We start from the raw sequence: 144179 nt of genomic DNA, 5'->3' as shown, positions 1-144179 counted from the left end.
CTGCTCACAATAGCAGCCTCCCCAGCGTGGGATAATTCCTCATAAAGATCTGTCCTGCTCTCTGTGTCCAGGGTTGTTTCTCTCTCTTTTCACACCACAAGCATCCCTTGAGTGGAATAATGTCCTGTAAAAGCTTAATAGTGCATGGGCTACATGGTGTCTATTTGAGTTTTAAATGCCTCCCCTAGTGTGGTAAAATACCCAGTAAAAATCTCTCCTGAATTTATGTTCTGCATTGTTGTTTTCTGAAGCCAGTGGATTCTGTCAGATCCTTGCAAATGTCAGTGTCATACAAACAGCTACTGATACCATGAAAACAGATCCTATCCTGAAATGTTTCTCCTTAATTTCTAGGATGAGAATAGCTGCCATTCTGCATAAACCAGAATCACCATGTTAGTGATAAACCCCTGAACTGGTAGGGGACAGAGAGACAGGGGCACAATCACTTTGGGGATGTACTTTGAAACAGTGTACATACCCAAAGCTCATACCTACTCTCATCTCAGTTTCTGAAAAGGATGATAAGCAAAAATTAAACTCCCAGTTGTGCTGCCTGCACCCAGGGGACAAAAGCAGGGGGTTTGATCTGTCATTTCCATTGCTATCTCCCCCAGCCTGCTGCTCAGGGAGCAGGAGCACTGAGTGCTAGGTCCATGCACAGATGGGTCTCCCTAACCCAGGGCAGCAGGGAGCCTGGGAAAGGTAGATAATGCCAAAGCATGAGCAACCTTGGTGCTGCATTCTGCAGAAAGTGGTACTGAGACCCCAGACAAGCCCAGGTCCACCAAAGCTGCTCAGACCCTGCTCAGACCCTTCTCCTGTCATGCCCATTCTGCCTGGCCTTGCCCCATTCTCTCTATCAGCACTCTGCATGCTTATTTTCTTTTTAGCTAAAAACCTTTCATCACCCACAAGCATAAAAAACAAGTCCCAGCAACACTGGAGCTCGATGATCATTTTCAGTTACACATTACTGCTTTATGTATTTTCTGTGGCAAATCAGCATTTATTCAGAAGTAATTTTCTGGTCTAAACTAACAAGCAATGAGTGTGACAAATACTGCTGCTAGTGATTGTGCATTTTAAGGTAATTTTAGAGTGCATGATCTCTGTGGGAATTGCCAACCACATTTTGCTTCTCACATATATATAACTTCAAGTCTCAGTGATAAAGTTCCATTAAAGATATCCTACCCTCTTGACTGGGGTTTTTATCTTTGCTAATGTATTGCTAGTGGCTCTGATGCAATGTGGATGTCCTTGGATGGATTTAATTGGGCGGAAACCTTTGAAATATGCCACAGGCTAATTCACTTTGAGGGTTAAAACAATGAATCTGTGCAGAAAAAATTGTATCAGTGGGTAAAAAGATGAATTAATGGCAATACTGGAATAACATCTCTACAGCAACCAGAATGGCTGAATTAATGACATACTGGGTTTTTTATGGCTTGGGAATTACAGCTGTGATGACACCACAAGCAGCTCAGCCTCCCCCTTTATTGTACCTTTGCAGGCACAGTAATCCTTTGGCCCCAGGAGAATTTGTTCTCCTGTGATGATCAGGCAAGGTTATTCCATTTCCATGGTCACCTCCTCCCTTAACCCTTTCTGTCCCTCCTTCCTGTCTGTCTCTCAGGTTCACACACAGGTCATTCACCAAAGTTATACCTGGACACAGGCAAATCAGGAGATTGGAATCAAGAGAGGAAAAGCTCTCATTCTTAAAAAAAAAAAATAAATTATTGCAATGAATATATTGGCATAAAAAAATTATTTCTAAGAAATGAGGGACTGAACTCTCTTGTCATGAGCTTGGTAAAAAGCTGGAATGTCTCTCTTTTCAACCAAGTGAAGATTATCAGAATTACACTGGAGTAACAGTGGTAAGACAGCACTGTGTGTTTTTATTTCTTTTATCTACTGACATTGCTCAACAAAGAGGGCTCCTTGTGTGCATCTGACACTGGGATATTTATCTTAATGTACTTTTTTCTGCAGCAAGGATTGCAGGGGAAAAAATCCTTCAGCTACAACATTATCTTCGGTTTCCTAAGTGCTTCCTTGATTGATACAAGTGCCATCTTATATCACAGAACCAGAGAGACATTTCTACCAATATGTCTGGTTCTTGAAAGTGCAGGATGAGGGTGTTGAACACTACAGACATCTGCTAATGTTATCTGCCACTTCAGTGAGGAGCTTTAGTTTGTTTGTTCTATGAATATTGGTTCAAAGGCTGCAAAAAAACCCAAACAAAGCTCAGGAATCTAAAAGGAAGAGATTACCTCGAGGGATCAAATGGGTAAATGTTCATTTACCATACTTTTTAAACCTAATATTTCCAGCCTGTTGGAGAAGGCTTTGCATGGGAGAAACAGGACATGAGATTCTAAGCTAGTTTGGTTCTGGGGGGTATTTTTCCAATTAAAAAAGAAAATCCATAATGTACTCAGAAATTTGTGCAAAAAAAAGAATCCCAATCTGAGCTGAACAGAGCTGTAGACAGAATCACCACTCACCTTCCAGACCCTGGAAGAGGCTAACAAGAAAGGAGGAAAAAACCATGAAAAAAGCAGCAGAGGCAATGGTGAAAGGAAATGAAAGGAGAGGCACCTTCACCTTTAAAGCTAAATTACTTTCTACTACATTCAAACCCTTTCTACCACACATTCAATGATGACTTGGCTGTGGATATCTCTATTTCATACACATTTCCTGTAAATGAGAATTAGGCCATTTCAATCATAATCTGCTCACATAACAACCACTCAGGCAAAGGAGCTATTAAAATCAATGGGAGATTTTGGACCACTTAGAGAATGCAGAACAAAATCTATTCTTGTTAGCATTTTCCTAAACTTATGTTGTTACCAGCACTGAAAGGAGTCTTTTACAGTGCAGGGTTTCACAGGGGATAATCTCACCTGTAAAGGGCTGCTGTGTTTGGAACTGAGCAAAATGAGAGGCAAAAGAAATAAATACCCAGAGCTGTGAGGGTGGGAGCACAGAGCTTGGTCTGCCTGCAGGGTTTTTCAGGTACATTTGTGCTGTCACCCACCTCTCTGCACCTGGACCCTCCCCTGCTTTAGGCTGGGCTTGCCTTCTTCAGAGTGGAAAGAGTATTTGTCTACACTACAAACAGCTGTGAGTTTGGAGCAGGCACAGACATACCCGAGGCAGCACCTACAGGAAAAGAAGTTCTAGTGCTAAAACAGCAAAAGAGCCACAGAGAAATCATCATCTAGGAACTAGTAATTCAATCACCTCAGTTTAGAACTAAAAAACATATTTTTTAAACAGAGAAGGGAATTAAGTCATTGCAAGACATTACCAGAGGCATGGTTTTGTTTCTCAGTCACTCAGATCTTTGAGTCTGCTTCTAGGACTTATCCTCACGTACAAATCTTTTCAGATGCAATATCACTCAAAATGAAGTGGCAATCTTGATGCCAAAATTCCTAGTTCTGGTGTCCTGACTTACATGTCACATGACTGGGTACACATTAAAGAAAATTGTCTCATACTTCAGAAACTAGGAATTTCCTAATTAATTCCTGAGTGAAGTTTCAGAAACCAAGTAAATCAGCACTGTGGATTGATGGTGCCTGATATTTTGTATAACTGTTTGAATTCAGGGTGTTTACACTGAAAACCACCTTGGTAAATCCTCTCATCAGTTACCTACATCCATACAAGGAAATATCTCATTTACCATTGCAAATAGATATATGCAAGATTGAAAATCACATTAGAACTGAGAGCAACAAGGCTCAACAGAAAGAGAATATGAGATTGTCACTCATTTGAGACAGGGGAAAAAACCACCATCCCCTGCTCTTATAAATCCTGCCTGTGTCAAAGCCATGAAATTATAGACCCTGAGCAGAAACGTGAGCTGTGCCCCAGGTCAGCAGGCCATGAGCAGCTCATTGTCAGGGCCCTGGCAGCCCCAGCTCTCAGGGGGTGTGAGGGCAGCCCTGGCACCCCCAGCCCACCAGGTGTGTGCTGCTTTGGCTCCCAGATCCTCCCCAGCACTGCCCTGCACTCATTTTCGAGCTGTTGGGAACTGGACCCTCCAAACCAGCCTTTCCTTGAGGTCTAAAAGTTGAGTTATTGGCACTCCCTGGGGAACAGGCTGCTAAAGCTTTTGCATCAGAGTAATCCAGAGTGTTTTGCATGCTGCTTTCAGAGCAGCTAGTTTGTCCAATGAATGAGATGTGACATGAGCTCCTAGGGCTCGGGAGAAAGCTGAGGGAGGATTTCTCCATCTCTCTGAAGCCTTAACCCTGCCCAGGATGTTGCACATCAGTGCAACAAACACCCAGACACACCAATCCATCACCAAACCTTCTGCAAAGCATTAGGAGCCAAAAGCAAGGGAAAGGGCAGGATGAGTCCATTTTGAATTCCAAGAATTTTTAAAGAAAATAAAGGTTGACACTCAAAGCCTTTTGCCAGCATAACAGTGTCTGCTGGGCTTCCAAGTGTCTGTGCTGAGAAAAGCCCCATGCAAACACAATGCAAGATGTCCCCAGGGCTATGGCTTGTTTCAGTTTCAGAACTATAACAAAATAAACTGGCAAATGCACTTTTTTGCTGGTATAAAGAAAGTCCAGACGTTTGCCTGTGCAGGCATGTCAGTATTGCTAAAAACCATTGAAGGCCTTTGAAACTATTTTCAAATACCACAGTGTGAACCTTTGCCACAGCCAGGTCATTGCAGGGACTGAATGAGGACTCAGATTAAAGAAAAAAAAAAAAATAGGTTCTCAGTTGCAAACTGGTAATGCTTTGTCACTCATTTGCATACATAAACGTAGAGCAGAACATGTGGGTGCCACCCTAATAGAAATGTTTCTTATGAGCTATAATAACATCATGATTTCCATATGTAATGCCCCATGCAAAAGTACTGAAGAGTTTCTCCTCAAATTCCCAGGCCTGCCCCTGCCAGCCAAGCAGGGCTCTTTGCTTCTGATGCAAATTCTGGGCAGGAAGGGTGAGAGCAGAGCAGGGAGCTGCAGGAGAGAGATTCCCCAGGCCAGAGTGGAGCCTCAGGAACATCTGTGACCAGGCTGGCTGGATGCCTGCAGAGTCATCTCTGTGCTGTTCAGCTGGAGACACGCACTCTGCGGGAATGCAGGACCTGCTGCTGGGGCTCTCTCTGGAGCTATTACCTCTGACAAGGATGGAGAGTTCAGAGAACTCACAGAGAACTCAAATGAGGGAAGCCATCAGATGTGGGAAAAGGCTTATTTTCCTAGCAGAACAGAGAGAAAGCAGGCTGTAAAAAAATCAGAGTGGTGTAAGCTTTTTGAAGAGAAAGGAGGGAGCCAAAGCTGGCATTGCTGCTGCCTCAGGTATTGCACTTCTCTCTAATTACCAGAGAAACTGTTGGAATCAAATGCCATCAGTCACATTTATGCATTAGCTATTTCTAGAGGAGTGAGATTCCCCCCTTTCCAGACAGTGTAAAAATCAGACTGTACCTTCATGATAACAGAAATGGCTAAGATCTCTCCCAAACAGCAGATGGACAACTAAAAACTAAGAAAATCATTTATTAAAACAAAGCTCCATCAAAAGCAGAGTGTTCAGAGCCAAGAGTGATCAGCACTTGAAAAAACCACAAGCAACACTGACTGCACGTGCTCAGAAAGTTCCCAGTGCCTCAGACTCACCAAGGCTCATGGTAGAGATTTTACTGGGGCTAACAGACTTTGCAAGCCTCATCCTGGTGTGGAGCTGAAAAAGTAACAAATCACATCACTGTGTGAACTACTCTGAAACCAAATCCTTTGAGTATTGGCCATCATTTGAACTCATTCAGCACACAGTTCTTCAGCAAGGAGAGCTTTTGTTACTGAAGTCACAGTTAAAAAGTGCTCCTATTTGTCATCTACACTTCATAGATACAGAGGAATATAGATAAAAATCTTTTAGTACTGTATGGCACCCAACCACCCTTCACTGGCAGTAATTAAATCCTTCTGTAAAAGTGCTACAAATATTTCCCAAAAGCAGGAACAGATGTTTTTTTGCAACCAAGCACGGACAAAAACCTAACAAGCTCCATAAACCAAAGGCATGGGCACTTCAGAAAAATCCTCTTCTATGATTTTGCTGCCATGCTGTCTCAATTTGCCAGCAATATTACAGAGATAAAACATGACCATTTTCTAGTATTATTATTCTTGTCTTTTAGTAACACAATAAGTGTCAAGGGAACTGTGGATTAAAAAAAATAATAATCATAATAACGAGGCACAAGGCTTACAAATTTACAGTTCTATTTCCAAAGCATAATAAATTAGCACAATCCCTGAGCCTTAGTTACGATTCACAAATCACATCCTCATGTGGCTTTTATAAACTATGATTGTCTAATTAATATTGCTACTAATAAACATCTCCTGGTTAGTCAGGACCCTTTTTTTGTAGGTATTGAAATTCAATTATACAGCACATGAGCTGCTCTAAGCAGGTTCCAAGCTGTGAGAAAAGCTATTTGAGAGGGGACATTTTACATTTTCCTGGAGTGGGCCTGCTGCAAAGACAACCTTACCTTTTCCTTCAGAATGCCTCACTAACCACCCTGAAGAGCTGCTCTGCAATGGAGCAAACTCCCTCTCCAGTGTGCACATCCAGGCAGCTGTCAGGGTGGGCTCTCAGTGGGGTGGGATGAAGGGAGCTGCTTGATCTGCAAGGACCTGAACTGGTGGCAGAGATGTTGGGCTCTGTCAAGAGTCACTGCAGCAACTGGAGAGCAAGATCCTCATGGAGCTGGCTTTAATCCAGTGAAATGCAGTTTAAGCAAAAAGAGAATACAGAGGCTGGATTTCTAAGAATGCTCAGCCTCCCACCCCCAGCTGGGCAATATTTTTAAAGAGCAGCTCAGATCAGAGATAGGCACCTGTAAAAACAAAAGGTTCTGCTTGGTGTCAGGAATTTGTGAAAACTGGGCCACTTGGGCTAAATGTCTTAACAGCAGCTAGGCTGCCTGCAAAACCTGACACATAAATTACCCAGAAAATATAGTGCCTGCATAGGTTCTGTACTGAAAAGCATGATGACACCAGCTACCACTTATTTAAACTACTGCATTTCATTATGTCAGGGCAATTGCCACCCTGGTACATATCTTATTAGTGCTTATTTATTATCAGTGTTAAGGAGGTTAACTGCACTGTTATTTCCTCTGCTACTGGGCTTTATTGCATGTCTGAGGCACAGAGTTCTCACTGAGCTCAGGCAGCAAAAGGAAATAACAGAGGCTGTGCCTTAAAAACAAATATCCTCTAAAGACTGTGGCAATCAGGTAGGGAAAAACAAAGCAAATTTCTTCTGAGGAGTATCAAGAGAGGAAACCTAGAGCACCACTCTGGTGGGACCTAGATTAATAACCTACAGAGGTCATTCTTCTGAGAAATTGAATCTTTTTTTCTGTTGCAGGGTATCTGTTCTTCACTTGCTTGGCAAGTTGCCAGTATTCTTTGATTTAACATTATGGGTTGATTTCTATCAGCTGCCATGGAAAGTCATTTCTCTTTGCACAAGTAACATTAATTAGTTGTTGCTTGGTCAGGAAAGTTACCTTGTACCAGTGCTGATCTGTCATGGCATGACCCCAAAAGCACTTCCACTAGTGACACTCACAGGCCATTGGAACACACACTTGTTTAAAAGCTTTCCCATCCCACCTCCAAACAATTGCCAACGTGGTTACAAGGGAAAGTGATGTCAATAGGAGCCCATCTTTCAGAAGAAAACTAGACAGAAAAAGGGTGTTGCACTAGTGTGAGCATTTTTGCATTATCTATCCACTGAGAAGGAGCTCTGTTACAAGAAATCAGCATAACAATTAAGTTACCTGCACACAAGTAAAGATGCATTAAATAGACCAAAAACATTTGGAAAATAAGGAGAACAGCTACAACATTAACCAAGCAGCAAACAAACAGCTGCAATTTTCTTTGCATTTCCAAACAGTTAATGACCAGTGCTACATTTTAAAATTCCTTTTTATATTGGTGAAATTAGACTAAATCACGTAGATTGTTGCAAAAATGCAGTCTTGAACAGACAGCACAGTCTCAGCCTTTCACAAAATAAACCACATTTTAGAGTGGTTGTTCTTTATGCTGCTTTACCCTCTCCCACTCAAACAATTCACCTGAGCAGGCTCATGTGCACACAAAACCAAGCAGAAAAACCTTCCCCAGGAGCTGGAGTTCCCTCAGTGTGAGAGGAGTCAGACCTGGTGTTTCTTAAGGAAGAGAGAAAATCCCAGCTCTAGACAGGAAAAAGCTTTCCTGCCTGTTATGAGACAGGGACCTTGCAGATTTCTGTGTTTGCTGAGACATGAGCCACTCACACAGGGAGTAGCCACCTCAGTGGCTGCTTGTGGCTCCTGGCTCCACAGATAATTTCCTTTACAGTGGCCCTGGGAAGGTGCAGAACAGCCAGCAGCTGATACCATGACTACTTTAGCTGCTGACTTTCACCTAACACAACATTTGAGAATATATTATTGGATTTACTACTACACACTCAGAAAACACATTTTAGCTTCACTCCTCTCAGTTTGAGTCCCCCAAATACATGAAAACATATATCCATGGATACATGCTGTATGCAGGTCTGTAAAACAGCTCTTCCCTTTCAACAGTGCTCTCATCACATCCTGGGAGGGATAAAATCAGGGGCAGGTCACCCCAGGCTGAGGGAGAGGGCACACTGCTGGGGCAGACCCAGGGAGGGCAGGGAGACAGCAGCTCCAGAGTTCCTCCACAGCAGCCCAAGGACCCCCTCAGCAAAAAGAGCTGAAGCCAGGGAAGGAAAGCCCCCCCTCTACCTTCAGGCAGCACCCTAGCACTTGGCTGAACCATTTGACCCCCAGCACTGAGTGTTGTTTTGCTGCAGAGCTGCCATTGCATCTCTGGGTTCAGCCACAGGAGCAGGCATTTGTCCTCCAAGGTGGTTTTTGGTCCTTTTCCTCTCCAAAGCCCCTGTTGCACTTGGCTTTCCCCTGCCTTGATGCAGCTCTCAGCAGGGCACTGCTCTTGTGCCTCCTTTCTTTGCCCTCTCTCATTTGGCATTGCAGGCCTGGTGCACTCAGTGCTCCATCAGCAGCCAGGTCACCACCTGTGCTGAAGGCACCACTGCTGCCTTTCTCTTTCATCTGCATCAGCCAGAGGAGATAGAGACAAAAAAACATGGCACAGATCATCTGGGCAATCCCTCCAGGAGAGAGGAGATTGCTCTCGATTGCAGGTGTATTGGCTCTTTAATTAATACCTATAGGATCAATTTTCAAGAACCCCCCACAGCCTCGCTTGGGATGTTATTTGAAAGGCTAAAGGCAGTCCAGAATATTTTTCTTAATATTCAAATTAGTTCTTCCTTTTTATGTTCATGCTACTGCTCCTAATTATATCACAGCTTCTGTGGTGTGACTGAATCCTTGTTTCCCTTCTACATACATCAATTACATTATTTTGCATTAATTTGCTACTTAGCTGCTCTCCTGCTAAGCATGCAATTTTACCAGAACACCTTATGTTTACCTCTATACTGCAGTCCTTCCAGACCAATTTATTTCTCTGCCATCAGTATTTTTTGGGCCCCTGATATCCTGACAAGACATCCCAAACAGGAGAACACGAGGATGCATGCAGAGTAACCGAGGCCCCAGGACAGTTTTTCCTGCTAGTCCAGGAAAAACCCACAGCATTAAAACCCCAAGGAGTTAAACCAAGGCCCAGCCTCTGGTTTATTTGCTCCAGGACATGTTCCAATCAATGCAGCCCCAAACTGTGCTAGCCTTTCTTCCGGTTATATCACGTTGCAGATCAAAGCTAATTTTATGGAAGCAATCAATCCCAAGTCTTTTTACTACATCATTTCTTGCTATATCCCTGCCAATTTGGAGCGTGCTGTAGAAAGGTTTTGTTCTCATATATCTTAGTTTGCATTTCCCCATAGCATGCTACATTTTATTTTCAGCTCAAGAGTTACATCTACCTGTAGAAATAACAGCTTTATCTTGATAAATCAGATTTTGACCACAGACAAAAGTGAAGTGGCTGAATTACACAAAATAACTCAAGAAATAAAGAAATCTCATATTAATATGAGACAAACACAAAGATGCTCCATGGCTATGAGTATCTGTGATATCTTTGCTTCCTACAATTACTATGGAAATTGAGTTTTATAACATTTTCTCTCAATGCTTGGAAAAGCAAATCTTAGTTTTCTATACATGATAATTCCCACAGGAATGTGATTAGGAGGCTTATGTTCATCTAGTTAAGAAGCAAAAATAATACCATACACTCTCTGGCAAACTGTGCCACAGGCCCTTGCAGAGCAGCTGGGAGTCAATTCCTTTGAATGCAGGACTGATTTTGAAGTGAGCAAACAACCTAAAAGAGACTCCAAGGTATGGTAATAGTTAACCAAGGTATGAACAAAATTAATGAAACTTTTAATCAAATCATTCTAAAATATGAATGACATTTAAAAATCATCAGAGGCTGTATATAAACACTGAAAAGTGAGAAAGTACATAGGAAATACACTTTTCCTGTAGTTTTACATATTTGATTTTGTGGGAGGTTTAGTTGGGTTGCACAAAGTCAAAAAGCAATCAAATGAGAAGGCCTGTGAGGTACGAAAGGATAAGACTGGGGAATAATAATTTAATCTACTTGATTTGTATGATAAGAACAAGGAGAAACAGATGAAGGGAAAATCCTTCATCTTTCAGCAGAAGCAGCCCAGCTGTATCCCAATTCCCAGGCTATGGACAGTGTGATCATGTTACCATTTTTCTCCTTCCCTGTTGGAAATGGACACTGGATACAGTGATATCTCTCAGGCCATTATGGATACTATAGGCTGTAATGGAAATCTATTCCTGTAACATCTCAAAGGGAACACGAGATACCCCTTGCTTGCCATTCTTAGGTGACCACTGTTAAATAATGGATGGACAAATGGGTGGGTTACCACACAACAGGGAAAATATCCTTTCCTATGACTTCCAGGGTTACCTCAGTGAAATGCTCATAGAGTGTTTATTCAGGTGCCTTTAGCAGGTGTCTGAACTCCCCTATCTAGAAGAGAATGCTCCAGTGTCCTCTGGAATGGGAGCTCCCAAACTGGGGCAGTCCAGTCTCTAATGGACCTGTGCCTATGCCCAGGATGTTCCCTGCAGGTTTGTGTCCTGCCAGCCTCTCAGGAGCACTTGGCATTGCCACACTGCTGAGTCCAGGTTGGATTTTCATTTCCCCTTCCCCGTGTGAGATGAAGGTGCCAAATCTGCTTAGAGATAAGAATCAAAACCACATTCTCAGCTCATTCAGCCTTCAAAGACAAGTGTACCCCACTGTGAGGCCAAGTTGGCAGGGGCTGTAGGAAAAGGCCTGGCAGGATGAGGAACACCCTGCTCACAACAATCCAGGCTCTGCCTGCTGCCGCAGCACAAAGAGCAGCCCAGGAGAACTGAAGCAGCTCGCTCTCATTTCATGCCCTGCCTGGCTCTGTGCAATGCAGAGCTGAGGAAATCATTGTTTGGGAGAGCAGCTGATAGCACAGATTAATCACATGGGTGTGCAAGAAAATAAATAGGTGTATAAATACTTCAGCTATGCTGTGCATTTCCCAATGAGGACTTCCCTCACTTTAATGTTGACAAGCTCCTGATTTTTTTATTTTTAATTATGAACTGAAATCCCTTTTGCTATCAGTTATAAATATAACAAACAGTCTGCTGTTTAACTTCAAATTCCATATCACTCCTGCAAGTTGTAACTTCAGTCAGCTTAGTATCTCTGAAATGAAATATTTGCCGGCAGGAAAATGAAAGGTTATGTCATATTAAGTAAACACATAGAGATATGACTTGTTAGGGAAAATTCCAGCCAGATGACTAGTGTTAATCTTGTAATACCATTAAACAAACCTACAGCCAGGAAGAGCTTCTCAGCCTATTCCAAACAGTAAAAATGCAGAAGGAAAATATCCTTGCCATTAAAGAACAGGTTTGTGGTCTTGAAGATCTGACGTCTGTTCCTGACTTTGTCACATACTTGTCTGGGTGACCTTTAATAAAACAACTGCCTCTCAGTGAGTCTCAATTCCTGCTTTGTCAACTGGGGATAATGGAACATTCCCTTTTTTCTAAACAGATGAGGGTTTCTTTGGTAGACAAACTCTGACATGTTAAACAACACAAGGGGAGCCTCAAAGAAAGGCTGAGATCTTCCAACATCTTATCAGAACCAGCCTATAAAAATAGTAAGAAAGTTATCACTGTTGCCATCTGGGGTGGAAGGGTTGTTAATTGTGGAAGTTAGGAAGCTGCTGAGCGACCCTTTTCTCATTTGGTGCATTCCCAATGTCAGTGTCCCAGACAGACCCATCCATTCAGCTGCCAGGCTGTTTGCTTCTGCCCTGCTCTGAGAACCAGCCTAACTCCTCCTCCTCCTCCTTTCCCTGCCCTCCCCTCAGGTCCTTTACCTCTGTCTCCTTCACTCCATTCTCAAATTGTCAAGGCCACAAGAGATTCACCTTTGAGACCCTCTGACACACTCAAGCCATGAAAAGAGGACGTCTGCCTTCTGCAGAGAAGCAGATAATCTATCATTTTTCTTAGGACAGCAGTTTTATAAGAACTTGCTTTAACACACCTTGTCAGCTACAGGGATCAACAAATCTGTGTGAGGGAAATTCTGTTACCAAAAATATCTTAGAAAAATCTGACTGGCATCCTTTTTTTTATATATATATATATAAATTTAAGGAGGAAGAACAGAAAACCTAGCCAAACCCTTTGCTTACTTGACAGACATGCTGAAGGAAAGAAAAAAATGTCTCCAAAAATGAAGTTCTGTTGAAAGGCAGTACAACACCTCACAGCCACAGCGAGTGGCAATAGGCAGCATGCAGGAAAACAAGCTTGTCTTGAATTCATGAATTGACAAACTGGTTTCTTATAATAATTATGAATCATCATAAACTTTAGACTTCTAACTCATTATGTGTTATTAACTGCTTATTCAGCTCTTCTCTTTCTTGTCTTTTGTCTCTTGGGAGAAATGGGAAGGTGTTTTAGAGTTGCCTTGGAATCTCTGCCTTATGGTTGATTACTCCAGTGCTATTCCCAGGAGCATCTAGCTATCATCTCAAACAGGGCTATTACTCTAATTTAGAAAAGTATTAAGAATTCTGGTAATCTGTCTATGCTGAGAAAAAAAACGTGTCCAGATAGCAACTGCACACACTGATAAGGAAGTTTTTATAGCAGAAATTTGCTTTCATATCTATTATTCTATTCTGAGCTTTTGAGGGCAGGGCAAACCATGGCTTCCTTATAGTCTTGAAATAGGAAATATAATATTTACTAAGCAAAGGTAAGCCTTCCTGGGACCACACATTGTTAATCATCAAACCTCACCCTTATTCCAGAGAAGCAATGTCACAGAGCAGTTTAGGCTCTGTTTTAGTGACAGCAAGGCATGGTCAGGGGCAGGAAACCTCCCAGGGCCTCAGCCACCTCCATGATCTAAGCCCCACCTAATTCAGTAAAGTGTACAAACACAAGAAACAAAAGCTATTATTTTTACTGCAAGTGAATGTATTTTCTTTAGAGGATAACTACTTACAAGCTGAAGGTTAGAGAATAACTGCTTACAAGCTGAAGTTAGAGTCTGTAATTTTTGCATTTTAAAAAAACTTGTCACAACAGGTATGCTCACAAAAGAACATTTCCTGCCAGTGAAGCCAAGCAAGTAAAGAAATATTTTTCAGTGATTTCAGAGAAGGCAAGCTAGTCCTAAGACCCTGATGTTACATAAGCTTAAGCATCTAACTCCAAAAGGGCTGAAATTCAAGTGAGGATCCTAAAAACCACAGAGGCACCCAATGGAAAGGATTCACAGATCTAGAGAGAGATGGTTCTGATGAGAGAAACCAGTCAGGTTTTTTCACTACCAATACTGCCTTGTCATGTGTCAATAGCATTAATTGACCTCGGTGCAAACCTGGTTGGAAGGAACTGGAAAGAAGTTCATCAACTTGACTTCTCTGGATCCTGATTGAAGGAATACAACTCTTGCAAACTACCTACCACCTGCTATTTTTAAAAAGTTAGAAAACCTGATTAAAAGTGTTTGTCCTCTTCTGCAGCAGCATGAAGTGCTCAATCCACCAACCAAAAAACAAAATCAAAAAAAGCCACAAAACCTCTTTAGTTTCTGAAGGCCATTTTCCAAAGCAGCACACAAAAATATAAAGATTTATTTGGAGTAGAGAACATAAACTTTTAAATTACAATTGGGGCAGTGTTGTCTGGGCCAACGGCATGAGCATGACCACCTACCAACAGATCAGGGAAGGAAAAGGGGTTTTAAAGGTCCCATGACAGGTAATTTCTATTACATCAAGATAAAGATCAACCTCCTTCATATTGCATCCATTAGTCTGTTCAAATTGTCCATAACAGCAAAAAGATTCTCTTCAAGAAAGCATTACTTGTTTGAAAGTGTTAACACAATTAGTCAAACACTTTCATTTCAAGCCCTGTAAGTATTTACCTCAATCCAAATACATCCCTGAGACAAGGCAGCTGCAGTGGCATGCAATGACATGAGAAAGCCAGGGGAAGCAGGGAGGACACCGAGTTCCTTTTCTCGTGTGCTTCAGCTGTGTCCTGCCACAGCCTTGCCCACCTGCACCAAGACTCCTGTAAGGGATTCCTGCAAGTCCTCCTGGGCTCTGGCTTCCCCTTCCTTTTAAATGCAGAAGTGAACTAATGGAAGGGCTGCACATTTCTGAGCCAAACTCAGGGAACATGTTACTTGCCTATTCAGTGATTTGAATGCTTTTATTCTTTTCCTTAACAGCCTTTATTTTGTTGTGTGTATTTTTTTTTTTTTTAATTTAAACAACATGGGCTTTTTCCACACTCTGTTAAAAGAGGAAGGGGGAAAAAAAGCTAATTATATCTGAACTGAAGTGTAACCATGGCCCTATTAAATAGGTAGCAGTTATGGGCTATTGATTGTAGTTCACAGGAAAAGCTTGTCATGTAGTGTCAAGAGGTTAATGTAATTACAAGAGTGGGCAGCAGGATCAGCTGTGTCCTCCAATAGGCGAATAACTAAAAGCTGCTTTAGAGACACATAATATTGTCAAAGCATAAATAATTCATCCCAGCATTCGAGGAGAAATTACTGCTCTGTTCCAGCATATTATTCAGCCATTAAAATCCTGCCCTTGTAAAGTCTTTTGATGTAGTCATATTTTCAGTTCTAAGAGCAGTTTTGGAGCATTCAGCTTTTATTAAGCTTTATATTGTGCAGTTTTCAAAGTAGTAAAAAGGATATGAAATAGACTTACAATTTGTTTAATAACTGCATTGCGATTCAGATAAGAGGGAGAGAGCTGTGTGGATTTATGGAGTGCCTGGGCAGCACCAAGAGGAAGCTGTGGTCTGATCTGATGGAATTTTTAACTCCCCTAAGCTGGGCAGAATTAAAGGGCTTCAGCTATTTACCAGCATTGCAGCAGGCTCTGGGGTTTGGTGACCCATTTCTCCAGAGCCATGAGAAGGATCCCTGTGCCAGGCTATTCCTGACTCCAGCTCTTTGCTGTCCTTGGTAAAGCAATTTGTTGGTGAGTGGCTCCCAGTTTACACCTGCATTCTGAACCTTTTGCTGGACTCAAGCTGCCCATGCTGACTGTCAGGGGTGTGGTGCTGATCCATGCTGAATTACAGGACTGTCCTAAGGAATGGCTTCTCCACCAGCCCCAAGCACAGGGGTAGGCTGGTGGAACAACAGAAGAGACAGAGGAAGGACAGGGTGTCACAAGGGCCTGTGCTCTCCTCAGCTCTCCTGTCCTCATCCAAAGTCAATCTGATGCCTGGACAGCTCTGGTATGCAGGCAAACCCCCCAAAGTGCCCTTCACTAACAACTCCCAAATGAAATTCCTAGATGCAATTTGCAAGTAAAACACCTGTGGGGTCTCAGCCCATCTATTCACAAACTCAGGCTTGCTGTGACCATGCATGCAAAGACCAAAAAAAAAAAAAAAAAAGTGGAATCTGAATATATAAATTCTGATCTCTCTGATTACTTTTTATTTTCTCTTCCTGTTCTTCCCCTGCCCACAAAGGTGTCTAGAGCTGGAAAGCTACAGCTGCCCACATCAGGAACTCTACAGTGAGCTCTCAGGTAATGATGGCTGAGCACCACTGTTCACTCCTCATCAAGCACAACAGCAGCCTGTATTAGGTACACAATTACAGAAAACAATCGTGGGATGAAATATTGCAGCTCTCAGACTCTACGGGGATCGGCAGCAGTCTGACCAAGAAAGGAATTGAAAATCTAGCTACCAAGTCAGTGCAGGAACAAAGGGAAAATATAAATAAAGGTAATGCTGAGAAGACCACAACTGTGTGGAGTACAAGCTGAGAAACGATTTCAAGGGAATGGTTCACCAGAAAAGAAAAAATAGACAAAGAAAACACCAAGAGGACAAAAAAATAATCTCTTATCTTTTGCCTTAAGAAAGCCCTTAAAACACCACTATTCTGGCACAGCAGTTACTACTCTGGCTTATTTTCAACAAGTGAATTCCTGCCAAAACCCTTGTATTCTAATTTTAAGTCTACTTTTGACCAGAACATCCCCAAACAGTAGATATTTTGTCAATGCCACCTTAAGAGAGCACATTTCTGTGACAAAGGGGAGTTTGCTCTTTATCCAGTCATTTCTTTCCAACAGCAGAAAAAGAAACAAGTTCTCAGGAAAAAGACTCAGAGCAAGCAAGTCAGTCCTCCCCAGGAATATGCTCCTCCCTGAGCCATGAATAAAGTGCTTTTCTGTGCCTGTTTCCCATGCAGTCGTGTGCGGATGTGTGCTGGGCTCCGGGGGGAGTTTGTCTTGGCTTTGTGTGGATCTCCGTGGTGTTGACAGTGGGATTTTGATGTTCCTTGCACTGTTTCAGCCAGAGCTTGAGGAACAGAGCCAAGTTGAATCCTAGGGGAAGTTGAATTTAGTATCTTAAATTCCTCGCACATGAGTAAGATAATCAGGAATGTGTCAATATTCTGCATACGCAGGTTGCAGCTCCTCGTAGTTCATTAGGAGGCTAAGCCTGAAACTGCCAAACCAAGTCTGAATAGCAACCTAAAAGCAGCTTTCTGATGGTTCAATAGTTACAAGGCATGGGAAAAAAACCCACAAAATATGCAAAATAGGAGCCTTATGCTGTTTTTCTGTCCCTTAGGGCTTGTGTGGCCTCTGGCACCTGTGAAATCTCAGCAGTGCTGCTTAGGGACAGCCAAAGGCCAATCCCACATGGACTCCATCAGGCAGAGATTTTGTCCAGCCAAGGAGTGCACATTTTGTCACTAACTCTCATCCTCCTCCATCACCTGGCCTGGTTTGCCCTTTATAGTAGTGTTAGTATTCCCTGAATTTGCCCTCTGATAAGCCAGGATCAACAGCTGCTTCCCATGCACGGCACGTAGAGCTCATGAGCTCAGTGCATTGCTCCTGTGGCTGTGAGAGGAGCTCAGCTGTCTGCCATGGCCCTGTGCAAGCACAGCTTTCTTTGCAGGGGCTTGGACACAGACCCAAACTCCTCTCAGGAAACCAGCCAAGAGCTGAAGTTTTCACCTGGCTTGGATTTGAAAATTTTGCAGTTCAGCAGTTTTGAATAGTAGCTGTGAAAAAGCATCAACTGCTAAGATGAGACAAAGGCTTGTTTGGGAGGTTTTTTCACAATTTTTGCAGAGAGCCAGTTCCACATTTCTAGTTCCTAGAGAACTCTGACCCCCACTCCTCCCCCGGGAAGGGCTGGCTGAGCCCAGTTCTTTTGCTGTGAAGAGATTCACTGGGTAACTGAATAAAATAACACACAGGTTACAATCTTTCTTCTTTTGAAGACAATGATAAAACTCCCAGTGGGGCTGGGGTTTAACTTGAGGATTACAACTGCTGTGAATCAATCCTCTACCAACTTTAGAGGAGTTGGACCAATTAACACCAGCCAAGGGCTCAGTCCTTTCATTCTACCCATATCCATTATTGCTTTCCCCAGCCAGACTCTGTCATTCTTTTCCATCACAATTTCCCCTCTATCTCCCACCTTTTCTCATTTCCCAGTTCTGACACTTGACTTGCAGAGCCCTCTGAACCCTTAAAAATATTTGTTCTCTAAAAAGCAACGGAAAGAAAAATGTTTGGATTTTTTGCTTTGTCAGGAATCTGCTTTACTTGTGTCCAATTAAAACAAATACAAAAAAAACAATCTCCTCATCTTCAGTGAGGAAGGAGCTGGGGCTTTTAAAATATACAAATCAAGTGAAATAACAGCCCAGACTGCCAGCCCCAGATCAGATGTGCATGGAGGGACATATGCAATGCATTACAGACATGCACTCCCCAGGCCATATCCAGAGATGTCTTGGGTCCATTGTCTGTGCTCTGAACTCCTTAACACACAACAAACTTTATGTTCTTAGATTTTCTTTTCTTTTGGCACTTAGTAAACATAGTTGGATGATTTCAATTCAGAGAAAAGCGAAAATACTGTTCATTTGTGCCTCCATTTTTCATTGTGTCAGCTCTAAAAACGAGCAAATTCTCCACTTTGAAAAAGTTTGTAATGTGGTTTTTTTTCCATGTTTTTGTGTTAGAAGTTTTTCCTCTGCCTTTTTCTTCATCCTCTTTCTTGGCCTCCCTTTTGTTTCTCAGCCTGGCTGCAGCTCTGCCCCAGCTGCCTCCTCATTTCAGACCAACCTTTCACAGCCTGGGGACCAGACTGAGGCAGAGACAACCTCCTCACTCATCAGGGCTGCTCAGATTTATACCTGCTTACAATGCTGGGGCTGAGCTGAAGTGCTGTAAGACAAACTGCACTGACTCCGTGCTATTTCATGCCAGGAAAACTCCAGCTGACTTCTTAAGTCTTCTTTAATGCTGCTTTGCACTCCTAAAAATCCAGCCCTTAGAATATAAACAGGGTTTGTCAGTTTTGCCTGTTTTTCTTTTAAATTACAGTTTCTCACTGAGAAAGTTTGATTGATTCAGGCAACATCAAGAAAAAAATTCAGTGCAGCCCAGTTGATCAGTCACACACTGAATTTCAAATAGCAGTGAATCAAAGAGGACAGTTCATGAGCTGAATGCTCGGCTGTGCTCCTCAGCAAATCCATGAAAACAACACCTTTCAGTGTACAAAATGATACAGAAACAGCAAGAGCAGCACCAGTGCTAGCAGAGATCATCTGCAAGGGAGCACACAGCTGAAAGGCAGCTGCTTCACTGGGTTCCACTTGAACCAAAGCCCCAGGACACAGCACTGACTCCAAAGAGGAGAGAAAAAGCTGCAAAACAGAAGAAATGAAGCAAGGCAGCTCCAATCCCACCAGCCTGGCATTGCCCTTGGTAAACACTGCACTGCAATCACTGCAATTCATCTGCAGGATCAGTGCAGTTCATGCAGTTGCCTACGGGACAGGCACGGGGGATTTGCTCCACAGATTCAGATTTTTTTCACAATTTGTTCACAACCAAGACCTTCAGTTGCTCAGTTTAAGATTCCATATGCTGTTCCTGCTGGTAATGAGATATTAAAGATTATGAGATAAACCAACATGGCATTCTGATTCAAAAAGACAAGCTTATAAGCCCATGGAAATCCCTTTTTTAATACAAACAGAGAGGGCTTAGCATTAGTACAAGTTTGTTCAACAATCAATAAAATTAGACCCAATGAGGAAAAGGATGAGTGAACAAGAAGATTTCTATTCCAACAAGAAAATCAGAGTGAGAATTACAAAAATTATCTGGTGGCTTTTCATGTGCTGGGGAGCTGTTTGGGTGATGTGAGCACTTGGAAGTGCCTGGGCAGCCCTGTGTGTGTTGACAATGCCACATAATGCTCCTCAGTCACACGTGGGGGGCAAATTCCTCCCCAGGACATGAACCACACACAGCAGAACTGCCTGGGTTTGACAAATGCTCTGTTAGAGAGCAAAGGGAGGGAGCATTCCAGGGCCCAGCAGCACACTGTCCTTATCTCCTCAGCAATTTAAGGAGAGCTGCTTTCCTTTTCTCCCTGAAACGTGTCTGTGTGTGCAGCAGGTGCTGCAGTGATGCCACTGCACATGTCACTGTGACAGGCACAAACCCCTCCAGCCCTGACACCGCTGTGGTGGGGCCAGCCAGGGACTCACAGTGCTTTGGGAAAAGGAAAATTCCTCACCAGAGGGGATTCAAGAGTAAGGGATGAAGGAGATTTAATGATGGGAAAGAAAAAAAAACGACATAAATGGGAGCTGAATGAGAGGAAGTATGAATAATTTGGGATGAATGTAGTGAGGAAGCAATCAGCAAACCAGCAAAGAGGGTTTGATCAGGCAAAGCTTGGCTGGAGGCTGTCTGCATGGAGGGGCTGGAGACCCAAGCACTGGGGCACAAACTCAGCTCTGGCACTGCTGTAACAGCGTGGGGAGTAAAGAACAGGTAATGCAATGAAAACATGCAGGTTTCTGGAGAGAGGAGAATGTCAGGTAAAACCTGCCAAGGGCATCTCCTGCCTCTGCTGCCAGCCCAGCCCAGCCCAGCCCTGGTTTGTCTGCTGCTCTATCTGGTGTCTTTGATCAAGGCAACACAAAGCAGAGCTCAGGCCCAGAACTGGCTGTGTGTACTTCCAGAACATAAACAGATCCTGCTCAGCTTTTCTTCCTCCACTGTGAGAAACAAAAGCTTATTTCAGTTGGCTCAGGGTTTGACAACAATTAACTTTGCAAGGAGGGAATGGAGACCATGTAATTTTTCAACAAACTGCAAAACTCTAAGCCAAGAAAAAATTTGCCCCCACTTTCATTTAAAACACACACACAAGCCCTGCATAATTTTGCAGGTGTTTCTGATTTAAGCCACACTTGTTTGTTGCTTGCTGCTTTCCTCGAGCAAATGCCAAACCAAAGGTTTGCTGTGATACAAAACACACCTACCACAAAAGCAGCAGGACTGCTGTTCTCCAGCATCTGAGCCCAGGAACATCATCCCTGGGGATGTCCCAGCACACACAGGGCACAGGTGCATCCCTGGCTGAGCCTGGGAGCACAGTGAGGCCAGTTCAGCTATTTCATTCACATGGAAACAGCATTTGCATGCCCTGATACCAGAACAGCTCCCAGACCTGCTACCCAGCCCAAAGAGGGGAAAATCACCTTTTATCCTCAGGGAACTGCTCCTTGTGAGCTCTTTCTCCCCTTCCAAGCAGCTGCTGGCTGGGGAGCCAAGAGCAGGGGAGCAGTGCAATTGTGGCTTGCAATTAAAAGATGCCCAGCAGCTGTGATAAACCTTGGATAATTTCCACAGCTGGCAAAGGCTAGTTACACATTGACCACTGCTGATTTTATACACCTTGAAAAGGGCATGTTGAAGAAAACCTGTTGTATTATCCACAGATGGTAGCAAAAAGATTCAATGTCAGGAGTGAATTTGCCTTTTTCCTTAAGCAAACTACCCCTATTCACAGGTAAAAGGTGGCCCCAGAGAAAGAATTTGGCCAACTGAATTTCTTTCATTTTGATACCTCAACAGTCCCACCCCAACTCTCAAGCCAAGCTCAGGAACAGATTGATGTGACTTGATTCTTTTATGACAACAAGATATTATTTTTTATCAAAATACTCCCAAGGAATGTCTTCCTGTTATGAGTAAAATGAGGCTGACCCAGGAGTAAGTCTGTGCTTTACAGGGAAGGTGATTGCTCCCAGGGGTTCTGATTGTTAGACTCCTGGCTAAAATTCCCAGGTTCAGAAGCACTTTTAGAAAAGCTCTCAATCAACTCTCCAGAGCCTTGGTCCCAGCCCATCAGCAGACAGGTCTGAGAGCTGAGGGTGATGACTGAGCCCTGCTCAGGGAGGGCTGGTACCTTGATTTGGGTCTGAGCCACCTTCTGACAGGCTGCTCTGTATCATTCCAAAGGCATCCCTGTGCATTATGCACACTCACTGCCAGCTGGAGTTGTCTCACTGTGGTGAAAACAAAAGAATAATGACATTAATGATTTGCCCTAAAACACATTGCTGGGAAAGTCACACTTCAGGACTTGACAGCTTCTCCTCAGTTGTGAGAGTAAAAGTGGCTGTCAGTGAGGTAAAATACCAGGAAAAATCTGACACTGGTGGTACAAAGGCTGCCTGAACTGTGTCCTGAGGGCAGCCCTGGGACAGATAAGCCCAGTGAGCTCAGGGCACAGCCCCCAGAGCAGCGTGCCCACCCTGTGTGGCATCTACTAGGAGCTTTTAACCGGGAAAAACTCCTCAAACCTTTCTCAAAGGATCCATAAACCCCTATGCCTTCCACCACTTAACTTGTTACTAAGCAAGAGGAAAACCCCACCCCTATTCCAGCAGAGCTCTTGCACACCCATCTGTATATTTGGCTTATAACACACAGCACTGTTGAAAACAAACACAGGTTTAACACATCACTTACAAGTTATTCCAAGAATTGAAACACTTGTGTGGATTTCTTTGGGTTTCAGAATAGCTCCTTCTCAGAACTGTCACAGTCAATCAATTAAGAAAGCTAAAAGTAATCAGTCACCCACGGTTGATTGGATTTAGTACTTGGTGAATGCTTTTTTGTTCCTGGATCAACTACACCCACTTTCAAAGCTGATTAAAAATTGTTGATGATCTCTTCCACCTGTTCAGGGTGATAAACTGGCTCCAAAACTAATAATTTCCAAAACTCTGCCTTGGTCAAAAGTGGCTCCTGACAGGGTGCAGCCTGGTGTGAAGACAAGTGCAGGTGAAATGTGAAGCAGCATCTGTGGAAGGAAAGCTTACAGACATCACTTTTGGAGCCCACACTAAGAGAGCAGTGTCTCTGGGCACAGGAGAAGTGGAGTTGTTGCCTGCAAATGCTCAGCAGCTGCCCCTGCTGGGCTCTCCTGCCTGCCTCCCCCAGAGCCACCCTGCAGGGACACGGCGTGGGACAGCATCACTGTGGGTGAATCTCCAGCCCTTGAACCAGCCCTGCCCTGCTGGTGCTGCTGAGAACACAACAGGCAGCTTATCCAGGGCTGCTCATCCTGGCTCTGCCATTCCCAGGGCTCCTGCAGGCACACGGATGTCCTGCCTCTTCAGCAGCCACTGTGGAGCACTGGGAGAGTCTGCAGAAATGACAAAAATGGTCTCTGAGACCAAAAATGGTCTTGCTGCAATCCAAACCATTTGGGCAAATAAAACCTTCTGCCATCAAACCTGAAAACAGAAGCTGACAAAGCCAGGAGCTGCAGGACTCCACGGAAACCCTCCTGTCTGTTGTTGGATACCATTATTTTGTATTGTTCAACAAGCACTTCAAATATTTGCATGAGTAATGGCAACATAAAAAAAAATCAACAGACAAAAAGACCAGCCTAAATGTGCTATCACTGCTTGAGCCATTGCCAAACCTCAATACAATCTATTTTCTGGTGAAATATACAAACAGAATTACCCAAGTTTCATGTGGCACGTAGATAAGGACTAGATCTTTAAGATGATGCAAGTCAGGGCACTCCCAGTGAAATCAGTTCATACCACCTGCAGGCTCAGATCAACTCATTTATCCTTATTTCCTTAATTGTCAGTGTCACCTTTCCTAGGCCATTCATTTAGGCTGCTTCAATCAACCCAGCAGCCTCTTCAATTGTGGAAGAATATCAACATTCAAATTTAACCCTTTTTTCGAAGCACTTTTTTGGAACACAATTTTAACAACTTTCCAAAAAGGTGGAAATAAACTATATTTTATACTTGTCACCCATTGTGAATCTGCTGGCTGGGTAATGTCTCAGACACAGCCTAATGTGCTCAGCAGATGAAGCAGGCACTCCCTGGGGACTCCTGTGCTGAATGTTGGCTTTGCAGGTGACTCCACTGGCACGTGGCACTGAGAGGGCACAGGTCTCCACAGCATTCTGAAAACTTGAGCCCAGAATCCTGAAAGGGCTTCTGGATTTAAACCTCTTGGGTTTAATGCAGCTCCAGTGCCCACTCCCCTCCTGCAATCTGCATTTCCAGAGCGTGAGAGGTTAGCACAGCCTCAGGTGCTGAGCAGCCCAGCCCCTGATGATGCTCCTGGTGAAGGATCTCATCCCAGCCCTGCAGTGAGCTCAGAGCCATCTCCTGGGGTCCCTGTGACACCCTGGGGGATGAGGCATCATGTCACCATCCCAGTGTCACTGCCACGTGAGGAAGGGCTGACACAGAGCAGGGGAGGCAGGAGGGAAGAGGCAGCTCTCTCCAAGGCTGGCTCAGGGCACAGATTGCAGCAGGCTCCAGGGCACGAGAGGCACCAGGGCAGCACAGCAGGGCCCCCTCACAGCTCTCCAGCCCCTCTGAACTCATGTGGCTTCTTGCTCTCACGGTTGGCTTCTGAGAAGTCCCTCCCCAAGGTGATTAGAGGGCAGTTTAGGTAATTCCATCAGCAGGATGCTTAGTGCAAGGCTGAAAATCCAACTGGGAAGTGGGAGTTCACTACCTGAGCTGCTGCACCCCTCTGCCAAGCAGCCTCATTAAAAGCTGGCAGTAGGCACCTACCCACACCTGTAAATGCCTATTGACCCTGGGGGAGGCTGGTTACCTCGTCAGAAATGGGAGGGGAGCTGGGCTCCTCGTGGTGGCTTTGTTCTGCTGACCAGTGGGGGGTTTTCATTTTAAAAATAGTCTTCAAAAATTGGATGTCTCAAAATGCCTCAGCCCATTTAATTAATTACAAGATTTTATAGAAGAGAGTAATGAGTAAGTTCAAGAGAACTATAAAAAACAAGGATTTATATCATCTTTTCTTGGTCTGGTTAAAGGCTGGTAATCCACAGCAGATTACTGGGATATAATTGACCCATATATATAAATACATGGATATGTATGAAGGCAAGTTAAGGTAGCATATTCCTGTGGCTGCTCTCTCCATCCACCCATGAAGAATACATTTTACTAAATTGATTGGAATGAAATGCTTTAGATTTTAATTTTACTTTTAAAAGTCTACATATTCATATAACTTTCTTGGAGGCTCCTATAAACTAAGAATTATGTTCAGGGCTGCTGCCAGAAATAAGGTTTGTCAGGGGTCTGTAACCCATTCAATAGAGGATCAGCCAATGGCCCAAGGGCACTTCCCTTCAAGGGAAAGGGTGAAATAACTGAGGTCAAGCCTCAAACCCAGCTCCAGTTTTAATCATGTTGCTGATTTAGAGCATAACAAGCCTTTTTTTTTTTTTTTTTTTTTTTTTGTAATTGTCAAAAAACATTTTGTTTTTCCTGACATGTCTACAGTGGCACCCACATCTGTTTTTTGCACTACTCCATGCTCAGCTCAAGGACAGGGATATTCACCATGAATGAAATGCAAATATATATTATGTGGAAATAGATTCACTTGCCTCATGATGCTGTATAAATATGTGGAAAGAATGAGGAGCAGGGAGAGGAAAAATATATTTTTGGTCAGGAAATCTTTCAGTAAAATCCATATTCTTGGAAGTAAATTAAGGTATTGGGGTAAAAAGTTTCTAGAGGATAATTTCTTAGATTTGGGAGGAAAGGGGAAAAGAGGAGATAATCAGCAGAAGGAAGGGAAGGAGCCAGGTGTTCAACCCTCATTGGACATTTTGACACTGCTGTTTCTTAAAAAAGACGTAAAGGGTCTTTCTCCATTTCACAATGAACAATTTCTGAAACATCTTTGTGTGTGTGAAATGGAGTCTGTTCCTCCAGCCATGACACATCTCCCTCAGTACCCAGCTGCTGAATCCTCAGAGGCACCTCAGAGGCACCTGAGGCTGCCCTCCCCACCCAGTACTGCAGGTGACCTTGCTTTTACATCCCAACCACCCCGTGCTGGCAGCAGGGCTTTTGGGCACCAGCACTGCACAGTCCTGTTCTGCTGATGTCACTGCAGTCTTTCCCCATTCCTTTGGTTCAAAATCTTCTTCAAATAGCTCAAAATCTTAGGGAAAACTTGACAAGAGCCACTGTTGTTTCTTTGCCTCCCATGAATGGTGTACATGTGTGATTTGGGTAGTTGAAGGCCTGTGTATCCCAAACTAAGCAGCAGCCCTGCTGTGGAGGTGATGTCTGAGGCCACTGCACCCTTGGCACCCACAGCCCACACATCATCACACAGCAGCATCCTTTCCACACCATCCATGCTCCCAGGTCCTGGCTTGGAGCCTCCTCAGGGAAACTGCCCCTCTCCACTTTCTGCTGCTCCTGACACCTTTCCATCAGTGTCCCACAGGAGCCCCTGGCACAGGCAAAGGCAGGGCACTGTGGGCACTGACAGCAGCAAGGCCATGGCTCTCAGGAGGGGTGAGCCTGGCCCAAAGGACACGGGGATAACTGCAGGAGTTCTGCCAAGGACCTCTGACCTTAGCCAAGGTCCAGCTGGGGAGCAGGGGAGGGACACCATCCCCAGCCAATCCCATCATGAATAGGAAAAGTGATGGCCCTGGAGGCTTTCTCAGGCAAGGTGCCCATGGATAGCACCAGGTCTCCAAGGAAGGATCACTGATATTATCACCCAGCAGCCTGGCTGCAGCACCCCTCCCACATCACAAACACCACAGCTCAGGGCAGCAGCAAGGAAATCTGAAATCTGCTGAACAGAATAAATCCCTTTGGGGCAAACACCAGGATTGTTACTCTGAATTCTCCAGCTGTATCTGTTGTGCATAAACTCTAAATTAAAAGCAACATACAATAAATAGAAATAGTCAATTTCAGGTTTGTACAGCAACTACTTTATTATTTTCAAATGCAAATGTTTGCATTGTTTGCTATTTTACAATTTTACAAACTAGGTATAAAAGACCATAAATAAATGACATAAGTTATGTGTACCTAAAATTCACGGAGGGAGAAAAAAATTACAAATTAAAACAAAATAGAAAAATCTATATATCTAACCCAGAGATCGTTCAAATGCACGAACCAAGAAATGCTGTTAGATTTTTTCAGTATGAACTAAATTATAATATGCCTCATACATTCTAATTTACACAGTCCTTGCATATTCCAACATACTTGCAGTGATACAAAAAAATAAATGCACTCTCTTTTTATTTGTCTGATTAGTATTTCAGATTTTTTTTTTCTGGTTATGAAAATGTCACATAAAAGAAAAATACTGCTTTTTAAGTCCTGTTTACTGGTTACTTACCAGCTTTTTTTTTTTTTTTTTTTTTATTTTATACATATATATTTTTAATACATAAGATCCATCACAAAATTAGCACAGCAAGAAACCCGGACAAACATCAACCATTGGTGTGTGAGCAGGACAATTGAACACACTCGTGGTGGGGGACAAGCTGGTGATGGCCTGTCCCCAAGGGCAGCAGTGTCTGGAGCAGCCTGTGGTGGCCCAGCCTCTGTGGGAGCCACCTCTGCCAGGCACAGCTGGCACATCCTGGTGCCTGCCATGCCCAGCTGCCCTGCCTCCCTGCCAGCCCTGCTGCTCCTCCTCCTCCAGAGCAGGAATTACCATGGAGGGTCAGCGAGGGGGCAAAGAGGGAGCAGCAGCAGCCTCGGGCACCAGGTCACAGCTCTGGGCAGGGCTGTGTGCCCAGACCGCCCCCGTGGGCAGCACGGCCACCTGTCCCCTGCCCGGTGCTGGTGGCCCTGTGTCCCTGGGGGCAGGCACTCAGCTCCACTCCAGCTGCCCCACAGCACAGCAGGGTGAACTCTCCAAACACAGCAAGCTCTCCTAGGGAGGGTCAGCATGCTGCAGCACTGCTCCCTGGGCCATGGAGTGTCTTCTGCTGCTCTTCCACTGCCCTTCAACTGCACGAGGAACAGGACACACTGCACAACTCTTGCTAACTGTTAACTTTACAGGCCTTGTTGCATTTTTGTTCCTTATCTGTGCTGGGAACCAGGGAAGTGTTCTGATTATTACGTTGCACACAGAGCAAGGTGCTTCTGTGAATGGAAGAACTGCATATATTTGCTAGCATTCAACAAGTCTTTAAAATCCTATTTTTGCAGATAAAAAAGGCTACGTAAGAATTCAGTTCAGGATTTCCAGTGGATGGAGATGCAGGTGTTGCCTCCACCACCTTGCCACTGAGAAACTGGTTGTTCTTGGTCATGAGCAGGGCACTAGTACAAATAAACAACACTTAACAAGAACCTTTAGCACCCTTTAGATCCTGCATCCATCACTCCAAAACTAACTTGAAATTGCCCCTGTTTCAGGCTGCTGAACTACTCAACAACGTTAGCGTGGCAGCTAAAAAATACACTTACAGATACAGAAATTTCAACACTTTGTTAACGTGTGTGTTCTTGCTATCCTTTCAGACATGAGCTACCAGCCTGGTCTCACAGGACAGAGGTGTTTGGGGCACGTTCACAGGCAGTTCTACACACGAGGTGACTTGCACGCCGACACACGCACACGAGCACACGTACGCACCTTTCGGAGGAGATAATAATCCATTCTCCATTCAAGGAAAAAAATATATTTATATCACTGCAATGGCACCTTTAGTGTAAAATTGTCACTTCAGCAATGTACACAGGCAGCTCACAGGAACTGGGTTCTTTGCTGTGGCACCTGGCCTGGCGTCCATGGTAAGATGTGTAGGGCTCTGTCACCTTCCTTCGTCCGGGATGCGGCGGTGACAGCCAGGGGAATGAGGGAGACAACAACAAAATATATAAATAAAACCAAAGGTAAGCAGAGAAAGCAGAAGAGGAAGAAAAACAAAATCCAGAAGTCTGCAGGGCTTTGACACAGTACATTCCTCAAGTGACAACTGGGTGCTGAGTCTTAACGAGTTAGTTATCGCTCAGTGGAGAAAAACAACGGAGTGGGTGGCCCAGGAAAAAAAAAAAAAAAAAGAGAAAGTAAAAGTCACACTCTCTTCAGGGACTGATGACTGTTCAGCATGTGTTTTCCAGAATCAGTGCTATGGAAGACGCAACTGTGGGTCCAGAAGGCTTCGTGACTGCTCTGTGTTCCTCCATGGTCAATGTGATCAACAGGACGGGCTACGAGGCTGTGAAAGCAAAATCCAATTCCCTGCACAAAAAGAGAACCCAGATTAAACCACATGCTCCAAGCCAGACACCCAGACCTGCCCAAACGGCAACGCTCAAAGGTCGGGAACCATCTGCCTTCCCTGTCCTTCTCCCTTCCCTCACACTATTCCAAAGCCTTGCCTCCATGGCATACCTTACACACATATGTGTAATCAACCAACCTACCTTTCCATCTATACTTACATGGGCCACTTTTTTTTCCCCTCCATCAGCTCTCTTCAAGCTAAAATCCCATTCCAGTGGATGCCCCTCCTCGGCCATATTTCATCTTACAGGAAACACAACCACCAGTGGCAGTGCTGAAAACCCAGCATCTGAGCTGCCTTCACAGTTTTCATTCTATAGGGACACAGTTTTCCATTTTGTGTGGAAAATATTGCACTGTTTTGAATTACCACTACTAGACTCCGAGACAGCAATTTAACAAACTGGCCAGAAAATTGGGTGTATTTTGGTTTTAGATAAAAAAGATGATCTCAACAGAACGCAACAGATTTACAGCAAGGAAACTTCAAGTATCTCTGCACTTGAGAGGCAGAAGAATTTTTCCTGCTGAAAGTACAAATGTCAGGTCTTTAAGATGAGTAACTACTTCTTATGTTGCCTGGCAAAGTGACATTAAAACATGCTGGTTTAAGAAGATTTTTTTTAAAGAAATCTTAAATTTCTTGAAATGGAAAAGCTTTTAAAAGTAATACTGCAGAACAGTTTATACTGAGCTGTCATGACTTGACAGGATCCAAATTTAGCATCTCATATTCAGAACAAGTTGTTCTCTGAGAGAGCTGGGAGTGAGGGAGAGTTAGTGGTTAAAATCAGCAAGTTATTGTTAAAAGTGACAAAAAAAGTGATGTGAGTGACAATACAGTATGTGTGATTTGTCCAACTGAGTGAACTGTTTTGGATTTAGGATAAACTCAATTATTAAGAAAGTTTGACCTATAAAGCCATTAAATCATTTCTGAATTTGCTGTCAGGTGTGGAATAGGACCAAAAATATTAAAGACTAAAGAACCAATCTTAGTGCCATTAAACGATAAATCTCACCTTTCTGACACTGTGCCTGGCACAGCTGAAATGCAATGTCAGTTCTAAAGGACATGTCATGAAAATCCTCCTCCTGCTCAGCCCAGAATAAGTGCCCTGTCTTTTTTCTAAGGTCACCTCATCACTTTGGTCCTCAGAAGGACTTTAAAGAATCTAACTTACATACTCTGTTCAAAAAGAGTAATAAAAGCTTCATGACAAATAAATTCAAGCCTCAGTGTGTTAAGAGCTTTACTGGATAAAGCTTTACCCTGTGTGACCTGCTGAGGACAACCACACTGCCACAGCAGTCTCCTCCACCTAGCAAGCCAGGGCATGCTTTCAGTGACTCAGCTTCCACCTACTCCCTGGAGGAGGCAGAGGGCAGCTCTTCCATGCTCCCTCCTGTTGGCCAAACCTGCAGAGGGGTGTCAGGCCCCAGCTGTGCAGCCTGCACCTGGCACTCACACACCCACAGCTGCCCCGATAATCCCAGATACCCACCCTACAGGGCTGGTTTTCAAAGTGGAGTTTGGTTCCCACAACTGATCCAACAGGATCACGGCGCACGAGCTGTTACCCTGCCTGACACCCAAACTGCACAAAACCTGCAAGGCTGCATGCTCTAGCCCATTTTTATCTGCTCCCTTTCCCAGAAAACCACTGACACCACAAGTGAAACCCATCTTTCTAAAACCCAAATACTGCTTTTACTGCTGTTCCTGAGAACGCAGGAGAAGTCTTTGGTTCTTCTCGGTGCATTTATGAGTATTTGTACTTTACACTGTGGCATCCATTCATGTTGAGCTCTTCCAACCACAGCATAAGGGCATCCCTACTGCTCTCAGTGTGAATTGAGGTCAAGCTTTCAGCACTGAGCTGAGCCCCAAGACACTCCTACACCTTGTCTGCACACCCTACCAGGCAACAGCTTGAGAGCAATTTGAGATAGTGCAATTTTCACTGCCATCAAATAGAGCAAACAATGGGAAAGGCTCAGCAATTAGTCTGGGAAACCAGCACAGATTCTTACCAACCAGTTAGCAACCCCAAACAACACATACCACAGCAGTTTTTATTTTCCCCCAACAGTGATGAAATCCTAGCACAGCTTACAAAATAGAGCACCATGAATATGTTGGACACAGTACTTCCACTGACCTTCCGTGAGGCAAAGGGAGTAAGTTTCTTGAAAGAGAAAAGAAGTCTGAAAGCTCCACAGCCACGATTGTCACAGCTGACTACTGGCAAGATGGTCACAAAAGTCTTTCAGTGGCAGGTTTCAGCACGGCACAACAGCCAAGCACCTCCCCAGAAGTCCAGTTTGGCCCAGTAATCCACAAGGTGGGTCACTTCACGTCTCAAGCCCATAAAAGGGTAGATCACTAATTGGCAGGCACTGATTAGCCACGTGATATTCTCACTGAGGTTTCTGCAAGGTGTTAGTGATGCATCCAGTCTGCAAAGAATATCCTAGGGCAGATTCTTCATTCCAGTGAAAGATACACAACGGTGGTTTCACCCACAAATAAAACACTACGGTTGTAATCCTACAGGTCACAGGGAGAAGGAAAGTAATGCTGTTGTTTTTTAAGCACAGTATCTGGCAGCAAACATAGAATCAAAACTTGAATGTGACTTTATATTCAAATAGATACATGTATTTTACATATCATTGATCAACAGAGAAGTATGTTCCAAGAAACCATTTGTTCCAGGTCTGGTTTCAAACGACGGCTCGTCATTTCTGGAGGCCCCCTCCCAACACACGCGCTCGGCTTCCGCAATCTGTACATCAAGCAACGCTGCAGATCTCGATTTCGACGGGCGAGGAGACGAAGTAAAAAAAGTGCAGTTCTTCAATTAAAGTGCATGGATGAGGTAAACTAATTTCAAGAGTTTTGAGTTTATTCAGTGCTGGCTCAGACGGGAACCATCCTGCCGTGCATCTGTTGCATTTGGGTGCGCATCGCTTGGACGCTGCTCAGGATCTTGTTCTGGTGCGCCAGGGCCGTGATCCCGATCCTGGCCAGGTCCCTGTGGAAGGCAAGAGAACAACAAGGGGCTGAGAGTGGTGGATGAGATGCTGCTGCAGAGAAAAATATCAAGAGTCAACAGCAAGCAGCATTAGCAAAAGCAGATGTACAGAAATGTTTAATTAAATAAGTGGAGGCATTTTAAAGTTATCCTCCATCCAAATGAAAGGCATTCCATTCCTTTAATGAGTGTAATGATATGCAGCACAAAGCAAGAGAGGCTGATTAAATCCAGATTTACCAGTTTTTTTGTTATATCGCTGAGTACTTACTCCTGGTTCATATGCACCACAGCCTCTAGGGTGGTATAGCCAGCAGCTGTGAAGTTATCCTTGTATCGCTCCATTTTCATGGCTTGGAGCCAGTCACTGACAGAAACAACCGCCGAGAACTCAGGGGAGCTGGGATCCAGCAGGGCTGTGCTAGGTCTGGATGCCAAACAGTGAAAGGACAGAGAAATGGTGTCAGCTGGATCACAAACCACAAACCCAAGTTTGGTCTCTGCAACAATTAACCTCAATGATGAGGGAAAGCAAGGGCAAGAGGCTGTGCCCAAAGAAACTCTGCACATCAGATCAAAACTGAACTAGATGCAAAGGAATGGGCCAGGTTTTGCTAAGACTGAATTTCACCTGATGTTTCTATTTTTGGTTTGACATCTAACTTGAACCACAATACAGCTTATGATTTCCATCTCAGATATATCCAAGTTCACAGAAAATGCTTTTCCTCCCCAAAACAAAGAAGATGGCAATGCTGGAAGGCATTTGGCCTGCTGGGTCTGTATCTCATGGGCAGCAATGCCAGACCTTGCCAGCCCTGCATGTGTCAGACCTCAGCTCAGCAGCTATAGAAACACTGCTGAAGTATGTGCAAAGAACCGGGAGCTCACACCCTGCCAGACTGGTTTGGAGGGTAAAACTCTGGGCAGGTTCAGATAACTCCTGTTTCTAGCCAGGTCTGCTCAGTGCATTCAATCAAACTCAGGACAGCAGGGAGTTAATCCCCTCTTTAATCAATCCATTCCTGACAGAGTGTGTGCCAGGAGTGGCGGGAATCACACCAGCTTTAGCTTTGATCTTTGTTTGCACTGTGGAATGTGCTTCTCATTTTGCCTTGCACAGTTTTGCCAATAATTATTTTTACAACATTTTCTTCTCTTATTAATATTGCATTTACTATTTCATGTATATCATAAGTCACAGGTTCATTAAAGCACTATAAATTACTGTTATCTATCTAATCAAAACAATTATCATTTAGCAATTTAATTGAAAATGCACATCATCAAAGACTAGGTGTGCAATAGCATGGTTAGGTCTTGCCTGAGGCATAGAGAACACGCTGGCAACACTTGGTTCAACTCTTTCACTGCATTATCTAACACAAGACCAATGATGATAACCTATTTATATATAATTATGCTTTATGTATAAAGTCATATACTAATAATGCTATATGCATATTTGAAATTCCTACTCTGAAGACAAAAAAAATATTTATAAACAGCCATCAAAGTGAAATGACCTTGAATAGGCTGTTAACTTACACACAAAGAGAATGACCTTGAAGAGGTTATTAACTATTGGAAAACCTATATATTTTCAAAGAGTACCTGGAAATTGAAAAGAAAGCAAAATGGAGGAGCTCAAACTGTTATTCTTCAACCAAGTGACCACAGCAGATCCTAGTGTGATTTTGTAAATTATTTAAGCCTCAAGGGAGGATACATTTTTGCCAGGCTCCCAGTTCAATTAGGGCAATCTGGAAGAGGTGGTGATAGTGGTCTCACAGGGTTAATGATCCCTCTTCTGGTGACATACACTGTAAGCAAGACTCACAAAGGGACATACAAGCTTAAAAAAGGATGTTGTTCTGTTGGAGGCTGAGAAAGAATCTCTGTTACTCCCCCACTGATTCAAGAAACTTAATTTTGCACTGTCTAATGCATATTTGTGGACCTTTTCTCCATTTTCCTATTATCTTCCTTGTTTCTTTTAAACTTTTTTCGCATATCTGCTGTAGGCAATCTACCTGACACAGCAGAGAAGTTTGGAAAAAAATGGACCAGAGCTGGCAGAGATCAGTAAAGCTCCTGTTACTTCAGCAGTGTTTCACCAGCTTACACAAACTGCTGATCTGTCCCAACAAAGCTATTTTGGTTTTACCCTACAACTCTGGGAGTTTTCCTTCCTGCTGCACTTCTCTTGCACGTACCAGGCACACCATGCTTAGCAAACAAAACAAATGTAATGCGGGATCGGTGCAGACATGAAACTGGCTTTCCACAAAATTAAATTCAAATTCACATAAAAATTAATCCACACCTTCCCAATGCCCGCGAGGCGTTGGCTGTAATGCTGTAACGCTCATTTGCAAATCCTACACAAATCTTAGGGTTTATAAAACTTGATGATGTGCTTTTCCTGCAGAAAACCACATCACTCCTGTTGGCTGAACTGATTGAGGCGACCCTACCCACTCAAGCCCTTTCACCGGGGGGAGAAGGGGAAAGAAGCAGCAAACTTTGCTGTTTAACAGAGCTTGCCTGCTCAGGACGTGCTTAAGGCCATGCTGGGAACTTGCTCAGCGTTGGTGTGATCCAGCAGCAGCTCTGCTCACTCCCCTTTCCTCCTGGCAGGGCTGAGCCTGGGTGCCTGGGGGGCCACAGAGAGACAGCAGAGAGAGCCCTGTGCTCACCCACTCAGAGCAGTGGCTGCTGTGCAGGCTGGCCCTGGGAGCTGTGTGTCACCTGCACTCCGTGTGTGTCACCTGCACTCTGTGTGTGCCACCTGCACACTGCCTGTCACCTCCCCTGGCTCCCTGGTCCATCACAGAGCCGGGCTGACCTGGAGCTCTCGCTGCCTGTCCTCTTGAGGCTGTTGGGGTTGCGGATGAGCTTGTCCAGCATGTTGACGATCTGGCCGAACTTGGGCCGGTCGCTGCGCTCCTTCTGCCAGCAGTCCAGCATCAGCTGGTGCAGGGCGATGGGGCAGTCCATGGGCGGGGGCAGCCGGTAGCCCTCCTCGATGGCTTTGATCACCTGCAAACGGCACAATTAGGAAGACACTGGAGAACATCACACCCTGCTCAGCCCACCAGCCGAGTGCTGCTTATCCTAGGGCTGTCCAGACTACGGTGACAAATCCCCAGTTAAGTGATGCAATGTGGAAAATTGCACTCGGACTCAGACAGCTGGTGGTCTCAGAACTGTCATTTCTCCTCAGCAACTCAAAACTGAAAGCGTACCCAGAGCAGACATCAGATATAGCAGGGCAATTTGTCACAAAAAAAGCACATGGGATACAGGGATGACAGAAGAGCCTTGGTTAGAAATAAGCAGCTAGCCTCGTTGGACAGAGGGCTGGAGAAGCAACAGCTCTACAGCAAGTCTTTATTATCAGTCAGTTTTGGGTGCAGTATGTTGAGACTGTATTCTCCTCATCATTTTTAAGGTACAGCAGATCGCTCCCTCCCCCTGTCCTCTCAGGCTAGCTCATCTCTGTCAGAGAGTAAGAGAGGCCTTGCAGAGAACATCTTCCCTCACTGCTGTATGCTCTGAGCCAAGAAATGCAGAGATGGGAACCCTTTTGTGCAGCTTTACAAAAGTCCAACACGTCTTAAGCATGTATTTCATATTTAACAGAACTCAGACTGAAATCACTTCAAACCCTCTAAAAAGCACTCCAGAGGCTCTAATGGCTTCTTAGCTCTCTCAGGAGAATGGGACACAACCAGAACTCAATTCTGTCATGACAGGGACATGACCCAGGAGCCTTCAGATCTGAATTAATCAATATGACACTGCTGGCAGGACTCACCATGAGACCAGGAGTGCTCAGAGACTGAGCTGCACTAAATTCTCTCCTTCTGGACTTGTCCAATTAGTGGCTAAAATCCACTGGGAGGACAAGGTGAGGGATATGCTTGCATTATTAGCAGCTATTCAGTGACCACAAATAAAGTGGCACTCACTCCTCCAGGAAGTATGAAGATCCTTTTGATTTCTCTTGATTCAACAGACACTGAGTATAATTTGAAATCCACTTCTGCTTTGTTGTGAGAGGACCTGCTCTTGCCATCATTAAGGAAGAAAAAAGGCATGCCTATGCTATGGACTGTAAGGAGTGTGCACAGACAGTAATATTGCCTCTCCCTGTCATGTTCAACGTGGTCTAGCAGTGCACAGTCTCAGTGAACACCAGCCTAACATAAACAGCTCTAATAAAAGCAGCTGTTTGTTGCAGGGAGCTCCACTGTGCTGTGCAGACATGCCTGATATAACCGAGACACATCTGGTGTTTTATTTTCTTGCTAAGTCTTGATGACTTCCTGTTAGCAAAAGGAAGGCAAGATTGGGTGCCAGAAGAGACATTTCACATCAGAAGGAAATTAAAATTATATCTCCCATTTAGATTAAATGCCATCCGCATCTAGACACTCTTTGAAAACGCTCAGCTCCACAGAAGAAAGCAGATGACTTCTAAAATGCCTTAACCACTCCCATGGCTGTATATTCAGATCACCATTTTTCTTCTTCCCTTACTTGCTTGTAAATCCCCTGGGAAAAGAATTACAGATAATCTAGGCCTCATTTTCAGTGGGATTTTTTTTTTCCATTTAATAAAAATTCTATTAGCAAAAGCTCTTATTAGCATTATTATTAAATACTCTTCTGGAACTGCAGCCATTGTGCACAGTCCCTCTTGGAACACACTGAAGTAGTCCAGATGGTATGGTTAAACAGGACATGCATAATTTAAGAATGGTCATTTACAAAAGCTGCTTGTTAATGCCCTCAGGGGGCAGCTATGCCATTGTCACAAGGATGCTCTGACTGATAATCAGAATTGGATTTCCTATGTGTTGATTTAGATATCCTACAAGGAGTAAAATCATCTGGAAGAGTTATAAGTATAGTGGAGCTTCAAGAATTAACTACCAATAGGAAGCCCAATCAAATTCAAGAGTTTTTCTCTTAAAGACATTCAGTAAACTCAAGATGTAATATGAACATTCAGATCTTCCTTCCCTTGACAGTATTATGATTTGACAGTTTAAATATATTAGTTTCCCTTTCCTCCATTTTTCTTTAATTGCTATATTTTTTTTACATTTAAAAGACCAAACCAAATAAACCCTTGTGTATAGACTCTAACTTGAGAATCCCCCATTCCATGAGCTTAGACAAAGCTTGAAGCACTCAAGGAACTTTAGTTCCACAGAAGTTCCCTGAGAAAACAGGAGTCTACCACCCATGGCATCCTTTTAAAAACCTGGAATAAACATCTCACAGCTACATAGCAACTGCCACAGAAACACATCAGCAGACATCTAGGGACAGAGATGAAGGCATGGGGAGGGGAAGGGCAGGGGGAGCTCAGCAGGACACTCACATCTTGGTTGGACATGTCCCAGTAGGGCCTCTCCCCGTAGGACATCACCTCCCACATGACGATGCCGTAGCTCCAGACGTCGCTGGCCGAGGTGAACTTGCGGTAGGCGATGGCCTCGGGAGCAGTCCACCTGATGGGGATCTTGCCCCCCTGCCACCAGGGAAAGAACCACAGGCTGGTGAGTCAGTGCACTGCTCTGTGTGGCTGACACTGTTCCACTTATTCAGAGTACAAAATGGTTTTTTTGTGCACAGCTCCAGAACCCTGGTGAAAAACGCAGCCACTTTCTCTCCCCCTCGCCACAAAGCTGTCAGATCCAACCAGGAGGCAGTGCTGCCCATCTGCTTGCTTTAGTCACCAGGAGGAGAACCAGTACATTGTTAAATGTATTTTTATCAGCCCTCCAAGAGATCTCTGCTTAGGGCTATGCTGAAGCCTGAGAACAAGCCAGGGGTTTTACAAAGTATATATTAGAGATTTAGTTGACAAAACAAATAAGTACACGCTGTTAATTACTATTTCCTTGCTTGCTTGTCTGACCTGTTTGGCCTGTTTCAGAAAAATGGGATTATAAACATTTTGCTTTTCAAAAAGGTAAAATAAAGAGAGGATAAACTGGGAAGATTTATGAATCCAGTGGTGTTTCCCATGGGCAATATCCCAACTCCTACCAGAGATGTGAGAAGGCAAGCAAGCCTCTGGGCTCTCCCAGACCCTGGAGGACAAGTTCAACACCAAACCAGGGTACAAGGCTGCTTTTAATACCTGTTGGAGAAATCTGCCTCTTCTTACAATACTTTTTTTAAACAAATAAAAACACTTGGCCATCTGATTTGGGCCACTGAGGTCCTACGCTGTTTAAAAAAGGAACTCACTCCATCCTGTTTATCTGATTTTGCCTTAGCTGAGTGATCCCAGGCCAGAGATTTCTCCCTTTGTTTATGCTAATAGGCAAGGTGTTTTTAATTGAGCTTTTGGTTTCCTGCAGTTCCATCTGGGGAATGACTTAAGCTGAACAAAGGTTTTTGGATTTTTTTTCATTTGCTTTTATGCTTCTTTGATTAAGTTTATTTTGGTAGTTTTTTTCCCAGCCATCTCCTAGATAGCTTTTATCCATAACTGAGTGCAGTGTGTGCATACTTAATAGTATATTGTTCTCCTATATCTCTCAAGTGTTTAATATGGACTGGTTCCAAGTCAAGGGAAATCAAAAGGGGTCCTTCCCCTGGCTGCTCCAGCCTTTGCATCAGGCCCTTTGTGAATCAGGCTGTGGCAATATGTGCCTTGGTGACTACAAGATGCTCTCTCTTTAATGAGTTACTAACAGGAGCAGAACACACCATTTTCTTAAAAAATGTTGCTTTAAAAAATTGCATTCTATTGCAGCCTCTCTGGTTATGCAAAAGCTTTATTCCTCCTTTCAGACACAGATGCACTGACATTGTTTATACATGGCTGTCACTCTAAAAATTGTCAATAAGCTCTTTATATTTAGCTGCTTGAGCACAGTGGAGTTAATCCAAATATCCCTGATCCTTCATTACTGATACCAAATGAAGAGAATGACTGTAAAGCAAATGTCATTGACTCTCTCTAGTTTACTCCTGAGAGCCAACAATACCATATCTTCAATTGCTAAATTCAAAGAGAGGCTTTTCAGTCATTTCTGTCTTGCCCTTGTGTGCTTGTCTAAACTCTGATTTCCCTGAATACAGCTTTTCAGACCTCTGCTTCTTCCACTTGCCACCCTTATGAGTGAGGGATACCAAGGCTGGCCAGCATTTAATGCTACAGGAGTCTATCCTTCCCTGTAATGAGCTGTGAATCCATTAAAGGATGAGTGTTGGGATTAAACAGCAAGATCTGAGTGCTGCAAACAAACTCAGCACTAGGGAGAACAGATGGAGAATGGCAGATATTTAAAAACGAAGAAAAGAAGCAATTAAAAAAGGAGACTTTACAAACAGACATTTTTCTCTTTAGGTGCATGTTGATATCAGAGGTATTGGTACAAAGGCTGGTAATGGCTGGGAAGCTGTTTTGTGGCCAGAATACTTGCATTAGCCTTATTCCTTGTGCAGCATATTAAAACGGCTTTAGCAAAATTACCTAACAGTGGGATGCCAAAATATAGATAAAATGGAAAAGAAACAAAAAATGGGAATGTAGGCCTAACACTTTTCCCAGTCCAAACAATTTAGGTCAAATTTATGACTGGCTTTGTGATGGGCAAAAGTGTATGCATCTTTTTCATTTTTTTGTGGTGCGTCTACACCTTCTGTATCAAAGATGAGTATGAGCAGCCATGTGAAACCCTGTTTCTAGATTACCAGAAGGAACAGAAGTCCAGGCTCTAACTTCTGGCACCAGATTCCTGTCACGTGCTGTATCATGATGAAGGAACAAGAGGAATACATGGGTCACATCCTCAGAAAAGAAATACTGCTGTGGCCACTGCTGTAGCAGCCACAGCACATCAATTTATAGGAGCTACGGAGCCTGGGCCAATGTTTACTTTTAGGTTGTGATTTAGGTTTTCACTTGTGACTGAGACTATTTTAAAACAAACCACTGACACCTCCCACACAGTCAGACAAAACCAACATGCAGGCACGACAGCATGGCCATTTTCCTTCCCTCCTTACCCGTGTGGTGTAAGCTGCCTCAGGATCATCCTCCAGCACCCGGGACATGCCAAAGTCAGACACCTTGCAGACCAGGTTGCTGTTGACCAGGATGTTGCGAGCAGCGAGATCCCGGTGCACGTAGCTCATGTCAGACAGGTACTTCATCCCTGAGCCAATGCCACGGAGCATCCCCACCAGCTGGATGACTGTGAATCTGCCATCATTCTTCTGCATATGGGGAAAGGAGCAAAATCACAGAGCATTAAGCTAAAAGCTACATTATTGCCACTGCTGAAATTGGCCAAGAGCAGAGCTGCGGATTCCCATCTTCCCTCCAATAAAATGCAATGTTATTTCCTTGCTCTCCTCACCAGTGTCTATAATTCACCAGTAAAGTAAAAACCCAGAGGTTCTGTCATGGCTTTCAGTGATGCAGTATCCTGCTTGCAATGAATCTGATTTTAATGAGTCTACAGCACTGCAATGCTTTCAAAAATGGACCAATTCAGAACTGTTCACATTAAACAAGGATTATTTAAAATCCTGCTATTTAAAAAAAATTATTTTATATTCTTCCACTTTATATTAATCCTGGTTTTTGATAAAAGCAACACCAGAAAACAGAATTTCCCAAGTACAAACATAATTTCTTTAAAACTGTGCAAGTTTCAGTACCTGTCTGAAAAGAGAAAAGAGAAAAGAAGAGAAAAGAGAAGAAAAAGGAGAAAGAGAAAAAGGAGGAAAGAGAAAAAGGAGGAAAGAGAAAAAGGAGGAAAGAGAAAAAGGAGGAAAGAGAAAAAGGAGGAAAGAGAAAAAGGAGGAAAGAGAAAAAGGAGGAAGAGAAAAACGGAGGAAAGCGAAAAAGGAGGAAAGAGACAAACGGAGGAAAGAGAAAAAGGAGGAAAGAGAAAAAGCTGTTTCCCAGTATAAAATCTCCTTAGCTTTTGAAGAAATCACCTACCCTGAGGAAGGCATCCAAGGAGCCATTCTCCATGTACTCAGTTATGATCATTACTGGTTTACCTAGAGTGTGCAGAAAGAAAAACACAATTCCTTGATGAACACCAATGTTAATGGGATAAAAATGGCTTGCACATGATTTTACTGCCAAGACACCTGGCTTACACAATCTAATTTAATTTGAAATGCACCAAGCTTATGCCTCAGCTGTGAGAAGCAAGAGATGAAATATTACAGGACAGAAACATTTAATGGGCCCATTTGGAAGGTTAACCCTTTGGCTGATTCATTGACAAGGTCTTTAACTAAAGTGGCTCCTGCTCCCTAAGGAATATGTGAATTGATAATTGAGAACTAAGAAACAGATCTGTCCAAACCTGACAAAAATCTTTAGCATTATATATTGTTCTCAGAGCAGAAAATGGAATTCATGAATGCTTTGGTCTTTCTGTCTTCTTTGAAAGATCAATGCTTTAGGCAAGTTGGAAGCTGCCAGGAGCTACATGGTATTCCAAGACAACTGGATTCAAGAATGAAAAATGCAGACTGTTCCTTTCAACCTTCTCTGTCCTGAATTTGTATTCTGTGTTTCTCTCGTTATTTATAAACGAGCCAAAGCCATTTGCCTCCTGAAGTCAGCCAGGGGCAAAATGCTTCAGTGCCCTGTGTCACACAGGGGGCACAGAGCTCAGCAGCACCCAGCTCCTCATGCTGCAACAGGGGCCAGGCTGGGCAACCAGAGGAGAAATGCAATGTTACTGACAGGGGGATGCTTTCTAGGCACTCTCCTGCCTAAAGCAACAGCAAATACACAAATAATGCTTGATGTGCTCTTTAAGAGTTTTATTAAGATCATACAGGAACCATAGTTTTCTTCCTAAATAAAATATGGTGTCCCAGAGAAACTCAGCTTTTACTTCTTGGAGCAGGTCTGAATAAGGGAAAATCATAAGGAAAGAAGGCTTCAAAGGCAAGGTCACCCAGACTGTAGATAGCTCAACTGCATCTTGGCATGGGAGGTATCAGAACTACTTAATTTTTCCTTGCTTCTGTCACCAGCAAGGATCTGCTCCAGAACAACCATCTCTAAAAATTACCCTACCGTGAAATGCTGCAGCATTTAACATTCCCCTAATAGTTTCTACCTCAGTGCATCTTTCACCAAGATTCTTTTCTCTTCATTTGTCAGGGATTTCTGGTTCTGAAGTAACCTTTTTTTAATTAGAAAACCATATGCTATAGGGACTGACTGTAGGAACATTTTACCACATTTCACTTAGGCCAACGTCTATGTGAGATACAAAACTTATTTCACTCATCATTACTTATTTCACCTTTCCGGTCCCAACCTGCCCTTTACAGGCCTTTTACAACTCCTGCTTTTACTTCCCTTCCCTGCTGGTAATCAAATTATTACTGGTTTGGTCCCAGGCAAACCAGCATGCCTGGGAAATGCCATTACTGAATGTTGCAGAGAAGCAATGGTATTGCATAAAGCAAACTGCTCTGGATGAAGGGCTAAGTGACCTTGGCTGAGGTCACTTTTCTTACATCCTTAAGTAAAAGGATGTGATTAAACATCACCCTCCCTCTAATTCACCTTTGAAAGCATTCTTTGGTAGAAAGAGGAAAAACTTCAACCAAATCTGCATTTGGCACTGTTTCATTTATACTTTGCAACTGCGACGGCCGCCCTTCCACTGAACAAATACAGCTAAATGAGTATTAATTAACCTTCTTCAATCAAAAGATACTATGTCAACGGAGAAGGGAAAAAAGGAAGACTCTTTCAGTGCATTAACATGTAATTTCATTACTCAGACACTTCTTTAGCAGGGGAGGGGGGATAGAGAGAGGAGGGAGAAGTTACCATCAGCGAGTCAATTATTAAAGTACTTGACTAGCAGCCAATAATTTATTCATGGTTTTCTGCTCCCTCTCTCAACCCCCATCTATACCACTATTTATCTCACATTTTAATTTTCAGTTTATTAAATGCATCCATTTATCACAGCATTCAGCAAACCTATGGAGAAATGGAGACAAATGTGTTCTTAAGTGGCCCTGTTTCCCCAGGAGTGCAGCTGGCAGTAAGGGAGCCGTGTTGCTGCTGGAGCATCACTTACTGGGAGCCAGCAACGGGGCACTGCCAGGTCACACTGCCACCTCCTCCCCGGGTGAAAATTCCCAATCATTTTAATTCACTGACAACTGCATTATGCAAATGCCTACGGCCATTATAAGTGCTGGAGCTGGAGCAGCTCAGGAGCTTCCAGCCTCAGTGGGATTGCAACACAAAGATTCCCCTGCTGTCTTTCTTTTACTGAGGTGCTAAAACAATCACTGTCTGAGGCAAACACCGTGGCCTGACCACAGCCCTCCTCCCCTTTGTTATAACAATCACAGAGAGAGACACTCAGACCTTCCAAATTTAAACAGAGTACTGTATTTTAATTCTAGTTTTGAGGGAGGCTCTCAGTAAAGGATGGCCAAAAATTAGTCCAAATTGCTCTTTGCCTTTAAAAGCAAACTGCCACACACTGTATGAGCCATTTTCAACTGTTGGGAGAAGGCAGACCAGGAGACAGCAACACCAATGAGCAGGGGTAAGATTTCCAGAAATAAAAGTGGCAGAGTAAGTATCAGCTCTCACTGACATTCAAGAGGGACAGAGTTTTACAGTGGAACTGATGGTTTTGATAACCTTTTATGAGAGGTACTTTGTTCTTCTAGTGATATTTTACTTTTTAACTTTTCATCCATCTCAAATTTTAATTGCTCCCACTATTAATACCCTGCATTCATGTTCCTCATTCTACAGAAGGTGAGCCTCACAAAGTCCACTCTGACAGCAGCTCCCAAGATCACTGCCTGCTTTCTATGCTACCCTGAGCATGAGCCCCAAGACCCAAAGAGTCTTTTAGGATTAGCAACCAGAGCCAGGCTTTGCCACCGTGCTACCCAGGGCAGCTGGGCAGGGACAATACCTACAGCATGGCAGTGGCACCTCATCAGCTCAGACCCAAGCACTGGTGTCTCACAGGTGCATTTTCAGCTCTAGACTACACCAGCAAGCACTGTCACTCTCTCTAAAGCACTGTCAAACTTAAAAAACCCCAAACAAAGCAAACAAAAAGATGGTCCAGGTAAATTCAGCACAGTGAAATTAGCACACCTGTAAATCAGAGAAAACAAATAAGCAAGTTTCACACTAAAATTGCCTGCTTCATTTCAAAGGCCTGCTCCTTACATCTGTGCTTTGTACTTCAAACATATGACTGTGTAGTTCTGTTTTGGTATTTTTCCCCCATCATTTTGAATTCTTCGCTCACCATCTGCTTTTGCCTATCCTGTAACAATCATTTCAGTCTAGCAAAGATGTGAAAGATGCCTGCTTGGCATAGCAAGAAGGGATAAAAAAAAATCCAACCCCTGCAGTATTAATTCCCTCTACAAAATCTTGTACAAGCTGCCTACAGATAGAATATCAGTTGAAACCGTAAACCCATTTATAGCTGACAACAAGATTAATGACTTGTCCTGCACTGATTTCCTCCTATTAGCTATCAGTGGATCTGTTCCATCTGTCATTTTACAGGAAAGAGGGTAAGAAGGAAAAAAAAAAAAAAAAAGCCAGCACACACCACACAGACTTAATTTCTCAGTGACTTCTAAATTGGACTTGTCAGGAAAATGACCTACTTACATTTAGTAACTACACCTTCCAAGTGGATGATATTGGGGTGGTCAAATTGTCCCATGATACTGGCCTCACTCAGAAAGTCTCTCCTTTGTTTATCAGTGTAACCAGCTTTTAGAGTCTTGATAGCAACACAGATCTCTCTTTTTCCTGGCACTTTGAGACGTCCACTGCACACTTCACCAAACTCCCCTTAAAGAAAAAGGCACAAGAATCCATGGTCACAAGCCTGAAGCACGCACTTGTGTTGTCAAACTGTTATGTCAGTACATTTGGGAAAACTGTCATACAAAAATCAGAGGATCACACGTTCCCTAAAAGCAAATTTAAAAGTGTATTTAGGGAAAAAAATGCAAAAGTTCTGGCACTTACCCACACCAATAACTTTTTCAATCTTTATGCAGGAGGCATCAATTTCTTTGGCAAATTCCCTCACAGCTTGGTTTGGATCTTCATATGTAAAAGGATCCACATATGTTCTAACACCTGCAAGGCAGAAATGTTTTATTTGAAGTCACTGATCTACATGCTGCTGAACACAGAACATATGAGACTGAAGCCTTAATGATATACAACAGCAAAGAGAGTGTACAATAAAAATGTACTGTAAGCCAGGAATGACTGATAAGGAAGGAAGGACTTCAGTATTTCCCCCCCCAGTACAATATTTTAAAGTGTAAACATTTATTATTTCCCAATATTGATGTAAGGAATCAGGCTTTTGCCAATTAATGAGCTTCACAAATCACTGCCATCACTAGCAGAACCTGTCAGGGGCCTGTGAGACTAAAACACATCCCTTTTTCCTAAGGGAGCAGGAAATCCTGAGCTCAGGTCTTGGGTTTGCTACATGGAAATAACAATAGGATTCAGTGCTGGAAAAAAGGCAGCAAAGTTCATTCTCCCTTTCCTGCAGGATTGCCTCTGGCCCATTCACAAACTGCTTCAGCAGAGTGTTGTGGGGGGAAACCTTGCCTAGAAATCAAGTGGCTAAGAACAGGTATCTTTCAAAGGCAAGGAACAATGGAAAAACTTGATAAACCTTTCTCCTCTCTGTAGCCTCAAAACATTTTCCCTGGACACTTCTATTTTCCCTGTCACTGGCATCAATAAATTTGGAAGCAGGATTTTGCAAGAGGGGAAAACAGAAACCTATTCTCCTCAAGAGGAAGGCAATCCCTTATTTCCTGAGCACCAGAACTTGGGCCATGTTTCACAGCCCAAACCAAAACCCCCCAGCACCAGGGCCTTTTACCTTGGTTCAGGTGTTTCTCCTCATCTGCCTCTTGCTTGGCCTTGCTGTACTTACTGCGCCTGTCAGAACAAAACACAGCAAAGTGAACACAGCTCTGCAACCAGCTCAGCTGTCCTGACCTGCAGAGACTTGAGCTGCTGGCACCTGCCACAGCCATGACACAACACACAACCAGGGCAGGAGGATCCTCACACTCCCCTGCCTGTTACTGGCATCAACTGAGCATCAAAGGAAGCACAAATCTATTTGCATCTCAGCGTTTAAAGAAAGAAAAATAAACTTTGTGCTTCAGCCACTTTTTCTTCAAACTTGCTTTTGCAATTGAGAGCCCAAATTTCTTTTTTATCTCTACCACACAGGGATGGAAATGCTACAGAAGTGTTTTGGTAGATTGACTTTCAAACATCATTAGGCAAATGCCAATACACTTATTTAACTGCAAATTTAAAACTGGAAACAAGTCTCTCAACACAGAAATCAGGATCTCAGCAGAAAAAAAGGAAGAACCACCAACCCTGACCATCAAAAATTAAGATCCCAAGGATTTTGCTTATTCTTTTAATCACTGCTTAATTGAAGGGGCTGAAGAACTCCTGATGGCAGAACTCCTCTACTACTCCTCTGAGCTGGAGGCAGTAACATAGCAGAGTGTGTTAATTCTACAGATTACTACTTCTACACCTACACCTGTGACACTGTAATCTAGTTATGTATTTAATTAGTTCAGCTTTCAGCTCCAATGGACAAGGAGCACTACAAAAAAGCTAATACAAGAAGTTGGTGCATTAGGGAGGATATTTAGGAGTCTGCTCAGCCAAATGTGCAGGAATTTGAAGTTGCCCAGCATCTAGTGGTATGCAGATGCAGAGAAATGATTTGGGCTTTTACCCACCCATCCTTGAGTGTTCAGAACCAAGCACAGAGCAGACATTGATGGAGGAAAGGGCTTACTGTTGCTTACTCTCAGTTTGCCTGTTCCCAGGAAATCCAAATTTCCCAGTCAGGCCCAGGAGAGCTGACAGGGAAAAGGCTGGGGTGGAGAGAAGAGGGCAGGCAGAAGGAGAAACCAAGCCTGGAGAACAGGAGGGGAGAATGGCACTGCCAGCAATGTCCAGCTGCTGCCTGGAGTGGGGCAGGGGACAACCAGGCCTGCCAGGGACACCCGGGTGACACTGGGGTAATTAATAAGCTGAAAATGGGGAATAAGGAGAAGAGGAAAATGAGAGCAGGTACAACAAAAACCTATAAGATGTGATTGAAAGGGGTCAAAAACTCACAGGTAACAGGAATAAAAGACATAACTGAGAGCCTCACTTGCAGCAAATCTCCCTGAGCCTTACCATACCTCTCCTGTCAGCAAAACCCCTCTGCCCCTGAGCAAAAAGCATCTCACTTCCCACTCTGCAGCTGCCCTGTGGGGAATGGCAGCTTCCCACTGCTGTCAGCTGGGAGCCCATTCCCAGCCTCTCCCTTTGCAGTCCTCGAGCTGGGTCATACAACACACTATGCCAAGAATAAAAAAAAATACAAATTAACCATTAAACAGAAGGAAAAAAGTCCTGTTTGACATGTGAAGAGAACCTGATCTTTGAACCAAGGGTCACAGGTCCCAGCATTGACAGGACTTGTGTTCAGACAGAAAAAGCTGGTACACATCCAACCACAAACCAGTGGGAGCTTCTTCTCTTGAAACACAAATGGCTCCAATCACAAGAAGAGCATTACTGAAACCCACACTGGATCCAGACATCTCCTCAAACAGTTTATTTGCCCCAGAACTTTATAACAGAGCTGAGTGAAATAATGGCACGATGAACTGAGCTGCTGAACTGAGTAAGAAGGAAGAGGCAGCACAAATCTCACCCAAGGCCACAAAAGACCAGGCCAGCTAAGGGGACTGCAGAGATGGTTTCAGGTATTGAACAACTTCTCTCAGAAGAAAGGAAAAAAAGGGAAAAAGAAGATTCTGCATTTTAATCAGGATGCTTCAAATTGATTTTATTAATGTTTAGGCACAGATGGGAAATACAAAATGCAAACAGACTTTGTGCATGAAAGCATTTTAAGTATGAAAAAAATTCTTTTTCTTATTTTTAAAAAGTACAAGCACCCTCACAACAGATTAAAAAACAACCTCCCCCCATTAAAACTCAAAGACAGCAAAAAACAAAGGGAAACAAAGGGATTACTGTTCAAGCAATGTAATTGTAGCTTATTAAGTTTAAATAATACCTTCTAAACTAACTACCTACTTCCCCCTCTCGCCGTGTCACCTGCTGACCTCTCCTGCCTGGCTTTGGGCAGGACCCTGCTGTGTGCCATTGTCCTGGAGAGCAGCCCAGGAGCCCCAGGCCTCTGGGGCAGCTCACCTGAGTGGCAGAAGGGAGCCTTTGTCACAGATCTGAGTCCCCTAATTAGGGGGATTTGGGCAGTGCTGAGTCAGTAGCCGGCATTCAGGAAAAGAACACAGGAGCTTTCAGGAACTGCAGGGGTCAGAGACAGGCAGAGCTACAGGTGGGGCTGGTGATGGAGAGGAGTTAACAGAGGGGGGGAATTAGCAGGCACTGAGGTGAAACAGCAGGACCCTGCTCCCACCTCCTCCTTCCCGCACAAAGAGGGGATGGGGGGCTCAGGCACCAGGCTGGCAGAGCACCTGCTCCAGCACCACCGGGAAAAGGTGGGAAAATGTGTCAGCAGAGCAAAGATAAATCAATCAGCTGGAAGAATTTCAGAGACAAACTTTCAGATGACCAGAGGATTTGGTCAGACTGTCTGATTACACACAAGCCCTGTTAGAAAGTGTCTCTCTCTGTTCTACACTTCCCCAAATCCTTTGCAACCCATTTTGAGATGCTGCAATGTCCCTCAGCATTCCTTTAGAGCAGGGTTTAGGGCCACCCACGCCCCGTCCTGCCGGTGCTCCATGGATGTCCCCATCCAAACCTCGGGAAGTTTAAAGGAACATTAGGCAGATTGCTTCTCGCATAGCAGGACAGAGCCCACCAGCCTGAGCTGCCTGAAGGCAAAGTCCTTGGACTAATTCTGCTGTAAAGATGAATTTTGGGATTTGAACAATGTCTTGAAAAAAGCACGAGGCTAAATCATCAGTAATAGCCCAGTGTTCAAAAGTGGGCACCCACAGCATATGCCCTGTACCCACAGAGGCCATGTCTGCAGGCCAAAGCACAGGCTTGATTGTACAAATATGACTTTCAGGTCGTGGTTAGATTACAAAACCTTCTCATGGGGACTCTCTGGACAGAAAAGCTTATTCTCATCTGAAGTAATTTTGGAACAAAGTATAATTATTTTGCTATTAACTTCTGCTGGCGTAGGAACATCGTGAAATATCCCCAAAGTCCAGACCTCTAAGTGACATTGTGATAGTAGTTAAAATCATTAGAGTAACAGTGAACATTACAGTAGATTCTGTTTATTGAGAGCTACTTCCAGCTACTGGAGAGCTGTGTATTAAGGGCTATTAATTAGCAAGGCACCGTGCATTAGTATGCACAGAGTAGTTTCACTGTCCTAGTATTTCATTCATCTTGCTCTGTCTTTCCCCTTCCATGGCCCCTCTGAGAGAGGCCAGTGCAGAGCCAGGGGACATCCCTGAGCCCATGGCCACCAGGATGCTTTATCTCCACTGCCACCAGTGTCTGGGCCGGGCTGTTGTCCCTGCTGCCACCTGCTCTGTGGTGCCTTTGTGTGACAGAGATAAGTGAGCAGACAGCCCTGGGCAGAGCTGTCTGAGCCCAGCAGGTCTGTCAGTACCTGGCTCCAGGCAGCCTCTCCTCTGACAGCTTTATGGCCGATCCTAACGAGAATCAATACCGGGGCACGGGGTTGACAGTTCATTTTCTAAAGAGTGATCCATTGAGGGCCAATCACCAAGCAGTGTTTATCAGCCTTGGGGAGAGACATTTTTTTATAGGGGGAGAAGGGGAAGGAATCATCTCAAAGCAGCTCGACAGGCTCAATTCTCCAAGGTGGCGACTCATAATTAGAAATCCAATGTATCCTGCTATCAATCCTACCTTAAATAATAAAGTGATCAATAAAAGCAAGAGGAGATTAAGTCATCAAGCTCGGTGATGCTATTTTCTGTTGCAATGGCTTTTAATAAACCTGTCTCTCCACACCTCATTTTCATATGTTCTGCTCTTCTTTCCTCTTGCCAGCATGGAGGCTCTGAGTTGAACACCCACAGAAAGTGATCACAATGCATGTCTACTTTCCAGATATTACAATCATAGTCACTTAACTGCTCCCCAGGACAATTTAAAGAGAGCAAATGAAGAGGAGTTTGAGTGCATTTACAGCTGATGCCATTAAACTGACCAACAGAGACTGACAAAATGTGCATCGCTCAGAACCGGGCTTCAGATGCAGTAATGATACAAGCACTTTTATCTCAAAATTACACTGAAGCAAGATCATGCTGATCTTTTTAAATGAGACTGAACACAAAGATGAAGACAGAAACACTCACACTGTGTTTCTGCTACACTGTCCTCCCACTCACAGGATTGTTCCTGATGCCTGGGTTGAATCTGGGAGAATGAACAAGCACTTGGTAGAAGATTATGGAGCTGCATTGACGAAATAGCCATCGATCCAGTTCTGTTGTGTTACTGCATCTGATGCTGAATGACTGTGGCTTTACAGTCATACCCCCTCACACAGGAAGGACTAGTACAGACTCATAGACTAGCACAAAAATCACCAGCATAGCAGTCTGATGGCTCAGTTAACAAACTGCCCTTGTTTATTCCCTGTCTGTCAGGAGTCAGTCCAAGAAAATCTACCGTACCCATACCCATGGAACTTAACTTCAAATTACACTAACCACAAATCTCTAGCTGGCTTCCTTCTCAATGCCAGTTATTGGAATCAGCTTTGCATTTGAAGGGCAAATAGAGCTGGAACTATTGCCATTACATCACATGCTGCTTGGTACTAACGTCGAGAAGATCAAAGCTACACGGGAGAAGGCTTGTAATGCAAATGTACTGTTTATGATGCTAATCAAAGAATTTAGCTTTGTTTGGAGGAGACAAAAAGCTCCCTGATGAAAGAGAGAGAGGGAGAGAGAAGCTTAAGTTCTTACCTCCTGCTGATGACAAAGGCTGCAATGAGAATGACCACAAGAACAACACTGCCAGCCACTGAAACAAGAAGCACTGTGGGATTGGTACCATCGCCAATGATGGGGGAAGGAACTGAAAACAGAAAAGGGAGCATTTGTGTCAGACAACCTCAAAAAATCAACCCAGGTAGCACTCAGTGAGCTTTCTGGCTTATGAAGGCAGTTTAGAGTAGCACTCACATCTATTTTCAGGCCTTTATTATATAGTCATTTGACACAATTTTTCCAACTGCTAATGAGCTGAAGACATGATGTTTGATAATTATTTGGGGAACGTCAGTTCACCAGGCACAAGGACTCCCTCTCCTCCCCTCCAGTGCTGCTCAGAGGGCATAATGACTAATTTTTTTGCCTTTCTAATTGCTTTCCACACTTCTTTCCTTCTCCTTTTTTCTTTCAGGGGGACCAGATGATCACTCTACAGCTGACAGTAGGAAAGTAAGTAATTTTAAAATGTCTACTCTCTTCCTGATGGATTGTTTTCAGTTGTTAACATCCTGAATGATATTGCCACTAACTGGCATGACCTTAACTTGATTTAAGGAGACCTCTATGTCCAAAATAAAATAGGTTTGGTCACAGTGCCTTTCTGTCACTGAAAAGCAAACATTTTGGGGGCTAAATCTGCATGTTTCCTTGAGCAAAGTGAAAAGCCCTCCTGACAACATAGTTTGAACATTCTTGTCTTTATATAACTGTCTAAAGAAAAGTGCAATTATGGGAGCTGATGTAGGACACCTAAATGATCTGTGTCAATTGCTTGTAAAGGGGAGTAACAGGGTTCTATTCTCCTTGAAATAAGATATTCCAGAAACATGCAAATGTCTACTTTTCAGAAAACAAAATCTCTCAAGCATCAATGGCTTCCAAGTGCTTATGGGGTGCCTGTTTCCTTATACCACAGTGAAGCATTGTCACTGCTAGAATCTACAATACAGTGTGGCATTCACATTCTCTGGAAAAATCCCTTTGCCCAGGATTTTTCTCCTAGGAAGATGAGAAGCAGAGAAAAGAAAACAATTATTATTTAATTTGATTTTCCTGTGTCTTGCTCATCTGGAATGTGTTTGGAGATTGTTTCATTGGACTCTGCTGTGAGTTGTTTTCACTCTCTGGCCAATTGGGGCCAAGTTGTGTTGGGACTCTGGAGAGAGTCACAAGTTTTCATTATTATCTTTTCAGCATTCTGTAAGTATCCTTTCTGTATTCTTTAGTGTAGTTTAGTTTAATATTCTTTAATATAATATAGTATCATAAAATACTAAATGAGCCTTCTGAGAACATGGAGTCAGATTCCTCATTCCTCCCTGCCACGGGGGTCCCTGCAAATACAATAATACAGCATATCCAAATAGATGTCTCGGGCCAGCATCATGCCATCATCAACAGCCATGTGGCCATGGAGGAACATCTCACAGCACACACACCACAGTCCAAGTGTGAGAAATAGCTTCTCACTTTTCACAGTTTAGGAAGGTTTATTAAACCTTATCAAAAATACAACAGAAGACTGAATAAAGAAAAAAGGTTACAGCGCCAGGAGCAAAAGATTTTCCCCACTATGTGCTCAGCCCCCTCCCAATGGAGGGTTTCCCTTTTTAACCTTTTAACCCCTCCCAAAGTTCTGTCCTTCAACCCGTTCTTCACTGTCCAGCAGTGGAGATCTCTTCCTCAAATCCTGATTGGAGGTCAGATGTCACCATAGTGACAAGCCAGCCCTCCCAGATGTCCCAACTCCAGCGTCCCTTGATCACCACCCCAGGGGGTACAACATAACTACAAATCTATAAACTTTCCTTAACTTTATGCATGATATTTGTCTATGAATTATGAGAGTCAATCATGGCATTGCTCACCTACCACACAAGCATCCAATGGGAACCTCCCCGCACACAGCCCATTATATCAGCACTGTCTGCAGGAGGAGCAGCAGGGGGACGGGCTGGGGATGCCATTACCTGTGTTGGTGGTGAACTCGAAGGGCCCACTGAAGTCCCCGTAGCCTGCTGCTGTCCTGGCCCGCACGTGGAACACGTAGGAGGTCAGGGGGTTGAGCCCTTTGATGTCGGTGTTCCTGGAGGCCGTTTTCACGATGCGATAGCTGCGCTCGTTCTGGTCCTGCCAAGGCAGAGCGCGGCGTGATGGAGTGGAACTGTGAACCTGGAACCCCGCTGCCTTGCCAAAACTGTCTGATCAAAGATGAGTAACAGCAATGGAATTCTCAAAATACACCCTGAGGGCTCCTGCTGCTGGCCCTGCTCAATCCCCCTAGCTCCCTGTGCTGCACGGGGCTCTGAGCAAGCCAAAAAAGGAGGATGAGGCAGTACGAATGATGCTCATATATCACTGATTATTTAAGAAGTCACACAATGAAAACCTTTGGAAAACAGCCAAGCATTCAAATAGGATCCTCTTGATGAACAAGCACGTTTTACTCACACATGCTGGCACTTTCCTTTTCTTCCTACCAGCCAGAAGCCATATAAAAAAAGGATAAAAATATTTTTAAAAAAGAAAAGACTTAGAAAATATCTTCCAGAAAGTCCATTATTAAAATCATTCTATTTCTGGCTGGAAAATCTATCAGAAAATGTAATAATCTAGCTTCCCTGCAAATCAGATGCTTTTTAATGTATGTGGAAAGCAAGTAAGTGATTTTTTTTACATAAAAAAATTAGAAGCATTCGTGTGCATGTGAGAGACAGCGCACACAAGCAAGAGCAGGTAATTGTTCATTTTTGTAGAGACCCTTCAAAGAAAATAGCTCTTTTCATAATTCCCTACTTGAGAAGTTATTTGAAGGAATAACATCTCCCTCTAACTTGGAAAGTATGAAGAATCTAATTTTCTCTCCTTATTCTCTATTAAAAGCTAGCCCGTCCACGCTATCACTCTAAGCAGAAGCTGTCGGCAAACAGATCTTATTATTATGACTCTGTTATATACTTCATTATTATACTTCTGTCTATGAAGTAAAGCTAATGTCTCACTTCTGCCCAACACTATTGACTCTCATTATAAATGTGATTGCTATAAAAGCCCAGTTTCTAGGTAGGAAAGAAATAACAAAATAAATTCATTCTGTACAGCAGGAACAGCCTATGAGTCTCACTCTTTCAAGCAACCATTCAAGTGCATGAAATCCTTAATTGGATTTTATTAAACTGAATCTATTTCTTTTCAAATGATGGAATCCTATCTGGAAATAAACCACAGTGGAATGGAGTAACAAAGCTGTGCCCAAGCCCAAAGGGAACTCCTGGCCTGTCCATTTGTGAGCAGTACCTTTTCATAGTATTTGACCTCATACTCCAGGATGACTCCATTTGGCCTGTCAGGCTCCAGCCAAGCCAAGGCAACACTGTGCCTTGTTATCTCCTTAGCCTGGATCAATGCAATTGGGGACGGAGCTGCCAGGAGAAAACAAAAAACAAAGAAACATTATAAGCAATCATTTCATTTTAATGAGGAACATGTATTTTTAGTTGTAACTTTCACAATATGAGCACTTTCATAAATTGGGTTTTTCCTGGGGGGTGGGGGTGAAGGGAAATTAGAACCATTATGAAGATTCTTCCTGTTTTCTCTACCAAACTGACATTTAATCATCTCTACGAAAGATTGGCTTTGGATGCTGGACAGTACTAGATAGGTGGTTTTTGAAGTAACAACACAGTTGTCTGTCTAAGCACTGAAATGTTCATGCTGCCCAGTAAAAACCTTCGTAAGAGATCGTGGTACTAAAAGGATCTCTTATTTTTGTCTTGTGTCATTTTGTTCCACAGTCACTCTCTTCCATCTCCTAAAATTAACTGATGTTACTCCATTAGCTATTTACTTTAAAGGAACTACGAAGTTCCTGAGGTTCCAATCTTGTTTTCTCTAATGTTGAGAAAATATTGCCACTGAATTTAGTAAGGCCAGAGTTAAGCTGAGTACATATGAATTTAGGCCCTCCCATTAGAACCAGGAAACTTGTATTTCAACAGCCTGAGCCAATTTGTGCCTCATAACGTGCCCTCTTACACCCAAATCTGTGAGCAGTCCCTGGAAAATGGCCAAGGGCCAGATTCTGGCTTTGGTAGCTCCTTCCCAGCCACAAGATACAGAGACTGGTCCAGTGTGTGCCAAAATGGCATCTCCTGACCCTGTCCCATGTGGTGCTGCATTGATGCCATGAATAGAAAGAGCAGGATTGCACCACCGCGGGTAAGGGCTGCAGCATTTTTGGAAAAACTCTACCTAGCAACAAGCTAAACTCCAAGACCCTTTAAACTGTATCTGTGTCAGTAATAAAGGCTGCAATGAAGAAGATAATGGAAAACATCTCTTTGTGCACCGTGCACTGTCTAAAGAGCCCCTGCTAATGCTGAAGTTCAGGTTTCTGACTGGCTGGAGGACAAAGCCTTCTCCCTTTGCCTGTGATAGCAGCAGATTCATGGCTGTGCTGGGGAACGAGCTTTCTGAAGATTTATGAACCCGGCTGCCCCTTTCTTGCTGTTGTGTTGCTGTGTGGTCACATCTCTAGCCAGCTGTTATCAAGCTCTTTTGATGCTGACAATAGCTGGTATAAATGGTGGAGTCTCCAGGGATAAAAAGGGACATTCATGAAATTTTTAATCTTATCTAACAAAGCTGTCCTGTATAACCAGAGATTAGAGGTCTTCCTAAATTGAATATATTTCTTCTTTTGTCCCCTGATGCTGTAGCTGCTCTTTTTCCCCCCACTTCCCTTTCTTTTTGTTTCTTTTTCTACCTTTAACTTTGGAACGACGTTTCACGAAAATGTTATAAAGTTAAAAGTATCCTTGAAAGAGATATCCTTGAAAACTACCAAGAAAGGCAAATAAATAAAACAGTCACTGTAAATGAAAGGAAAATTGAATGTTGAAAGCCTCAAACCTACTTGACCATATCAGACAGTTCTGATGGAAGTGAAAATAACTGGTAGATGCTGCAGTCACAAAAGGGTGTCTCCTCTTGATGTGAAACCATCAGGGAGCGGCTTCCCGATTTACTATTTGACAGTTTGGCATCTCTGTTAGAAATGCCTCCAAAACCTTTATCTCTTTTTTCCTTGTCTGTCTCTCACAGGCAAAGGCAAATACTCAATGACAGAGGAGACTATAAACACACAGCCAACAGGGAGGACCCAGGTGTGCTCCATCAAATTATATCTGTGGCACGACTGCAAACCTGCTTAATACCCTCACACTTCCTCAAGAGAGAATCAAACCTTTTTTTAATTCCCCCCTGCAATAAGAATACTGCTCAGCTAATAAATTAGAAATCAGATTTGTTACCCTAAAACACACACGCACACGCCATTACTGATAAACCAAGCGGAGAGAAATCTGCTTAGTTAGTCGCTGCCTCATGCAGGGCAGGCAAGCAATTCTTTTTACTGAGAATCCATCACTTATGCTGGTCTGACCTCAAGAACTGTAGAGGGAAAGTTCCCTTTCTTTCCTTTATCCTCTCTTTAACCTCCTTGGTTTGCCATTTCATTTCAGCAGGCATCTATATTGGAATTTAGTGAGTTCTTCAATATTGGGGCTGGTAAGTGCTGTATGAAAACACATCTCTTCTCTGTAAAATGGCTATTTGCAGCAGAAGAATTTATATTAACTAAGCCTTCTAGTGAAAGACTCTCAGCTTTATATAGCTTAACAAGTGCTTTCTCACTTCTCACAGAAAATGGACAGCTGATCTTAGGCACCATACCATGCTGGAATAAGCAACATGCTCCTGGCTTCCAGGACACAAAAAGGACTTGCACATCAACTCCTTTGTTACTCCGTGCACTTTAAAGAATGGCCGTATTTTTTTTCCTTCCTGCCCTTTATATGCAAATTCATCCTCCTTAACTTTTAGTATCTTCTTTTGTCCTGGATTCTGCAGATGAACCATTTGTTCCTGACTGTTTTGCCTGCACACCCTGCCTCTCCATATGCTATACAGAAATCCTAAGAATGACAAAGTCCAACTACAGAACTCCAAGAAGTGACATCCCTGCAGCACACACCTACAGTGGTCTATACAATAGGATGGTGAGCTGAAACTCTGAAGACCTTGAGGAGCTGGACCCAGTACCCACAAGGTACTAGAGTTATTCCACTGCATGGACACAATCCTCAGTTACCAATTCCCTTTTATTTCTGCAAGTAGCCCTACGAATCAGGCTTACTTTTCCCCCTTGTTTTTCAGGATCCACCATCTGGACTCCTGGAAGAACACCAGTTTCTCCTTGCACATGTATTACCAAAGGACATAAGGGTCTGGTCAATATTGTCCAGGATAAAGAGGATGTCAGCACTGCCAGCTCAACATGGCACTCCAGGCAGCAGGCACAGCCTTCTGAGTGAGCTTGTGCAAAATATTTACATTCTTTGTTCTTCTGCCTTTTGCCTTTAAACTGCCTCTTAGGGATAATGTGAAGATAAACGTGTAACAGGTTGTAAGATGATGCTTTGATCACGAGCAGAATAAAAGACAGAATACTCTCTTCTATGTGCGTGGGCTAACTGTTCATTAGATGCACACATTCCTACATAAAACACATTGAGGACAGCCTGACCAAAAAGAATAATGTTCACAATTAAGGTGCTCACAGTAAGATCCCATGAAACTTATGGAAGGGAATGGGAGATCACTTTTTCTTTCACCTTTTGCACTTTCCTCCACCCTGCTCCTTTATGTTTGGAAAGGAGCAGTAAGCAATGACTTGTTTCTCAATCATCACTGCTTACAACAGCCAGCTTTCTGCCACACGTGCACAGACTGCACATACCAAGCACCAATTCTACCAGAACAGCCCATTTCACAAAATGAGGTATTTTGGTGTCTAAAAAGGGGTCTCCCCTTGAACAAAAGCACCAAGTGTAACTTTCCTGAGTTCAAAGCTCAGCAGTTCCTCTCCCTGAAAAACCCCACTCCCTACTGATGTGAATGTTGCAATTTTCTTTCATCTACTTCCTCAATAACCTGCCATTAAACACCTACTAGTAGTTTTATTACCTCAGTTCTGAGCTTGCGGCCTACAGAGAGAGAAAGAGCACAGATGTACTACAAAAACTTCACCCAAATGCCATAAAGCCATGTCCCAAGGCTAGCCAGTGCTGAATTGTAGCACTTTTGAGGCACTTTAAAGGATGGCAGAGGCAGAGTGTCAGTTTTTCATTACTGGTTCAAATTAGGAGGGGTGGGGGGGAATGGAAAGAGGAAAAAAACAGGAAACAAATAGATGCAATAAAGTCTCTGGCATGTAGGCATCCATGAGTGAAAACAGCCCTTTATAAAACTACAGCACATGAGTACTCAGATATCAAAGATACACAATGCCCAGTGTTTTATTGAAGATGCCTTCTTACCCACAGCGGGGTTTACTTTCCACTCCCCATGATTTGAATTTAAATGGATCATGTTTACTCAAGGGGTCTTTCACTGACTGAAAAATATACCCACAGTTTGTACATTATCTCAGCTAAATTCAAATAACATATTTAAATTTAATTACTTGAAGCTTAGGGGTTTTCATGCTTTTCTTTATTCCCTCAATTGCACACAACACTTATTTGTTCTTATCAATGGCTATGCGCTTTGTCAAGCAGCAAAATTAAATGCTTGAAAGCACTAATGATGTTACTGTGATTAAGGGTTTTTACCTTCCAGGGTAGATACTAAAAGCCTGCTCCATTATTAATTACTTCAAAAAAAAAAAAAATTTCTGAGAATCTAAAACTGAAGAAAAATCCTCTTAGAAATCAAAGCAAGAAAATAAAAGGTCTTTCATTAAAAAATCTTCTCTTGATTAGGACACAACATATTTTAGGGAACCGGGCACATTTCAGGTTTTTTCTTTGACTATTTACCTTGTAGCACTGTGGGTGCTTACATGAAATTTTGTAAATTATATTAGTATATAATCTCACAGCAGGAAAACTACATAGAGCACAAAGAATCAAATACAGTTTTAATAATTTCTAAATGCCCATGCTCTGGACCAGATTCTGATCATTTTATTCATGTAAGAGGGCATCTAAGTTGACTAACTGTCACACTGACTTCAAATCTAGGGAAGAGAGAATTGTCCAACCCTGTTGAGTCACATAAAACTATTTACATAGTTTTACATAAAACTAAAATGTATTTACCAGAATAAATTAAAAAAAAAAAGCAGTTCTCTTTCACAGAATCACAGCATTGTTAGGGTTGGAAGGGACCTCTGGAGATCATCCAGTCCAATCCCCTGCCAAGGCAGGGTCACCTGGGCACGTTACACAGAAAAGAATCCAAATGGGTTTGGAATGTCTCCAGAAGGGGAGACTCCATGACCTCCCCGGGTGGCTGTTCCAGTGCTGCTCTTCTTCATGCTGAGCAACTGCTTATGTTTTAGTTTATGGCCTTTGCTCCTTGTCCCATCACTGGGAACCCTTGGAAAGAGCCTGGCACCATGCTCTTGGCCCCCCTTTGAGATATTTGTGTGCAGTAATGAGATCTCCTCAGTCTTCTCTTCTCCAGTCTAACCAGGCTCAGCTCCTGCAGTCTCTCCTCATAAGAGAGATGCTCCAGACCCCTCACCATCTTTGTGGCATCCACTGCACTCCCTCCAGTCACTCTGTTTCATTTTTGCACTGAGGATCCCAGAACTGGACACAGCACTCCAGATGTGGCCTCAGTGGGACCAGAGAACGTTTTAGCATGACCACAGCTCCAAACATATGCAAAGCATATGTACAAGGCATGTATGTTCACTGGGATAAGCACAGCAAAGGCTCCTGCACATGTGTGAGGCGACGTGCACTCCCAGATTAGATGTCTGTGCACGTCTGAAGAGCCAAGCTGGAGTCTGGCATTCCCATTCCTCACTGTCAGCATGACAGCTACGCCTTCTCCCAGGGACCTGCCAGAGTCTGTGGGCTGCCTTTGCGCTTTAAAAACTAACCACATGCATATTTGGGGCTTTCTTCATTATTCCCTCTGTAGAAGTGGAGCAAACATTTGTACTAGTGATGATTGGGCCAGGTTAGGACTTGGACAAGGATCTAGAGGCCTGATTGCTCAACCAAGCCACTGGAAGCTTCCCAAGACATTCCCGAGTCCTCTGTCTTCCCACCGTCTGCCTCTCCTTCCCCCAGGAATGACGACTGGCGAGGAACACCTCCCAGCCTGGAGAGTGAGACAGCCAAGATTCAGGGCAGCATTTTCACGCTTTTAGTGTTTAAAGCAGAGACGTTAAATCTCCTCCTGTGGAGTAAAGTGCCCGAGGTTATCCACCCACACACCGAAATCCCGGCCGGCGCAGGGAGAAGCGGTGTGACAGCTGAGCTTGGCCTCCTTCTCCCAATCCCTTCAACCAGCCCTAATGCTGCTGAGCTGAACTTTCCCTCCTTCTTGCTGGAAATTACACTGCTGAGGGAAAGCACCAGCTTGGCCACGGGATATTCTCACAGGACAGCTTCATCCCAAAATAACAGGCACAAGGGATCTTCCCATGCTTTCCAGGCTCTGCAACCCAGTCAGGGACCTCTGAGGAAAACAAGTGACAGGCTCTCAAACCTAGGGACCAGCTCCCATCAGTTGTTTGTAATGACGTGTTCATAAAGAAAGGGGCTAGAAAATGAGATTTTAAAGACTGTTAACACAGCATTATTATGTTTTAAACATTTCCTCTGTTTTAAAGTTTTCATTTCTTGCCTCTCCCAAAAGAACCTGTGCTGCAAATCTTGCCAAACCACAAAAGCTGGCTCTGACTTGCATCAAATCAAAAGCTTGAAGGAAAACCCAGGCTCTCAGCAGCAACAAATAGTAGTAGTTGAGGATTATTAGTGCTGTACTTTTACTACCTGAGTCCAGCTTCATTTCTTGGCGACTAGCAGTGGCTGCTGAGGACCCACAAAGAGCCTGTGTATTTTCTGGGCTACACATCCAGTTTCTGGGCTGCACATCCAGTTCACTTCCAGCACAGACTACTTCAACATACCAGAACTCCTCTAATTCAGATGAAAACTATTATAGGAATTGAGATGTGACCAGAGTTCCCTGTGGTTTACATCAGAAATGAGGGGAGGATGAAGAAGATTTCTGCAAGCCCAGGAGATGGCTTGTTCTGGGGATCAAAGAGGGCCAGCTCTGGACAGCATTACATTATTTTCAGGTACTGGCTCCTCCAATTTTGAAGGCCAAATAATGATGTCAGCTTATGCAATGCAGGTCTGGAATTACTCCAAAGATCTGAATCTGCAACCTACAATCTCAAAGATTGCCTTAAACCAAAAGATTATAGAATCTACATAGCATTTAGCAAGAGATTTGTATTACAACTCAAGCATGGGGTCTGTTTCATCTGAAAACTGCTTGTTTTCTTTCTGCTAGCTTGCTAAGAAATCTTGTTGGCATGTTCTGACAAGGATAACTTAATAGTTGCCAACAGAAACATGGCAGAATACCGTGTATTTCCTGTATGTACCAATGCCAGTTTAAAACAAACAGGAAAACAAGCCCTTCAGTTGGGAGGCAATTTATAAAAATCTATCTGAACATCACAACCACTTAAAAACCCCAGCACCAAAATATTTCTAAATGCTAGAATGATTAACATGGAAGGGTGAACATTGAGCTGTGAGTTGCTCTAGAAACTCTAGAGCTCTAAGTAATTTGTTAAGATGGATAATTAGTCAGCAGCTGTCTGACCCGAGCAGGTTTGGAGCCGCTGGTCACAAAGCACGTCACGCTGCACTTACTCTTCCCTCTGGTTGAGCTTGGAATCTGACCCAGTATAAACAGCAATAAATTTTGTAGCCTAAAGAAGCCAACACTGATGCTCCACTGCATTATATTGGCTTGAGAGAAGCAGAAAAAATGGGCCAGGCAGTCCAGACAAAGAGAGTCTGCTGTGGGCCAGAGCTGTCACACTTAGAGGTGGGACCCCAGGACCTGAGCTTGGGTGGGACACTTGTGGCAAGGACGGGCTGTAATCATCCTCCTGCTTCTCAGATGCTGGTCCAAGCAAGCACAGACCACCAGAAACCCCTGATGGTGTGACACAATGTACAGCAGCCCTGAGGGCAGAGGCTCTGGGGGAGCTGAAAGGAGGAATTGGAGACCATAACCCCTAGCTATTAAAGCAGATAATAATGCTGGAAATGGAGCGTTCCCCAACAGTTCAAAATAAGTCGTCTGGAGCAAAAAGCTCCACTTAGCATCTTTCCCTCAGGGCAGCTCTGCCTGACCCACATGCCCTGCTGTTCCTCCCAGGAAGCCAGAAGTAGCCACCAGAGTTAATTCCTGCCCAGAAATAGCCTGTCTTTCACCCTTGCACTGCTGCACAGGAGGAGGATCTGCTGAGCTGCCTTTTCTAAACAAACTCCACTCCCCCTCAGCCCCTTCCACCAGGAAATCAAAGCTACCCTTAAAGAAACACCAGTTACCCTCAAATGAGACCCCCATCCCATTCTCTAAGCCCTTCCTCAAGTCAAGCAACCATCCAGCTACTCCTCCTTCATTGTGCCATCCTCCTGCCCACAGTTAAGACACCGTTTGCACACACATCATGAGTCAACACACAAGAGGGGAAGAGCTGTTCCCAAACGGCACAGAACCAATGAAATAACTGACTGTATCTGTGCCCTGCAAACCACTTGATGTGCACAGCTTTCAAGCCTCTCACAACAGTGTTTCAATAACCCATAGAACAACATAAAAATACTGACCCTGCTGTTGCAATAGCCCAAAGGGGGAACCCTTTGTCTCACAGGGCATAGCACAGCTCTCACCTGATGCCCCATGTCTGTATCTGTGAACAGAAAGCCTCATTTCTGCTCCCTGGTCCTTTCTTACACTTACCATCAAGTCACCTGAGCATGTGGTTACCCCAACAGTTATGTCATAAAGCTTAATCTATTGTAGGGCAAATGTGTGATTTGGCACCCAAGGCAACACATCTCCTAATGCTGCTCTCCCTGGTTCTCACACAGTTACTTCTTATTTACTTGAAACAAGCATGTCTAGATGATGTATATACATGTGCTAAATAACCTCCTTTGTCACTTACCTTCAGCATTAAGAATATTAGATTTTGTAAAAAGTGCTGCTTAAAAGCCTTTTTAAAAACCAGAAAAACAGAAGCCTCTGCCCTATTTGCCACTTAGATGCCTTGGAAATACTGAAGTATCTTCTAAACAAAATAATAAATAAATAAATGGCATGACTCATTCTGCTAAAGCAGCATTCGCTATTTTAATAAATAGATTTGGCCACATTGCCTCAGCCTGGCTTCTGAAGTGCTGCAGTAATAGCAGAGACTTAGATTTTGCCATTTGGGTTTCTCAGATCAATCATCTAAAGTCAGGGATGGCAAGATTCTTGAGGGAAGAAAAAGCAATAAAATGATAAACATTTTACTCCCACTGTGATCCACAGCTCCAACAGCCCCTGCAGGCTGGGTCTGAGCCATGCCCTCCTGAGCCTGCAGCACCCAACACAATCCAAACCCAGGACTCACTCTACAATAAAAAACCACAATTCTCACCTTAACACTTGTGAGTATAAATTGTTTCAAGCCACCCAAGGTAAGGAACTTCAGCCATATTTAGTTTCAGCTCCTTCACACAGAAGAGGCTGGTGCAGAAGGTTTGCATTTATGTATTTACATTTCAGCTGAACGAACCATACATTTTAATTATAGCTGATATTCAGAGCATTCAGCTGGAACTCCAGCGAAGTACCTTCTGTACAAATCCACAAAGGTGGATTTGACACGATACCATCTCAGTGCTGATGAGAAATGCTTGTGATTGAATCAAGGTTTGGGTTTTCTGGGCTCAGGTCAGTAGCACTTTGTGAAGAACACTGCTCTGACAGCACTTGGAGATCCTCATTCTTGCAGGATGCTGCTAAACACTGCCATACTCCCCCATCAAAGTGTCTCTTCTCCAGGGAACAAAGATACTCTGTGCTGTTGGAAAGTACCACAGAGAATCAGACTACAGCACACTTAACTCACACTTGGAGCTTTCCCACCAGGTCCTTTCACTGAACTGAATTAAAGCCCCTTTCCTTCACCCATAGCGAGCAGATTTGTTCAGGAAATTAAAAATCATTAATAGACCCGATGAGAGAGAAAAAACTCTGCACACAGTGTTGCTACAAAAAGCAAAATTACCTATGTTTGCCATTCATTAAAAAACTGGGGAAGAGTCCTAAGCTTCCTGAAACACATAAACCTTAAAATTAAAATCTTAGTTCATGATGTCAGTAGCCAATTACATCATAGGTGGCACATAATTAAACTTATAAAGGGGTTTCATTATTTTGGTTTTATGCTGCATACTGAAAACCAGTGCATTATTTGTTTTAAAATTGTGTCAATTGGAAAAAGCCCAAGTGGAATCAGCAATTAAATATTAAAGGTGATTGCCTCAGTGTAAAACACTCCAAAGAATAACTGGTTTCCTGTGCAATGCAAGTGCCATTACAAAGTCTGAAAAATTTCAATACTAAAAATAAATTTTTTTTTTTTTTTTTTAATTAACCTTGTGAGGTTATGAGGATGCTGACCTGTACAAAGACCAGCCAGATTTATGTCCTGGAAGAGTACTGAGCTACAGTCTGGGCAAATGAAAGCCCATGAAAACAATAACTCGTGCAGCAGTCAAACGGACTGGTCTGTCTGCTGAGTTTGGACCCTCATTTCGAGTCCCATATTCCAGCAGACAGGATGACACTGACTGACCTCTTGCAAAGGCACCACTGGGCCTGCACCCCCTGCCTGGAGAGCCCCCAAACATCTGCAGCTCCTCCAGGACTGCCCTCGGCTGCTCCATTCCTGAGTGCCCATCAAGCTTGAGAAACACGGGATCTAACACTCAGCCACTTAGATATTCCAGTCACTTCCTGCCTTATTTATGTGCATGCACAATATCCTGATAAACTATAAGGGAGGCTGTGGCTACTCCGTCTGCATTCCCTTTTATGCTGGGAAGATAAATTGGGGCTGATTCAGAGGACAGATTTAAAGAACGCAGTCTGTTACCGAGACAAGCGCAATCTTCCCAGGGAGCCCTTGTAGCAGGTTGTCTCCAGATCATGCCTTGATTTGTTTGCTAAAATAAATGGGACAGCACACAAAACTCAATTCATATACCAGACACCTCTTCCAGCCTGCTATACTTTCCTGTTTAGATCAGTCAAAACTGTCTTGTTCTATTATCTCTCAATCAGACCACTTAAAGGCAACATAGAAAATTAAAAATAATAAAAAGCTAATTAAAAATGTCAGTGCTTTCCTTTTAGCCTTTGGTAATCTGTGGAATTGGAAGACATTTATATCCAAAGCACATTACAGTTTAAGGGTTTTTTTGACTGTAATAATCCATTGATACTTTCCATGGATTTTTATACAGACAAAACCAAAGCTATTTTATGGAGCACTAGAAGAATTTAATAAAAAAAATCAGCATCAGTCAATTGTCTTTTTAAGACTAGGTGATAGAATTCAATAGCAGGGATAAAAGTCCTAATAAACTCTGCAGGAACAGTTCAGAAGGCTGAGACAAAAACTATCATTTCCTTGTAAATTAACAGTAGGATTTTTCTATAAGGGATGGTTTGAAATACAAATTACCACAGGAATAAAATACAAACACTTGAGCTTCCTACACCTCTTTTGACTGCATTTAAAAAAGTAAATACAAAACCACGGTCAACTTTTATTATCACCAGTTTCCAAACCACAATTTTCAGGGACCCTGAATCCATTCTCAAAGTGCACTTCAAGTTCTGGGGCTCTGGTTTTTGAATTTAGTAATGAAGACAGATTACCTTAATCTAAGGAGATGCCATGAAATCCTTCAAGTGGATGCAGAGAGAGGCTCCCACTTTGTTTGGGAGGGGAAGCCCACTGGAGCCCTGCCACGATAATAAAGCGCTGCCGGCACACCAGTTCACACGTGGGGCTAAATCTGAAGTGACATTTCTCAATGAAAGAAGCAGTATTCACTCGTGTGCTCAGCATTTTGATGTCCACCAGAAGCTGGCAAACACGATTATAGGGAGCCAGCAGGCATGCCACAGCTCTATTTAGCCCTCACGGTTTAGCACAGCGCTATGCAACACATAAATAAAATATAACGGGCTGCCTTGGGATGGCATTCTGGGAGTGGGATTTCATGCATATGGATGGACTTGACACACATTTCACAAGGACAGAATATCTGAACCAGAATGGGCTGCTTCTTCACCCACCCTTTGGGGTCAGTTCAGCATCCTGCCCTCCAAACCATGAGCCAATGCAAAAACTTTTGGGCTTCGGGGACTAGCGATGTTTATTTGCGCTACTCTGCATGGCATTTTAATTAGTAACTGTGTGGATTTAAAAACTGTGAATGGACACACAGGGGCAGTTGTGCAGCCTAGCTTTTGTGTTTCTACTCTCTCAAAAAAATCCTGTTTGAGGACATCAGCAGGGGGTTAATGGAAGCTTTGATAAAGTTCTCCGAAGCCTTTTATTGTTGCTGAACTACTGACTGGACTCTGCTGTCTCTCTGGCTGCTTTCCAATTTATTTAGTCAGCTGCAAAAACAGCTAGGGAATTTAGAAGCCCATCCAAACATTTAGTAGCCACAAACATTTTTGGGAAAATTCTCCTTCCACATGAAAATATTTCTGTGCCAGTTGTTTAAGGGAAGTGCTCACACCGATCATCAAGCTCCGTGAATGGGAAATGTCAGTTTGCTGCCAGGGAAAGTGAGCACACAGTTAAATAGACCAGGGCAAATAAAAGCTGCAGGACCACATCTCCATCTCTGTCAGTTTGGTAGCTATTCATCTGTACCAACATCACTGAGACCAAAATTTTATTCCTCTTTGAAGTAAATATATGTGACTTAAATATGACCAACACTATCCAATGCTGAAATTAAGCATCTCTTTCCCTAGGAGGGTGTGTAACTAACTTCCATTTTCTATAGCAAACCACGAGATCTTTTAAAAAATGTGACTAAAATTTTATTTAAATGCTGCAATTACATCTTGGCTCTATCTGACATGCAGCTTGTCTAAGCTGTTCACTGAACCCTGAAGCTGGTTATTTACTAAGGATCTTTAGAAAGCACATTTTTTTTTCCTTCTGACCAAGACTTGCATCCCCCACCTTGAATACAAATTCATGGAAATGGGTGGTGCAGACAGCTTTGGCAGAAAGCAGGCAGTTGTTATTTTAATTATTATTTCCTTGTGGAATGCTGCAGTTACCTTAAAATAATAAGTTAGTCCTTCTCAACAATAGTTTTCCCAGTTTTGTTTTTAAGAAGGGAGCACGTATGCCTATAACTACACATTTATTACAGACCATCAGTTAAAGCCTCTGCAAGAACACGGAGTTGTTAAGAAGAAACTCCCACTTGCATCTGCCAGCTTGGAGAAGCTCCTTACTCAGACACTTAAACTTACACACGTAATTAAACGTGCAGCAGAAGAAACCTGAAGCAGTCAACACATGACATCTTCAAGTCTCTGAGAAATCTCATGCTCAATGCTGGAATTTGCCCATTGAAAAGTATCTCCCCCCACTGTTCAGTTCCACACAATTCCCAAATTTCTACTGCTAGGATCACTTTTCTTTCTGGGTCTCCCACTGCAATAATATTTGAAAGATCTGTGGTTTCCCAAAATACACACTGGGTTTGCTGCAGAAGTCTTCACAGTAACTCATTCAATGTAAATGTTCAGATGCCCAAAGCCAAAACACAAGACCCTCTGAAAGCCAAAGCAGGGGAAGAAAAGGCAGGTGAAGAAAAGGCTGTCCTGCACATCCTGGCAGGTCACCTCACTGATCAGGGCAGATAAAACCCAACAACAGCACCTGGTCCCAACCCTCCTGCTTGAACAATGTGCAGGGGGGATCGCTGCTCATGTCCAGCAGAAAAACATGAAGCCTTAGAAACCCCACTGATTTAGATTTCAAATGGGAAAGTTGCATATAATTACCCTGGAATTCTGCAAGATGCTGTAAGAAATCACTCAGAGTGTCACGCTCGTGGATCACCCCTTTTCCAAGTCCATGCTTACTTTTGATTTTCTTTCCTACCAAATTCAGGCTTGACCCAGCTCCATTTGGGGAATAATTTGCTGGTCTATCATCCTTAGTAAAAACACCTTAAAGCAAAGTAAGAACACCCCTTTGCAGCTCCCTTTTCCCATTACCCTGACATTGTACAGAAAAAAGAATGCAGCTGGTAGTATCACACACACTTCCCATGCTCTGGACAGCTGGCACATATCCAGAGGTTTGCCAAGAGATTATTTTAAATCAGATTTGTTGGGAACTGGGTGGCCAGGGTGCTGCGACTGTTTATACACACCCAGATACGTGCATGAGTTTCCTCACGGGTTTGTGTGCCTGAAAAAGGACTCCTGGAACAGGCTATTTGTATCCTTTGGCTGCAGGGAACAAGTAACTGGAAAGGGTGGGACTGTGCTGGTAGCAAGCACTTAGAATAAAAATAAAAAACTAAACTGACTCTTGGATGCCTGTGAAGGCTACAGGCAGACCAGCTGTGCCCAGCATCTGGAGCGCCACTCACTCCTCTGCCTGGGCACTGACAGGAACTCACTCACCCTCCTGCACCTCTCCCAGGTGGGCCATCGAGCTGGATGTCACCTCAACACCCTCCAAAGGTCCAGAGACTCCTGAGGAACAGCCTGGCCCAGCACCTCAATCCTTCCCTCCACAAAACCCCACTGCACAGCCCTGTCCCTACCTCACCCCCAGGAACTCGGCAGGGGCCGGGCTGGAGTGCACGAGCATCCCCACAGCCTCACCAGGCACCAGGGAAGGGGGATGCCAGCACAGAAGATGACTTATTTTGCCAGCTTACACTATTTCATAGGGTCTGTGAAACTGTGACAGGAGTGCATGATGAATTCTGTCTTCACATTCACAGAGCTCCTTTGCCGGCTATTTGGAGATGAAGTCTTCCTTGGGGTTATGCAGCCCTTCAAAAATTATGTTTCAACACAACAATAAACAGCTCTTCACCAGGACTGCATTAAAAAAAGAACATTTTTTGCAAGAGCTGAGCATAAAACTAGCAGTCTGTATGACTACAGACCTTGCAATTTTTAAAACCAAAATTAACTTCCTTCAGCACCTCCCTATCAATAAGATTCTTAATATACACATAAATATCACCACACATAAAATCAAAAAATGTTATGTTCACTCTCAGCAAACAAAAATTATTTACTTTTATTTGTATTGAAACCAGGATTATACTCAAAGAACATAAGGGAGGCTTAGAGAATCAGATGGATTGATCAACCTTCAGAGTAACAGTTAATTTTATTTTCCAGTAGTAGTTTAAGGGTGTTCATGCAGTCGCCTAAAGAAAGCTCTGTGACTGAAATCTACTTAACAATGTCTTTTGATGTTTCACTACAGAGCAATTCTTCATAGGTAAGTTATAAATATCCAGGAAAATAGCGCATTGAAAACAAAATACTAAAATCCTTAGCTTTCCTGGCCTTGGCATGCATTGCTTTTGATCTGCCTGAGCAACTATTATTTTTTTGGCACGAGGAGTGCACACTGACCAAGGGCAATGTATGTCCATGAATTTTTACTGACTGCAAATGCAGCTCAGCACAGGCTAAACCACACTGGCATAATGTAAGACCTTATATGCATTTTCTGTGCTGCTCTGCACAACACGTGAGGAATGCTAATCAGCATTTGAAAGGAAACGTGAGCTTTCAAAGAAGACCCACCAAAATATAAAATGGGAATATATATTCCCCAACCAAAAAGTCCAGTAGAACTTATGAGTCATAACTCCCAATTCTTTCCTCCTTACCCCTGCCATTTCTGATTTAAAATACCGTCATCCTCAAAGGATTGGGATCTTTCAGGTTTGGGGGTTTTGTTCCTTTTAGTAAAGGAATTAAGAACATAAACAACAAACAAACCCAAATGCTAAATAAAAGTGAGTAGCAGCTGACATTTCCCTTCCCTGCACTGGAAGTCAGTATTTTGGGCTCACCACAACTGCAGCCTGTCCCAGAAGAACACTCAATTCCCACGGATCTTCTCGGGGGTGCTGAAATCCTGGTGGCACCGTGACCCATTTTAGCTCCTGCCTGGAAAGGGCAATGAAGCACTGCAGGATTTGGGGAGCACACAGGAGAGGGGCAAGGACTGCAGCACTGCCAGCCCCCTGCTCTGCCAGGGAGGGGGCAGCTCTGGGACACTGAACACACGGCTGGGGCAGCTCTGGGACACTGAACACACGGCTGGGGCAGCTCTGGGACACTGAACACACGGCTGGGGCAGCTCTGGGACACTGAACACACGGCTGGGGCAGCTCTGGGACACTGAACACACGGCTGGGGCAGCTCTGGGACACTGAACACACGGCTGCACAGGCCAGGAGAGGGGCCCTGCACACACACAGGGCTGGGCAGAGCACTGACAACAGGAGCAGCAAGAACTGGGACAGAGAGCCTGAGACATTCTCCAGAAAGATCATTTCTTGATCCTGAGCACAGGCAGCTTGAAAACATCCAGGGTGATGCAACGGGAGAAGAAGTGACTTTATTTATGTACACTGTATTTTCATCCTAATTGGCACATCCTGCATCCATCCAGCCCTGCTGATCCACTTAAGGAAACACAGAGCCCAAGGTAACCTAACAAGGTAACAAATCACCAGGCAGTTTGTTTATTCAGAAATACCAACTGCTTCAACTCCAACAAGCAAAGGGGCGAGCGGGACACCCATCCCTCATAAAATGCAAACAAAACAAAGGGAGCCAAGCAAGCAGGAAAAGAAGTTTGGATTTTAAATCTCATTTAAGCCTGTAGGCTCTGCCCCCCACACCACTCCCCTGCCTCCAGCATCCATGCAAAAACCTTGTCCCTGTGGCACTGCCCCCACAGGGGGACTGAGCAGGGAACCTGCCTCTCAGGCTGGAGACACAAACAGCTCAGCTCTTTAATCCTTAATAAAAATATAAACTGTTCAGCACAGCTTCAGAAGAAAACACACAACCTTCCTGCATGCTGTGAACAAGATCTCTTTATTGAGAGCTTTTCTTTTAATTTTGAACAGTTTCACAGCATTAACCTTAGCAGAAAAAAACCCCAAAGAACCAACCAAGTAGCCCAGAGATTTCTGAGCTACCCAGTCAAGAGCCTGATAGAGTTCCTCCTTGAAATTAGCTTCTCCTAGCAGCATCACATCAGAATTGCTGGCCTGCATCTCTTCCACAAATAATTTCACAAATTTTTAAAGATGGGCAAAGTGCTGATTCCATTTCCTTGAAAACTGAAAGCCCAAAAGACACCACTGCCAGTGGTGAGACCCCCAGTATCAGCACTTGCAGTACTCAGTGTGCTAAGGACACTGGCTTCAAGTTTCAGCCACTCAGTCTTCCATCCTTGCTTTTTCTATTTTTTAATCTCATAGGGGAAAAGAGCAATGGTTCCCAAATAAAAAAAAAACCAAATATATATATATATATATATATATATATATATATATATATATATATATATATATATATATATATATAATAAACATGCAGAACAATGAGCTGAATTAATTCAAAATTCTTAAAATGTCACAACACTGAAGTATTTAACTGGGAGATATAAATTTTTACTTGCTTCAAAGACTGAAATTTAGCTTTTTTTTTTTTTTTGGAAAAGTAAGCAAGCTATAATAACCAATACTTTTCCAAAGAAGCAGAAAAATACTTTTTCAAACTATTTTTGATCCTACTGTGAATGGCAAATCCTATTCTCATTTAAACACTTTTCTATATATTGGGAACTGAAAAGAGTTTCTAAATGAAGAGTGGAAAGCAAACTGCCTCATTTCATTATCTCAGGAGTAAAACGACAAAAGCAAACAAAAATCCACCTGTGCTTTTCAACTGCACCTTTTATGTCACTGCAATGCATTCCATCAATTTTGTGCTGAATACACCTCAAGTGATTTCTCATTGCTTTCTGCTTTCTGTCTCCAAATGCACACTTTCCAAGGGGCTGGCACCACAGCCAACAAACACACAGACACCCAGATTCCTGATCCTCACATCAAAAACTGCTTGGAAAATTCCTGCCTACCTTATTCACATTATACAGTTGCATATTTGGAAGGTGAAGTTGTTATGAGGAAGAATTGCCTGATCCCTTGCATACTCATCATTTTTACTGAATTTAACTCAGAGTTGCATCTCTTGCAAAGAGTTCTAGCAAATTCTCCAGAAGATAACCCAAAAGCACTGCTCATATATAAAGAATTATCAAAACCTGCCCATATTGACAACATTTTCTTTTTCCTATCAAGCACAGGCATAGAGAACACAACCAATGAAGTAATTTACAAATTTTCAGTGTTGGTGGCTTCATCTTTATTAGTAAAACAGGGAAGAAGCGCTATTAAGGGAGGAGCTTGGCTCTAATCTGAATTTAGAATTGCCTTAAAGAAACCAAGGCAGCTTTACATTAGTGTAAGAAAGGTGCAAGATGAAAACCAAGCAGTGCACCATCATGTCATGATTTCTTTATAATGAAATATAGTGAAAGAAAATTAGTGGCACAAGGATTTTAATGCACCCCAGACACACATTTACAATGATTAAACAGATGAGTACTTGTAAAACCCAAGGGTCTAACTTTACAAACCTTTACTCAAGCAAGCAGTTTCACCAAAATCAATGGGACAATTTGCATATGTAAGGCTATTTATCTCAGCTGGGATCTGTAGGTTTAGGCCACACATTTCTATTTAGATCTTCTATGCAGCAGAAACCACAAAGTTGTGTGAAGAAGGGGAGAACAGTGCACCTCAGAGTTAATTTTCATTTATACCAGTACAATTTTCTCCGTCCCTCTGACGCATTTGATAAACTGGGCATGTTTCGAAATTGGAAATGTTGGCAAAAACACAAATTTCCTGATGGGAAGAATACTACTCATGGATAATAAACAAAATCAATTCTTATTTGCATATTCAATCAGATTTTGGTTTGCATATAAAAGCATAAGATGGTAGAATTTTCACACGGTAGATGGATCCCGCTCACTTATTCATGCATATATGCATCCACTAATCCTTACACATGCCAAAATCAGTCAGAAATACTCTCTTTGCTAGGCATTCACAGCACAAAAACACTGTCCCTGCTGCTGTTCTCAACCTTCTCTTTTCGTATAGCGTATGACAGCACTCTCCCACGGCTTTCTCCCAAGACTCCCTAATAGCCCCTGCTCTCTATTAGTCTTCTTTTCACTAGGCAAAGTGGTGGTTTGAATTTTTGAATCATAATTTAAAAGGGATGCTGTCAACTGTATATGAAGAACAAAAAACACTGGACCAGATTTTTAAAGGCGCTTCAGCGTGGACTTGACAATTTCGCTTGTAACTGTCACTGCAAAATTGAACGTATCTCTCACTGGTAATACTGACATGTCCTGGACTACAGCTAAAAGCTGCAGATTTAGACTATGCCTACCTATTTTTCACACACACCAACTAGGAAACAGAATTCAAAATATTTACATGGTCTGGTCCTATCCAAATATGCAATATTAATAATGTCTCATACACCGTAAGCCCAGTAATAAATGATACCCTGTGAGCTACGCTCCGAGATGCTGAATGCCTGCAACATCTGTGGGACCTGAAGGCAATCAGCACCCTGAGCCATCAGATAACAGGTTTGACGGTCTTGTAGCCAGTCTGACAGTCTGGAGATCTCATTTACATTTAGAAGAGTGTCATATTCAAATGTATATAATTTTGTGCATTAATTTAAAAATTCAACTGGAACCCTGTGCGTTAAACCCTAGCTGGCTGAAAACTAAGAAATGTTTTCATGGAATTAAAGGAAAAGATCAAAGAAATTAGCATCAAAACAAAATGGCAATCTGCTGCTGCAGCCTTTGCCCTTAGTAGGTCAAGCATGGGGTACTAAAAAAGCAGAGCTGCCCAGGGTATCTGAAATAATCTCGTATACACAGAAATAGTATTTCGCTCTCCCAGATGAATGAAACGCAAAAATCAGTCAGCATGAAGTTGAAAGCTCATATAGGATTTCTACAGCAATGCCAGCTCTGATCAATCGAAACATTGTCAGCAGCAGGTTAAGGAGGTATTTATTTAACAAGGGGACAGAATCTAATTGACTTTCCAGGAGAGGAGAGCGAGCAGGCAGGCGAGCGGGCGCCCACTCGTTCCGCTCTTTGAATCTTACACAGCCCTTTTTCAAGGGGGGCAGGAGAACAACCCTCTGCTACCCAGGCACGCATTTTGCCCTCTGCAAGACTCCAAGGACATCCTTGTGTCCCTGTGCAGGGTGTCCCCTGCAAGGAGCAGAGCTGCTGGTGGGCCAGGGGGGGAACAGCATAGCTGTGCTGTTGTGCTTCTGCAGAATGCCTCCCAGCGTCCTGCCCGTGTGCTGCAGCACAGACACAGCACCCAAACCCTTCTCTCTCCCTGCCTCCGAAGCATTTAAAGTATCCATATAAATCACCAGAAAATAAGGGTTTGACCCAGTTACACATCTTAAAGCTCCTCCTGGCATTCATTTGCTAATGCTAAATGTAATGGAAATCACAGCTTTCCTAAAAAACAGGCAGCAGAGAGGAAGGGAGTTGCTGTTTACGTTCCTACCTGCTTGGTTAGTGGTCACAGTGACCGACACAGCCTGGTCCTGGCTGGGGTTTTGCTTGGACACCCCATTCACTGCCCACACTTCAAAGGTGTAGTTGGTGTGTGCCAGGAGGTCGGTGATGGAGACTTTGGTGGTTTTCAGGCCATTCTGCTGGGGGCTGAAGTGCACCCCACTGCCACAGGAGCGGCAGCGGCTGGGCTCGCCCGCCCCGCACCGCTTGCACACCACGTTGTAGGAGATGTCCTCCCGGCCACCCTTGTTCTGGGGGGGACTCCACTCCAGGTTCACTGAGGTCTCGTTGACATTGGAAATCAGGTGCTGGGGAGCAGATGGAGGGCCTAAAAAGACAAAGTACACATATTTTTAATTAAGGGAGAAAAAAAAAACAAAAACAAAAAACCAAAGCCTACATAGTGACATCAGAGTTGCACATCCCAGATGCTGTGCAACTCCCATTCAAGTTAAGGACAGCAGAGACCAAGCAGAATTTTACTTCTCTGTGTTCATAATGAAGGCAGAAAAATTAGCTGGTAAGTCAAACTCTGATCTCTTTATCTGATGAACTAACAGTATTTTCCAGCTCTAAACGAGCCTGAAAGCTCAGTATTGCAATTAAACAGGAGTGGGACTTTTTCCCTTTCACTGTTTATACTTGTTATGAAAAATGTTAAATTTACATATCTTACACTCATTTTTTTCCATGATCTCCTAAGCAAAGCATCAAATGCACAAACTTCTGCTTCACTTGAGATTTTCGAAGTTCCCCCCATTACCTAAAGGCAGACTCTCATTGAAATTATTATAGAAATATCTCCTGGTATCTTTTTCTGAAAAATATAAGTGCAATATTTTCCAGACAAGTTGATGTCAAATCACATTCAGTGAACACCGAAACCCATCAAGCAGGGACCTGAACATGACACTTCAGCATGCAGGATGGAGATTTGAGTAGGAAGCCAGACACAGAACTAAGGCTTTGAAGGATGGAAAACAAAGTTTACAACAGGGGAGTGCTGGAGAAAGTGAAAGAACTGAAGAGGAATATATGGCCAGCATCTGAAGGAAGGGCTGATAAAAGAAACCTGGTCAGAAACAAGAGACCAGACAGAAAGCTTGGCAATAAGGCTGGATTTGAGACACAAATTTTCCACCACAGGGATGGGAGACTTCATAAACACGCTGCCAGAGAGCTCCCAGCAGGTTCCAACACAGGGACTGTGGGATCAGAGCAGAGCCCAAGGCAGGCTGGCAGAGCCCAGAGGCAGAGCCCCTCCTGCACCTGCAGCACCTCTCCAGAGGTGCCAAGGCCAGCCCTGCCCTGCCCCGCGCCGACCAACGCACGGGCACAAATCCTATTGATGTGCCTAAATCCCCACAGGCCTCAAACCCACAGGCAAATTGGAAATGCAGAAGAGCTAATCCTGCAACTCTTAATCTAATTTCAATACAGTTGAGACACACTTTTTGTAGCCTTAAATTTCAGGCGGATGATTCAGAGTGAAGCCATGAAAGAGATGGGTATTTCACCCATCCCAAAAGGCTTCCCTGACCATTGCCGGGCAGGCTGCTCTGGGGCAGAGCACACAGGGACTCTGACACACACAGGGCTTTGGGACAGGGCTGCAGGTAAGCACTGCAGCAAACAGAAATGAGACAGAATGAGAACGAAGATTGCAAAAGGTATCAATCCAAACCAGAACACAGTAAAAATAGCTCTGCTTACTAACAACTGATAGTCAGAGCTTTACATGCAAATATTATTAGCAGAAAAATACTGCTAATAATTTTGCAAAGTCACAAATTCAAGACACAGGAAAGCTCATGAAAGCTTCCTAGATTTCATCAAAATACTTTTGATGGGTGCAACACAAAAGAAGTTCAACTAGATCTCCTTGCAGAAAAGAAACGAAAGGAGAAAGTTATGGCAAATTTGTCAAACATTATGAAGCTATGAACCTGCCAAAAAAGAATCAGCCAGCACCAAAAGTTCCATTAAGTGTATAAATAAATAAGTCATAATCTCTCATATGCCAAAGGTACAAAAACAGTCATCGTGGTTAGACAGGAACCAAATACATTGAAAATGTGAAATTCTACTGAAATTACAAAGTGAGTCATCAAGTGTAAGAGCAAAAAGGTTAAGCTGTTAAGGGAGGACTATGGGGAAAATTAATTGTGGCTCCCTCCTCAGTTTATCAGGTTCATGTCAAAGGAAGCCTGAGGCCTGAACAGGCTGCATAGGACAAGGTTTTGAGGGCTGCATCACCTCCTCAGGCCTGTGCTTGAAGCCACTTGATGTAAGACATGCTCAACAGGAGACAGGACTTATATTTTGACAGAGGTAGCTAGGTTAAGAAAAGAGTCTTAAATTATAAAGAGCTCAAATGGGTCTCTGGTACCCAAATGAAAGGTCTCTGTTGCAGGAGTAGCTAAACAGAGATTTTTTGTCTGTGTTTACTTCAAAAATATAAAATAAATATATTTATTTTGAAAGGTGGGAAATCCTCCCTTCTTGCCAAAGCTTTGGAACAGTCTCTGAGTTAATCGGGGTTGACAGGTAGAATTACTGCAAGAAGAGAGAGCTGAGTCCAGCCCCTGAGCCAGGGAGCCCTCCTGCCTGCTGCTCCACTAGGCTGCCATTCATGGCTTTTATTTATGCACTGGCAGCATTCTGGACTCCTAAGGACCAAACCCTTTTACTCAAAGATCAGTTACTGAACGCAGTAAGAGACGTTTCCTGATCCAAAAACCAGGCGAGAAAGAAAAAGGAAAGAAACTGGTTTTAATCTCTATTCATCATGTGGAAATGGAGGCAGAGAGAGATGTGGTGAGACAAGGGCACACAAGACACGCTTTGCACATCTGGGCAGCGGTCAAAGCTGCCCCAAGTCCCAGCCCAATGCCTGTCCCTTAAGCAGCTCTCCTTTCCCCAAAAGCTGGCTTTGCCAGCTCCCCTGGGTAGGAGAAAGTGGTCTCTGCTTAGCCTGCAAATACACAAGCTTCCTCTTCAAAAATAAACTCTGAGTGCAATGAGGTGGAAGACACTCCTGAAATCGTGAACTCAAGCAGCAGCACAGAACTGCTGAGCAGGGACTGAACCAAACTCTCCACCCTGGGCTTCCCCAGACTGCCTCACACCTGGGCTCTCTTCGGGGCAGGCAGGTGCACAAGGTAACAACACCTGTGCCTCTGCACTGTCAAGGGAACGGGAAAACCAACACAAGCCTCGGGGGGAACAGCAGCCCCAGCAGGCGGCAAGCCCAGGTGCACATTGTGCAGTGAAGGGCTGCCCTGCACAGAGCAGCAGCCAGACACTGGGAGCTGAGGCTGTGTGTCCTCCCAGAGACTGGTCAGGACCAACAGAAACTGCTCCTGTGGGAAACACCAAGAGCCTGATAGCGAGGAACAGCAAAAGGTGTTTTCTTACAGAGCATTCACTCCCTGCAGCCACACACACGAGCATCCACTCGGAGCACAGCCAGGAGAGCTGAGATGGAAACACCTCAGTGCAAACACCTCCTTCCCCAGGCAGCACCAGCTCTGCCAGGGCCAAGAATATCCCCATTCCATGGTGGCATTCCTAAAGCAAAGACCCCCATGGGGGAGGGTTCATACTACCACAGCTGAGGTCTGAAAGATGTGCCTCTTAGCTCAGATACAGCAGACAGTTTGGGGTTAAACTCAGACTTAGTCTGGTGTCCATTAAGATATTTTCCAAGGCTCTAAGTCCAGTTTCACATGGGAAAATGTGCCAGAATGAATCAAGCTCCTCAGAAGCAAAAAGTCAGTAATTAGTATGTGGGACAGGGCACTGCAGTGTCTAAACAGAGATGCAGTGAAGTGGAAAACCAGGGAAGCAGATGCTTGCAGGTCACAGAGATGAGTGCACCACCTCCAGCGTGAAAAGGAAGATGCGGGGGAGTCTCCACGTGGTGGGCTGACATTACAGTGAGGGGAAAAGCATTTTCTTTTCTTCCTGGAGTATAGTCATCAATGGAGCTGTTGGCACAGGGAGCGGGAATAGCTTCAGATTGATGGGCCTGGTTGAAGATGTTGAAACACAGGGCGGATCCGCTCCTCAATGGTGATCGGGATTTGCTTTGTTTCTGACAACAGAGCCTCTGCCCATCGATGAGACAAACCCTTTCAGGGCCAGGGCAGGCTGCAAGGGCCAGGACAGTACCTGGATGAACCCAGCTAGCAGGATCCCACAGGGAACAGCATCCTGACAGCCAGACCATCATCCTCACACAAATCTGTGTCCTCTGGCAGGAAAAATCTAGCTACAGGGCAGATGAGAGAGGAGACAAGGACCTGTGCTTCTGAATCACCACCACCATCTGTAATTTTTTCACAAGTCCCACAATCTACAGCATTTTCATCAATCTCCTGCCAATGGAAGCTTGCTGTTGCATGGGCTATTTGGCACTGTGGAAGAACGGAGCTAATACTGCCACACTGCCTGGAACAGTTTGAAAATGTGACAGTTCCTACAGGAAATCAAAACTAAATCTAAACATTTTAATCCTGAAAGCTGATTAATTATAAAATTCATTTTATGATGTTAGGAAGGCAGGTGCTGTTGTTTTCCCTGCACAGGGCAACAGAATCTGAGGGTGGATCTGCAGAGCCACTCAGTCTTCTCACCTCAGTGACTGCAAAGGGGACACAGTTTGATCATGGGGCCTGAAAGCCAGATCCCTCTCCAGCCCCTTTAACCAGCACCCTGAACGGACAGGGGGGCTCCTCTGTGGGAACAGGGAACGGAAGTTTTCAATTTTATTCCTTCCTGGGGCTCCATAAATCTTGCTTCACAATAAAACCATCAAAATCAAGTGAGCCATGAAGCAAATGGGAAGGCCCTGGGTGGAGCAGTTCATTGTGTGTGTCAGGGCTGAGGGAAACACTGCAGAGTCTGTTTGGCAACAAATAATCTTCATCAAGCTAATCTTGCCATCTTCCTCAACCCTCCTATTCGATTTCCTCAAATATATTGGGCAATGCAGATTGTTTGGCTTTCTCTTGCTGCAATAGGCTATAGCCCTTACAGCCATCTGTCTTTCATCCACAGATAAAGAGATCTGTCTGTCTTAAGGACAATGCACCCTATGTCAAACAAACATTCAGCAAAACAAGAGTTTTTAAGGCATTAATAGCATAAGCACTACTTGTATTAAAAGGACTGATGCATTTTAGCACTCTTTCTACAACTTCAGGCAGTATTTTAACTTTTCATTTATCAACTTTTCATTTATCAACTCCCTTCCTACACTCAAGTCTCTCTCCAGTCAGAAGCCTCCCACACACGCCTGTACAACTGACAAGGACCTGGTGAAAACCATGACAAGGGCACATACCAACACCTGACTGTCTCCTTCCTTCCTTCCAGACCACAGGAGATCCCTGTGTGCCAGCTGTCTGTGGATTACAGGTCTCTGTGGGCACACTGAAGGAGCTTTGATGATGCACACCAGGGATCAAGCCTGGTCCAAGCACTGCAGTGACTCACAGAGAGCTTCCCCGGTGAAGACCCAGTAATGAACTTGCTCTCCAGGACTGAAGCAGCACCTGTGGGGTGCAGATGGCAAGGGGACACAGCTGGGAAGCAAACCAGGCTGCAGACTAACACTGGGCATAATGACACCTCAGTAAACTGTTTATTTGCAAGGAGCACAGTATTTTCCATTTAAATCAGCTGCCCTAAAGACTAAGGGGCAACAGAGATAGTTGAGTCAAACATCACCAGGTTGTTTGATTGTTGTTTGGATGCCATCCAGCTGAGAATGTTATCCCAAAGCCCCTTTCTTCCTGTCCCCAAAGGACAAATGTAGGAGGCTCAGCCTGACAAATCTGGCAAAGTCATTCTGCCAAAGAGAAAGAATGTCTACCCCAATGCAAAGAATGATTTCAAAGAAAGATAGCACAAAGGGGATTAGCTACAACTGAGCGAATATTCCTGCTGCCCTGAGGATCAGTGTGCCCAGCCCTTCATGCACACCTCAGGGAAAGCACAGACCCCAGGACAGGGTCTAACCAGGGCAGGCCAGGACTGCAAGTGCAGCACCACAAAGGCACAAGTGGGGAGGAGAGAGCCCCTCCCCTGACAAATGCCATACACCACAAACCCATCCAAAGCAAAGGCAGAGGACATGCTGTAGCTGGGCTCCAGGAGCTGGAGGGGCTCCAGGGAGGCAGGCATGGTTGGCTGGTTGTGCAGGTAGACTCCAACCATTCCAACCACTCTGTCCTCCCTTCCTCCCTACAGCTGCAAACCCAACAGATCCACACAACCAAAAAATATCCCTGAAAATTAACCCAGGGATTTGAAGGTAGACTTGTAAGGGCACAGTGCTGGGGAACTGTATTTAAATGGTTATGACAGAGGTTTTAATATCCCTGGTTTTACATCTTCCTTTTTTATTACTGATCTGCCCAGCAAGGTGTTTCTCTAAAAGTCTCTGTGGGTGTATGCGGTAAATTCAATTACAGTTTTCTACAAGCAGACCAGACAGACTTGTTTGACATCAAGAATACTGTCTTCACTAAACCAGTTAATTTAGTTCAGCAACAGTGTATGGTTAGGAGGCGTGGATTGAAGCACAGAGAACGGAGATGAGAAAGAAATGATTCCCAGCAAAACAGCTCCCAAGTGACCTTCTTGTCCCATAAAATGAGAAGAAATGAGAAAGACCTTGCAGCTTGGTTCTCTGCTGCCCCAGGGTGACAGGACTCCAGAATCCCATTTCTAGACAACAAGCAGCTCCAAATTTTGGGCAAACAACTTTCATTCACCAAAGGCAGACACGAGTAAAAAATTCCTCTTTTCTCAGAGGTCCCATGGCCACAGGACTGAAGATAAAGTTGAGGCTTTGGTTTGGCCAATTTTATCAGTAAGTAGCCTTTATATACTATTTTCTTGTGTTGAGAAACAAAAACATCACAAAACAAAGCAAAAGGCACTTCAGCATAGGGTTCTGACAATTAATTCCTTTAAAGTGAATTTAGTGCTTCCAAGAAGCCCACTCTGGTGGCACCCAAAACAAAGAAGCTCTCTTAGCCACAAATAGCTGCCTGTCTGCACAGTTTCTGTCACAGCCTGGCAGAGGGCTCCTTCAGGAGTTCCTTTTTGTATGCCAACTTAGTCTTCAGCCATCAACAATGGTAGTGAATTATTCTGGCAGCAACATTAGCCATTAAGGACTGAACTGATATTATCAGTATTAGGACTGTAACCACATCTATTTACTACTAGCCTCTGTTATAGTTATGATTTATTACCTTGAAAGATCTGGCTGTGGGAGGAGATCTATTAAAAATGCAAACTGAAACCCACACTCTCCATGGAAGTGCTAATGGAGATATTTCAAACATATACCCTCAAGAAGGCAAGCCTTTGTTAGGAGCATCCTGTCAGTCACCAGATCAGTGCATTTAAAATGCACCTCCTTTAAAAGAAAAATGCTTTCTAAAGGTATGTATGTGACTGAGTAACTAGCATGATGAAACTTTTGAGCCCTGGAAGGAGAAAATGATTAAAAAAATAATTTACTCCATCTGCTTGGGCACATGTGTAAAAGCACATTTCTCCAGCAGGTAACGGATGTCTCTGCAGCCAGGGCAGTGGATAATTATTTTCAAGTGGGTTGTCACACTGCATTCAGCCTGCGTTCGCCTGACAGTGTGAAATCAGAAGGAAGCTTCATTGGCAATTCCCACCAGACATCAGAAAACCTCAAGCATGTAGAAAAGACTTTAATCTTCTTTAACCATTCCCGTGCTCTCCTTGAAGAAAATATCACTTCTTTTTTGAGGCAGAAAAAGCAGACCTTAGCTTGATATGGGTTCAAAATTATTTTAACGAGCAAAAAAATATTAAAATACTGTATTAAAAATAAAACAAAAATCTGCTGCAGTTTGGAGCTTTCTAACTTCACCCTAAAACTGTGAAAGCCCTGCAAAACCACTGTTCAATGCAGCTGTGTGCCAGCTATGGGTGTTTGCTAATCAAAGTCAATCAGGCAGACCAGCAGCCCTCAATGGGCTTTGGACCAGGAGTGACAAAAGGATCCTCTTTATGAGCCTGCTCCAGAGATGCTGACCCTCTTCATCTGCCCTGATTTCAAAGGCAACTCGGGGCATTCAGAAATCTTGAGCTAATTTGCTACATACTAAACAAGATTCATACAACAGGGAAGGTTGCTATGACACACCGTGGTTTAAAAGGAGCCCAGGATGAACTGGCCTGGTTTGAATTGGCAGCTTGGCCTTGGCTGCACTACAGAGGAGCAGCAAAGTCTTTGATAAGTTAAAGGAGCAGCAGGCACCTGGGAGCAAGCATCCGACTGTCTAATAGCAAGAAAACCTGACTAGAAATGCTCTATCAGAAGCAGGGAAAAGTTTAGCACATCTGCTGTACAAGATCTGAGAGCCAGCTTTTGTGTGTAACACAGAAAGAATAAAGAGACCAAATAAAGAGGTGTACAAAAAAAAAAACAACAAAACAAAAAAAGGATCCTTACAATGAACGCTTCCATAGATCTTTGGAGCATATCTGGAAGTACATCAGGGGCCTTTGAAAGGGCTGGCTCAGGCACAGAGAGGCAGCATAGGGCTCTGCTAAGGCTGTTGGTGGTGCTGCCAGCCTCACCCACGGGGTCACACTGCTGCTGTCTCAGCAAGACCTCACCCCACTGGTACTGTATGGATGGTCTTTAACAACTCTAATCAATGCTCTTTAATTTGATCAGGATCCTAGAACCATCTCACTGGGGCTGAGCCTGAAATAGAGAGTATTTCAGAGAGCACAGAGGAGAAAGTATTTCTCTACTATTTGCAGAGAGGATAAGAAGAAAATAATTATTAAATAATCAATGTCTTTAAACACCTGAAGTTCACTGACTAAAATGTCTGGCAAAGCCATGCCAGGCACAGTGTTCAAGAGGAAGCACTTTGGCCTCCTCTTTCTACCTCATAAGGCTTTATTGAACCTGTACAGCAGTGTAGCTGTCAATGATGTTTCAGCATGGGAGCTGTGGTGCCCTTCAGATATGCCTTTGTTGTTGATCTCTATCCATCTGAAAGAAAAGTTCTAACACAGAGTAAATACCTGGGTCCTGTACGTTTAGGCTTGCAAATAAAGCCCACACTTTTCCGAGACAGTTGTGTATGTTGCTGCCACTAATTGCTTCTTTCAGCAGTTGTGGACAGGTCCCCTGTTGTTGTGGGCTAATTCACACAAGCAAAGGCAGCTCAGACAGCCCTCACTTCTTGCCTGCCTGGCTATTCCTGACCATTTATCATCATAGATTATGTGTTTTACAACCGGCAAGACCAAAGCCACCAGGCCACAAGATGCAGCAGTCACTTAAAATCCCAGTAATCTGCTCCCTTTCCACCCTCTCTCCTGTCTGCATAGTCAGCTTTACAACTGGCTTATAATAAGGCAAATGATTTGGTAAACAATTCTTCATTTATTTACTTGGGCAAGGTTCCTTTGACTCCAGCAGGAGTTCTGCCAAGCCAGGGATGCTGGACCAGCGCCAGTGACAAAATGCCCATTTCACTGGAATGTACAATTTCCTATTTACTTGCCAGAAGTAACCCAGTTACCAGCTTCACAATAGGCTTTGTTCCTTTCACCCAGAGAACAATCCAATTAATAGCTCCTCTCCCAAAAAGGCTAAAGAAGTTAAGCAAAGAGGTCCAGTTACCATGGGCAGAGGTGTGGGAAAACTGATGCTCGCAGGTACCACTCCTTTGGGCTCTAGGCTTCCCTTCCAAGAGCTGCCATATAAGAACATTTTGCATTGTCACACATGCTATGTTATCACATCTGCTCTAATGCACTCTGCTGCAGACAATACCACCTGTGTTCACTCACTCCTTTGAGATAAAAAGAATTCCACTGTGGAAACCAGAAAGTTATCTGACAGCCTGACAGGAAAGAAATCCAGCCAGAAAAATAAGCTGTTCTGTAATTGGCCCAACTGCTGAATTTCTTATGCTGTTTGCCCTCTAATTTACTTCAACAACTCTACAGAACTAGGTCCTGACTAACCAAATCAAAGCCCCCATTTAATTGAGTAAATGTCTCTGTTAATTTAAGGCTCCGGCCAGAAAATCAGAAGACAGCTAATAAACAGTTGCTGTATTTAAAGGAGTGATGATTCCAAGTCTACTGATTATAAACATACACTGTCAAATTACTCCCGTCTCTTCTCAAGCCATAACCACTCCCCTTCTTATTCAATTCCTTCAGCCCATCACCACACACAAGGGGAGACAGCTTTCTCCTTTGAGATTCCCATCACTCACAATCCCTTTCCCTCAGCCTGGCAGCGATGCAGCAATGGATGGTCCATTTTCCCAGCCTACGTGGAGAAGAAAAATCATTCTCTCCTTACAGCCTACCCACTGTTCCCTCTGCTCTTGCTCTGCTGTACAGCTTAAAAGGCATTCTGATGTACTATTTACATAATGAACAATATCACAGGATGTTTTAAGAACAAAATCATTTACTGAAGCTGCAGACATATATATAAAGATGTGGAAGAGTTATTATGTCATAAATTTAAATTCTGAAGATCAGAGGCTCTACTGGCATATACCTGCTACTACAGAGAACAGGCTCCAACAGCAGAGGACTGCACAAACGTGCAAGTGTGGCAATGCCACCTAAAATGCAGTAGCCATCATGACTGTGTGGTGTATCCTGCTTTCCCTTTTTCCTAGCAGCCACAGTGGTGATAATCCATATCTGACTGGAAACTTAGAAAAGGAACAAGTTCAGTTCAAGGAAAAAGAACACATTTGCTTATTTATATTGTTTATAGTTTAAGCAATCATTATAAACATGTGCTCAAATAATCAGCTCCTACATAATTACTCATTTGCAGCCACAGTTATTAGGTAGGTAAATTCACTCTTTTTTGAAAATGCAGGTCAAATATTTATCTCTGAGATATGTTAAATGTAACACAAGATTGAGTTAAGGGTATATATTACACTGCAACATTAACAAAATTGAAGTGTTTAGACCTTTGAAACCTTTTTTAAAGCCTTGACCTTGGAAACAAATAAGGACAGTGTTATTTTAATGTGCATTCAAATTTTAACAACAGTCACACAGCTCTAGTGGAATTCACATTGAGTTTCCACTGTAGATTGCTCATCATTTCATTATGGTTCATTATGCTGATAACTGTCAGAAAGCATTAGAAGCAGGAGCCTTGAGTAATAGCACTGAAATGGTAATTTAAAAACAATATACTTTCTGAAGGAAATACAGCAGTGCACTAAATTCAATTAGAAGAGGGGAATGTAAAGACAAGTAAGTGATGTTTGCTGTTTGAAGTCAGACTATTCAGTTTCTGGATAACCTAGACTGGAGAAGGTCCTTTTAAAGCAGGCACTCTTCTCTTGCATCTCACTACATCTGCTCTTATTATCTCCAAGCTTCTCCACTATAAACGCTCTTAAATGCAACCGTTTTTGAAATATTTCAGGCCATGACAAAATATCAATCAATCCATCAGTCCCTGCTTGGGTGACACAACTGACTAAATTATTCAGGGTCATTTACTGAGGCAGATTTCAAGCTGGACAGTCCATGATGGTAATCTCTCTTTTGTAAAGGGCTCCCAATTAAAAATCATTAATAATTTGAATTGAACAGACAACATAAACAATACAAAACCATCCCGTTCTGGCTCATAATGTGAGCATTGTTTGTTAGGAGTTAGAGAACCCAACTCATTAATGGTGGGGATGCAGGAGCAATGCCCATTAATTTGGGTGGGAACTGCACCTGCCTGCACCAGGCTGCAATTCACAGGAGATCTCCTTACAGAGAAGGGAATTCAGGGACAAGGGCCATGACTGAGACTGATTTGTTTTCCTGCCTCATGATTCTTGTGTGGGTGAGGCAATTTATTCTCCATTACATTGCTAACCTTATGAAAGACCCTTCCTCTCTGCAAGTACTGAAATATAATGAAGGCCTGTAGAGTCACCTTGACATTACTTCTGCAACTCTTCCAAAAGGGAAAGGTGTTTCCCATGGTTTGGGCTCAGGGTATTACAAGTCCATCATCCCATCTCCATGCCCAAGCACACAGCTGACAAGCCCACTGTGCTTCAGAGCTCCAAGTCTGAATTCCCAAGTTTGGCCAAAGAGGCAGATCCAGGCTGGCTCTGCCTCTCGGTGGTGGCAGACACATTGAGGACTATCCCCACAGGGCAAGTTTGAGGGGAAAGATGCACCAGCAAACACTTGTATGTGTGTGTGTGTCAGGGCTCTGCCTGGCCTTTGACACAGCCCCCTCTGCTCTCTCTACACCCACACTGCCACATTCTGCTCTTCCTTGCACAAACTTTACACCAGACATAATCACTCACTCTAGCAGAGCTGAATTAGAGCAGAACACTAAAACCAGACTTTGAGTAACTCATTTAGGAGCCTGATGCCTGGCTTACCTGAGGTTAGACACAGTTTTTACAGCTCAGCAAGGGATAGCAATGTCAGAGAGCAGCGTTATGGGAGGGTAAAACTCTGGAGCACCTCTCCTGGCCAGCACACCAGGAAGCAGCTACTGCTTTTGTTACTTATCATGGGAATTGCAAGAAAGGAAAAGGAAGGGGAATTCTCTAATTCCCTTTCATCCACTAGCACAATCAGGCTAATGGAAAGTCCTAACAGTCTTCCTCCCCCAACCTAGAAGGCGAGATAAATGACAAGGCCAGCCAGTTTACTACTAAAGGAAATCAATAGCCAAGGGTCAAAGCTTTACAAAAACACATCTTAAGAAGACTGAAGTTCTTCATCTTAAAAAGTGTTTAGGAATAATAAAGAAGGGATCAATCCACAGTCCATTCCAGGTGTTCTTTCCAAATTATCCAATGTTACTTTTATTCACCTGGTCTAATAGTTCTCCAAGTGAACAGAAACCTGATTTTACAAGCCAGTGGAGCAGAGTCTATCTTTTTGCTAGAAGAATGGATCTCAGATACTGTTTTATTTCTTCATTAGTGTGCCGTCACACTGAGCGATTACTAAATGCAGGCCTGAATGAGAATACCAGAGTTAAAGAGAGCATAATGAACAAAGAAGGTGCCTGATTATTATGGCTGTCAGCACAAGGGAATTGGGTTTGTCACCTGGCTTAACCAACTGGTAAGAACTGATTACAGGCTGAATCCCCCTGAAAGCACCTTTGATGTTTATGCTCCCTTCTGTCTACACGTCTTGTCCGAAAGTCAGACAAACGGGGACCTTCTCCTGAAGAGGCCCTCTGGATGCTGTCACTTGCCTGGGATACATGGGCAGAAGCCTCTCAGAGGGGCAGCATGGCAAAGGAAGAGCTCGGCAGGCAGGGCTGAGTCCCACTCTGAGCAGGCGCCACCCTCCCAGTACAGCTAAGGCAGGGCTCAGAGAGGGGCACAGCTGCCCAGGGGCCAGCTCAGAAACAGCTCCTGTGGCATCCTTCACCTTGGAGCACAGAAATACGAGCCCTTCAGCTACAGGAGAATGCAAAGCTGTGGACCAGGACCTCCAGAGACAGGCCTGTTTTCCAAGAGCAGGTGTCCATAGGATTGTGGTGCTGGCTTGCCTCTGCCTGCAGAGCCCTCCTAGGCTGCTGCAGAGATGAAGACTGAGGCCAGCACCACAGCCCTTGCCTTTTCTCCTTTCCTCTCTGTATTTTTGGGGTAAAAAGACCAAGATCAGGAACTTCAGCTTTGTCTGACCTGCCAAGACAGGAATGGGGAGGAGTGCCTGCAGCAGGCCCAAGACTTGACAAAAAAGGGCCAAGCTTGCAGGGGTACATTTTGCAATAATACCAGCAAACATATATATATCATTTGCTTACAGTTTCCCCATCTGGAAATGTTTTGCTCTCCCCTCATACTTCCCTAACTGCACATGTCTATTTAAATTCAACCAGTTGATTACTAATTTGATTTTGATTTGGTCAAGATATCGTTCACAAGGACCAGGGCTTTGAAAAACTTTCATTGGTATAATGTTATCCAGGGTGTAGATTTCACACAATAGTTTTGTTGTTGCAGAAAGACATTTTCTCTATCAAAACTGGTCACGTTTTAGATCTAGTAGTGTAAATTACATTACAGAAAGCGTGTTCTTGCCCATTTAGACAAGGTTTCACAATACAGTTAGACTCCATTCCCAGTCAATACTTGGCAAGGGATACATGCACCACTCTCTTTCCTACTAAGCAAAAGCAGCTGCTCTTGGCTATGCCCTGGTCTTCTCAACCACCACCCAGCAAAACTCACTGCTGAAAAGAAGAAAATCACTGGAGAACAGCTGGAATCAAGGGGGTGTGGGGAAGGGATGAGTGCTAACTTAGTTATGGACATGCTCTGTTTCTGCCTTGTAAGGGAGAAATTAAGGTTTAAATAAATGTGAGTCATCTCTCACAAAATTAATTCTCAATATATTAAAACGTTACAAAAGAAATATCTCGGCCTTTCCTCACTCAGACACACACACACTCTCTCTCTACATAAATATACAGCTGAACTCCAAAAATCTGGAAACACTTCCAATAGCTTTCAGGGAATGCCACACATGGATATCCCCCTGGTAAAATACAGCCCTTTCACTTATTGTTTCAGACTGCTCTGCTCCTAAGAAAGTGAAAACCAAGGAAAGAGATGATCACAATTTAACACCAGGACATGCCTGGAATCCCAGGTCTTGGACTGCATGAGCCATTAACCAACACACAGGACAAGGAGTTTATCTAGCAATCCTGACTGTGCTCAATGCATCTCTCCTTCTCCCTGATGAAGGCATTTTGGTGGAACTAAAGCAAATTCCATTTGCTGCATATGATGTATTTACCTACACAGGACAAAATAAACCATGCACTGAGGGTTTCATTAAAGTTTAAGATTTATTATTACCACCCCTTTCAGATGAACACTTGGGTTCCTAAGGGTCACCAGCCATATTTCAAGCAAATTAGAAATATAATGAGATTATAAATATTACCTGTTTACCTGAGGTCATACAATTACAAGGAAAGCTTTCACAATTTCTACAAATATTCATATTTAAAGATATGAAGGGTGATGTGCTCTACTGGCCAGGTACTCAGACTGGAACTGAGGCCTGTATTTTACTTCTAGCTGTGTTACTCAGGTGTGCAAGTCCCTCTTTTGTAACTGGGTCTGCTGATTTATTTATACAAGGGTCAGCACAACCACGCCTCCATTAGGAACTGAGGGCTGAGAGCTAACACTGTCACTCAGAAGCGTGACCCAAAATGCAAACTGCATCAGCAAAAGGCCATGAGAGCTACAGAACGCTGCTGCCAGAAGCAGAGCTCTTTTTAGAGACACAGAGAAGAAATGGGTGATCAAAGGGGCAGGAGATTGCTCAAAGACCAACTCACGAGTGCAGGGCATGGAGGCAGCGTCGTTTTCGGCTCGGAAGAAGCCGCGGTCGCAGGTGCAGGACATGGAGCCTTCCCAGATGGAGTAGCTGTGGGGCGGGCACTTGGCACAGGCAGCGTCTGTCGAGAGAGCCTTGTAGTATCCGATTTTGCAAGCTGGATGGAGGAACAGGAAGGGAGAGCGTTACTGGCCCGGGCTGTGATCATAAATTGCCAGCTTACTCATTCAAAATCAAGGCAGGAGACGTTTCAAAGAGATCTAATGATGTCCTCTTAGCCCCAGGTGAAGAATTAACAATCATCACACTCTTAACGAGCAGTCCTACGTCAGGGGATACTGATTTCTAATTCCAACAAGGAGCCATTTTAAAAGCTGGCTTAGAGATGGCAAAAAAAAAATTATACTCTTCTGTTGACGCTACCAGAAAATCAGCTGCCTCTTTGTGCTTACTGTGGAGTTGCATGTGGCTTAACCCATGTCCACCTGCACCCCACACACACACAGAGCGTGACAAAAGGGGTGCAATTGGTTTATTCCATGACCACTTAAGGAATGGCAGCTGACAGTCAGACACTGCCAATTTTTAAGAGGGAGCGGGACAGGAAGCCATCGTGCCCGGAAATGGCACATCTCCCTCCTGGCAAGGCAGGATTCATTTGGCTCTCTCTCCCCAAGGGAGGAGATCAGCAATGCTCTCCCCTGCTCAAAGCTGGGGCACAGCAGTAACTGCACCCCTGCCACCCGATCCACGTGCAGCTGGCAAGGTTTTGGTGACTTCAGCTTCATAAAAGCTGGTTTTACATCACTTGGAAAAAACTCATTAGCATCATTAATAACACATTTTCATGGTGGCTAACATTTCTAGGTATGTCATCCTAGAAATTTCTCCCTTGGCTGGAGAAAAAAGCCCACCATCACCACCACTGGCTTTTAGCACTGCAGAGAAGAGAGAAAATTCCCAGGCACGCAAACCAGTAAAAAAGAAAGGCTGTTCCCAGTATTTACTGTGTGACTCACTCCCACATCTTGTCATTTATCACCTACACTACCTTTAGGGTTCCCCTGTTACACACAGGCTCTTGTTGGGAGGGCATAAGCCCCCGCACAGCCAGGGCTCACTCTTGCTGTTTCAACCTTCCCCTAGTGCCCCTCATTCCTTCCCTGTTTCTCTTATGAAGCCCTCCAGTGGGAAATGGAGAGGGATATTAGTAACACGTTTATAAAAGAGCAAGTTACTTCATTCTTATTAGCCAAAGCCATTTATGAAATGTCCTTAACAAGTCCTGACTTTACGATGTGCCACACGCCATGTGTGAGAGCACTGGGAGATCAGCCTGGTGACACTCACTGGGGCTGCCACAGGACCAGAGGAGCCTGGCAAAACACCTTGCTCAAGTGACTGAGATGTACAGAGTTCACATGCATCATTGTGTTAGATAAGGTTCGACTTGCAAGGTCTGTTTTGGCCATGCTTCAAACAGCCTTCGGGTTTCCATTAAAATCAGCAGCTATAGCTCTGGCAGGAAGAACAGCAAGGGTTAAACCCAGCCTGCCCCATGTCAGGAACGATTTTGGTCTCTGAACACAAATTCAAACCCCCCATGTCTGGCCCATCAGCCAAGCACCAGCAGAATGCAAAGACAACACCTGAAAAACAGTTTATTCTGCCTGGGATGGGAATTGCCAGCAAAACGAACAAACAAACAAACAAAATAACCCTTCTTTTTTTAATATATGATTTGCACTATCTGGTGAGCAAGTTGCTATATCACTACGTGTCCTGGTTTTAGCAACAGCATCAGTCAAGTGGCAGATGCTGGTCTTAGATATTACTCCTGGTTTTCACTGTCACAGCTCAGATGAGGAATATTCCTAAGTCTGTGTATGACCAGGAGAGACACCCACAGGAAGGATCTTGCTGCCACATATAAAGACAAGGCATTGAAAAACAGAATACAAGAGGAAACCAAGCTGACTGCTTTTATCCACAAAATTCTTTCTATTATTCACAGTTTTAAAACTAAACATGTTAACTCTAGTGTTACTCTTAATATGAACATCAGGAACCACAGAAATCATTAAACAGTGAGCTATCTTTAGCATATTTGAGATATTAAAATACTTCTAGCTCAAAGCTGAAAATCCTATTCAGGTTATAACGTGCTTCTAGAAACACTAGAAAATGTCACAAGTGAAGACTTTTGAGACCATTCCTCCCTGTCTTTTCATACTCCATGGTCCAGAAGGGAATAGATGTATTCACTGGGTACTGCAAGGTCAACACCCTGTAACTCAAGGATTTTTTTCCCCCTCGTTTTATGCACTGTATTTTGTTTTCTACTATATTAAGCCAAGATCATTAATATTTCAAGACCTGAAGAAAGCTCTCCAAACACACTGGCGGCTCCTAAAGCACACACAGCCATTTTGCTTCAAAAATCAACTACTCCTGAAGACAGTTTTCTTCATTTTAATGTGCTCAGAGATTCACCACCTTTCACAACAGACACAAAAGGGCATTAGAGCATGTGCTGCATTAAACCAGGAGTTCTTTGCCCCCAAGAGCTCCATGGTAGCGCCACTTAAAAACTCAAACCTAATCCTGTAAAAGCTGTTCTTAGCATGAAGTGCTGCTGACACACCTATTACAACTACAGATGGAACTTTTTTTTGAAGGGTAATGATTTAGTAGGCAAACAAGGAGCCTGTACAGAACTCATTCCCTGGAAGTCTTTATTGCTTGCTCATGACAAATCTTCACGCAGCTGCTTTTCTAGGAAGGATTTGCTGGGTGAGACCCAGCATGAATGGGGTTCTTACACAGTTTTCGAAAGATGCCTTTGTAAAAAGATTAGTTCACATGTGCAATGCAAACTTTGAGTTCAATTTCTTAGCTTTGCCTTAATTAGTTCTTTCTGTGAGGTTTCTTTTTGTTTTTTGAAGGAAAAAAAAAATTTCTCACATTCAGGTCACCCCCAAGAGTAACACGGTTACAATTGGCTGCACCACATTCAAGGGAAATGCTCAAACAAAAATATTTTCACTTCAAAGTTTTTCCTCAGAACAAATCCCATTAATTTAAATGGACATCAGCTTGAAATAATCATGTTGATATCTTTGAGTTATAATACTAAAATCTGTTTGATTTCTATTTCTCCTAAAGCAAGACAAGATCTGGCAAACATTGCTGGTCATTAATACATGCCTTTTTCCTTCTTTTTTCCAAATATATCAGAGTGATGCATGTCAAAACTGCAAAAATTGCTCTGAAGAATTATGGAACTTCAGTCAAATCTAGCTGTAAATTTTCTCAAGCTGTTTTTCCAACTCTGTTTTCACATTAAAACTTGATTTTCAGACTTAAAGATTCCTCAAAAAAAGAGAAAGAATATGTGTGTGGGCTGCAAAGTCTGCTTGCTTGGTTTCTCCAAATGCTGAATTTTTGACTAGAAAATTTCAGACAGCGATTTCAGAATTTAAAACCTCATCTCATAGTGGATGGGGCTCTAATCACATTCTTTTTAAACACCACTACAACAAAATACTTGTATTAAATTGGTTTTAACTATTTTTAAATAAGCTATGTTGTTGGGGTTTTTTAATTGGGGGCAGGGGAAATATTTAAGAAAAATATTTGATGAATTAATTCTTTCAAATTTAGAGTTGTTGAAAAAAAAATCCCCCAGTACTTGCTCCTAAATAGTTCCTCTATCCTTGTGGAAATGGCAATAATTCCTTCCCAGTTAGGAAAAGGCTTGACACACCTAAAAGTCCTTTAAAAAAAAACTAAAAATTGTGTAATGTTCGCAAAGGGTTGGATAAAGAAATAATCCCAAACTGCTGACAAATTCCTAAACCATTAAAAATGCAGTGCACATCCTAGAAACATCTCAGGGAGCTCCAGGCAGAGGCTCTGGCAGTGCCTGGAGGCTGAGCAGGACTGAGGCAGGGATGGGAGACACCCCTGAGCCTGGCTGGGATCTGAGCAGGGATGGGATGGGGAGGCCCAAGAGGGGCAGCCCCGAGCTGAAAACTGCTGGGCAGGAGCTCTGGCAGCAGCCCTGGGCACCAGGGACCAAGGGCAGCAGAAATCAGAAATCCTGCTTGAAGCCTCAGCCTCTGCTGAAGAGAATTGTAACCAAGAAAATAGTGATTTCTGATTAGAACCTAATAAAGTGACTAGAGAGAAAAACAAGCAGAGAAACGTGGTTTTATTCAAGTAAATCTAGTTAAGTCAATAAACTGATCTTAGAAGCAAATGTGACAGAGGTGTTGTGGAGTGCTCACTCACAGCAGCCCTGTGGGATGCAGCCCTGCACAGCCCAGCAGCACTGCCTGCAGAGCCACGGCCATGAGAGCCCTGTGCCAAAGGCTCAGCCCTCCACACAAGGAAAGGACCCCTGAGCAGGACAGGACCACAACCAAACTGTGCCCCTGCTGCACCCTCCTGCCCAAAAGGAACCCTCTGTACCCCCAAGAATACTGATTATCACAGGCAGCAAGCGATGCTGCTAAAACCTGTGCAATCAGCTCAGCTGTCAGAAGCTATGCATTCCAGTTCCCTTTCTTGGAGCAGAAAAATATGTTAGCTATAAACCCAAGAAAACTTCAAAATTCCTCAAGAAGCAATTTTAATAAAATCTCCCTCTGCATACAACAGAAGAAGGGAAACTACTTTTAAGTCAATGATTGTAGCCAACTTTAAAGAAAGACTCCAAAATAGTACTCTTGGTGAAATGAAGGACAAGGCATCTAATTCAATAGGAGATATCTCAATGTCACATTTATACATTTCAGTGAAAAAAAAATTTGTGTTTAAAGACTTGAAAAAATACTTTGGTAGCACATTTGATGTGTTTCATCGCTGGTTACTTTTCCTACAGCTCTTCTCCCTGGAAATATTTTGAGCTCACGTTTCAACTGCACCCTCAGGAACAAAAAGTTACATTTACTTTTCCCCTTGAATGTTGTTCTTAGTTTAAGAGGATGGATTTTCTCTCTCATCATAACAAAACTACATCTGCCACATAAGAAGGCAGCATCTTCTTAGCTTACTTTTACTGCTATTACCATTTCTGAACAGATTTTTGTGTGTTAATTATAGAGCTCAATTGTTTGGATAGTCTCTTTTGATGAGCTTTCTGCCCCGCACCATGAACCCCTCTGTTATTGTACAGCTGTTTTACTTCCAAATGCTCATCAGGGCTTTCTAATTGTCAAGCTGTCCCAGCAACCAGGTCTTTTGACCTAAAAGTCAAAGAAAGGGAGTCACCCTTGTCTCCCCAACATGAATACCCCAGCAGTCCCAGTGGGCCCCTGATACCTACGAGACAATGCCTTTCCAGATCATTGCCACTACAAGCATAATTGGGTTTGGGGTGAAATGAGAAGATTTAAAATAGGATGAATTAATGAGTTTCTTGTAAAATTAAGTCATTCTCCTGGTCCAATCTAATTACTCACTGTAATGCCCCTGAGGGTGATAAATAAAGATCCTTAGAAGCCAAGCAGGAGGGAAAAAAAAAAAAAAGCTTTCTCTTGAGCATTTCTTAAAAGTCAAGTTGTAGAATGTGATGTGATACACCAAATGCTCTTTCCAAATAACGTCAGATTCCTTTCATGTTCACATTGTAAGATCTTTGCCTGCTGTTAATAATGACTGTGCTATTGCTACACATAAAAAGGAGCTCCCCATCTTTAGCTGGTATCTCTGATGAGAAAACCAGTATTTCTACACACTAAGCATGTATTTTTGATGCATGAGTGGCACAAGGAAACACAAAAATCCCACTGGGGAAGAGTCTAGACTGTTTGACTGCAGAGCACTTTTACTCCATGATTGGGTAAAAACTCAGGAAGTTCAAAACAGAAATAAAGGGACCTTGGAACGTTAATGTAGCATGATTTGAAATCCAAACTCTGAGTATCCAAGCCACTGGACCTGCACATGCAGATACCCTAGCAGGTTAAGCACTCAGACCTCCTTTGCAAAGCTGCAGCATAAACCAAGTGGAGGAGCTTTGCACACATATCCAATCTGAACAACCATTAAAAAAATAAAATCTCTTTGTTATTTTTTTCCCCCCATCTAGCTTCCTCAGCTGCAGGTCTGTTGCTAGTGCTGTGGTTTGCTGATTTAAGGCAGGGGAGTGATCCCATGATGCCAGTCACAGCAGGACTCAAACATCTCTGGCAAATCTAAGAGTACCTTGCCTGACTGTGCATCCATGAAGACATGATCACCTCATTGACAGGTGGCCAGATTTTTATTTGGCTCATGGGAGACTAGAAAGCCAGCTTCCTACTTCAGTTTAAGAATGAGGAGCTCCAGTGATCTCTGGTGTGGAAGCAAACCACCATCACCACCCAGGGTCTCTCACTGAATCCTCAGGAGGGAAAGGGAGGAGGCACTCACTGCTACCTGCAAGGTGCCCATTCCATTGCCACAGCCTGTCAAAGAGAGCAGGGAATGGCAGTGCACTGACATCAGCCAAACCTTGCTTGTCAAAGAGAGCAGGGAATGGCAGTGCACTGACATCAGCCAAACCTTGCTGCACCATCAGGCACATCCCATCAGGTCCACCTCACTTCAGTTCCTCTGTGCTCAGCCCTCTCCTCTAACACTTCATTTTGACAGTCTCTGGTGGACCTGCAGGGCCAGCAGCCAACACTGCCAGTGAAAGCCAAGGCATAAAGGCATTCAGTGCCTCTGCCATGTCCTTGGTTACTAGGTCTCCTCCCCACTGAGCCCTGGGACCGTGTTTTCCTCAGCCTTCCTTACTGTGCCTGCAGGAGCAGGCATCCTTGGTGTCCTTCATATCCCACACCAGACAAACTCCAGCCTAGCTTTGGCTTTCCCCACACCTCCTCTGCATCCTCAGGCAATGGCTGGACTCCAGGATCCTCCTGGGTGCTTCTCCTGTGTGTCTGAGCTGTGCCAAGGGCTCCCTGCCCATCCACCTTGGCTTTCTGCAACACCCCCTTTACCTTCTGCAGCTGCTGTGTGTGTGCTTTAAAACCCACCAGCCCATGTGGGCTTCTTCACTGCCCTCCTGATAAAATCCCTGAACAAGCCAAAATCTTCTAACCTGAATCCCAGAGCTTTATTTTTTTTTTAAATATACATGAAATCCAGGGAAACAAACCACAAAAAATGAAGTCTCCAGCTGAGCAAAGGGCACAAGCACAACAGGACTGGACATCTGACACGACAATCTGTTCAAGACAGAGCTACAGGCACTAACAAAACTCCCAGGTGTATGACACAAGAACCAGAATGGCCTGTTTAATCCCAGCCAAGGAGGTCCTGTTCACCTGGGTATCATTTCCTTTGCACAGCTTCAGAGCCAACTGCCAGATGTTTTTGCCATGCATTTGGTCACTGCACACGGTGGGCACATGGCACTGCTGGCATGGCCAAATCCTCTCTGCAGGGACAGGGTTTGTGGGCTTGGAGTGCCACTCCTCAGCAGCAACACTTTTTTTTCTCCTGTGTTTTACACAGAGAAACATTTTGCTTGTCTTCTACAGAAATATTACTAATCAGCTTGTACCTCAAAAGAAATAAAATTATGCTGAAAATGCAGTAATTTGAAAAGCTTAAATCTGCTTCATCAGTCCCCTTTTTCGAAAGAAACTAGATAGTCAAAATCATAAACCAAAAAATTAAATACATATGCAATTCATATATTAAGTTTAATAGGTACATACATAGAAAAGTTAAAAATTAAAAATTAGCTTTAATTCTTAAAAATTAAGAATTATTCTGAGCTTTGCTACGTAGCTGATAGATCACAACTGCTAAAACAACTCCTTAAAAGTATACAAATTTGAAAATCTCACATTTCTATGTTATGTATTAATAATAATATCTTATCTATGCAACCCTTTTCTCTGCTACAGCTGTGGTGTTTGGGGGAGTAGATGGGGATAAGCTTGACATTTCTCACATCATGCTCACTCCTGGTCTTTGACAGCACCCTGATCTCACGTCAGCTCTGTCAACCCCGCCAGCACATAAAGCTTCCAGCCCTGCACCAGAGGGGGGAACAGCTGGAAAATCTCACCAAGGAAAATCAGCCCCTGGACAGAACATTTACTGAAATAAAAATAGAAAGCTAAAAATTCAAGGACTAGGTGAAAAAATTTGTGGCTGAAAATAACCACCACAAAAAAAAAAAAAAAAAAAAAAAAAAAAAAAGAAAAAAACAAGCCTTTGTCAGCGAGAAATCAGCACTTTCCAGGAGAAGTGAAAATCCCAACCTGCTCTGCTCTCTACAGGAAGATATTTGCTAGCACTGGCAAGCGAAGCGGCCGACGGCCACCAGCAGGAAGCACTGGGGACACTCTGCCTGCACAGTGCCACAGGGACGTGTCCCTTCCTTGCAGGCAGCAGAGCACTGAAAGCACACACAGCTTCACATTGAAGTGCTTTAAGGAAGAGGAATGTGCTGCTGAACTGGCAGGTCACTGTTTGCATTTTTACTTTTAAAAGTCTTTGAACACTGAACAGATGCCCTGGTATGATAAAGCGCCTCTGCTCAGAAGCGGTGCTGGAGCAGCCCTGTCCTTTTTGGGAGCAGAGAGCACCAGCTCTGCCAGCACACTGACCCCAGTGCTGAGGGCATCTAAAACACTGCTCTGAGCCAAGGGCTCTGATGCTCTGCTCTTCTGAGTGCTCAGGCTGTCACTCTGCTCTATCACAGACTTCATCTAACTTTGAAAGTTTAATCACCTTTCTACAAGCTGTGAGATTTAAGGGATGAGTCAACTAATCAGTTTCAAATAATTACTCAATTAGAAAAACAAGTTGATGGATTCCCTTGAACAGAAGCAGAACAAGGAGAATCACAAAACTGACAGATTTTCAAGCAAACCTAAGATAATAAGGTGGTAGTTTTTATTAAAAAAAAAAACAGAACAGAAAATTGCGATTTTTTTTCTTTAGCAACTACATTTTACAGGGGGGAAAAAAATCCCTACTGAAGTTTTATGATATACTCCAGTGAAAGCTGATTAATTGGCCTGAATCTCCACATTAACAAGCCCTAATCCTCTTGTCAGGAGACCTGCTTACAAGCTTCTCTCCCCAGTGGTGTAAAAGCACTGATGAGAACAGAGATCTGTATCTCCAAAGCACTGTCCAGCCAGCCTGGGATTATCTCTCATCTCCTAAATCTTAGCAGCTCTGTAGAAAGGCAATTAAACCTCCAAAGTTAGATAAGCCTGTGATAGAGCACAGCATCAGCTTGAGCACTTTAAGACAGAAAGGCCCACCACAGAGCTCTGACATTACTGTTTAAAATGTCTGTTTGCTCCTAACACAAGCATCAGCTCAGGGTCCTGAACTTTGCAAAGATGGTACTTGTATTACAGAACACCTAACACGTTACTCCCCGTTGTTTGAAAGGTGCTTGTATTTTATACAGGCTATTGAAACATTGCAAGTTGGCTGAAATAATAATTACATTAATACCCCTTAACAAATTGTCTATTGTGAAGAATTTGAGGATTGATCCTGCCCTTCAATCCCTTAATGCTGTCTCTTTTGTGCAAGTGGAATTTCACTCTGCAGCAGAGCCCAGCACAGCTGCAATGTTTTCTGCTACTGTTTGAACTTGTATCAGGAGTGTGATGGAGCCACATCATGGCAGCAAACTAAAAACCACAGTGTTTTTCTGGGCTTTTTTTATTCTGGTTTTAACTGCAAGCAGCCTGGAACACAATTAAATCTCCTATCTCCAGAGCTATAGCAAGATGTCTTAATATGGTTTAATCATCACATCCTCTCTAGATGGCTGTTCAACATTATATATAAACAACAAAAAAAAAAGCTATTTTGGTCTCCCCAGAGAATTGCTTGACACAAAGGTTTTGGAAGATGCCTAAATATAGACAGTTCTGGTGAGATCCGGGTCTATGCAAGATAAGAACTCTGCACTATTTTTGACTGTTTAACAAAGATGCTGGGAACAATGACTTCAAAAAACCACTGCTTTGGCTCTCCCCAGCACCAAAGAAAATAGACAAGGTGCTTACATAGTCATTCAGTTAGGGAAAAAACCGAGTCCAGCTGCTAACTCTGCACTGCCAAGTCCACCACCAAGCCATGTCCCTAGGTGCCACATCTACACATCTTTTAAATACCTTTGCTTCTGAGAGACTCCCATCAACACCACTGTAAAAAACTATCAAACCTCTACTAAGTAGTACATCAATCAAAATAGTGGCATGCAAATCATGATCCATTAAGTACTTCACACTTGATTACCCACGACACTTTAGAGAGGGTCATACATTGATGAGTTGCTTCTCTCTTCTTTGCCCTTTGCTGTTTGGAGCACATGAGCACTTTTAGTTCATTACCAATGCAAAATTCAGCACAAAGCTCAACTTCAGCAAGAGGAAAACAGCAGCTCAATTGTTTGTCCTTTTCTCCCTAAATCTGCTCAAGCTGCTTATTTCTCTGTTCTAAACAGATCCCACCTTTTCAGAAGTACTGGACTTGAGGCACATGCAGCTGCACCCTTGTTTAAACGTGGCACTTGCTACCAAAGAGGTTCTGAAAGAGGAAGACTCAAACCACCCAGGATTTCCCTAGATGCCTTTTTTCCCCCCCAGCTCTCTCCTAGATGTGAAAATCAAGCTGAAGTTTCACAGAATGGGTAAGGTTGGAAGGGACCACTGGAGGTTCTCCTCTCCAACCCCTCTGCTCTAGCAAGGCTCTGTAGAGCACAGTACTCAGGATTGTGTCCAGACCACTTCTGAGTATCCCCAGGGCAGGAGATTTGCCCCTCACTGGGCTAACCTACCAACCCCCAAACATGCCAGGAGCCATCTGGAAGCTATTCACCCACACTTGTTCTCCCTCACAGCCTGCAGCTTCTGTACAAGGGGCAATCTCACAGCTATGTGGCAGACCAAGACAGGTGTGACTCCTGGCTCTGCCAGAGGCTGACAACAGCTTGCCTGGCCTGCCTCTGGCATTCATGGACACAACTGTGAGGAAAAGTCATTCCTTTTCCTCCCAGCTGGTCTGGCCTCACCTTCTGCTCACCTCTCTACAGATCATGGGAGATTGCTTTTTTTATGGATAACCCTCTCACAGGAGTTTTTGGCGTGAAAGAAGCAGGGAAAGAGAAAGCAGGGCTGCTCCTTTGGGCCCCCGAAATTGAAAAGGGCAACTACACAGACACCCAAAGTGTATGCCTCAATATGCCTGCCTCAGTTTATCCACTTAGGAAGTGGCAATAAGATGCACAATACATACACCTAAAAGCTGTTGTGAGGTTTAATTAAGCAATAGAGCACTTGGAGATCTCCAGATAACAAGATGCCCATAAAACAAGGGGAGGTGATTATTTCTGATGAAACAAATCATGGCAACAGCCTTGCTCAGCTGGGATTACCCAGGGCTGTCTCAGCTCTCCTTTCACAGCCTTGATGGAAGAAGCTTGTAGAGATTGTTTAGCTGCTCTTTTGCATCTCAGGCTTTGGTAGGAGGTTCAAGAGGATGCAGCAAAATGCCTGCATGGGCTGCAGCCCCTATTTAAAAATCAAAGAGCTGGGAATCTTCTCCTGTCAACAAGCCTTCCAACAGAGAAGAATAATTTAGCAAGAATAGCTGAAATCTCCCACCTTAGGGTGATTGGGTGGCTGTGAGGAGAAACGCGTTTTGGCAGTTCCCACATTCTTTTGTCAAACTTCTGTTGTCTGGGAAAGAGCAGAGTGCCAGAAGCCCTTGTAGGTGAATACCTTGGCTGTTTCATGCTCATTTGATTCAGAGCAATAGCGTGTTTATCTAGATGTTTGGAAAGTTATTAATGAGATCAGCAAATCCTTTCCATGTATAAATTGTAAATCACCTTCAGCAATGCCATGTAAGTTATCGAGTCAAGTGAGAACATGCCTATTTATCTGTGATAGTCTTTTATCACCAATAAATAAAAGCAAGACAGGGAATTACCTCAGGAGAAAATAGCTCTGGAGCAGAGTCTCTTAGGTCACCAACAGAAACACCAGCACAGCAGAACCCCTGTGAAGTTGTGTATAATGACATTCTGAAGGACATGCCCAGGAGTGGCACTGCACCAACCCAGGAGAAGGAAAGCAGCTCTGGCTGCTGACCCCATTCAGGTGCATGCAGAATGCTTCACTCCACTCTGGTTCACCAGCACTTGCTCTGCAGAGAGCAGATGTCTCCCCCAAGCCTGCACAGAGTGCCTCTTTTCATCCTCACACATCCCTGCAGAGTGAGGGAAAGGCACTTGATGTACAGAGGCTGGTTTGGAGGACCTGCTGTCACAGCCCCAGCAAGCAAGAGGCTCAAAAAAAAAAAAAAAAACAGGCAAAGAGAGACCAGTTTTATGAGGGGCTGCTGGGGGTTCTGGACAAGAATCACCACAATTTGAGCTGGACACAGTTTTTAAACCCTCTACTATCCTGAATTCATAAGATGTATGGTATCTTTAAATCAGAGCTCTGCCCATCCATCTTCCAGGTCCAGGCAAGCCAGAGATTTACAGCACAGCTGCTGCTCCAGGAATACAGGATTTGGCCCAGCTGTGCAATGGACATATCACCTGGTAAAACTTTGAAGTGGGGGGTTTTATGGAGGTAGACATTTAATGAATCCTCTAAGAACTCTTCAAGGGTCCTGCAGAAAGTCTCCCTTTTGATGAGAAGGTAAATTAAATAAAGTCCTGGGGGAAAGAAGCCAATGTCAGGCATGACCAAAAATAGCTGTGAAAGGTCTCTTCTGTCCCAGCCTAGCATTTTCCAGGCAGCTCCAGGGAGGCTCTCAGCAGACACACCAGTGAGCAGCAGAAATGATGAATTACAAGAGGATGGCAGGGCCCTCTGACTTGCTCCAGGGGAAGCATCTGGAGTGTGAATCCACCTGTACCAGAGCAAAGCCACCGTGGCTGAAAGCCTGCATGGTCGAGGTGCCTGTGGCTCCTGCGGGAGATGGAGCTCACACTCTGGGCACTGCAGGAGGCACAAACCATGGCAAGGTAACACAGTCCCAAGACCAGCTCCAGCCTGAGGAACAAATCCACAGCTGAGCCAACTGCTAAGGCAAATGAAGACTTCTCAGCTGACTGGGATAATGTCAGCTAGCACTCATGAGGGGTTTTCTCCCCTCTCTCCATACAGATCCCAGATGCCAACCCCATCCCCAGTGGGGCTTTGTCAGGTTGCCCCAAGCCTCCTGCAGCCCTGGTCACCAGAGCAGGTACCCAGAGGGCACACACAGTCCCCAGGCTGGGATCCAGGTCAGGACACAGCCCAGCCCACAGAGCCTTCACTCCAGCAATGGTGACACACAAGAAGGAAAGCTTCCCTTCAAATTCCTGCTGGATGTCGTACAGCTGCTAATTAGGAGAAAGTGAAAAAACAAACACAGTTTTGCTTCTTAATCTGGAAAAGCATCTGTCTCCAACAAAACTACTGGCAAATAAACTCAACAATAACATTCCATTTTGGCTCGGAGGCCCCCATGGTTGACACGACAGAGCTATTCATTCAAATATCTACACAATACTTGAATTAATGCAAGATAATAAAGAAATTAATTGTGGTAACCATGGAGCTATTTACAAATGGCCAAAAGCACCACTGACTTCAGTCCAGGCCACAAAACTTTACTCCAGCCAAGAAAAGTGGTGGCACTGCCCTGATCACCCCGTGATCTTCCTGATACGATAAGCTATCAGCTCAGAGCTCTTATGAGCACCACATTATCTACTCTCACTAAACCATATCAAGGCTTAATTTTGCCTCAACAATTAACAAAATGCTATCACCAACATCCCAATTGTATCCAAGATAGCTTAGGAGAGCGAGGTTTTTAAATGCTCTTGACATGGTGATCTTACAGAAGTTAAATAAATTTGCTTGGGTGTGCAGGACAATGCAAATCTGTTTTCAGCATATATTTCTCACTTTTCAAGAGATCCCAAAGTCACACAGTGTAACCTCCACTCCCACCTTCAGCCAAGACAGAAGACCTGAGGCAGAAATGGATTTTTCCCCCTTTTTCTCTCTGCTTCTGTCAACTACCAGTAGGGTCTTCCCAAAATAGAAATACCTTGAAAGTTTCATTGTCTTCCTGGTGATTCTCTGACTGTAGAGTTTCATACAGAGAGGTACCTTACAAATACAGATGGATAATCCTCTAGAGCAGCCCCAGCATCCACCTATGGCCAGCAGAGCTTTCCCCTGTGCCCACCCCACAGAAGGGCTACTTGCACTCTGCCTTTAACCACCAAAAGTGAGCTCCCAGAGGATTTGTTAGGTTGCTCCAGCAAGGGGTCCTCCAGAGACCACCATCAGTTTGAATTTGCAAGCACTTAGTCACTCGTTTACCAACATTTTTATTAGACTATCAAAAAAGGAGAGCCTGTACTTTCAAAAACTAACACTCAGCTCAGCATTGCAGTTTTCCATGTTCCTCACTTGTAATTACTTAGCGCTTTCTCTTGCATGCATTCATTAAGAAATATAAATTTAAATAAACAAACCCCAGATTTTCTAGCAGAACCAAACCATTAAATTTGTACATAATCAAAACTCGAGGCAGTTAAGCAGAACAGGAGGAAATGTGCTGGCTGCAATGATTTAGTTATGGCATGTCTGATGTGCCAAGTTTATTTTCTAGACATAATTTTCCTATGTGGAGGTGCAGCCAAACAGCAGCCACTAATGGATCAGTAAATCTGCACTGTGCCAGGCAGAGTCCCAAATACATGAGATCAGCAACCAACTGGGGGAAGGAGGATTTTTGCTGTATTTTATTCTTATGCATTTGCTTAGGTTTTGTGAATGAGACACTTAGGGCTATTTTTGCAGTTGTAGCCAACCCATCATGGGAGATGATAAGCAATCTTTTATAAGACCCATATGAATCACTTTTTCCAGCATTAAGTGGATTTTGGTATTGCAAACACTTAGTGACTTTATTCAGGCACGCACCAAAGAAGCCAAGGCCAAAAGACAGAGCAGCTGCTCTGGGATATTAAAAGGTTTCCCAGAAATGCTGTCAAGGAGCAGCCTCAGCATCCAGACACCTCAGTGGTTACCTGCACACTCACAGAGAGCTGCTGCTGACTCATAACCCAATTGCACTGGAAATGCTGCAATTGGGGAGCACAGGGTGCCTCGGAACTCCTCCGCCTTGTTACGCACACAGAGCCCATGACAAAGAGCATTTGCAATTCAGAGCACTCATAGAGTCAAGGTCAAAGTTTCCAAGTTTCAGGAATTCACCCTAAGTGCGAAGTCTAAAGCACAGGTACCAACAGATTGATTTTTAGCATCTACCTGAAGAAAGCAAAGATGAAGGCTATCATTAGTTCAGCTTCTTCAGGGGGGACTCCCTGTCAGTGTGTGTTAGAGACTCGTTAAACAAACTGTTCTGCAGTAAATCACATGGAAATGAGAACTCAGCAAATGCCAGAGGCAATGGCAGGCGGATGTGAATGACAATCAGAAAGGCGTGTCCGGATGCTTGAGGTATGAGCCATGATGAAGTGCTCGTGAAATTTCACCTGCCCACACTGGGACAAGAGGTTGTGGCCTTCAAAAAAAGAAAAAGAAAAAAAACGGGGGAAAAAAAGCACTTGATGTGCTAATTAGAAAGTAAACTCTATGTCTGAACAGACCTCCAAATATTCCAGCCTCAGCAGGGAATATAACCCAGAGATTGTGGGAATTAGTCTGAATCAGATCTCACTAAATGGTCATGGAAAGGTTGAAGGAAGACAGGGCAAGCCAACAGTTACTGCAAGCACCTCTTTAGTCAGAGGAAAGACTGAATTTTTTTCACATAATCATTCATTTGTACTCATGGGCTTCTAAAATAGATTTAGCAGACCTCTGTTCATCTTCTCTGAGCTGCTTCTGATTCTTAGAAAACACACAGAGCTGACAACAATCCTTGCAAATTTCGAGAAAGAAAAGCAGACAGACACATACCTTAGCTGATTAAATGTTGAACATTAACATCCATTACCATCACCAGCAGCTAGAGATAACTAACAAAGAGGAACATGAAATCACATTACTGCATTCAGCAAACCTTCAGAAAATGCTACTTTTCACAGTCGAAAATAGCATACCTTACCAGCCCAGATTTCATCAGCCCATTCTGTCAGCAGTAAAAGCTGTTTTCTAGGCCAGGCATTTTCCATTAATGCAATCTGATTTGCCACTGCATTTTGAGAAAGCTAAGGTGAATGTGTGATGCTGAGAGAGGACAGTCGGTAATCCAGAAATGAAAGCCTGAAACTCCTCATGTAGGGCAAGGTCAAAGAACAGCTGCCCATGGAAACCCCTGCACAGAGAGACTTGCATACCCCATTCTCACTGGTATTCCCAGGAGCTTTGCACTAAGGGTATTTGAAATAAACAGCAACATACATCTCAACAAATGCTTTTAAAAATGTGGAGATAATGACTTCTCAAATGGCTCTACTACAGCTTGCACTTACAAATATGACACCTGGGTAGTTTTATCTCCCACATTAATCGATATTTAAGTTCTGATTATTACTCACACTGTTCTGAGTGTTATATCTGTTCCTAGCAACTGAGAGAGGAAAACAAGCCAAAATAAAACACAATGGTATTTTTGAAGCCACAATGTAATAGCCACGTGGGATAAAATGCTGCTTGCATGTTTCTAAGAACTGTGGTACCATGGAGAATTAGTGATGAAAGAGGTGGTGGAAGCTTTTGATAAAGACAACTACCTCTCATAAGCTACAAGCAAACTAAACAAAAATTAACAAGCTCCATAAAGCAATTAAAATCCAAAGTGTAAAGTAGATATAATGACTCAACAGCCTGATCACTGCTCTCATAAAACCACCCTCATAATGCATGGCCTGAGTCTCCTCACCCTGATATCACCATAAAATTAAACAGCAAATTGAAATTCTCATCCTCTGTCAGTGGGGTTTCACTGATAGAAAAGTTGTAAGGCAGGAGAAGCAGAGCCAAGGGACATGCACTCAGAAGCCTCACAAGAAACCAGATCTGTGCACCACAGGATGCCTGAGTTCAGCTTGCCAGAGGCCAGCTATCAGCACTGCACTCCCTGCACACTCTGTGCTGCTTTATCAATCCCCCCCTCTACAGACAATTAAGTGGGCACTGTCACTCACATCCTAGAGGCAAAGCACATCCCTCCTGGCAGTGAGAAAAATTATTTTCCAGTGGGCTTAAAAAAAAAATAAATTAAACTAACCAAACAATCCCCACCCCAAACTGCAGAAGGGAACAAACACCGTGTAAAACCCTAATTTCTGCATTTTAAACCTGTCTGATTACTGGGTGGACAGCCCTCCTCTTTCCACCCTGCCCTCTGCACTGCCAATAGAATGCTGCTTACAACTTGATGTGATTCAGCCTTATAGAACATTCTCATCCTAGACTTGCACCCAGCTGAAAAGTTTAAGATATTGTAAGACTCAATACAATAAAACAACTGTCCTTGGTCTCCCAGATAACAAGGCTTTTTTAGTGTTTCAAATAACCAATACACATTCCATGCATATTTAAACACATCTTTGCATTATTTCTTTATAAAGACAACTTTGGTCCTCACAAAAGAGGCTGTTCATGGTCTTAGGTAATGCAGAGTATATTAATTGGGTAATCCCTCACACTTATTTTGGGATGGTAATTCGGACAGAGCCCGGCTCTCACTGCACCCACTGTCACTTGCTGACTCTTTAGAGGGGTGGCAGTGGACCAGGAACACAACAGCACATTTGTGAGGTGAATTTCAAGCATGCTTGGGCATCACAGTATGGCTTGAGCAGTGCTCCTGAACCACCAAAGCTGATGGGTTGAGATTTAACCACCTAGTTTTAGGTGGCAGATGTCATCAGCAGTTTGGGATCAGCTTTTAACTTTGGATGGAGCAAGAGAGTTCAAAAATTAACTAGATACCCCCTGCCAGTATCTATCACCAAGGCTCTGCCAGGAATGAAGCAACTCTTAGTCCCTGCTTAGGCAGCTCATATCAAAGGTAACCCTCAAATTCATGACATTAAAGAGTCCATGCTACGTAATAATTTGGGGCACCACCTGCCTGCAGAAAATACAAGCAGCATGTTTAAACAAATGGAACAGCCCATGAAGCACAAGCTTCCCCAGCTTGGGTTGGAGCAGAGGAGCTCAAAGCAGTGAGGATTTGCATAGATGCCACTGCACCCCTCCCTCCTGCTCTCCTGAAGCCATTCCCCAGGCTGTGCCCTGAGGATGGCTGAGGAGGGAGAGTGGAGCCTGGCTGGGGCACCACCCTGCAGTGCAGGGAACTGGAGGCATCAGAGCAGTGCCCTCTGAAGCTGGGGATTGCTCAAGGAGCTCCGGGATGGAACGGGGCAGCCCCGGGCTGCTGCTGCAGTGTGCACAGAGCCTGCTGAGCCCTCTGTGCTTGCCCTGGGGACTGCAGGGGCTGACTCAGCAAGGCTTGGGTGCTTCAGGCTGAGAGCAGCCCGTGGGAAAGGCTTGGCTTAAAGCTCCTCCAGACCTACTCTTTAGCAAAGCCTGGTCCAGAGCCCCACTCCTTCCCTTCCCATCAGTATTAGCTGCCCCAGAACCAGTGTTAGTCAAACCCTTGCTGTCCTTAGCACTTTCAGTACATCAGTTTGGTTACTTTGTCCCAGCAAAGCCACCAGCAACACACTGTGACTTGCAATGCTGCATCCCTTTATGCTTCCTCAGGGCACCCTTACATGGCCTTTCCTCTTTCTCAAAACGAAACTTGGTTAAATCCACACAAAATTAAACACAGAGGACCAGAAAGACCCTTCTTTCCTTTAAAGACTTTCCACTGAGAAGTATTTTTGGAAACTGGTGTTTTTTATGAGCTAGGTAATCACCTACCATTCTACAAAAGACCCCTTTCAGGTTCTGAATATTTGTGTGCTTCTTCCTTGCACTAAAAGATGCACTGAAACAGACAGAAGCTCCCACGGCCAAGCCCTGCTCTGAGCATCATCCCTGTAGCTCAGGTGAGGACTCTGGGCACCACCACCTCTGCCCAGCTGACACATCCTTTCTGTCCACTTGGGAAACATCACTGTTGACCCCAGCCCTTAATTTCCTGCTACTCCCTCCCTGTTGCAATGGCATTCCCAGCAAGAGCTTTAAATAACAGCCTGGGGTACAAGAAGAGTGACTAACTCTTCACATTTCCAGTCACACACGGTAATCTCCCAACAGCAACAGCACTGACAAGCCCTTCCTGCAATACTCTATTTTTTTTCTGTGGAAAGATGCTGGTAATCATATCTTAGAGCAATTAGAAACACAAATTGTTTTTCCCTTTCTCCTGGCAGGCTGTGGCTGGCGGTGCCCTTGAAGAGCAGCCAGGACAGGTAGGGCCAGCTGCTGCAGGGAGCAGGAAGGGCTGAGCCCCAGGGGCCAGAGCTCAGCTCAGCCTGCTGGGCTTCAGCAGGACTGCTCTGCAAAGGAGGGCTCAGGCACAAAGGGCTGGCTCAGCACCAGGTGAAACCAAAGATGAGCCAGAAAGGATGACTGTGAAATGGGGAAGAGCACCCCAGTGGCCAGGGCAGGTGACAACCCGCGATGAGAAGATGCTGCCCTCATTAGGGCTCAGTGTTTTTCAGACAAGGTTCACTGGACAGGTACTGGGGAGCAAAGCACCCACCTCACATGAGAAAGCAAGCTCCTCATAGGAGGTAAACAGGGGCACTGTAAACTTGCCTTATTTTATTGCATTGGTATTGCACTCACTCATGAGAACACTGCAGTGGTCTTTATGACTCTGAGAAACTTCAGAATGTTTACACTAAAATCAGCATGAGCCCTCAGCTAAAAAATACACTTCCAATTTTATTAAAAACTAGAAACCCAGTGATTTGCTCACATTCACATAATTCTAAGGAACAGGCCTTCTCTGGCACTTCCCTAAGCTCAGGAGTTTATACTAGCAAACAAAATTAGTGTTGTAGGTTGAAGCTACTCTTTGATCTGCTAAATAAATCCATAGTAAATTCAGGTTCAATTACAGTATTCAAATTTATGACATCCACAGTGCTTTGTGAAGTTAGTGACAAATGCCAGTTTCATATAGAAAACATGTATTAACATGCACAAGCCACAAAAAAAGGAAAAATCAATTGGCTCTACACAGATGTATCAAAATGTACTTTGACAGTTTTATACAGTCTTTTACATGCATTTGTCAATACATTTGATTGCAGCTGTAGATACTGTGAACAACTCACTGTTACTAAGAAATTTTTAGTTTGATACACTGAAAAGTAAAATTTGCTTTACTGATACACCTACATGCATATTCACCAATGCAGTCATTGTTACTGCCAAAATTTCATTTGCATGCAAAATACCTCTGGTGCAAATTACCAATAACATAAGGGAGCCCATGAAATGTTAAAGACTTCAAAGGATGAGAGAAAAACTATTTGCATTTTGGGCCTGATCCAAAGCACATTAAAGTCAAGAGGAATCTTTCCATTGGCCGCAACAGATGTTCTGACTCGAGGAAGTTTTGATGCAAGGCTCTGACATAACAGCAGACCAGCAGGACCACAAAATCCACTTTCTAAAGAAACCAAAAGCTAACTTTGCTAAATACTGGTTTACTGCGTGGCAGTTGTCCCTCAGTTTCTCCCAGGACAATCCCTGCTGCCTCTCCTGCTGTCCACAGCACATCTTTGTTTGATAGCCCACATTCATTCAGCTTTTACACCCACACTTTCTTCTCTCTTGTTCACGGCTTTTAATTTCTTTCTTGCTCTGCAGATACATAACTTCATAACAGTGTTGTTTAATTCCCCAAAAGTGACTTATGAGACAGGTACCAAGGCAGGACAATACTAAAGCTGTCAAAATATGTTTTGATGGATCACTACCTATAGAGCATCAACTGCTTTCAGTCCTTGAAAAACAGCTAGTGGGTCTCATAAAAGAGGTAAGCTGCTAGCTGCTCTCACCTCTTTGGGGATAATCAGCCTAATCAATGTTGCTTCAGCAACCTCTGCTCTATTCCATCAATGTTTTAGGTTCAACTTTTCATAGGGCAAAAATGCCATAATGGCTCCTACTCCAGGGCAGAAAAAACCTGTTCACAGAAAGGACAGGAAACACAGCGTGGAAAATGAAAACAAGTGATTGGACTTGCAACAGTGCAGGTACCAGGCAGATAAATAATAGCATGTTTATTTACATAAAGTTGAATAATTTATTCCTTTTAGGAAGCAACATTTTTCCTACAGTGACCCAAAAAAGAAATTAACTAGTAAAAAGAGCATTTCTCTACCACAAACATTAGCAAATGCTGTATATCTTCTATGTTTGTCACCAGTAAGCAAAAACAAACCCCTGCAATAAAACAAAATAAACAAAACCAAAATAAAACAAAACCAAAACAACCACCAAAAAACACCCAAACAAAGAAAAGTACTAGGACATAATGCACATTTTTCTGCCTCTCTATATTTCAAAATCATAAGCACTCCTCCCATTTCACTGTAAAAGGCTTTATTTCTTGGTTCCTGCAGCTCAGGTAATGATATCGTAACTCATAGGTGGTGCAAGGCTCACTATAGCTCTGACCTCGTAAACAATTTTAATATCCCTTCTCCACATCCTAACAGATATTAGGACTGCACCTGAGCAGACAATATCTCCTCAGGAGTTACTTGTTTATTCAACTTGTGAGTGAGCACATGTGCTCCACATGAAGACCAACCAGGATGCAAAGAGAAGGTTTCCTTTGCCATGAGGGGAGCATCCCTCGACAGGCTGAGATACATCTGCCAAGTATCCCGCAGGAGGGAATGCAAAATTGAGCCAAAATCCAGCACAGAGCCACAAAGCAAGGAGTGCAGCAGCATTTCTGCTGCACACATCTCCTCTGGGCTCTTCTGAGTGCCCAGGAGGCTCCAGAGGGAGGAGAGCAGGGGCAGGGCAAGGAGCCAGGCAGCAGCAGCACTTCTGCTCCTCTTTCCAGGCGAGCCAGGCAGAGCTCTTCATGGCTACTGCACAGCATCCCTGACATTCTCTATCATGAGCACAGCTCAGATGCTCAGAGGGGACACTAAGACCAGGAAAAGGAATCTCTTATGTAGGGCCATGATTCACTGGAAAAGCCAGGGCCTGTCCAGGATCCCTCTGGCTCCATGAAGGACTGGAACAAACAGAGAGGGTTATCCAAGACACCTCCAGAAGGTTCTGTTTAGCTGGAAGTAGCTGGTTAAACTGGAAAGCTGAACAGCACAGCAAGAGCCCTAGTAGCCAAGAGACCTCTTCAGACTGAAAAAGTTTCTCTTGAGGGAAAGAAGCCAGGAGACAGTATGATCAAACCTCTCTTTCTAGGTCAGAGCTCAAGAGCTGCTTTTCACCTGTAAGACAATGGTGATCCCATAACAACTGTACAAGAGAACTTTCCACAAGAGACAGATGATCCCAGTCAGCCTATTCCCAGCCCCACAGAGGATATCATGCAGTTAAACCATGCTACTGGATGTCTAACTTACTCTGAAAATCCTCTGATACTGAGATTCCTCCACATTCCTGGGCAATCTGCACTGGCACTACAGATCTCAGTAATTTAATTTTTTTTTCCCTTGGGTCTAGCCTAATCTTTTGACTTTGCAATTTAAACCCATTTTTTCTTGCCCAGTTTATCAGCTCTTTACAGCCAAATTCTGTGCACCTCTGGTTAAAGAATAAAGGTGAGAGACATTTCAAGATATTTTCAATTTTAAGCAATTCCAACCTTTGAACTACTAAAAGTGAACTGGACAGTAAGCCCTACCACAGGCAGAAGGGATACCTTAGTCTCTTAAGCCTGCTTAAGGGCTACAAATCCATCAATCAAGCTCTGGACTACTTAGAAAGCCAATGCATAGTGTTTCAATTATTTCCTTCTGGACCAAGGCCAAAATAAGCTTGTTGATGTGAATAGGTAAAACAGAATCTATTACTTTCTGAAAAATCTCTTTGAGAAGTGCTCTCAAAAATTTATCTCCCCTTACCTTACCAGGAGGACTTATTTGTCATTGAAAGCCTGCCTGCAAGCCTCATGATGCTAAACTCAGGGCAATAAACAATTTATTTTGAGAAATCAGACAGGCTGACTGAAGATATAGAAATTAGAACCTAATACAGAAAGGAGACAGGTCAAATCAGCACTGGGCCATCTCCACAGAACCTCTATAAAACATCAGTAATGATTAATAAACTTGAATTCAAGCCATACTTCTGACTCTTCTGAAGGTTTTTACACAAAAAACAGCAAGAAGAAAATACCTGGCAAAGGACAGGGGCTATTTTCCAAAAATAGTAACGAGGCCTAATTTTCTATTTCATTGGCACAACTCATCCATAGCCTCGCTATCTGGCTGACAACTTCCCTGGACAAAATCAATCAGAGCAGTGGCACCAAGCAGGGCCAAGTCTCAAGACTGTGGAAATACTCCTAGGAAACATTAGGAGCCCTTTTCCAATTCCTGCCAACACTCTGGCAAGGGAGAGGAGGAGCTTTCATCCTTTTAATCATAAAGAGTTATAGGTAAATTGTCAGAGTATCACACCTCCATATACACTTCATATTTTTTTATAATGGACAAATTCTGCCCTCTTCTATACTCTGACAACCCCTACTAGCTCTGAGTGACATAGATATAGTATTTGACCTAATTGCATTTTAAAGGTTCTTGCACTCTCAGCTGAGACAGACAACTTTTTTCCTACCCACAAGTCCCTGTGACACAATACTTCTGACACATTGCAAATTTCTGAAGCATTATTCCTTCCAAACAAGTATCTTCCTTGTTATTTGGCCAGGCTGAAGGGCAGTTCACTGTCATTTATGGCACAGGCACAGAAAGGAGTGAATAGCAATTACTCAGCATTTGTTAAAGGGAAGGCCTCACCTTTAATAATTGCACAGTCACATTTCTTTCCACAGGGTCAACCAGAACTCCGGAAAGGAGACTTGCTGATTGACACAAATATGTTTGTATTTCAAAGGGCAAACTACAAAGTCAAATAAAAGGCAATGTTTGCACAAGAGTTAACTTTGTCATTCGGCATTCTCAAAGAGCTCAACAATCCCACGGAAAAATGTCTCTCCTTTGCTACACTACATTTTTGACTCAAACTTTAATACAGGTGTATAGAGAGGTCAAATTAGCATTACTGCAAAAGGCTAGCTAAACACACAGCCACAAGAAAGAGGAGCTAGTGGCAGCCTTTAAAGAAGCAGAGGAATATGGTAGGCAGAACTCTTTCCCCCCATATCCCTACAGTGAGCTGGGAGCTGCTAAAAGCTCAGCACAAGTTAGAGCAGCAGGGTCCTCTGATTGCACAGACAGACAAACCAATGCCCAACCAAACAGGAAAGAGGGTGGAGATCTGCTTTTGCACACTCTCATACCCCAATTACAGTTCATCTTGAATAAAAACACTGCACAGTCACCGCCTCAGCACAGCCTAATGGGACGGAGATGAGATAATAAGGCCACATACTGCTCTTGGGACTGCTCCACTCCTGTTAAGACAAGGGCAGGTCCCTGCCGTGCTGGACCAGCCCACAGTGCAACTCCACCAGCCTCTGTCACAGCCAGGGCTGCTCCTCCAAGGGGGACAAGGGCTCCTGCCCCTTTCTGGAGCTGGCCAGCCACCCTCCTTGGCAGAGCTGTGACCATGCTCATTTCCCTTCTGCTGCTGTGACTGTGGGTGGATTTTGTTCTCTCTCCTCTCCCAAATTAAAGAATCCTAAAGCTACAAATGGGTGCTTTCACAGTGCCCACAACCCTTTGAGCTCACTTTCCCAAGCTATTGGGTGTGTTGAATTCAAGGTTACCAAGTGCATTAATTCCGGGCACATTAAAACTGGGCACCAAGAGCATGTCTTCAAAGAGCCACTGAGAACTTTAAGGTGAATCAACTAAATGGATAAAGGATCTGCACTGGGGTAGATTCAGATGAAAAGGATGGAAACAGTCTTGCAGGTAATTAGTGATGCACCTTCAGTTATGTACGCTGACTTCACCCCTTTAGCTGATTGCTTTCAACTTTCTTCCCCATGTAGAGAGGCCTTTGAACCTCAAAGCATGACAAAACTGTACATTATCATCAGCCACGTCTGTGGGCATGTGTGCTGCACTCAGCACCCACTGAAATGCCACATCCAGCCTAAATTCTCGGATCCAATATTTTCACCTTGTATGGATTTTTGGAAGTAGTCCAAATTTGGGCCAGCCTGACAGAACTGCACCTGGGAGTAGCAGAGGGAATGGGAACGTGCCACGGGAATGACTTCAGCAACTAACCACAAAAAAAGTTCTTTCACATTAAGTGTAACTATTGCTACTCTAAGATTAAATATTACCTGGAAATTACACTCATTAACTGCAGAGTCCTTGATTAATGAGCAGGTGGAGTGCACACAGGGACCTGGTCCTGATTTCAGCTGTCTTATTAGCTCTACCCTGGACTCTACTGATCACCACAAAAATAAATGAGGACATCCAAGAACTAATTACGAGTGGACAAAATGTGTCAACCTAATAACTGTGATAGGGTACTTCAGAGATTAAGGGAAGGCTGGCAGATGCAAATACTGAAGCCAATAAAAAGAAACAGCAAGAGAACTCTACTATCTCCTGGTATCTCTGGTGAGTGAGACCACAGGATGCCTCTCAAGAAATAGTCTCCATTTCAGAACAGCTCCAGAGGCATTTGGATTACTGCAATCATCTGTTCTTTGGTTTAACAGCGGTGGACAGAGGAGGAACCCTACCCAAGGCAGGGGCTGTGTCTCCCCAGGGAGCAGACCCTGGGCTCTGCCAAGGCCCAGGGAGGGAGGTCAGGGAGGATGGGTGAGCAGGAGTCTGGCAGAGGGAGCAGCCCAGGCCAGCTGCAGAGGGTGCCCTGCAGGAGTGCGGGCTGCACACGGGCTGGGGCTCACACGGGGAAGCCAGAACCACCTTCTGCAGCTTGTTGGCAAACACAGCTGCATCTCGGCTTCTCCTGCTACAATTCTCCAGCAGCCACTGCCTCGGAGCATTGCTGTGAAACGGCAGGGACTGCCCACACTCCCTCTCTGTAATTGGTGTTTACTCGTCTCTTCAAAAAGCCCAAAGAAATCTTCTACACACAGCAGCTAAGTACAACAAAACTCAAGCATCAGAAGAGGAGTTCAGCCAACTTGTGCCCTACGATTGATCTCCTATTTCTCCCTCCACTTTCCTTCTAATCCTGTTTATAATTACACAAGCTGTCTGATCTTCCCAAAGCTATCAATTCCCTCAAATCCATTTTCAAATCACCATCCTTGAAAGAGCCCGGGCACCAGATCAAGCAGCCTCAGCTTGACACAACCCACGGCCCTATCGATGGCTCCCCCGAAATGCCGGGGTGCAGCTGGCCAGACCCCGAGCAAGGGCTGCCGAGACCCAGCCCCGGCCCAGATCAGGCAAAGAGAAAGTATTGATCCGCTCCTTTTAACATGCTAATTTGCCCAGTGGCTGCTTAGTCATTGCCAGGCTGGACACTTCAAAAGGAAAGTGTTTTCAAAGCAGCGATGTCTTTTTCAGCAGCAGAAAAACTTAAACTGAAAACAAATGAATTCAAGCCCCAAATTTACAGAGGCACTCGCAGGTATTCTTCAGCTCCCCAGACAGAGATGTTTGATGTATGGAAAGACAGACTTGTTAATTAGGGTTATTAAAATGTGGCCTGGCAAAAACCCTCTGGGATTTAAAATAAAATCCACGCCCTTTAAGTGCACACTTTAATATAAAGATAGCCTGTATTTGTATCAAAAATATTCAGCTATAACCTCTGGAAATGTTCCATTGATTCCCCCACACACGAACTTCTTAGGAGAAGAATAAAATGTATTTAAAATTAAATTTCTGTAATTCAATTTCTGTAATTCAGCATCAACACTGGAGAACATTTTGGCCTTTCTTAGCATTGATAATGGGGAGAATAAAAGCAATTGTTCAATCCCTTCAGGCCGCCGAGAACACATAGGGAAGGCCAGACAAAACCCTCGGTGTGACAGAGACATTATTGGAGCATTTCAGGAAGCAGCAGCGTTATTGACTGACGCCTTTGCTACCAACACTGGCCTTTCAATCACGGGCTAAATACCAAGTGAGGAATGGATAAAATAGCAGGGTTTAATTAAAGATCTGGGCAAGTACAGAAATATGTTACATTGCACAAGTTTTGCAGGCAGAACAGAACTCAATTCAGTGTTTTACATCAGTGTTTGTGGCTTGCACCGTGCTCCTAGGAAAACCTGATATGCGCTGTGAAAAGAGGAGTGCTCTCCAAGCTAAGGGAGATAACGAGCTGTAGTTCTGAACACACAGGGTATTACTCGGTTTGCAAAGATTGAAGAGCCAAGAACTTGAATTTCCCTTGCAATACATCTTAATTTCCAAATGCAGGAAGAGCTGCAGTCACCAAGCTGAGCGTGCTCTCCCTCTCCTCTGGAACCCACCCGGGACAGCCCCAGCCCACTGAGCCCAGTGCCGGCTACACCAGCAGCACCAGCTGTGCCCCTCCACACCCACAGGGCCGGGCAAAGGAGGGAATTCGGGATGCTGCTGACCTCTAACCCCTGGCTGCAGGGGACAAAAAGCTGCAGAGAGAACAGGCAAATGGGGAGAACTGACTGTCAGCCCGACCTTTGCTCTGGAGCAGGCTGCAGCATCACAGCAAACTCATTCACAGAAACAAGGCATGAGGAGATAACACCAGAAAATACAAGCATACAAAATGGAACTTGCTTCCTTGCCACTAAATTGTCAGCTTTATGGGACTTCATGCTGAACAGTATGAAAAAAAAATCCAATTTGCTTTGAAGCACATTAGTCTAACATCCTAATTATTGTTTACATTGCCATTTGCCTTCTATTAAGAATTGAATAATTACCCAGCGCTCCATAGTTTAAAAATACAAGCAAACAGGATTATCTGGGTAATTAAGACACTGTACTGCAGCTTTGTGGTGTGGCTGTACAAAGCTTTCACATGTACAAGCAGAAGCAATAGGTATTGATTGCCTTAGCTCAAATGATGCTTTAAGGATGTGCGAGATGGGTCCCTCATTAGGAAAAGGTAAGCAAAAACTTTTGACAAGTGAGGAGGGGCAGAAGATACCAGCACATTCACCTTCATTCAGCCTTCACTCAGTTCTTATCTCAGTCACAGACATCCTGTGCGCCTCTGGGAAAGTTATCCAGGCTTTATCCCTCCATCCTCTGGCTGCTGCAGCTCAGGAGCATCCTTCCTCCTTCTCCTCCTGCCCAGGACCCTGCCTTTGCCCAGGTTGCTGAAACTGCTGCCTGTCCCAGCCTGAGCTGGCCCCCAGTGAATCCAAAGCCTGTTTCCCAGCACACCTCTTTCTGTGGGTTTGTACAGATCAACTCGACCTTACTGAGGTTTAAACACACCCATCTAAGGGAAGTGTAAAAAGCAGTCCAGCAAATGGGTTTTTTCCTAGGCATCCATGATTAAATGAGCCAAAGCAAATGCCAGCTACATAGTATAGCTTTTTTTTTTTTTTTTTTTTTTGCTTTTTTCCCCTCCAAACCTTAATGGCCCATCCATATTGTACTTTGAACAGCATGACCTCCCCTTCTGGGTGACTGTTAGGACAAAAGCAAAGTTTTTGCACGTTCCTTTGTTGTTTTAAAGAGCCTTTCCTCCATTTAATTATGCCACCAGGTTTCACACTGCGCAGTTTACTACCCCTGTGAAATTACCTTCAAGTTAAACACTAATTGGACATCCAACAAAAATGAAAACCCCCCACAACCATGTTTTTCCTTCTGGTTTCTTATAGGATGTAGCTCCAACACGATCGGGGTCCCAATTTCATACCACTGATTTATAAAGACACAAAATGAAAACCAGTCCTTTAAAGAAATACAGTACATTCATGCAGCATGTGTTCTAACTTATATCAATAAACCTTTCAACAAATCCATTCTGAACAAGCCTGTGTTTTGGGAGCATTTAATGAGCCTCAGCTTTATTTCAAGCCAAAGGCAATTTTAAGTAAAGTTGAAAAAAAGAAAAGTTAAAAAGAAAAGAAAGCCACTAAAACCAAAAATAAAATAAAATATGAGTTCTCGTATAATCACGAGGCTTAAGAAAGCAGAACTTTTCTCACAGATTATTTTCATTCAATAAATAAAGACAGCAGAGCATTTCTGCATGTTTACTTACCCGAGTGCTGGGAGCCCCTTTTCACCAGGCTATAACCATGGGCCAAGGCCAGCCCAGCAAAGGGAAGAGCACTAGCCCAGGCCTGAGCAGGTCCTTGGCCCAAAGCAGAGGAAATGTCCAATGCAAAGCTGCTTTTTCATGCCCTAAGTGCACACTTAGAGCCCAGAGGGGATCCCACCTCCTGAACCTCATCACCCCCCAGCTGAGGCTGCAGCTACAGGAGAGCCTGGTGATCACTGGTGAACATCTGGAGGAGAGAGGGGACACCCAAGGGCCTGCAGCCCCTCCAGGCATGGGGAGTGGCTCTTCCACAGCCAAACATGGTTTGAGAGGTGGTCAGGGCGTGAGCACAGCACTGTCACACACACCAGCTGCAAGGGAGCTGCACATGGGGGCCAGAGGGACAACCAGCCATGGTCAAGACATGAGGAGCACAAGGAGCAAATACCACGCTGTCTCTTAAACAAAGAGATCAAAAAAAAAAAAAAATCAAACCAGAATTCATTTGCATAAAATCCAAATCTTTTGAGCTCTGCATAAACAGAAGAAGATTCTGGCTGGCTTTTCCAAAGGAAGCTCTTATCTCCTTTGTGAAATGGGGAAATGGGTGTGCTGCTTTGCATGAGGGTGTATACAAATGATGGAAATGAGGAATTTGCTGCATGCAAAAGGCAAAGCGGGCGACAGCTGCCAATCCCCATTCACAGGGAGAGCTTCCCTAGTCTCCAGCAGGAGGAAGGAGAAGGGAACCAACGTGTTTGCTTCCCAGGGAGGTGAAGCAGGCTCTGAATATTCATAAAATGGCCGTTTAGTCATGGGAGTGTTAATTGTCTCTGATTCACAAGACTGTGTGACCTCACCTGCTCCCTGCAACATATGAAAAGGATGTCACATAATGGGAGGAAACCAGATAAGATATTTATCTCACAAGTTTGGGGGGCTTTTTGATGCAGTCTCAAAAGACCTTAGAGTACTGCTGAGCATTTCTTTAATCACTACTCACAAGCACAATAAAGACCAAGCTCAGTGGAGCATATTATTAGAGAGATAATAACCCTTACCCAGCCAAGATCTAAATACTGAACACATCACACACTGGATGAGCTGTCTGCAAAGTTTTGGGTTGCCTTTTTTTTTTAATCCTAAAAGAACATACAAACCAGAAGATGGGCTGGAAGTCCCACAAAAGACTACCCAGACCTACCATGAAATTCATTACCACCACAAAGCTCATCTGGCTTTGGTTGTGAGGATTGTGCATTTCACCAGTAACACAGAGAATAAGGACCAGATATTGCTTTCCTGTGCAATACCAGCAGAAGTCTTGTCAGAAATTCAAAAGGAAGCAATCACAGCCTTTCTCCAAGCAACACATGAAGGGACAATTGTTTGACAACTGTAACTTGACTTAGGAGGAGGCCAGGCAGGAGAAAAGCAGCAGAGCTCCTGCAATAACATTTAAATGCTGATTTTGAAATGCACCAGGTGGTACAAGAAAATCACAGAGGGAGTAACCCTTGGAAGATCTATTGAGCTACATGAGAACATAACATAACCAAATCAGCAGAGGAGAGAACCAACTAAATTTGGTTCAGACAGACTGTGTTTCAGCATCGCTCCCAGGCCCCGCCTGTAGCTTCCGTCTTCTCAGCGCCTTTCAAAACCTAACATGTTGAGTCTGTGCATTTTCTCCCCTGCCAAAAATAATCAACCTGAAAAAAAATCCTCCTGAAATCTCAAATCTGCACAGTCTTAGTCACCCTTCTGATCACCCTTTTGTGCAGACAGACTGTACATCAGTGCTATTTTGACAAAAAGAGTTATCTGTGACTAAAATGGGAAAGTACACACAAATTACATTGCTTCCCCACCCTTAAAAAACCCACCATCCAAGAATCTTATCACAGAAAAAACATATAATTAGACTGTACACTTCTGATGCAAACTGAACTGCTGCTTTCCATGATCACAGCCACTCTTCAAAGCCTCCAAGATTAAAAGAATCTTATCATTCAAATTATTACTTCTTAGGGATGCTCTTATCAAAGTTTGAAGGAAAATTCTAAAAACAGCAGTGATATGAAACCAGGACTGAGCCATATTTTAAATGACACTGGATTTTCTGCCAATTGGCCAATTCACAACTCAGAAAAAGCAAGTGTAGATGAAGACAAAGCTGTTGGCTCTCATAACCTTTACAATATCACAGTAAAAATCTCAACTGTCTCACATATTTATACTAAATGGCAGGTCTAAAATTGAGATTTGTAATTTCACAGCATCAAAATCATCACAGATGGCTACAGTCTATTGCTTCTTTAATCTGTCTTTTCTCCCTTCCTGCTTGTTTCCCCCCTCCTCCTTTGAGTTAGAAAGATATGTGATTTATCATAAGGAAATAGTAACTAAATCCAAACCACATTTTATTAATGTGTAACAAAACAATTTACATAACAATGATGTCTACAAGTGAAGTTTAAAATTACTTTATGTCTCAGCTTTGCCCTAAAGCACTAATTGCCTTAGCCTTGAGATGTGCCACTATTTGGGATAGTCATCTTCCATCAACAATATTCCACATTCATATTCTCCTAAATGGACAGCCACTAACACAGAATATGTGAGGGAGAATAAACAGTAGCAGAAACAGCAAATTGGAATTTTTTTTTTGTATCTAGTTCACAGCTACAAGTTCTTTTTCAAGCAAAGAATCAGAGCTCACCTAAAACTTCTACACATCAGGACCAATTTTGCAGAACTACTGCCATGACACACCTGTGAAGCTTCCCAAATAAATATGGATTTAGTACTTAGCTCCTTTTCTTTCCTGTCCCAGGTTTTTGCATATATACATATACACACACACTTATGGATGTGCAGTAAGACAACCATCATCAATAACATCAACTGGGAAAAAAAAGCAGTCAGAGAAAGGACAGCTTTTTGTCATCATATTCAAACACCTCCATACCACCAACACAAATTTTTTAAAATCCCATTTGAGGTCAGAAAGTCATTAACTCCCACAACAAGAACTTTAGATGTGAAAAGGCTTTCCATTATGCTTCCCACACACACATCAGAAATTAGGCAAAAGAATCTCAAGGAAAATGTATTATTTAAAAATTGGGAGGGCGAGTGAACTTGAAGCAGCTCGCAGGACAACCCAAGGGCCAGCTGGTCTGTCCCAGCCCTGTGGGGCAGGGAGCAGGTCCCAGGAGAGGACAAGGAGTTGCAGCACAGACTGGGGATCTCCCAACAAGTGCAAAGCCCAGTCCACTGGCCCAAACTATTCCTGCCCACTGAGCTTTTGTTAAACATTTAAGATCTTAATCAATCCTCACTCTGACCCTAGGATCACAGGGGAAGATGGATGAGGAAACTGACAACCTCTGACCTTTTCTTGTATTTGTCCTGCCACAGTCAACCTATTGAAAAACAATTGAGGTGGAACCTGCTCACCAGCTCCCGTCCCAGACCAGCGCCCTTTCACAGCCTTTCCCAAACTCAAAGTCTCTTCCCCTGCCCCCAGTCCTCTATATCAAAACCACAGGAATCCTCCTCACTTCATCCTCCTCCTCCTCCCCTCCAAAAACCTGTCAGAGCAGAACATTAGCTAAACGATTAAGTTAAGAGTGGAAAGAAAAGGGGAAACCTCATTCAGTAGTGTCAGAGGCCAAACTGCTTTAACAGCCTCACTGGAAACTGGAGAGAAGCTGCACAGTTCTGGTGAGCTTCATGAATTCATCAGGAGGAGCTTCCCAGTTAACTGTTCTGGCTGGAGAATGGCAAGTGTGAGAAAAGGAAACCACAAGTAACAGCTGATGAAATGGGTTTAGCACTTTCAATTATGTGCTGGCTCCAACGCTCTCAAAATGATGAGCACAGGCCAACTTCACTCTGGAGAGCCCAAGAGACAGAACATTTCTAACACCTTTGTCAATATGGCATCACCTGATCTCCCTTTTCATTGGCAAAGGGAGAATTGGGTTTCCTGAGCCCAAATGTCCCCAGATGCAGCTGAGAGCCTTTAGGTAAGCTGGTAGTCATACCCAAGGTCCAGTCCAACACTACAAAAATGAGCTTAAAAAGCATGCCACTAAAACCACTGCCCATCAGCAAAACCTCAAGAGATTCCCCCCAAACAACACAAGATTTGTTGGACAATTAGCTCACCACATCTGGGCCACTGACACTGAGAAATGGATGATCTGTGTCAGTCAGAATGACCCAGTACTGACCTAATAGGCTTTGGGAGAAGGCAGAATCATCTCTGTGCAATAAACCAATAAATGCTTCCCCACTTCACTTCCTCCTCTCACAACCCAGGCTGGTAAAGTGTCAGGAAGCTTGGCTCAGAAGTTATTGAGCTGTGAAAGACTAACAGCATCTCCCCAGCCACCAATGGCTCCCCCAGCAGCACCCAGGCAGTGCCACAGCCACAGTTTCACACACTTGGTGACAAACAGGCTTTTGAGTTTCCATCTCACAGGATGGAAAAGCCAACAAGAAAAAACAGCATTTTACCCCAGACAAGATGGCCTGTCATTGTGCAGCTCATCTTTCAGTCCTCTGTAATTTCAGCCCATGGCAGTTTTGTTGCCACTATGTCACATTTGGCTTCTGTCATACAGCAAAATCTCCAGAAACCAAGGCTGAAGTTCACACATAGCAGTTCTTTCCTACCCAAATATAATTTCAATGCATAATAATGAACTTGATATTGACTGTAAATTACCATTGAAAAGAAATCAAGTAGGACATTCAAAAGCCACCATTCTCTCAGGAGTCCATCACAAAAACAGCCAGTTACTTGCTTTGCTAACTTGTTCTCAGTCTCAAGTTTATAAAAATGCTCTAGTAAAAGACACACCAAGAAGATGAGGCAACTGACTCCAAAGAACCTTTTCTAAAAACATGGCTCCAAATCCCTGAAGGAGCTAAGCACCTTCAATTCAGCACCCAGCAAAATTAAGCTCACTGACCTGTGCAAGAAACCATTTAAGTTTGATCTTAATTTATGCTTACATGAGCAAGACTTTGAAAGCAAGGGCTAAAGATATTTTATTTATAAACTGTCTTCTCTCCTTCCCTAACCTTCTACACCTTCTTTATCCAGAAAAGGAAGGCAAAGATAATATAGGTATTGAGGGTTTTTCTTTTAGGCAAATCTGTCTTTTATACAAACTTTAATCCCTAATTCTGCAGCACACAGGATAGTGTGCGTGTGTGGGAGGGTGGGGTGGAGATTTTTAGCATTTCTAAGAGTATCCTAGCACCTCTATTATTTAACTGACAATAGAGACTCTCTGAGAAATGAAAATATTTAACAAAGGCAGCAGTGTCAAATATCAAAGGGTATTTAGTGCTAAAAATTTGTGACAAGTAAAACACCAAAGATTTCCACTTATTTCCACTTCCTAAAGCGGGAAAGTAATCCAGCTAAAACTCCTGTCCTGCCTCCCAGACTGGTTCTTAACCTACTGCATTATCCAAAGTCAACTTTGCCAGAATTTCCCGTGTTTAACAAAGTTCCCTTGAAAGATTTGTCTCTTCAAACAATGGTAGCTCAACTGCACTGCTTTGCAGTCATCCACATTTTGGTGACTATCAAGAGCCAAATCAAATTTAGGCGTCTGCTAGAAAATGTGTTTCACCTTCTGCCAATTACAGCAGTATCATTTGTTTTGCATTATATAATTCTTAGCCTTGCCACCTGGAGCTGTTGGACTTCTTCATTAAACCCCTCTGTCCCACCACATCCCAGAGGGCTGCTAATCACTGGCTTTAGTCCATTTACTCTCATCTCTGATTCAATTATGCATTCCACTAAGCCCTAATGAACAGTACAATATGGCTCATCCTACCTTGGCATTCTCCGTTGCGCTCCTCATAGCCAGCATTGCACAAGCAGTTGCCAATGGGCACCAGCCATTCACCATCTGCCCCACAGTACATTTTTGGCACATCCTTCTCTTCTGAGTTGTTGACACAGGAGCCACGAACCTCCACCAGAGAGGAGGTGTCAGCCCCAGTAATGGTGTCTGGAAACTGCGCCAGGTTCCGAACGGTCAGCGGGCACTTCTTGTAGAACACGCGGACAGAGACCAAAGCAATGCAGGCACCCACGTCCTGGAAAGCCAAATAAAACCCCTTCTTGCTGAGTGGCCCCACATCCCGGATCTCTGTGTTCAGCTTCATGATCCTGTCACCAATGTCCACCTGGGTGAAGCTCTCATCAGCAGCAATGGTGTCGATCTTGGCAAACTGGCTCTCGCGAATAAAGCGCTCTTTGTCGTTGTTTGATTCGTAGTAATAAAGGTTGAAAGTCTCTTTGCAAGTTCCCATGACACCTGGCAGGCTGTTGCAGTCTCTGAGCGTGAACTTGATTTCAATGTAAACCCTCTGAGCCCCCTCTCGGGGAATCCAATCAGTTCGTAACCAGTTATTCTGACTGGGCTCCATCACGTTGCAGACTTGATAGGTGCGGATAGGAGTGTTCTTCTCATCCATGATGCTCACTTCCTCCCACTGCAGGGAGGAAAAGGGGGAGAAAAACACATCACTATTAAAAGGAACAACAGAGCTTCACAACAAACAACATGCACTTCTTCCATTACGGGGAAACAAACAAACAGACCAAAAAACAACCCAGCAGACCAAGCCGTAGCCAGGACTTCAGCTACTCGGACATTAAAGGAAGCACCTGTTCAGGAAAAACAAATTCCAAATCCCTCATGCCTCGAGGAGCAAGCATGTGCTTTAAGGGCCCTCTGAACCAACCCAAGAACGCTCCCTTGACTGACTAGGTTTATTTGCAGTACAGTTCAGTCTACAGAACACTGCCTGGAGCAGGGCCACACACAGAACTTCACCAACCAGCACTGCCCTGCAGTGTTTTCTCTGCAGCAGATATCTCATGGACCCAGTCTTGCACCTGGGAATAGCCAACAGGTGACACAGCCCGACTTAGTCACACAGAGAAAGCGACATCCACATTTCAGGCATCACTACCGTTTATTTTCAAAACTCTCAAGCCATCTCTTATTATTTCTCTAAGCTGATAACTACTTTCCTGGGCTACCAATGTCCCAGACAGACTCAGTCAATTCTGCTTTGGAGCTGAGCAGAAAGAGCTGTCTACAAAGAACTTGGGTAGCTCTTATAGAAGGAAAAACAGGTAACAAAACAACATCATCAGTCTACCAGCAACATCACCTTAACTTTGTTATCCAAACAGAGTTTCTTACTAGTGGGAACGTAAAAAAAGAAGAAATACTACAAATATTTTTTTTTCTGGAGAAAATGTCAGGGAACATCTAAATTCATACTATCAAAATCCCAAAAGGGTTAGCAGAGAGGGAAAGTGCTGAAAGATCAGGATAGCAGCATTCTTCAGAATTGTTACACCCCTCAGATCAAGTTCAGGCATCTTCAGAAGTGCCAGCCAGGCTACATGATTATGAAACAACAACAACATGTGTAATCCAAGGTGGGTATGGAAGGAGGAGATGCAGGAGTTCACCATAATGAATTCAGAAAAGGAGAGCACACATACTCAACAGTTCTGAAAAATATTGGTCAAAGTATTATCATAGACAGAAAAAAGTTTATCACAGTGCTCTGATGGCAGGGAGAGAAGGGAAAGTAAGAGCATTATGAAAAAAATCTCTCCAGGAAATAAAACCAGCAGAACCATAGCACTTCATATCATTTAATTTATCCTTCCCTATAACAATATTAGATAATGATATGCTGACTAGGTTTGCAAGCAATACAATGAAGCATATAAAATTATCCTTAGAAAACAGTAATAACTTTAAAGAGACTTCTCAGAAGTGCTTTTCAAAACTACTGAAGCCATAGCTTTGATAAACAGAAGCCTTCTTAAGATGAAGGGGCTTCTTGTATAATATCCTGCATTCTTCTCACAAGGATTGCTCTTATGCAAGTGATTTTTACTTAAAAAGCTTCCAGCTTAGCTGAATCCGTTTATAGAATGACAGCAGTTAGCACCATGAGTCACTAGGAGCAGAAAGAATAATATTTTATTTGCTGCCTAGAGATAACTGCAAATTAAAATGAAGGAGGGGGGAAATCAATACTCAGCATGTCACTCCTTTCCAGAGAAAAGGAAGAAATAAATCTTAAAAAGCCATCTATCAATGTAAAGTGTAACACGTTGTTAGTAAGAAGACAGACTTGTTTAATTTAGAGCACCGCAGAGCTAGTGCACTGCTACAATGTTGTCTTTATGATCCGTCACTTTCCATTCTGCTTATCTTCAGATTGCCTATGCTACCAATATTGTGTGTGGCACAAGAGAAAGGAAGAAGCAGAGGGAAATAATACTTGTTGATGGGATTTCCTTTAGTGCATTTACACAATGGAGGATGCTGCTCGAGGATTCAATAGCGAGACCGCCGAGGTCACAGACACGCAGCAACTGAATTCAGCAAGTTTTTGGATCCTGTTCTCAACACACCCATCTGCTGACCAACACACAAATGTACAGAGCCGGGCTTCTTATTCCATTAACACACAAGTACGAAACAAACCCAAGTGCACCCTTCTAATGGAGCTGAAAATAACTACAGCCCAAAATGTCCAGCCACTGTAAATGACTTGTGACTCTAAGTATGTGGTCAAAGCTGTAACTTTTTGCTTTCAAGCTGAAATTAAATTTTATAATTCAGCTCTTCCCACAGTTTAATGATGCAGATTAAAACATTCTGGGCACAAAACCTGCTTTTCAACTGTGAAATGCAACAGTAAATCATTAATTACATTTATAATGCAACTCATTAATTCCTCTGGGGCTACTATATAGCTAGTCACTGCTAAACGACTAAATCTTTATCTCCAGCCCTTCTTGTCCAGATAACCCTCACAACCCAGGAACAGTGTGCTTTAGATCTAGAAAAATACCTTTTTCTTATAGACAATAAAGTATACACAGTCAAAGAAAAACACTTAAAGGACAAATTCTTCCCAGGAAGAAAAAGGAGTTTGTTTCTGCTGCTTGAAATAAATCTGCAGCATATGAAGTAAAGTAAATGCTTTCCAAGCACTGTATCTCAGAAACAGACCATGTACTCTTAAATTTTTCACTACAGGCTTAAAAATAGAACACACATATGTAGGTTTAGTGAAACGAGTCACGTCCACAATAAGAGCACACATTTTTCCTTCTCAAGCTTGCATGGCGCTTTCAGAAAAAGCATGTGGAGAAGGGGGGAATCCAACAGCCATTAATAATACACAGCTGTCCTCTGATCATTGATTCCACTGCCGACTTATTAAAACTTGTATTTTAGGTTCTGTTTGAATACACAGTGTAGGTATCCCTTGGAGAGGCGTCCGAAAGACCCTGTCTCATTGAGCGGCATTTCCAGGGTGTGGGATTAACAGGGAAGCCCGTCCCTGCCTGAGATAGAGCTGTACCTTTCCACGCTGTCAAAAGATGAGGGCAATTGCCTGCAATCAGCACTGAATGTGCACCGTGGGCGCTGCCAGAGGCCTGCCAATCACATCCCCACTCTCTGAAAAAGCGAGTTTCGGGGACAGCACAGCGTGCTCAGGCGGAGCACAAGCCAGGACTGTAGTCAAGTTCACCCAGAACGACAATGGGGGAGCAAAACAATCCCCCATTCTCCCATGTTATGGTTATTCAGAGCTTATGCATAATGCATCAGCAGCCAAGGCAGCCTCGGATTCCTTCCGCTCACTGCTGTTTCCTTAGCTCTGCTTCTTCTAATTGCGAGCGGGAACGCACACACAAAAAAAAGTAAATTTGTAGGTTCCTGAAGAATCCAGTGCTTTGTTGTGCACAGGTCCTGATCTTTCAGCATTTTCCTCTTTCAAACACTTTGACTTAGTTACTTCTGCTTAAGGATTCCAAGCTGCTTTTACTCCTCTAATATTAAAAGGATTTGGGTTTTTTATTTTGTAAACATTCGTGTTTAGTGCGCATTGCTGGCATTTTTGCTTAAATTGTTCATATGAAGAAAGAAAAAGCCTTTCTAATTGTTTATTAAAAGAAAGTCCCATGAAGTACAGTCTCCTCCAGATCCCAGCAATTCCAGAGTCCAACATTCGAAGGAGTTTCCCAGAGAGGCACTGGGCACCCTGTACGTCAGGGCACAGATGAAGGAGCAGCAAGGAGGATCCAATAATATAAAGCTAAACCAAAAATTAAAGCTACCTTGTGTGAAGCTCTCTTAGCAAAGGGACTCTAAGCCCAGCAATGAACCTCTTAATGTCATCACATCAGCACTGGGCAGTGCATTCGAGCAGCCTTCTGTTCAATAAGATAATGGTAAAAGTACATGAAAAGAAACTCCAAGGAATCACAGTCAAGCACTGGGTGCTGCAGTTTATCTGTTCAGAAACCAAAACACACGATGTTTACACCCTGAAACAGGACAACTGTCCCATCACAACAAAAGGTCTATCGTGTATATTGATCCCTACTCCTTCATCCAGAAATAGAACAGCAATTGCCCTGAACATCTCCCAGCCGAGACAGTCCACAGATAAAATAATAGCAGTCAAGAATGCCAGTTCAGTCGGCAGATCACATTTCTTGTTGGTATTTCAGTTTTAAATAGGCATCTAAGCCCATGCCTCAACCAATCTCTTAATTCTGAAACCTCTTTTCTGCCCTTTTGGTTTCCACTTATTCCATGACAGAACTATCCAAAGGGAGTATAGAGTTTCTCCAACAAAGAGTAATTCACTTGGTAAGCCAGGGAAGAAATCTGACCTCCTCACCACAATCAACAATAATCGAGCCATTAGGACTCTCTGAAAGTTACTAATCACCCCCTTTACCCTTTTGATCAGATAGCGGTTTAAAACTTACCCCTCCTTCCAGGGGACTTGCTATCCACCCCAGTTCTCCCTGAACTGATCTGGAATCCAGCAAGGTAACTGCAGAAAGGTACAAATAAAAGAGATTAAATTCCAGCTGCCAAAAAGCAATACTAAAATAAATGGTTTACCTGAACGTTTCCATATGTGCGGAGCACATCGCATCCACCTTCCACTTGAAACGAAATGTTATTTCCGAACGCACAAATATCTTAGAAACACTTCTAAACTCTCACTGAGGAATCGCGGGTTCGTTTCCCGACGCACTGGAGCCGCTCCGGGGCGCGGCGGAGTCCCGGCACACCTGCGAGAGACACCGGAGCGCCTCTCGGAGCGCTCCCCGGCGCTGGGCACCGCACCTCCCGCCGCCCGGGACAGCGCGCCCGCCCGCCAGCGATGGGCTCACAGCGGCTACCCTCCAAGAGCCCGGGAGCACGGCTAGGCACCGAGAGACCGGGCAGGGGCTCCAGTGGGGACCGGCACCGCACGCCTGCAGCGGGAGACAGCCGCGGGCTTCTGCCGCGGAGCCGCCGCCGGACCGTCCCGCAGAACGGGCTGAACCGGGGCCCTGGGGAACGGCGCTGGGCCACCGAGCGCTCCCGGGAGAACCGGTTTCATGAGCCGCCCTCCGATCCGGGGCCGCCCCGGCGCCGCTGGCGGGAGCGCTGAGCCTCGGCGGCCCGGCCCAGCCGGGGCACCGGCGGCGCGGGGGGACGCGCGGGGCAAGCGGCGGCCGCTCCGCTCCGCCCCGCGACACCTGTGCCGGCACCGCGGGCGGCCCCAGCAGCGCCGCTCGGACAGGTCCGCGGCCGCCGGACGGGCGGCGAGCGGCCGGGGCAGCGCGGGGCAAGCGCCGTGCCGGCGGCGAGCGGAGCGGCGAGGCGGGGACGGGACAGCACCGCTGCCCGCCCGGGGACACCGAACTTCGCCCCCGACGCCCCGCCGGGAGTACGCAGAGCCCGGCCGCCGGCAAGCCTCACCTTCGTTGGCGGGATAGACCCGAGAGCCGGTGACGGCGCCGCAGACGCCGACGAGGAGCGGGAGGAGGGCGCAGATCGGGACCCCGGCCATGCCGCCGCCGCCGCGCTCCGGCCGCGCTATCCCAGCGGAATAACTGCCTACATGGGGCGCGCGGCGCGCGCTAGACATTGCCAAGGGGGCGGGGCCGGCCCGTCCGTCAGGCGCCGCCGCCAATCGCCGCCCGCTCCGCGCCCCGAGCCCCGCCCCGTCCCGCCCCGCGGGCGCGCAGAGCGGGGAGCCGGGCCGGGCGCTGCGGGACGCTCCGGCGGGGCCTTGAGGGGAGCACTGCCCTGGGCGGGCGGCGGCAGCGAGCGGCCGCGGCCGGTGAGCGCTCCGCGGGGCTCAGCAACCTTAACAGTGTCCGAACTCCAAAAGATGATGGAAAAGGCCAAAAGACAAAGTTAGGAGAGGCAGAGCAGTGGGGGAGCCGCGGCCGCGGAGCGCAGACGGACCTGCCCCGCGCCGAGCCCGCGGCGGCCTCGCGTCCCGGGTGCGTCCCGGGAGCGTCCCGGGAGCTGCCGCCGCCCCGCCCGGCTCGGCCCGGCGCCACCGTTGAGCAACAGCGCCACCTGGCGGGAGCAGCGGCTCCCGCGGCAGCGGCTCCCCGGGGCCGGGCAGGGACGGACCGGGACGGACAGAGAGGGACCGGGACCGGCAGAGATGGGCAGGGATGTGCAGGGACGGACAGAGATGTGCACGGACGGGCAGAGATGGGCAGTGCGGACGGCCGCTCTCAGCGCCGCTTCCCTTGTGAGCGGCAGAGGCCGGGCCCCGGCGCTCACCGCGGAGGTGCCAATGGTTCACGCTTTTATGCACCGGGGCAGCGGCTGGGCGGGGCGGGCTGGAGGGAAAGCCGGGCTCTGAGCGGCTTTCTGAATGCTAAGATCCATCGGGACGCACAAGCTCCTGCGCATCCCCCTCGTCCACAGCCGTACACGGGACGCGTCCCCCCGAGCTGTGCCCGGGGACACCTGTGCCGGCTGATGCCCTTGGGCTGTCCCCGGGATCCTGCGCTGTGCAGCCACAGCCGCGCTTTGCTTTGGACGCTCCCAACACCTGACTTCTTCAGTAATGTCTCCAAACGCGCCTTGACAACAAAAGCGTAGTTTGTAGAAGCCCTCTAAGCTTTGTATAGGTAAGGCAGCGTCAGTGGGCTGAGCACCGTCCTTGAACAATCCGTACTCACAGAGCAGCCCCCGGACCTGTCTGTCTGTCCGGCCGCCCCAGCCGCCTGCCGGGACAGCGCTGCGGGACCGGGGGAAACGGAGCAGCTCGGCCGCTGCCCGGCCCGTGATGCTCCATCCCTCCGCCGCTATCGGTACGGCTGCCTGAGCCTCGGGAAACTCCAGAGCCGGCGGTTCCCGCAGCGCATCCCTCTTCGGCCGCCGAGTCCCCCGCGCTGCCGCCCGCGGCTCTCGGCGGCGGCGCTGCCTCAGTTTCCCGCAGGTTCGGAGGCGGTAGCAGCTCCCTTGTCCCGCTGAGCAGCTCCCTCGCTCCCGCGGCGCCCTCTCGGCCCGCCCGGCGCTCCCCTCGCTCCGTGCGGGACAGGGTTCCGTCCCCCGGCTGCGTCCCAGCGCCCGGCGCTCGGGAATCGCACCCACACGCTCCGAGGATTTTTTCTCCGCCTGGGCTAAAGCGAATCCTTGCCAGAGTTAGCTGTAGCTTCCGCACAGAAGCCCTTTACAGGTCCGATTAGCTAAAAAAATATTTTGAATGCGGCTTAAAGTCTAACTAACAATTCTGTGCATCAGGAAACACGCCTGCTCAGAATCTGCTGGTTTCTCTTTAAATCGCTCTACTTTTTCCCAAATCCAAATATCTCTGAAACATAATAGTTACAAACACGCTCTTACTGACACTTTTTGCTTAAAACATAGAGTGTCTTTCACCCGTTTTAGTTTCAGGTCGAGATCTTGGGAGGATGCATTTTTTTGGCTCTTAAAACTGCTGTTAAGAAGGTTTGGTAACACAGTATTTACAATGAGGTTCCTATTTCTGAGGCTCAGATTGTTTTCCTTAACCTTGAACATTTCTTTTGGAGCTCCCACTGGCAGAACCTTCAAGATAACCCTGCAAAGATATCTGGTGTATTTTTCTCTTCCCGTAGAAAATAAATCTTTTAAGCGGCTGCTTGGATAATGGGAGTTAGAAAACAGTGTAGCACAGTCAATGCAACTGTTAAAACTTGTACTTCCTGACTTTAATTATCTTCAAGAATTCTTGGCCTAATGAGAAGGAAGAAAAGGTTTAGTGCCTTTTTTATTATTTACACAGAAATATAGGCAGTCTTCAATTAAAACTATCTGAATGTTCTTTTCACATCTTTGATGGCTCTGACAGATCCACTACTAGTCAAGGGTAAACTTTATGGGAATGGTGAAGCATCAAAACGTCTTCTTTTTTTAATTAAAGTTATTTTTGTGGCAATGCCAGAAGAGTCAGTCGTCATTAAAAATATATAAAATGCTTTGAAACCTTAAAAATTTTTCTGTAATTTAAAGCAACTTTAATTTGTTAAAAAAGTCACATAAAATACACACAGACAATGTAAAAAAGGCCTGCAAATGTCATAAAATAAAATGTTTGCAATCCTACCAAAACTACTATATTTTGCCTCCAGTATGTGAGGCTTTTTTTAAGAAGTCTTGCCAAAATAATCACAATTTCCTTACTTTGTGTCATTTCAACGAATCCTAAAAGCCCAGCTTGGTTTTAACAGATGTCATTGATACTTGGACTAAATCCTGTTCTCGGCTTCAGCCAATAACTCCACCCTTCAACAAAGTATTTGACATCAAAATTTATTCCTTAAAATTTTGTTACAGCTGTGGGAGCTGTTACATTTGTCTTAAACGCCTATTACCTGAGCAGCCTGCTCTGCTGCCAACTGGACAACTTATGTTATTGTAACTCACTATCAGGAGTGATTTGGCTTTGATGGGAACTAATCATGTTTGCACCATCATCAAGTTTACACCATTTAAACGGTCAATTTAATGCAGCTCAATAAAGCACAGCCAGCGTCTCTGGTATTTGTCTCAGAGCTTGTATTTGTCTCAGTTCCTCGGTGAAATTGTATTCACTAGCAGCAGACAGTGTATTAATTATGACAGTGTGTTAAATGTTTGATCCTGCCTGCTTCAGAGAGCTCAACCCCAGCCGAATTATTTAGAGATCAGGACTCGAGTGGTACAGACAAGCAGGCACATGAGCACACCAACACAGACCCTCTGAGAAACTGTAAATCATCTGGAAATGTAAGGACTGAAATATTGTTGCATTTCCTACTCACTCACCATTTGTTCTCCTCGTATTTTAAAGCACTGAGGGAATATATTAGTGTATAAATAATTGGGCACTGACACAAGGGCGTTGTCTTGGATGTATCTCTGTAGTTAATATAATTTCTAGCAGAACACTGAATGGATATCAAATGTCTCATACACATGTATGCTTATACATACAGAGTTGTTTTATGTTTTTCCCAATCACAAACACCACATTTGTAAGTTACATTAAGCCCCTGAAAGGGCTGTGATTTTGGATGAACATTGGGTTCTATTTTTACTTTATCTTTTCATTCTCCATTTTTCTGTGTCCACCTACTCATGCTCGTCCATCTCCCCAGAAGCTTTTTGCTGTCAGTCAAGTGACAACCTCAGTAGGAAGCTCTGTGTGTTCATGGGCCTCCTGAGGCCCAGCACTACATTTAGAAGGGGGAAAGAAAAAGAAAAAAAAAAAAAAAAAAAAAAGGAAAAATAAGAAAGCGGGGAGGGGGGAGGAAGGTCTTCCTTTAATATGCAATTCCACAGCCTGCAGGAAAAATTCACCCATCTCCTCTGAAAAGCCTTTTCCTACAAAAATTCAATCCTATTTACTCCACTCCCACACGACTTCCACACTACTTGGGTATTTGCAAAAGAGTGTAAAATAACCCCAGGAAGTGTAAGTCTCACACACAGAGTCTCATTGTCAAAGGAAATAATGCCCCAAAGGTGCACCTTTATCAGGCTTGGCACCAGCCAGTCACTGCCGGCTCCTTCCCAGTACAAGTGCTCAGATGTGCCCAGCCTTTCCCCCTGGATTCACTTATTCTTTTGGATCTGTGAGTATTAAACATTTGCCAGTAGATTACTTGACAAAATTTATTGCTAGCTATTTCAGAATAACAGCTTTTTATTTGATATGTGTAAGATTTCATTCCTCAGGTCACGTTTGCTTTAGATGAAGTTGCAGGCTTTGTAATACAAAAAGCTGGAGTGGGAGAACATTTCCATGAAGGTAATATGCATTTCTATAAACATCAAGCTGGCAGAATGATTTTGTTTCAGCTGGGATTAGCAGGAGTTTTGCTGCTGACCTCAATAAGAAAAGGATCAGGTTTATAGCTCACTTGCAAATCCACTCTGCAAAAAAGTGAGCTTTAGGCACTGTAGATTATTTACATTTCCTTTTGTTAATCGTGATCATCATCACAAGATTTTCCTATTCATTACTGCCTTGATGCTGATTACAGGACCTGTGACACTGTCTTTATTCAGAGTAGGCACACGGCGTGACTTGACAATATACAGACAGACAGATGCATAGATTTTTTGCCTTTTCTAAGCAGCAGTGCTAAGGGAAACTAGAGAAGCGTAAGTGAAATGTAACAGTATTTTAATGACAATTGAAGGAGTATCTTTTATTACACTGGTCCTGGCAACACAACTCAAATCTCATAGTTAGTCTAAAATTTATAATATGCCATTACCAGGTCCGTGAAAAGATATCCTATCAGCAAAGCTATTTACAAATCCAGGAGTGTTTACAATGCAGATTATGTTTCCTAAAATAAATAAACCTAAAAGGGCACTGGCAAAAGATAAAATCAGTGTAGATGAAGGAGAGAAATAAATGCAGCAAAATGTCAGAACAGGTATTACTGCTTTTCACTGAATGAGCAGATCAAATGTAAGCAGTGCAAGCTCCCACTGTGCTGCAGAGGTGTCAGCTTAGCTCACCACAGCTCTCACCCTCAGCAAGGCCGGGGGCAAGCAGAGACCTGCAGGTTTTTCCTGTGAAAGTGTGACCAATAAACCAGAGCAAATAACTGTGTAAGGCTGTTTGCAGTGCACAGATGCTTGGCAACCTGGAGAGGAATGTGCCTGCCCACGTTTCACTGAAAGGTTATTTAAAGCTGGGGAGGTTAACAGACACCTTAATTATTACAAACTGCTTTCGAATCTCTTCCTTTTTGTACTCAGCAGCTGCGCTTCTTACTCAGGAGCATTTGGGAGTGGCTCAGCTTCCAGAAATGAAATATTGGCGGGTTGGTGATGTCAGCCTGGCACAGGAGCGGTGCCAGTGGCAGGAGAGCTCTGGCAGGGCCAGGGCCACCAGCCAGAGGGGACATGCAGGGACAGCCTCCTCCCAAGGGCTCCGTGTGCCATTAATAACGAAACCAACTTCAGCCCCAGAGCCTGTGCCAGAGCGCGGATGATCGCCCGCAGCAGCTTCAGAGGAGCCTCGGCTGAATGGGAAAGGTAAAGCTGGAACTACAAACTGCATCCAGCCTTCCTTAAAAGCACCCACACATTTTTCTGCACCGGGATAAACAATCAGTCAGGCAGACTTGGGTTTTGTCTGTTAAGAATAGGGGAGCAGTTTAAAATTCTCAACCAGATTCTGGTCTGTTCTAAAGTTGAATTTTACCAGCAGCTTAGCTACTAAGCTTTAATATGTAGGTAGAATTGGGCCTTTAATGTGAAAACAGAATAAATCTAAAATTAATATAAATTAAAGCAAAGTGTTTCCCAAAGATTTTTTCATACTGGAATTTTAGGTTTCTTACCATAATTTACTGCAGGTATTATTAAAAAAAAATAAAGCATTACTTTAATTGCACCAGTAAAAGTTCAGTATAAACAAAGATAATTTTTGTGCAAAAATCTTTGAACTGTCTTTTTTGTAAAACTGTCAAAAGAATAGAGTGTCAGAGCTCTAATTCATTTTTATTCTGTGTTCAGAGACAGCGATCTTTTCAGAGATTATTTATGCAATGATGGTACCAATCAAACTGCATCAGAGACAGGTTCCCTACAGAGCACTGAAGCTTTCTGGCACTTCTAATAGAGTGTAAATTCTAATTAACTCAGATTAAACCATCCTATCTGAGATGGTCCACCCATTATTATGAACAAAATATTGGCAACCATATAGGAGAAAACTGTGTAAAGTAAGAAAAAATACCAACTCCTCCTTTTTTTTAATGTGTGCTATTTTTAATAGGAGGGCAGACTCTTTGGTTTTCTTTACAAGTAAGTAAAAAATCGTTGCTTTTTGTTCCACAAAGTGGAAAGTTTTTTCTATGCACGCAGGCATGACTGAGACATTCACAGGACAGGAGAAAGATTAATTTTGTGAATTAACCTCTGGGAGAAGCACTCTGCTCCAAGTTCTGCCTCCTGAGACAGCCACTAGCAGCAACACTTTTGAAGCTGGATGTGTGTGATTATCCATGTTAAAACTGTGAGGCTAAATAAACAAAATCAGAGAGATCTGTAGGGATGCAGTGCCTGTTGTGCCATCGTTGCCAAGAATTTGGAGATGTGCAGTTCCTTGTGGTAACATCTGTAAGGAAGTGTGGAACTTGTGGTCTAGAGGTTAGCCAGCCTTTAAGTAATGGTGAGCATACTCAGGAGCTGAAGCATTCCTGTGTTTCTTTGTCCTGATTTCAGATTATGTGTAGATGCAAAAGAATGGTTGTTTATTAGCTAAGAAACTACTTGTCCTATTTTAGGGAGCCACTAACTGAAAGAAGTGAGCATATGTACACGCGTGTGCTCCAGTTCACTATCTGAACTGATTTTGTAGCAGAATACTGCAAATTCTGGATTAACTTCATGTAAGCAAAATAGTAGGCACAGAGATAAAAAACTGTAAGGACAATGGAAAAAACCCCCAAAACCCCAGCCCTCACTTTTGTATTAGAAAAGTGGCAGCCATTATTCTCCTCAGTGCTGTCACTGACATTGGAAGAGTTCAGAGAATAAGGTAGCATGTTGTGCTGGGCAATGCTGCCAGAGTATTTCCTTGCTCTCTTTTTATTTATACCCATCTGCTGGGTCTTGTGCTGCACTGAGATATTCTTGTACAGCTTTTAGCACAACCAGACCTCAAATCCACTCTCAAGGAGCTGAACATCACTGCTGCATTAGAACAAAAGGTGTTCACAGGTCTTATACCTTCATTACACCTTCCACAGGCAGGAAACTGATTTCAAGAATATTTAAATTTCTGACATGTAAGTCAGTTCCTCCTATTTCCTACACCAAAGGCACCACAAACAATATTTCTCCAGCTGCAAATTCTCTTTGTGTGTCCCATTTCCCTCTGAGTTTTCCTTCAGCAGTAACCATCTCATTCCTTAAATGGAAGTCAGACCCAAACCCTGAGCATATTTTCTTGTAAGCAGATCAGTAACAACAATAAAGAGAAGAGACACATCTCCCTGCATTCTACCTTAAGGCCAGATTTCCATTAGAAATTACTCATTGGTGTTTTATTGAGACACTCAATTTCCTGACATGTATGCAGTTGGTATTTCCGGTGATATTTTTTTTCCCAATGAAGTCACCTTGCAGTATTCTGAGGTAAATAGCAAAAATATTAAATTTGGGGAGAAATGTGCAACTGCTACAGGCACAAAAATGCCACCCCTTCAGCTACCTCCCGTGCCCACTCACCATTACTAATCCTTATTCACACAACCACACTGGCCACAGTTCCCAATGCAGACCAAAATTAGTAGTGGAAAACTTGCTTGCCTTGCTTGAACAATGGGTTCAATTCTAAGAGAGAGTGTGACTAACTATTTGCCTTGACCCATTGTGATCCCTTGTCCCCCATTTCCAGGGCTTGCACAGGACCAGGAAAACACCACACAGTCATTTGCAGTGTGTTGAAAACAAAAGGAAAGGATTCTTGGCCATTTTTTCGTCCTCTCCCTTCTGCACAAAAGGAACACCCATAGCAAAATTTATGGGGTTTCTTCCCTTGATTACTATCTGAAACTTTTATCAAAATATATATTTGGGAGAAATCAAGTAAAAGAAAATACAGATTTGTTTGAGTTTCACATACATCCACACCCCATTCCAAAATATCAAAAAATGCCAGCAAGATACTCAAACAAAGAGCTGTAAAAGTAAAACAGATTCCCAGTGGTGACATCTGTTAGTGTAAGGATTATTTAAACATCTCTAGAGTTTTTCAAAGAAATGCCAGGATGGCTTCCTACCAAAAGGCAACTCAGTCTGATATCCTCCTTAGCTAATCTACATACAAACCATGTCTCTATATTTGTTGGCACTAAAAAAACCCACATGCTTGTCTTGACATGGAAATAAAAGCAATTCAAAGGGAATCTGGAAGTGTATATATAGGGGAATCAGCTTAAACTGACCTTGGGATTAAAGAATTATCTTTTTCTGAAGCTGAGCACAATTGTCAATGCATGGTTTGGTAAGAAATACATTTCTTCTGAAAGCAACTTTATCATCTAGTGCAAGACAGTTTCAATTTAAGAGGACAGCAGCATGATCAGGTGGTCTGTAAAGAAATATTTTCAGTCTATTTTTGATACGTTTTTTTACCAATGAACACAAACGGGCATGCAAATGTGCAAAACCTGAATAAACATGCTGCCAAGCACGTGGATGGAAGGAAAAACCAAAAGGACTCACTGGAAACCGTGCTGTGAACAGAACCAGAGGCCACGAAGCCACTCCAGAGCTGTCCCAGACACGGCATTCTCCATTCTCCTCAAAGTTCTCAGGTGGCAGATGCACACCATGGAGAGAGCTCTGAGCAAGCTGGGGCACCACTCCCTTTGTGTCAGTGCCAGCAGTCCCAGAGCAGTGGAATTGCACCAGGGGTGACGTGAAATGTGACGCCAGCAGCTCCACACCCCACGTGGAAATACCTGATGGCTTCATCACACTGGGATGCTCCTGGAGCTCATAAACTGATGAATAAAATTTACCTGAGGATTGCAACAATATTTATAGCAGAATAATTTGAGAATGAACACACTGGAGCTTGAAGTTTCCAAAGCTTGGCCATAGAAACTTAATTTGGGAGACATTTACCAATGTACCAATGAAATCAACTGTAAGAAGACAACATTTAGCCTGATTCCAATGCATGGTCTTTGTAAGTGCTAATGATTTTTTTTCTCCTTTAATTAAAATTCCCTTTAAAGTGTTCTCTAAATAAAACATTGCTTAAAATGCATCTGCTTCGGAGTCTATCACTCACACTAAGCTTTCAGAAAAAAAAATTGTCACAACTTAAAAGGCACTATAGGATATTTAGACTGGAGTTATCTCACAACATGTTCTCTGGCTGCTCTGTTATTTGAGCTCTAAATGTTAAACACGTGAAAGCAACATAAAAGGATCTTCCCTTTAAAGCACATTTTCCAAATTCTCTCTATCTGTTATTTAGAACCCCGTAAAGATCTGTGTGTGTCTACCCATCTGCAGCCACATTTATTTTTGCATGTTTTTGAGTGCATATCTCTCAGTGTCATAAGGTCTTCATAAATAAATCAACCTACTTAGATCTGCATGCTTTGAATAACAAGTCAGCCACCAGCAGATGGATACATTTTTAATTAGGTAAGCAGTCAATGCCTGTTGGTTTGAAAACTCTCTTGTTTCTCTTAAAAAGACGGAAACTAACCAAATTAAATCCAAAATTGCAGTGGGACAGCAGAGTGGTTTTAATCTGCATGTAGCTGCAAATCAGCTTAGGTCCCAGCCTGTAAGACAGCTTGAACAAATGCAATATTTTATATCAAGCAAACCTCAAAGTGAAATATTTAAGGATCTTGCAAGAATACGTTGTAAACAGTATGTATTTTTCAATACCACATGTGGTTGCTTATGCAATCTTCTCACTTGAGCAAGACTCTGATCTTAATTCATTTACTGTGTTGCCTTTGCAATCTCTCGAGCAAAATATTTTTAAGCAGCAACTTTTAATTTACATAATCAGACATACTTTCCCAAATAACATGGAAGAAACTCAGAATTAACAACATCTTGTACCGCTTAAATAATCCATGAAAAGAAACTTCATCAGTTCCAGTTAACTTCTTCCCACAAAAAAAAAAAAAAGTTTTCAGTTTTGGACTGGGAACAAAATTTAGTATGACAGATACACATCTTGCTCATACCAAACTTTCCACACTACCCTGAACTTCTCCAGCTCCTGAAAGTCCAGGTGGAGCCACCTCTCCCACTGTCCCTGAAGTGCTCTCCCCTTTGGCTCCCATTATCCAAAACAAGGCCCTTTGTGTCCCTTCAGCTCTTTCTCCCAGAGGAGTTTGGAAGTTTTCCTGTAGTTTCCCAAGCATCTTCTGCCACTCTTCTGAGCTAGGGAAATGAATTAAAGGAAACAAGTCTGAGCCCAGGAAGGCAGCAGGGCTGGGAACAGGCTGTGGCTTCATGGGGTGTGAGGAGACAGCACTGGCACTCCCACTTCTCCTCTGACCAGGAGACAACATTATCCCACACAGAATTACTGCCTCAGTGTGACCAGGTAGTGCAGATGATTGTCCTTGGGACAAAAAGGCTGCTCTGGCAGTAGGACACCAGGGCTCCCCATGGACAAACTCTCTCCTGCTTGGCTGAAACCAGCCTGCACCACAATTGCTGTGCACACTGACCCCAGGGTGCAGCTGCTCTGTACCCGACACCCAAAGCTGTCTAAAGAATTTCAGGGGCCAACATGAGGGTCTGATGTTGGCATTGAGGTGACAAAATACATTCTTTTTGATCCTCATTCAGTTTTATGCTTACAAAAAGGAATAAAATTCACAGAGTAGAGAAAATCTCCAGACATAAAATCTGATACTTAAACAAAACAGATTAAAAGTAAATGGGCCAGGTTTAATCTTTGATGTCACTTCCTTGGATTTCATGACACAACACCTGAGGTGAATTTTTTCCATTTTACTGCAGCACACTTTTTTTCCTGCGTAAGCTTATGGTAAAATAATAACCAAGTTTCCCATATGTTATATAGTAAAATTTAGCTCTATCATTTCTTTCTATACCTTTACACTTCTCTTCAGTTGACTAAATGGAAAATACTGTATCTCTGGAGCAGGCTGGAAAAGAAATAAAAGTCTGACTCTCATCCTAGTTTTATGGGGATTGTGCTGATGTAATTGTACTGATTTCTAGGAAATTGCTTCAGATTTGTGCCATTAGTTAGATCAGAATCTAGATGTCAGTGCACCCTGAAAATACCCAGCTCTGCGACAAGGTTCTGGATTACTGTGTTTTACATCCTGAAGTCTAATTGCACTGTGTAAAATAACATTTATTAAAGATCAGATATGAAACATAAAGATGGCAATTATTTGAAACTTTAGGATGTAATATTTGCCCAGTGATCTACATGGGCCATTATTCTAAAAAAACTGCAGTAGTACAGGAAATAAAATTTTTCTTATATGTGGCCTGATATTATATTCTTAGTTGCAATGAAAATACTGCAAGATGGAGAATATTAGTAGGGAACTCTGAGGCCAACTTGTATTGTTTAGAAAATCTTTTTAGCTGATAGTTCCTGTCCTGTGCTACAGTTTTCCTTGTGCCTAGTCTGAGATATGTGTTGTAGCTCACAATTGAGAGGAAGAAAAATGCTTTAATTTAAGAGTTGCTGCTGATGAGAACTCACTACATTTATTTGAAAAAGCAGAAAATTACAATGGGCTGTGCAGAGCCCTGCTGCTCCCATACAGAGCAGCAGTGCTGAACAACTCAAGCACAGGTCTTGGAGCCCTGTAGGCTGGAAGGCAGGTCAAGGAAAGGAGCAATTGGTGAGCTGGGGGGCTGAGGGCTGACAAAAATGGGATGAAAACACCCTTGCTGTATTTCAGCTTTACATTACTGAATTAAAGATCAATATGACAAAGGGAAGGATAATTTGAGTCCTATGCACTCAAGACTTTCTGTACTGGGACCTGGAGCCTTGTGCTCAGGCTGCCCTGTGGACCATCCAAATAGCATCCCCCTAACTCAGAGGAAGAGACCTCATTAGACAACCACCACAGTCTTCCTTTTACCACTTTGTACAGTTTCTTGGAAGGAGCTAGGCAGCCAAACTTCATGAGTTTTTTTTTATGGGTAGCAGTAGAAAGATGAAGCCTTTCTATTGAAATAAAAGGATTTATGATTTACATTGATCTGGTGATCAATATGAGAATAAGTTAAAGGAAGACTATGCTTGTCCCATTTAACAGGACTTCCAGACCAGTGTTTTAAACAATAAGAAGCGTTGGTGTAAATTTCAAACCAATATTTTTTGTGCATGTCCTTCAATCCTGTCCTGACCTCCTCCCCCAGAGTGTCTTAAGTAAAAGTGCATAAAAGCCTAAAGAATACAATTCTATTGCTCAATTTTGTCTGCCTTTCATTAACATTTATACGAGTTTATGCCATGCCTTTTTGCTGTTTTCCAGCTGATAAATGTTTTTTTAATATATGCGCACAGATCATTTTGCTTATAATCAAGGAAGAGAAATTAAGTTTAACATCTGAGAGCTTTAGGCAAAAAATGTCAAGCGTGGCCCAGATGACCACATGAGAG

General features: G+C 43.8%; 1 protein-coding gene across 2 annotated transcripts; it reads right to left on the bottom strand.

Moving 5' to 3' along the window:
• Nucleotides 1–26819: 26819 nt before the first annotated feature.
• EPHA4 (EPH receptor A4) lies at nucleotides 26820–131628 on the bottom strand. Of its 2 annotated transcripts, XR_007778268.1 has the most exons (18): nucleotides 131495–131628; nucleotides 130507–130574; nucleotides 125510–126173; nucleotides 90389–90544; nucleotides 74972–75310; nucleotides 54582–54706; nucleotides 53255–53414; nucleotides 51258–51369; nucleotides 46148–46206; nucleotides 45265–45378; nucleotides 44899–45084; nucleotides 41194–41255; nucleotides 40251–40460; nucleotides 37606–37755; nucleotides 35059–35252; nucleotides 32482–32637; nucleotides 31335–32210; nucleotides 26820–29127 (listed from the first exon to the last, which is right to left on the bottom strand). XR_007778268.1 is itself a non-coding variant. In XM_050978112.1 (17 exons), the coding sequence occupies exons 1-17, from the start codon at nucleotides 131583–131585 to the stop codon at nucleotides 32096–32098; spliced, it is 2961 nt and encodes a 986-aa protein (XP_050834069.1). In that variant the 5' UTR covers nucleotides 131586–131628; the 3' UTR covers nucleotides 26820–32095. The 2 variants fall into 2 exon arrangements, 1 of the variants encoding a protein (XP_050834069.1); XM_050978112.1 differs by having other exon boundaries at nucleotides 26820–32210.
• Between the last annotated feature and the right edge of the window lie 12551 nt (nucleotides 131629–144179).

Source organism: Serinus canaria, chromosome 9 (genome assembly GCF_022539315.1).
Source record: "Serinus canaria isolate serCan28SL12 chromosome 9, serCan2020, whole genome shotgun sequence".
Lineage (NCBI taxonomy): Eukaryota > Metazoa > Chordata > Aves > Passeriformes > Fringillidae > Serinus > Serinus canaria.
The sequence above is the reverse complement of the archived record's forward strand: the minus strand, read 5'-3'. Positions and strand labels throughout refer to the sequence as shown.

Excerpts from the sequence above, each read along its gene's own strand:
- EPHA4 (XM_050978112.1), bottom strand. The coding sequence starts at position 131,585 with ATGGCCGGGGTCCCGATCTGCGCCCTCCTCCCGCTCCTCGTCGGCGTC. Across the intron at positions 46,207-51,257 it reads GCCTTTGTCATCAGCAGGAG|GCGCAGTAAGTACAGCAAGG; the intron begins GTAAGAACTTAA and ends TTGTTCTGACAG. Across the intron at positions 37,756-40,250 it reads AGGCAGCTTACACCACACGG|GGGGGCAAGATCCCCATCAG; the intron begins GTAAGGAGGGAA and ends CCCTGGTGGCAG.